Source organism: Anas platyrhynchos, chromosome Z (assembly GCF_047663525.1).
Source record: "Anas platyrhynchos isolate ZD024472 breed Pekin duck chromosome Z, IASCAAS_PekinDuck_T2T, whole genome shotgun sequence".
Taxonomy (NCBI): Eukaryota; Metazoa; Chordata; class Aves; order Anseriformes; family Anatidae; genus Anas; species Anas platyrhynchos.
In genome coordinates, this window is record NC_092621.1 from 54,945,703 (window position 1) to 55,088,735 (window position 143,033).

General features: G+C 44.2%; 5 protein-coding genes across 6 annotated transcripts; 1 reads left to right on the forward strand and 4 right to left on the reverse strand.

Annotated features, from left to right (window-relative positions):
• Positions 1–41,154: 41,154 nt before the first annotated feature.
• On the reverse strand, positions 41,155–98,716 carry LOC101793841 (neuronal acetylcholine receptor subunit alpha-7). The gene is made up of 10 exons (XM_038171262.2): positions 98,280–98,716; positions 81,704–81,843; positions 68,748–68,792; positions 67,481–67,590; positions 64,457–64,536; positions 62,093–62,260; positions 60,885–61,079; positions 59,512–59,598; positions 47,199–47,308; positions 41,155–42,218 (listed from the first exon to the last, which is right to left on the reverse strand). The coding sequence occupies exons 1-10, from the start codon at positions 98,356–98,358 to the stop codon at positions 41,697–41,699; spliced, it is 1,536 nt and encodes a 511-aa protein (XP_038027190.1). The 5' UTR covers positions 98,359–98,716; the 3' UTR covers positions 41,155–41,696.
• Positions 98,717–99,014: 298 nt separating this feature from the next.
• On the reverse strand, positions 99,015–101,898 carry LOC140000733 (uncharacterized). The gene is made up of 2 exons (XM_072031417.1): positions 101,541–101,898; positions 99,015–101,408 (listed from the first exon to the last, which is right to left on the reverse strand). Exons 1-2 carry the CDS (start codon positions 101,795–101,797, stop codon positions 100,316–100,318), a joined length of 1,350 nt encoding a protein of 449 aa, XP_071887518.1. The 5' UTR covers positions 101,798–101,898; the 3' UTR covers positions 99,015–100,315.
• Positions 101,899–103,683: 1,785 nt separating this feature from the next.
• On the reverse strand, positions 103,684–105,891 carry LOC140000717 (uncharacterized). Its single transcript, XM_072031381.1, has 2 exons — positions 105,046–105,891; positions 103,684–104,913 (listed from the first exon to the last, which is right to left on the reverse strand). Exons 1-2 carry the CDS (start codon positions 105,300–105,302, stop codon positions 103,821–103,823), a joined length of 1,350 nt encoding a protein of 449 aa, XP_071887482.1. The 5' UTR covers positions 105,303–105,891; the 3' UTR covers positions 103,684–103,820.
• A 12,244-nt stretch (positions 105,892–118,135) lies between these two features.
• LOC140000758 (uncharacterized) lies at positions 118,136–120,077 on the forward strand. Its single transcript, XM_072031494.1, has 2 exons — positions 118,136–118,784; positions 118,917–120,077. The coding sequence occupies exons 1-2, from the start codon at positions 118,528–118,530 to the stop codon at positions 120,007–120,009; spliced, it is 1,350 nt and encodes a 449-aa protein (XP_071887595.1). The 5' UTR covers positions 118,136–118,527; the 3' UTR covers positions 120,010–120,077.
• Positions 120,078–121,511: 1,434 nt separating this feature from the next.
• On the reverse strand, positions 121,512–138,201 carry SLC49A3 (solute carrier family 49 member 3). Of its 2 annotated transcripts, XM_027446540.3 has the most exons (10): positions 137,945–138,199; positions 133,593–133,751; positions 132,541–132,760; positions 128,452–128,528; positions 128,197–128,334; positions 127,511–127,627; positions 126,471–126,623; positions 125,192–125,349; positions 124,957–125,069; positions 121,512–123,470 (listed from the first exon to the last, which is right to left on the reverse strand). In XM_027446540.3, the coding sequence occupies exons 1-10, from the start codon at positions 138,071–138,073 to the stop codon at positions 123,319–123,321; spliced, it is 1,416 nt and encodes a 471-aa protein (XP_027302341.1). In that variant the 5' UTR covers positions 138,074–138,199; the 3' UTR covers positions 121,512–123,318. The 2 variants fall into 2 exon arrangements, with proteins under 2 accessions (XP_027302341.1, XP_027302342.1); XM_027446541.3 differs by lacking the exon at positions 124,957–125,069 and having other exon boundaries at positions 137,945–138,201.
• Positions 138,202–143,033: the final 4,832 nt, after the last annotated feature.

Below are 143,033 nucleotides of genomic sequence, written 5' to 3' on the forward strand. Positions count from 1 at the left end.
GTATGAAACTTTTTGTAATATTTTTTGATATCCATATGAGTATAACTGAAATGATAGAATGATATTACACAGAAATCTGACGAAAATATTATATGGTTCCTAGTTCATATTTAGAATTAATTGATCTCTACTAGCCAATGTTGAAGGAAGAAAAGAAGCAATTGTTTTTGGTAAGTGTAATTTTACTGAATATAATTCTCTGTTTTGTTTCTGTACAGTTTTTGTACTATTCTTCAGTTGCATTGCTGCAATTTGAAAATAGGTACCCATAAATGAAATATCAGAAATGACTACAGTTCTGTAATGTAGTTAAGTAACTTTCTATCTATCTATTTATATATTTATTTTTCTGTGTCAGCAACTAATGGTAGAAAAATACAGTCCTTTTTAATGTCTGTTATGTTTTGTCCTATGGTCTAAAACTTTAAAGTACAGCCCTAGAACAGAAGTTCTAATTCTAAATCAGATAAAGAAGCAAAACCTAATTTTGACTTTTTGAACTTAACACAAAGCTCTCTCCAGTATTAGTCATTATAAAACATTTAACAGAATGAGTGCTAATGTAAAAGAATCCCTAGTAACAGTCATTATAAAACATTTAATAGACTGAATACTAAAGTAAATGCATCACAATGTCCAATAGTGAATACATCTCTTAAAGTTTTATAATAGCAGGTTATTATACAAATCAGAAACTGCTACATACCATGCATACTGATGGAGCTTGTAAAGTTACAAAACTAGATTTCAACACATTTGGTACCAATGAGTGAGAAAAATCTAAAGGTTTTGAAATATTTTCACTCATAATTTACTGATGTATTTTCAATTAAATTTCAGGAACAGATACGTGGACAGAAATGTGCTCAATATTTAACAATTGAAACCTTGTATTTAAGGAACACTAATTTTAGTCAATATGTTTTTCTTTGTGCAACATGGTAGAAGAGAAAGTCGACAAAGCAGGAAAAACATTGGAGTGGGAGTCCGGCAGGGAAAGGCAGCCGGATCACCCCTTCCTGTGTTGCCATTTCTATCCACACAACTGTTGGTCTGAAAGAACAACAGAATCAGCATGCTGCCTTCCAGAACAGTTCGCGTAGCCTTCCATGCATCAATACCATCCTCAAATGAGTAGCATGCATTGTCTTTTTGTCTTTTTTTCATGTAATAATGTTCTCTTATATTTCTATGATCTTATATTTGCAGACCCACTCACATTAAGAGTAAAACAAAATTCACGACCAGCTAACCAGATGAGAGCTGCTAATGCTGCAAAATAACAGCGTTGTATCCTAATTCTCCAGATTTAGGTCTGGAGAGTTCACAATCCTAATTAGAATTAGAATTAGAATTAGAATCCTAATTCACAGTCTCTGTGCATGTGATGGAAAGAAAACTATGGTTTCCCATTTCTCTCTGTACACTCTAAGCGTAGTGATGAATGTTAACAGTGAAGAATCAAATGTTTTGAAATATACTGCATTATGGAAACATTTGACAGCACGTTTATTTTAACATTTGTGCTGTTGTTCAGGAAGATGAAGCTACTGCTAAAGTGAAAGCAGAAGAGACTCAAGCAATATCTGATGATGCTCAGAAAGATCTGGATGAAGCTATCCAAGCTCTGTAGGCTGGAATTAAAACTTCTGACTCCTTAGAGAATGCGTATATTTCTGGAATATAGAAGTTTTTCTAAACCACCCGTTCTTACCTTGACTGCGATGGAAGATACTTGCGGTGTTTTACATGCTGAATAAGCTGTTCGACATTGCTCATTACTTTCCTCTATTTCTTACTGGTCAAGCATCTTTTCATTTAGTGTGCTGTTTATGTCTACCAACACCTTTCACTGCAAAACTCATATTTCTTTTTTCCTCAAGCAAAATAACTGCTAACCATTTTAAATGAAAGATGTTCTTCTCACCACACTGTATTTATTTATGAAATGGATGTTCCTGAATCAGAATCCCCACGAAGGATACCTTTGAACTTAAAAGAAATTGAGTATTGACATTTAGCATGTCTGACTGACCTCACTCAGATATGCAGTCTTCCAGAACTTCACAGACATTCAGAGCAAGCTGTAACCTTTTGGTTTATTTCCCTGTCTAATTTCTAGCATTAAGAAGGAACAAAAAATGTAACCTAAAAAAATCAAATGCACATGATATGCAATGATGTTTGTTATATTTTGGCTTGTCACATTTTGATTCATTTTCATACATAACATTTTCAAACTGTCTTACACTTTGATTGATATGCACTCAGTCCCAATTTTGTGTTCCAAATCAGCAGTCATTTGGGAATGTACTGACATAATGTCTTAAGAAAAAATTACAACCAGCATCTGAAAAGTAAGCAAACCTTTTCAGTCAGAAAATGTCATTATAAACCAAAGGGCAGGCATAACTTTTAATTGGTAATACGGTTAACAATACTCATTTTCTAAAACTGAGGACAATAGAAATCAGGGACTATAAAAGATCCTTTGAAAATATATAAAGCTGTGCATTTATTTTTTTAAGGCTTCTTACATTTATTTTTTTTAAGGATTCTTACTGGGAAAATATATGCATATATTATGAACTGCATATTTTTCCAGTTCATAAAGTACATACTGCTATTATTTTTAAATACACCAACTGTGAAACTTAATTTAAGATGAAGTTACTTGTTTGCTTTGCTTATTGCATTTCTCACAATTTTGCCAGTGTTATTAGGATGACCTTTATTTTTCACATAAGCCTATTTAGTTTTTAAAATGTCTTAAAGAACTTGTATAAAAGACTAACTCCATAATTTTCAATATGAAAAATGGCTTATTTGTTTTCTCCTTTGTGTCAAGCACAATAAGCAATTCATGAAAACTTTAATAGATTGTCTCAAGAAATTAAACTACTTACTCAGAACTACTATGACTTGCCTGAAATTTCAGTATTAGAAAACCATAATGCCTATTCTGCTAGTGACAAAACAGCTTAGGTAGTTTGCCTTTGAAATGTCTGCATAGATTAATTAAAACCCATAGAGGTGATTGATGACTGTAATTCCATTCATGCTTTTATGAAGCAGTAGAGCCTGAACTTTTTCCCTGTTTGCACATCTGCTGTCTTGCTATACATAGTATCCTTCATTTTCGTCAGGAAGAGAGCTGTTCCTTGGCTTCCAAATATCCTAAAAGCATATATACATATATGTGTATATATATATATATATACACACACATATATAGATAGAATATATATATATAAAATGTATATAATATATATATGTATAGTGTACATATGTATGTATATATATGTATGTATATATAAATAAAGTTAGATGAAGTGTGAAATTAAATAAATAAGAATGGATCTCTATCTTCAGCAAGCATTTGTGATAAATCACTTTACATGAAATCACTTAAAATATGGATGTTTGTGTCAGTTAAGACACTGTTTTTTAATGTTCTGTCACTTTTTTCTTTTTTTTTTTTAATTCCAACTCTTAAGCCTGACTAGGCAACAGCAAAGCAGCTTCTTGGAGATGCCAGTTTTGTTAGAAAGCTTTTGGAATAGAATAGAATAGAATAGAAAAACAAATAAAAACCTGAAATATGGTCATAAGTTGCAGAGATGCATCAATAAGCCATATTCTGTCCCTGAAAAAGTGGAAATGCTTTCAAGAACATGCAGGCCTATGTGTGTGTGGGCAAGAGCTGTGGATTTGTACTGTAACATGATCAAATAGGTTGAACCAACAAGATAAAAAATTAGTGCTGCACAAGTACTCACTTTATCTTACACGATTTATTTCTTCCAGAATTTATTTTAGTCATGAAAAGCTGAATTATTGCATTCAATTATGTAATTTATTGGCAAGTTTATATTTGACAGTATTTACTCCAGCCTACGTGAGCAAATGTTGTGCATCTCATTTCTACCACATAAGAAACTGCATGAAGAGCCATAGAGGACCTTTTTATTGAGGCAGGATCACCAACATGACCCACCCATGTGTTTGCAGTGATACTGCCAGCTTTTTTATTCCAGGGGTGAGGGGACAGAGTGATGTCAAGATGAATTTTTTCAACATTGTGGTCCAGAAGAGACTGGATGTCTCCATGTCAAATTTCAATAAGATTTTGAAAAATAAAAAGTTTGACAAATATAAATATGAGAGAAGATGGCTATCGGTATAGGACTGATGGCTACCAGTAGGTTTTAAAGACAGGACAGAAACTTTCATTATAAAAGCCATTTGACTGGACAAGTTTCTTTACTTAGCAGAGGGCTCTGAATTGCTTATATTGTTTGTACGTGTGATCTTCAACATTACTGACTAAGGATCCTCAGCCTCAGTTTTTATTAATACAGTCTCAGACAGCCATCTTCTCTGAAACGTGGTGGAGCAACCAACATTCCATTTGCTAATCCACTTTATGGCCTTCTGATGGCAATAGATCACAGTGAAGCAAATTCGACTACAGAGCTTAATATCAGTGGAAATTTCTGGTCCATGTTTTTTAAAATTAGGTGAGTGATAAAAGTGTCTCAAGAAACACACCATTCTATTATGTAATTTTTACATTTCAATCATTCCAAATTGCAGGTAATGTAAATGCCTTAGGATCAAATTTTCTGCCCTAGAAGAGGAATATTACATCTTTGTCACCAAATAGCTTTACAGCACCTCTTCAAGGTTCTGTCTACAGGGCCTCTAAAATGAAGGTAAGAATAGATGAAGCTAAACAACTAGCAGATGCACAGAAGAGCACAAGATTTTGCTAAGGCTACTATGTGCAAATGCACAAATCATTCCAGAAGGAGTGTTCAGATTCCCATTTCTTCTCTGTCTAATTGAAGAATGAACTGCATCGTGCAATGTGACCGCTACCAGAACATGTTAGCTTTGGAGACCATAGTCCACTGGAACTTCCCTCAAACCATTTCTCTTTTCATATTAGATTTGTGATTTGGTTTGGATGATCTGCAATAGGAAAGTGTAGGCAACATAAAGCTGAAAATCCCAAATCACTGGATAAAAGCTATACATTTTACTGAGGCAGGAGCAGACATTATCATCTGAGGAGGCTTAACAGATAGAGAGGGATTTTAAAAATATATAGAACCATGACTCAGTAATATCTTTTTGTTCTGTTTTGCTTTCCCTTCAGGAAATTGTATTCCATTTGAAATATGATATGTGTGGGAAATAAGCGCAAGAAATTTAGTTAGTAGGACAAGCTGGCTTTGAAAAAATCAGAAAACAGATTATTTCCTTTAAAAATTCTATTATCACCTTTTCTTCATAATTATACCTTGTCTTGCATAAGAATGTCGCAGTAATTTTCTTTGCTGTCCTCAGATATAATATTCATCAAGCCCATGAAAAGAAAGGATGCTGAGGTACCAGAGGATATGAAACTCAATGTGTGGGTAGGAAGAAATTACTTCATTTCAAAGATCCTAAGGAAAAAGAATCAGAAAGACCTAAATATACCTTATAAGATATGCGTCTAAAAATAAAAATAATAAAAAAAAAAATCCAATGCTGAAGAGAAAACACAGATTAAGGTCCGGATCAATGGCAAGTTATTACTCACATGGAGATAGGAGGAGGAGGGAGGGAGGGAAAGGAAAGGGTAGACTGCTGCTTTATCAAAGAGATGATGAGGCAAACATGAAGAAATTCCAGAGCTTAAGACTATGATTCAGACCAAAGGAAATTGACCTGGAGGATGGAGATGAATTTTACGATAGGCCAGCAGAGCTATTTGATGTTATATTGCTGATGGCAATCCACAGAGAAGACTAGAGGGAATGAAGATGTTCTCAAAGCCTCTTGAAACATTCTAAGGTGGAGAAAGAGGCCAAGGAAGAAAAATTACAGAAGCCAGGTTTATGAAAGCCAAAGAAAGACACACTTTGAATAAGCAGTGAGTAGAACTGATGTATGAAGAGACGTGCAGCCGCACCGAGGTGGTGTCTGTAGGACTGCAGTTAACTGCTTCACTACCTACCCAGCAGGTGGCATCAGGAGGACACGAATCACGTCTAATTTCTTGTTTCATTTTTCAAATCTCAGCTAAGAAACTGTACTTTCCAACACTTTGTCTTCACCTTTTTCCCTGAGAGATAGCACCAATTTTGTGACTGAACATTTGACTGTATACTAAATGACTTTTCATTGTACCACAACAATTTCAAAAAATAAAATAAAATAATTAAGGAAAAAAAAAGTATCTTTTTCTCTGGACTAAAAAGATCTTCTGTGTTGGCAGAGACAGAATGTGAGGCAAACACTCCTCCTGCCCTGACAAAACAAAACTCCAGCGTGAGAAGCATATAATTCTATTTCTCCTTCTGCTCCTTCTGCTGAGTGACAGCACAGCAAGGAATATATTTTCTTTTGAAAGTTCTGAAAGTCCATGTAGAAAGGAAACCTCCATATGCAGTCTTCAGTCAGAAAAGGCAGAGTGAAACATGAATATCACATAACACCCTTCCCAGACTAAATGTATGTCTCTGTGCTGATAAGTCAGCCACTGCATATTGGAAGTCCTAGAAAAATGAAGTCATTAAACTTGTGGTGATTGAAGTTGTATAAATTAGGATCCCAGTGCTTACCTACCTAGCAGCTTGTGTAGCAATGAAGGCATAGCAGAAAAGCACTTCCTACCAAATTACTGTTGGAATCAAAAATATACTCTCCAGAGACTCCAAAAGAATAATAATTTGCCACAGCTTTTGTCCTTTCCTGTCAGCAGTCATATATGGATACTGTCTCGTGGACTGAGAACTTTGAATCAGAAAGAAACAATTTGTGTACTTGGAAGAATTTGTCTTGATAGTTGCTAACTTTTTAATTGAGACATGTAATTAATAATAAAGGGTGTGACTACAAAGTCAGTAACAAGAAGTGAGTTATGTCATAGCCTGGGACAAGGCAACTCCTTTAAGTTCTTTACATATGTGATGTCATAGGGGAAAAGTCTGTTTGGCAAAATAAATGAAAATAAACTTGCTAAAATATTATAAAATTTCAAAATCATAATTTTGGCTGGTTTTGTAAACATCCAGAAAGTTCTAATTCAAGCATCTTACTTATGTTTGATTAGCTAGCTTTAACAAATGAGTAAAAGACATTGACATTTTCTCATTCCCTGTTTATGACATCAAATATATTTTACTCAGAAAATGAAGACCTGCTATAAAACAGTTTTCATCATGAGATTCAGTCTTTGAAGTCAGCTCTACAGGAAAGATGATACAGCTCATTTTTGTCTAAATATTGCCTACAGCTTCTTAATTTGTAACTGTAAGAAAAGTTGCATATTGGTTGTTTCTATGTAATTCCTAAGGATGATGGTTAATGCTGTGTATTTTTAATTTTTACAGGATTTTTAGCTGGCATTATTTTATTGTTCATGTCATGTCTTTTTTAGCATGATTGACATCCTTCATATGCATATGGAGTTCACAGAGTTAGTTGCTGCTTGCCAGGCTATTGCTTAGCAGACGTACGTTTTTACAAGCAATGCATGAAGGAGGCCAGCTAACAGAGGCACAGTTGAGGCAGCCAAGAATTGCAGCAGTCTGCACAGCAGATTGCTGTGAAGGGGTGTGTGTCAGTGACTGCTCAGAACAGCAGACACATCCACAGCGACGGTGATGGTGTGCCACAGGGCATGGTCCCAACAGCTGTCGGAGCAACTGTTCCTGGAGCATCAGAGCCACTGATCCAGTCAGAGCTCTGAACGGAGGATGCAGGTCTCCAGGGAGTGCCCGGGGCCTCTTGCTGAGGCTAAGGCAGAGGGAGATGGCTTTATGCACTGCAGGAGATGTGTCCTTGTTGAGAAACTGCTTTACCAAGTAAAGGAGCTGTGGGAGCAGGTTGGAAAACTGCAGCAGTCATAGATAATGAGAGAGATTGGGCAGGTCTTCTGCTGTTGCTTTGAAAGTCAGAACCTGAAGTGTTCTGAATTAGGCACAGGTGAAGTCTGTGCTTATTGGGCTGAGAAATAATTACTTACATTATGGCAAAGGGTGGAAGTTTATGACTTCTGGCAAGAAGGAAGACAGTGCCCACTTCATTTGTGGATTTACTATTACTGAATATATTCAGTGTTTCTGCAACAGACAAGAGCTGAGAGCTCTATCAAACGAAATGAAAGTTAGGCTCAGCTGGAGCCCTGCAATGACATGAGGTGGAAGTGGCAAGTGATGGTGGTGAATGACTCCCTGCTGTGGGGTACAGAGGCCCTCATCTGCCAACTTCACCTATTGTGTAAGGAGCTGCTGCTTGTCAGAAACTCAGATTAAGGATGTGGAGGAAAGACTGCTGAGGCTGCTGTGGTACTAAGGCTGTTATCTCCTGCTGCTTTTATACATGGGTACCAATTATATTGCCAGACATCACCAGGAAAGTATCAAATATGACTACAATGATCAGGGAAGAATGGTCACAGGGTGTACAATGGGGAGGTATAAGGGGTGTTCCTGATCCAGGAACAAGGAATCATGATCAATGATTGTTTGGAAGAAAAGAGATTCACTTGATCAAGTGAGCTAAAGGTGAGCCAGAATAGAGCCACCTTTGTCCTGTGAAGACTGAGTGATTCATATTCTTACAGTTAAACCTTGGTCTATGTTTGGATTTTATCGTGTGCTGATTGATAAGAATTTGACCCAGTTTGTATAGGGTCCAGGTGACTGTACAAACAAACAAACAAACAAAAAAAAAAGTCTCAGTCTTCATGATAATATCTGTAGAGTAAATGCTTCTCCCTTTTCTTGGGATTAAGTGGATCTGAAGCCACAAAATGCTGTACAGTTCCCTTGTTTTTAAGCTTATATTGCTGTTCTCTACTAAAAGTGCATAGTATGTACGAAAGAAGTATCCCCTGGTCTTGATCACCCTGTCTGCGGCATACAGGAGAGCTATACAGCATTAGAAGTGGACCCAGGTGTCCTTCAGCATGAGATATATTTACATATCACCAAAGGAAGTCTTCCTGTAGCCATTGGCGCCTTTAGAAGAGGAGATTTTCTTTGTTGTCCCTGGTATTCAGCTCCTAGGTGCAGAAACACTGCTTAAAATGTATTTCTTTTACTTTATACCAGCTGCCATTACTACAAATCTGCAAGAAGTGGAAGCACTGGAACCAAAAATGTGCTGCTCATGAGAAAAACTGGCCTGTTGCTACTCAAGAATCTGTCATATACTTTGTAATTGCAAGTCTGTCAGAGATAGATCCCGTGTGTCAGTTTTCTTTGAAGTATTTTAAGCAGGTTAGTTCAATATATCTGTTAAGAAAATACCATTTGGCCTTATCCATACCTAAAAATCCTAAAATAGTATCTTATTAACTTTGCATTTAAAATTTAGCTCTTCTAGAAAATACATTAATAGTATTTCTCAAAATATGGCATTGCTATGGATCTTCTGAATTTACCCTGAAATTTGTTTGTAGACTAGATTTAATTGCTTTATACCTCATGAGAGTGCTCATTCTATTTGTAAATATATTGTAAGAAGTTCACAAAAATCAGTAAACTTTAAAAAAGTGCTTTATTACAAAAGCAGATTCTATATTAATCCTTATTTTAGGTGACAGAAAAAATCTGTAATTTCCGAAGTGTGTGCGTATATATATATATATATATTATATACATATATATGTAAATTTTCTTTTTAAGGTCATGATACTTAAATAAATCTTACAAAATACTCTTGGACATTGAGAGCAACTCCCCTGTTCCAAAGCAGGGCTGATGATGCCTGGGTCTCTCCCTGCAGGCATTTGCTTAAGCTGTTATTAGTTATCTTCAGTGACAGAAATTCTACAAGTTCTTTACACCAACTATTGCCATCCTGATTAATATTCATCACCTTTTAAAATCAGGTCACTTATACTGTGAGGTGACTGACTTTAAGCAAGTAAGTATCAAATAGTGTTTGGCTAAATCAGCTTTCTCCAAGGTCATACAAAACTCTGCAAAAGGGACCAATTATTCTGCTCTTATTTTACCTGATATTTCATGGCGTTTGTGCTGTGGTAGTCAGTCACCCCCATCAAAATAAAAATAAGAATATGTAACTTCGCAGTTTTCTCATCTTAAAACAAGTCAAATTTTCTTGTTGTTTTGCCTCCCTGAAGATCTTGGTACATGAGTTGGGCATCTTACAAGTTGCCTGTCATATAGAGAAAGTAGGGAAAGTTAATGGGAAGTTGTGAGGACCTATGAGATCTTCATTTTAAACTGTAAAATAGTGAGTATAATTTAAGAACATGGCTATAGATATATTTATATGCTATTTTCAGTTTATCTGTTAATTTAGTAATATATATAAATGGCTTTTCAAATAGGATGCTATTAGTAGCGGTGTTTTATAGCATTTATATTTTGTACATTGTACATTGTATGATTCTTGAGTTTTTCTTTACCTTCTCATAATTTCATTTTCACCGATTCTTCTCTCTACTCGCCAGCTTTGTGCAGTTAATCTTGGTATTCCACAACCTGAAGATACCATGTGATAGACGTGTTACAGAAAAGCACTCCCAGCTTTCAGTGGAGTTCAAAAGGACATAATTTGTACACCTATCTTCATTTAATTAAGATACAAGAGAAATTAGATTGGAAAGATTGTTCATGGTTACCAATCCATTGTTTCAAGGTGTTTTTGTTTTGTTTTGTTTTGTTTTGTTTGTTTGTTTATTTGTTTGACTAACACTGCTTTGTTTCATAGAACTATTATGAACAGTTTCAACAACAGTAACTCAGCTCTGTTGGTAGGTGAGTTCTCAAAAGCCATTTCCTATTTCCTCTTGCATAGGTGAAAGGCTCTTGTCATACCTCTGCACAGGGTAGTCTACGACTGGAATCTGACTGGATCTGCCTCCCTGGAAGAGCAGTGGGAGCACTTCCACCCTGATAGCTCATTCCCACACTTTCCCGTTCCTTCTCCTGATCTCAGTCCATATCTGTGATTATGCCTGTTGCAGTATTCTGTCCTCACTCAAAATTTCCGACAACAGGTGCCTGGGTAAGTCCATCAAGCATACGGCAACTCATGTCTTCCTTAGACCAGTGGGGCAGATTATCATATCAATAATATTGTTTACAGCATTTATACTCAGCTCACTCTTTCAAGCACTCCTTCTTAACTGCAGAAAAAAGGATCTATATGTTATCACAGAATTGCTGAGGTTGGAAGAGGCCTCTGGAGGTTAATCATTTTATCACTTAGTCTATTCTAGTGTGTGCTCCCAAGTGAATGCAATAAGATGGTACACTTGCTTTGAGAAAGTTCAAAGCTTTTGACTTAAAGGCAAAAAATGTTTCTCATATTTGTGTCATACATCTGTTGGATAATTGACACAACATATTAGTACAAATAATGACAGTTTCATATGCACTAAGCCAGAAAACTGGTGAGACTACAGTTCTGAACCATTTTGTACAGGGCAACATGAGAAAGAAAATCTGAAATTAAAAGAAAAAAGTGATACTGACCATGCTTCAGAAATTAATTGAGGTGAAGTGCTTTATGGAAAAAAAGTTATGGTTCTTGCAGAATTCTACCTACTCCAAAATGTCAATAATTGTCTGTGAGAGGAATCATGACATAAGAGATGTGAACTGATATGGAATCCCTACAAGTCATGTCAAGCTTGATGTAGGGTAGAGCCACACTAGCTTGTTTCTTTAGAGCTGTTGAGGAGCAATGTGCATCTGCAAGATCTTGCCTGCACTTCCTGCACAGAGGAATAATCAGTCTTTTTGCAGACTGAAATACTAGAAGGCCATTTAAAGTCTTTCCTTGCGAATGGGATAGGAATTGTGGCTTCAGTGAAACTGCCTGGAAAGAGTGCTTTGTTGTAGTTTGACCCTGTGTTAAGGAACAGTTCCAGCTTCTAGTGTCTGTCCACAATTTCTTGAAACATCTCTAGTGTAGAGTTAATGTTGTTTGAGTTCATAGTTTGCAAAGATCTGTGAGTACGTTCTGCTTGTGGGTACATTGAGGTAGTTGCTTTTAGATATCATAGTTTTTCGAATTAGTACCTTGTGTGGTTTGAATTTTTGATTTATATCAAGACTTGTCTGCCTTAACTACATGACTGTTTGTCATAAGCTTGGACTCTGACACAACAGAGGCTTTTCAGGAGTTTGCAGAAGGTTGAAAATATTCAGAATGGTAATGTTTACACTGTTTTATTGTATATACCAACTGGCTGGTATTTTCAGATATCAATATTAAGTATCAAATGTCTAATTGTTTTAGTAATATTTGGGAAATTAATTCCTTAGGTTTATTTGAAAAACAATTCCTGCAGGCCCCATTGAAATACCAGTCTCTTCTTTGTTTTCTTAAAGTATATAATTCTACATTGCCTGTACACAAAGTCCTAGTCCCATAACAATTGATGAGATTTTACAGTTGACATTGATGAAGCTGGGATATGAAATCCCTGCGTAATGAACTGTAGGTAATTCTTTCCACTCCTGTTTATGTGTGCTGTGTACTCCGTATTTCTAAGAACAATAAAGTTTTTCTAAGAATATGCTTAAATTCACATAAAACAATACAGTGCCTAATGATGACATGGTTTCTGGCCATTAAACCACTACCAGCAAAATGATGGGATCACAATTTTGGTTGTACGTAGCTCTTCAGAAAATTGAGTCATTTTGGGTCTAAATATGAGACTGAGAACCCTGAGTTCAACACTCAAGCACAAAAATGTGGGCAATATTTTTTAAAATAGCAAATTCCAAAGCTTCTGCTATTGCAAAAGTGTACTTAGAATGAACACATAAAATTTATTCTCTATTTCAGACTGGGGTCAATTTTACTAGGGTAAGGTCAAGTATCTATGGCAAAAACAAAAGATAAAGGATGCAATAAAACTATGAAATTGGGGATTTCTGGAAACGTCATACAGCAGTTTCATGGATGTTAGTTCCATAAAAGCTTTTAAAATATGCAACAGTATGCAATTTTCATGCTGCAGTACAAAATGTTTGTATGAAGTTCTTGGCAGATCAGAATTGAGCTTTTGTTGTTGCCACTTACAGTATGGGGTCAATGGAAAGATATTTTAGGACTAAAAAGTTGTTATTGTTTTCTATCCTATTGTACAAATAGTAACCCCTCACTGTAGTGACCTTTACCATTTTTAATGTTTTTTTATGGATATACCATGTTACTTTTTCCAGTGATTTTTTTTATCAAAGAATGAATGATAATCCACTGACAAACCGAGAACTCTTATCCCATTTTAAAGCCTGGCAACTAAAATACAGCAAACCTTATACAGCATATAGAAAATTGCCATTTTTGAAACAAACAAACAAACAAACAAATTCAAAAAGGAGTTTTGTTGTTGCTGTTTTTTTGTTTTGTTTTGTTTTAAGGAGCAAGTGAAGAGTTAAGGGCATCTTCATCCTGAAAAAGGAATGGGTGGAAGACAAATAACAGGTCTTTGTTGGTAACAGCCAATATGGCTTCACTAAGGGCAAATCGTGCCTGACAAATCTGGTGGTCTTCTACTGTAGGGTTACAACATTGGTGGATATGGGAAGAGAAACTGACGTCATCTACTTGGATCATGCAAAGTTTTTGACAGTGTCCTGAATCCTTGATTCTAAACTGGAGAGACATGGATTTGATGGTTGTACCACTTGGTGGGTAAGGAATTGCCTGGATAGTCACACTCAAATACATGTATGTGGGACAACCAGGGGATCAGGCCCAGTCAGCATGAATTCATGAAAGTTCAGTCCTGCCTGACCAATCTCATCTTCTTCTATGACTGGGTGACCCTCCTGGTGGATGAGGGAAAGGCTGTTGACCTAGATTTCAGCAAGGTCTTTGACACAGTCTGCCATAGTGTTCTCCTGGGAAAGCTGGCAGCCCATGGCTTGGACAGGTGCACTCTTTGCTGGATTAGAAACTGTTTTTAAACTAGAAGAGGGTATATTTAGATTAGATATCAGGAAGAAATTCTTTACTCTGAGGATGGTGAGGCACCGGAAGAGGTCGTCCAGTGAAGCTGTGGATGGCCCATCCTTGGAAGTGTTCAAGTTGGTTGAGGCTTTGGTCAACCTGGTCTGGTGAGTGGTCCTGCCCATGAAAGGGGGGTGGAATCCTTAAGGTCCACTCCAATCAAAATCATTCTATGATACTACTGATGAGAAAATCTTGAGAATTACTAGAGAAATGGAGGAGTAGTTGAAATGAACCATACTTTTCCCCAGAAAAATGGAGTATAGGCATCAAAATTAAGCTAGCAGCTAGTAGGTTATATATATATAAATACATGCTCTGTTTTCATACTTACAGCATTTCCTCCTTTTTGTAATCCTTATCATTTTAATCATGACACTGTTTTCTCATGTATGGCCATTCTTTCTGAAAAATAGCAGAGACATCTTACAAATCATCACACAAAAATGGCGTATTATAATAGCTAAACAGAACACTTAAATTTCAATAGGGTGTACTCAAGTCAAATTTCAGCTAATTTGTTGCACAATTAGAGCCATTCTGCAAGTCCATTTCTTTTATGCTTTTTCTTGCTCCCAACATCTTCTTTTTAATATTCAAGTTTCACAAATACTTAATTTTGTTACATTTATTTGTTATATAATCAGCATGTTCATCTGACTAAACACTAAAATCTATTGTAGATTAATCTCCTTCATGTAGAAAATATAGTTTCCATGCTGCTAGAGCCCATCTGTTAACTTCGCAACACTGCAATAAAAAACAGAAAGCAAAATTAAGTACATAATCAGCATTTTTTTTCTTTTAATTCAGATACCAATAAACATCCAGAAGGACTTCATGCAAATACCAGGTGAGCAGCAATGATAGCTACATCTTTTGAAGAAAGTATCCTTGGCAAAACACAGAGAAAAACAATTTTTGACATTTTTTTCATGCTATTATATAAATATATCTGATGGTATTGGAGCATATTTGACTATGCAATTATAAAAAGTAGTTGTTCTACCACTCTTAGATACTTAGGATTTAAGTTAATAAGTATTTCACAATCGAAATAACATTTATTTCTGCAAAGTCAGCTATTAGCTTAAATGAATGAGTGCATTATTTATTTGTTATTGCAAAGCCTTTCATTATTTGGATTAAATAAGATTTAGCAGAGAGGTCTGTGCAAACCTTTTTCCAACTTAAAGCTGACTTTTATATGCACAGTACAATTGAAGTAACAATGTAAGAAAGAAAAAGAATGATGATAAATAACTGTATATTTGAAGTTTAAAACTTACTGTGAGTAGACACGTTTTTACATGCTTCTATAATTAATTTATTTTCATCCAGATTGTTGAAAGCGTTGTTCAAATAGCAATATCACTAATGTCGTTTTACTGATTTTGCCATAATTCACTACTTAGACCAATTTGCACTAAAACTGGAAAGAATTTACCTGTAAAAGAGTAAAGTGCAATTATACAAGGCTTCATTCCATACTGGCAGGAATAGCCCTCTTATTAATTCTCATAGTCACAATATAATTCTTGTAAATGTAACAAAGTTTGTTAGACTAAAATATGTTTTCTAAGACAGGAAATGAATACTAAAAATAAATATTTGTTTCAGCTTTAATCCTTCTTTCAAAAGATTTCCTGTTGCTTATCTCACTGCACACTGAAGGCTTTTGAAGCTTGAAGCAAAAACTCATTTTCTTTCTGAATTTTTCTAGTATTTTCTTCAGAAAGTTACTGCTTTCAGATTATTCACGAATGTTTGCATGATCACTTGCATTTACTAGAGCTCATTGTCCCTTTTAAGCAATTTTGCTAGTGCTGACCCATTAGTTTGAGCTTTCTCAGGAGTAAATGTAGAACTGCAACTCAGGAATTTTTCTGAGCAATAACGTTTTCAGACTGCACACATAAAGAGACCATCAGATATACCACTTTTTGCCTTAGGGGACAAGGCATGATCTAGCCTTCCACCAGTATATGTTTTTAGAACTTCAGGGAAACAAATCCACAGAACAACTTACTGCTTTTACACCAGCTGGTGATGAAGAGAAGGACATCTGCACCTCTTGCTTGGAACATCTGCCATGAATTTAATGACAGTGATAGAGAGGATACCTCACTGAATTTAAACCATGATCTTCAAGGAGGTAAGGTGCCATGGGATGCCCTCTGAGATCCAGTCTGTGAGATCTGTGTCTAGGAACCATTGTAAGAGGAGGGACAGACTGGTAATGAGGAAAAGACAGTACTCTGTAGGCATAATATTATTCCATCTGCCTTAGATACTTGTTTTATCAGATGATGATATTAGTGAGGTGTCCTTCTCACTCTATTGACTGGGAAGGATTCAAGGTAACAAACTAATAGGAAGCACCTAACTTTGGATGCTAAAATTAGGTGAGGTGAATTTCACCTACTCTCTAAAAGTGAAGCACCTACTAAAATTATGAATGTAATATGTGAAGACTAGGGACTGCGATCACTTTTATTCTCAGTTGTAGAGATTAATGAGCAAAGATTACGTCTTTTTTATATATTCTTAATATGATGCAATGTTTTCCTAGTTTTTGTTTGTTTGTTTGTTTGTCTGTTTGTTTGCTTTAACCTTGCATTCACGGAAAGATGAAGAATTTTCTAATCCAAAGACTACAGTCAAAGTAGACATATAGTCCTCTTACATAGTACAGTAGTTCAAGGCTCTTACTTGCTGCCTGCAAACTCATAGGTACTCATCTTGAAGTCCCCTATTCAAAAATAAGTATACAAAAAAATTATTAATTTTACACTTTAATAGGTAGTGTTTCTTCAGATTCTGATGTGCATCCATTTTCCAAGACAAAAAAAAAAAAAAAAAAAAAAAGCAAATTTCTAATTTTTGCCTTCTAGCAAAAAATGTGAAGTCTTTTCTTTTTTACAGTAAGTAGCTGTCATAGACTATAGCTTTCATAGCCCACATCTTTCAGTCATAGTCTAAGGTGCTGCCCTACTTGAACTCCCCTATTATCTTGTCCACGAACCCTGTTAGCCACCTCCCAGGTAATTATCCCCCCCATTTTTTTTTTTGCTGTCACTGAAAGAGCCATCATACACTAGAACATTAATGTCTTTGCAGAACAAATAGCAGTATGCTCTCACCCTCTGTGGCAGGAGCAACCCACAATTACTCAACTTTATACCTTCACTGCATTTGCTGGCAATAAAATACCATCTGCTTACCAGTGTGACTGAAGTTTTTTCCCTTGTGGCCGACTAGGCATCTGTTCCACATATTGAGGTAGTCCATGCACAGATTTGCACAATTTATTTCACAATGTTTTCACTCTGGAGCCATAATCTCTGTTCCACCTCTGTACCCACACAGTGATGGAGTACCACAAGTTACAGCAGAAGGCACTCACAGTCATTTCTGCAAGTTTGTTAACAGTTCTTTACTCTTCTAGTCACCTTCCCTACTTTCTGCTTTAGAATTAGTGGATAGTATTCACCTCAGTTATCATAGTTTTCCTACCTGCCAACATTCATGCCAAATTCAGGCTACTCAAGGCTGCATTGTTACTGTCCAAAATTCCACTGGAGTCACAGCCTCTGCCTACAGGAATAATGAAAAGTGAACCACATAGTCAACAGTAACTATGTTTTCTCTCTTAATACACTCACCACAGCTCTAAAAGGACGCAGGGTTTACTTAAGTACATATCAACGTTTACTCAATGTTTTCTACTCTAGCCCAATATACTTTTGATTTGGCCATTACTTATTTTCTTCTTACTTACAGTTAGCTAAGAGGGATTTATACTTCCTTTATATTTCTCCATCTGTGTAAGTTCAAATCTGTACGTGTTTAACAGGTTCCTCCACAGCACTAACCAGTTGCATCCGGTCTGTGAATGTTCTCAACAGGATTGCATAGTGTATATAAGGTGCTGATTGCTCAGAGTGAAACACTTTGTCCATTTCAATTTGCATTAATTCCCCTGAGAATATTTTTAGTAATTTCTGAATAGTCTAAGATTATTCTTTCCTTGAATGATAAGTAGTGTTCATTATGATATTTTGCATATGTGTAAAAACAGATATCTCAAGGTCCTCACCCAGGTCATTCCTCATTTTTCCCAACAGAAAAATGTTGTAAAATTTGTAAGACACTTGACAGTCTTTCTTCCACAATCTTCTGCACCTGACATGTTACATTGCCAAAGCCTGTTTTGCTTTTTATTTTTATTTTTTTAAATTTCATGTGTTCCTTCAAATTTTTTATTTTTTTTTTTCTTTTCTTTTCAGGAATATATTATTCTGCTTTTCAGCACATTTTATTCTGATTTTCTCTCCTAGCTCTCATTATTTAACATTCATTCAGAATGATCTCTCTTGATGTTATTTATTGATTAATCATTAGATTGAGTAATGTGGCTTTTTTTTTTTTCCTAGCAGAAATATTTTGAATTTCCTTTTCCTTCACTGTGAAGCCTTGAAGAGAGTGTAAAAGTATCTTATCTCCTTTGTCATTAAAATTCATTAAATTCATGTCATTATAAAATTCACTGCAGAGTGCATTGTTAATAACTGCTGTATTTCCTTTGGCATAAACTTATACACTGATGTATACTGAGATAAAGGTTTGTATATTGTAATAAAGGTTTTCAAGCTCTTCCTTAATGCTGAAAATAGTCAATCTTTTCAAATCACTACTAATTGTTAACTTACAAAATATCAAGTATGCCACTAAATCAGCTTTGCAGGGGTATTCTTTCTAGTTATGGAAAGTTTTTAGTAACTCATAGAATTCTGAATTGCCCCTGAATATCTGTACCAATCTTATAGTCATTACAGGCTGAAACTGAGGAATTACAGTTACAGACAAACCACCCCTTTTTCCTAGATTTTAGTTTAATTATGTTTTTAATTGATTATCTTTTTTTTTTTTTAGTTTTGAAAATAAAAAAGTTTTTACCATATTGATTAATTGTGATTAATAAATGCATCTTGCTTTGCATTGTTATATACACAGGAAGCAAATATGGAAACTTGTGATAATAAAAGGAAAGTGGCATGTGTTATAAAGGAATGTACTAGAGTTGACAAAACCTGCTGCAATGATTTAGGACAATGCACCTTTATATGTTGAGGCAAATGTTCTATTCAAACGCATCTCCTAGATTTCTTGACAAATGAAAATACAGTTTCCAAACACACTTTGTTACATTTTATATGTTTTTATATGATCTTCTGTTTATTAGAAGCCCTGTAACTTGTCTGTAATATTCCATTATACTTAATGTTTTATTTTGTTGTTGTTTTATTTATTTTTATTTATTTATTTATTTATTTATGTAGAGCAAATATTTTAAAAGATAGAATCATAGAGTCACAGATCATTAAAGTTGGAAAAGCCCTCCAAGATCACCTGGTCCAACAATCCCTCTACCACCAATGTCACCCAATAAACCATTTCCCTAAGCACCACATCCAACCTTTCCTTAAACACCCCAGGGATGGTGACTCCACTACTTCCTTGGGCAACCCATTTCAATGCCAGACTACTATTTCTGAGAAGTAATATCTCCTAATTTTTAGCATGGGATTCTTTAAAGTAAGGTTGGGCCTGGTGCCTAAGCACATGGACATGGCTTAGTGAGTGACCTTGGTAGTAGGATGGTGGATACACCAGAAGATCTTGGAGGTCTTTTCCAACCCTAATGATTCTATGATTCTATGTTTTTAAATGAAGACAAGTGCTTTTGAGCATTCCTCCTAAGTAAAATCCTTCTTATTTTGCAAAACATATCCCAATATGAGTTATAAAGATTTGTTCATTCTGCATCACAGTGTAAGTTCTTGTTTACAGATAATTAATTTCATTTTGACATCAACATTATAGTTCCTTTGACAACCTTTATTACTATGTTAGAGAGGTTATATGTGTGAATATTTGACTCTTCTTATATTTGCTATGGAGAATGAATTGCTGCCTCAGTTCAAATCTTAAAATTTAGCTTTTTTGATGTTTTTTGTTTGTTTGTTTGTTTCCTTTTCCTTTTGAAATATGACTAACCAGTCATATTTGCTTTGGGGTTTTGCAGTCCCATCTCTGAGACTCTACTAGAGAAAAAGGAGAGCATTGATTCTTACATATTACAAAAGGAATTCAAAGAGATGCTCCATCTATGAGAATATCAATTCTATTAACTTGCTTTTATGGTAAATGCCAGGCCCTGAAAAAAGTAAAAGTTACCAATATCAGAAAAATCAATGGTTGTGTGGTAAAGCAAACCCACAAGGAAACATAGAATTATCTCCTACAAAGCATGTACATTAGACCCTGGAGACAAACTCTACAAAATATCTGTATATTCATTTACCATAAGCCATATAAAGGTTTGTTGGCTTGTTTTCATTCAGCTTCTAGCGGATTGAAAACTGATTAATTCCATCAAATTTAGGAGCTGTGACATCCATTTAGCCTTCCTATAATCACTTCTTTATTAACTATTCCTTCTTGTTTATTGTGTCACATACATTTATATTTGTATGTGACATATATATTCAGTGAAAACTCTGAATCAAAGGTCAGAGCACAGCATAATAATTGTCTTTGTTTTAGCCTTTCCCTTTAAAACATCTCTTCCTTTAATTTGTTAAGCCAAATGTGTGTGTGTGTATTTTTTTGTTGTTTGTTTGTTTTATTTCTTTGATAACATCCTTTTGCAAACACCCTTGTAATTTGCAATTATGGATATAACATTAGTTTTAGAATCTTTCTATGTCTTCTAAGTTTTATTCATTTCCTAGTAAAAAACTCTTTATTTATGCATAGAATTTTAAATTATTTTTTATACAGTCATTTTCTGAAGTTAAGACAAAATTAATTCAACAGTTCTGGTGATCATGCTGAAGACCAAAGTTTTAGGTTACAAGTGAAAAATGCAAGGACAAGCATTTGTTTTCCTTCTGCGGTAATTCTGTTTATACAGGAAACAGAGAAGTTGTGTGTATAGACGGGGTAAAATTAGCTGTCCATTCAGATGGCTAATTAAGCAATGAAAGGATAAAAAGTATACATAGGCAGGTGCGGCAATGACTGTAGTGAAATCAGTATGCAGCATTTTATGGACAATGTTAAAGACTCAATATTTTCGTGATTTTTACATAAGATAGATATTTTCTAGTACCACTTTTTTTTTTTTTTTTTTTTTTTTAATTTAGCAACTGAAAGGAACTAATTATTATATATTAACACTCCCAATACCATGCACATGACAACAAGAGTCAATCACTCCTACATTCTGAAACACAGGTTTGGAAATAAAAAATACTATTTCTTTGTATATTTTAATGTTCAGTAGGAATCTGTCAATATTGTAACTGAATTACCTGTGGAAGGCAAGTTACTGGTAGCTGGGAACACAGATGTTGATGAACAGCCATAAAGAGCTTTTTATTTTTTTTTTCTTTCTGACACATTCAAAGATGATTACAAATAGAACATGTAGAGCATAGAGTGACGTAAGAATATTCCAAGAAAAGGATGAAAATGTTTCAGTTGGTTGAAAATCTGAGTAGAAGCATGAATTCAATGTCTGGTGTTGTATTTCTCTTCTATGAATGTGAATTATCATTTACTTTCATGTTTATTTATTCTTTTTTGATGTACAGAAATGCTGATCCACAGCTCTGCCGTGGGACCCATGGGCTGCAGGGGGACAGCCTGCTCCACCAGGGGCCTCTCCCTGCACAGCCCGCAGGGGAACTGCTGCTGCCTGCCTGCCTGCAGCACCTCCTGCCCTCCTGCGGCCCTTCTCTTGGGAGCTGCAGGGCTGCTTCTCTCACGCTTTCACAATCCTCTCTCTCTCGGCTGCTGTTGCACAGCAGTATTTTCCCCCCTTCCTTAAATCTGCTCCCCCGAAGCCCACCCAGCAGCACTCCCTGCCTCGGCTCTGGCCAGCAGCAGCTCCTTTTTGGAGCCATCTGGAGCTGGCTCTGCTCTGATGCTGACAAGATGGGGCTGCATTCATTTCCAAACTGGCTGTCATAAAGGCCTTCACCTTTGCATTACATTGAGGCAGTGGTGATCTCAGCCTTATTGTATTGCTCTGCGTAATGTAGCTCCCAAAAGAGATCCCAAGGTCCAGAACAGACATGGAAATAACTGGGGGGTTGTAAGGAAAACAATTGTATTCCATCCTACAGCAACACCAGAGCTGTCTGGAGAGTTTAGGAGTCATCTGAATTTTGTTATTTGTGTTTGATCTGAACTAAGGAAGAAAGGACCAGTTACTAGAAAAGAATGCATGCCTGACAATGATACAACCAGATGGGAGGCTGTTTGATCTGGGTCTGTGGGTTTTGGATCTGTATGCTGTTGAGGAGCTTGTTGGAATTCTGATTACAGAATCAAGAACCTCCAGAAAGTGCAGGACGCCAGTGCTGGATGGAGAGCACGGCTCACACTTTGACGCTTCCTGGGACTGCCTAGCACATTAACAGGTCTCGGCCCCAAATGGCTGTGCTTCAAAAAGGTTTCCCTCTCTCAAGCATTTGCTGCTCTGCACTTGCTTTTCTTTCACTGGAGAGTCAGATCAATTGGTTGCTTTGCACTTGGACATGTTCCTTGGAAAGCTGCTTAAACTCTCTTCAAAGCCTGGACTACCTGGGAATTGATTGCTTCCTCTAACTGGCACTGATGCTGTAGCTGGATCCCTCGAAATCCCATTTGACTGCTTCTGCTTCCTGAGCAGGTGACAGAAACTTTCACAAGCAGAGAGCAGAGAAGAAGGAGTTGGAGTTCTGCATAGGGGAAATATTTGGAAGTTTTGAAGATGTTTCCCCTGCTCAGCTGCCAACCCGACGTTAACCAATCACCTGATCTTTTGCATTCCAGTGTGAGGAAGGTTTTAGCAATTCGTGTCAATAGAGAGCTTGAAGGGAAATGCGTTCCTTTCATACATTGTAAACTTTGATTCTTGCCCTATTTGGAAGACTGAGCCATTTATAACACCAGCAAAAGTCTCAAATCAGTTAGGAAGGAAAGTTAGTTCTGAAAATACTCAGTCACCTCTGTGCATGCCAAACCCTTAATGGCACTGTGCAAAACGCAGATTGCAGTGATGAATCGCGTTGTGGAATGAATGGCAACATACATATTTGGCTCCAGATCCAAAAGGTCACTTCTTTGGCCATTTTATTTAGGGTAGCACTCCCCTCCCCTCCCATTCCCTCCCTGGCCCATTCCTTACTTCCCACCAATACCCACCCCCTCCCTCCCCTCCCCTCCCCGAAATTCCGCTCCCCTAAACACCCCTCCCCTAAACTCCCCTCCCCTAAACTCCCCTAAACTCCCCTAAACTCCCCTAAACTCCCCTAAACTTCCCTCCACTAAACTCCCCTCCCCTCCCCTAAACTCCCCTCCCCTAAACTCCCCTCCCCTCTACTCCTCTAAACTCCCCTACACTCCACTCCACTCCCCTATGCTCCTCTACACTTCTCTCCTCTACACTCCCCTCCCTACACTATCCTCCGCTACACTCCCCTCCCCTACACTCCCCTAAACTCCCCTCCCCTACATTCCCCTACACTACACTCCCCCAAACCCCCCTACACTACACTCCCCTGCACTCCCCTCCTCTATGCTCATCTCCCCTGCACTCCCCTCCCCTGCACTCCCCTCCCTACACTATCCTCCCCTACACTCCCCTCCCCTACACTCCCCTACACTCCCCTCACTATCCTACACTATCCCAACACTATCCTACACTAGCCTACTCTCCCCTACAATGCCCTACATGCCCCTGCCCTGCCCTGCCCGCCCCTCCCTTTCCCTCCCTTTTCCTCCCCTCCCCTCCCTTTCCCTCCCCTTCCCTCCCCTTCCCTCCCCTTCCCTCCCCTTCCCTCCCCTTCCCTCCCTTCTTGTCCTTTTCTTTCCCCCTCTCTTCTCTTCTCCCCTCTTCTTCTCCCCTCTTCTGCTTCCTTTCACGGATCTGAACGCAGAAGGGGGAGAAGCGTAACTCCAGATCGCTTCAGTCGCTCTGGCAGCTTGTGTCACTGGATGATCCATGGGAATCCATCAGCAGCAATCGGAAGCGTTCCAGCTGCTGTGGGACCAGTCAGGGAACAGTCTCAAACTGGGAAGCGCTGACTTCCTTCCACAGCTCAGACAGGTGACGTTCAATTTCGCCCTGGCTGGGTTGTGTCCCCTTGCTCTGTCCCCACCTACACGGCAGTTTGGTTTAGAAGCAGCAGCACGGTTTGGAAGTAGTTCCACTACTTCCATTTTCGGTGATTTGGCTTGGCTCGCCAAGTGGTTTCTGTCAACAGAACACAAGAAGGAGATTTTGCTTAGAAACAACTACATGAGGAGCTCCTTTCCACATGGGCAATGAATATTTATCCTTTCCTCATGGAGACTACAGTGTAAGAGATAAGGACAGATCATTCCGAGAGATTTTTCAGAGAATTGTCCCTTGGGGGTGCTTAGTCCAGAGGACCAGAGTTCATCTGTCCAAAGTACACCATGGAAGCACTCTGAATTACTTCCTAACAGAAGCATGGCCTTACCATGTCTGATAGGGCTTTGGCTGGTTTCAGCGTTCTTCTTCACTTCATAAATACCTACATTAAGTACTGTCCTATCAAGCAAATACCTTATTCTCTTGCTATCTCTGAGTTGATGGAAGACCCAAGACACTTGGCTCTTCACATCATTGGAAGAACCAAGTGTACTTCCAATATTCACAGCTTCGGAGGAAATGGAGATGAGGTTGAGAGTGGATGAAAAACACCAAGTGTTCTTCCCATCTTCACAGCTTCTAAGCAAGTGGAGATGAGGCTGTGCAAGAACCAAACAAACTGCTGATCCAGAAGCAGCCTAAAGACTGTCTTTAACCAGGGCCTTGCATTCTTCATCTTTCTACCATTACTCACCTTCAAGGGCATGATCGTTATCTTATTGACTTCCTACCACTACAGCAACGCACCTGCTTCTCTCACAAAACTTACGGGTGGCAACTGGAAAGATTCACCAGCATTCTGTATTTCACTCCTCATCTCAATTCTCTTTTGGCCTGCGAAGCTTTTCAGATCAGAGATGAAGATCAGATGTAATCTGGAGTTTGGGATACTGCAAAGGAAAAGAAGAATCATCCTGAGAACTCTTTTCAACCTCACTTGCAAGCGCCAAAGTCAAGAATACCAAAAGGAAAAAGGATGCCACTTGATCATGGTAAGCATAAATTTGAGCACAGGTCTCCTCTAACTGAAGCGAGGTTAAACAGGTTCCAAACAAGGTTAAGGAGCACACCCACAATCATTTCCATAAAACTGTGTTTTCAAACAAATGGTTTCAAGATTTAGATTTTCTTACAAGCGACGAATGAAAAAGAAAGAAAGAAAAGAAAATGACCAGGACATGCAGTCTAGCTTACTCTAGCTTACTTTGCCTAGTTCAGAATCTGCGTCTTGGGTCACAATCAGGAAGCAGCATTGTGCAGAAATGCCAAAGCCTCCCCAGACTTGTTCTATCTTCATCAACAAGGGCTTTGATACTGCTGCCTCCTCAGCAACATCGGCAATTGACTAGGAAAGTTGGTGTCCACCAGGTCAAATCAGGACTAGGAAATCCCTCTTGCCACAACTGCACACTTGCACCAGAGTTGGCAGGTCAGAGCGATGGACAGAGAAGCATCTAGAAGAGTGTTAGAAAACAGACTTTAGAACAGATTTCCATCAGCCCAGGAACAATTACTTGCTCATCCCTTCAGACTGAACTCTAGGTAGAAGCAGGTGATCCCAAGCTGCATTCCTGACATCTATGCTGCAAAGTCATCAAATGTGACATGTTATTCTACCAGTCTGTAATGAACATAAACAAGAGTTGGAGTTGAGGATGTTGGTTTAGAATGAAGCTCAAAGTGTTAGTCCTTGGATATGTTTTTGTCTGCAAGTGTTTTCACTGTTTCCCAGACAATGTCTCCAGCAAGCTAGCTGTTTGTTTCATTTGTTCTGTTCTGTTTTGTTTTCTCAGTAAGGTTTCTTAGAGAGATAAGGTTGAAGTGATCGTATTGCATGCCCATCCATCCCTCCCCTTTGCTTGTCCAGAGCTTTTACCTTGTCTACCACGATGCATGAACTTGGTCATAGGCACAGTTGTTTCAAAGACATTCTGCTGCTCGACCTGTTGTGAAAACAGAGAGCTAAGTATTTGGACGAGAACATGCTTCCACCTGCACTCTGACCTCCACAACTAGATATGGAGCCATATCAGCCAGAAGGAAGTTTCCTTCACAGCTGCTGCTTCTTACACTATCTGGACTCTTACTTTTACTCTTACTTGCCTTTCCTGCATTAGCACAAAAAAATAAAAAAAAAAATTTTGGAGATTACCTTTGCCATCTGATGTCTTCGTTTCCAGAAACTACCCTGAATCACCTTTATGAGAACTGTCCCACACTGCGAGCATGGGTGTTGCAGTCAGGCCAGATATGTCCCTTCTACGTCAATAACCAAACCTGTCAAGTTAAGAACATGGAATTAATGAAAAGGAAATCCTTCTATTTTGATCTGAGTTCACTTTTTTTTTTTTTTTTTTTTTTTTTTTTTTTTTTTTTTTTTTTCTAGACCAAGAAGAACCAGCAAAAGTCGGGTGAAAAATGAAATGAAAAATGTTAAGGCCAGGCAGCTTGCTCACTGCAAGTGCTAATCTGAAAGCAGATGGAGTGCATCTTCATACACTCCATCCTGAGACACTCCACTCAACAGGCCAGCCCAGCTGATGAAGTGCATTGCTGTCCTGAAGTTTCATGTGATGGGCTACTTTTAAGTCTCTTGTTTATGCTATCGTACTTGAGGTCTATGGCAGGACCACAGCACACTCTTATTTGTCTACCCTTCTTTCTTGATCGTGTGTGGGAAAGAGAGAACGTGCAGAGGCCCTCAGCCACATGTTGCACCTGTCACTCTGTGCAGCTACATCACTGAGCCAAAGTACCAAACTTCATGCTTGTGAAAGGACTTGACACAAACTACAGAAATCTAAAATGAAGCATCCAAACACTTACAGAAGGGTGGGCCCTCTCGATGCACCTCAACGTGGGATCCACAAGTCCTCACGTGGTTTCATCCAGCACACTTCTCTGTCCCTCCTCGCTAAACTTGCTCAGAGGCAGCTGTTACCAAGGTGTCACAGTGACATCATTCAATTCTGTTGCTGAAGTCATCACCGTAGGCCCCTGGCAGCGGCAACACAACACTCTCTGTTGCTAATGCGAATGTCTCAGAAACAAGTAGAGAAGTACCACTCTCCCCAAGCTGACTTGAATTGGAGTAGTTCCAAAATTATTCTCTGCCCCCCTACATCTGGGGAAGGTGTGTGAGAAATCTTTTCCTTAAGAAAGGATTACAAGCCAAAAAAAGCTTGCTTCTGATACGTTCCCCTTACTTTTAGAGCTGTTCACCTTTGATTTCCAAGGAAGAAAAAAGAAGGTGAAATCAACAATTCTCCTCCTCCGAGTTGGGAATAGGAAATAAGCCCAATTATTTAGGAAGCCTGAAAAAGGAAACGATACATTTCCTTGTTAAACACCTTGTTGCTTCTGAAAACTTTTCCAGTCCTTTGCAGCTGCAGTGCTTTTCGGTGGGTGGGCAGCCGAGCTCCATCACGGCCACTCTCTCCCTCCCCCTCCTCAAAGAGAAAGGGAGAGAAAATACGATGCAAAGGGCTCAGGGGTTGAGACAAGGACAGGGCGATCGCTCAACAAGGATCGTGATGGGCAAAGCAGACTCAGCATAGGGAGACAGGAAGATTTCCGGCCTAACTACTACTACTCCCAGGCTAGACAAGTGAGAACCAAAGGAAAGAAACCAAAACCACCTTCCTTCCCCCCATCTGAGCTCTTCCAGCTCCTCCCCCCGTGCAGCGCAGGGGAACAGGGGGACTGGACTGGGGGTTGTGGTCAGTCTGTAGCACTTCATCTCCACCACTCCTTCTCGGTCCCTCTCTGCCCCTGCTCCACGTGGGCTCCTCTCCACGGGCTGCAGCTCCGGCCCGGGGCCTGCTCCTGCGGGGGCTCTCCATGGGCCGCAGCCTCCTCCAGGCCACATCCACCTGCTCCAGCGGGGGCTCCTCCACCCATGGGGGGGCTGCAGCGTGGAGATCTGCTCCATGGGGGACTCATGGGCTGCAGGGGGACAGCCTGCTCCACCAGGGGCCTCTCCCTGCACAGCCCGCAGGGGAACTGCTGCTGCCTGCCTGCAGCACCTCCTGCCCTCCTGCGGCTCTCACCAGGGGGCTGCAGGGCTGGTGCTCACTCCTCTCTCCCAGCTGCTGGAGTGCAGCAGTTTTTTCCCCTCTCTTAACTCTGTTTTCCCAGAGGCCCACCCAGCATTGCTTCCTGACTTGGCTCTGGCCAGCAGTGGGGCCCTTTGGAGCCATCTGGAGCTGGCTCTTCTCTGACATGGGGCAGCTGCTGGGCTCTGCTCACAGAGGCCACCCCTACAGATCCCCTCATATCAAAACCGTTCCCTCATATACCCAATACATAATATTGTCTGCAAACTCACTGAGTGTGCACTCAATCCTTTCATCCAGATCACTGATAACAACATTAAACAAAACTGTCCCTGGGCAGCCCTGGGGAGCACTACTGGTGACCAGCCACCAACTGGATTTAACTCCATTTACTGTGATTCTCATTAGCCATCCAGACATTTCTTCAGTCAGAAAACTGTGACCTGTTCAAGCCATGATCAGACAGTTTCACCAGGAGAATCCTCTGGGAATCTGCCACTACTCTTGAAAAGCTTTGCCATCCATGTGCATCTTCCTGCAGATGTTTCCTTATGTTGAGTTTCATACATTTTCAGATACCTTAAAGACAATCCTTGTTTTATATTGGTAATATGTAGTATATATAGACTGACATCTATTGATTATTCACACAAAACCATTTTAATATGTAAGTCATATGACATACATTATATATATACATGTTTGTGTAACTGGTGTATGCTTTGTTCATTTGGATGAACTTTCCAAGATTTTTAGAATATATTGAAAAACTTGCTCTGACTGATGATCCAGAAATCTTTAGAATGCATGAAGATGCCAATTTAGTGTTTCAGGTTTGTAGGTTTTTCTTAAAAACATTTCTAAACAAATATGTTAAATGAATTATACTTTGTAGCTTAAAGGGCAAATTTGAATTAACAATCACAGTTTGTTAAGCAGAAATAACAAGGAGTGGCTGCACAGCTCATTAGATTTGGCTTTTTCCATTGGTATGAAACAGAAAATTCTTGGATGTTTTCTTTAACACGTCTTATCAAATTACTTATTATTATTGTACATTAAATATTATATTCTATGTTATATGTTATCCATGTTTTTTATAAATCAATCAGTTTTCACGTGCTAGTGGTTTTACACTACCCAATTTCACAAAGAAATACACCAAAGGAAGACGAAGAAGCTGTTCATATCCAGGTTCTCAATATTAAATTAGTTAAATCTTTTTCATCTTTCCTAGAGGGACTCTAGTAATCCTCTAAAATCTGCTTAAGCGGAACATTTACAACAACTGATAATGTGATATGTTTACAACCACTCAATATAAGGAAGTTTAAGACTTTCAATACAAGCTAAAATATAAACATGAAGGAAAAAAATGTATTTGTTTATGGTTAAGGTTTTGGGGTAGAACTGCAGTAATTTTGTACAGCTGCTGACTGCACCACAAATACCCAGAGTAGACTGGAGTAAGTCATTTGATCTCTTTGTATTTTTGCTTCCTGTCAGCAGAAAATAAATGTAATATTTCTTGTTTATCTTCCTATACCTTGTTTATCTAATCTGAAAGCAGTTTGGATTGACTGTACACAGCCAACAACATGAAAACAATTTTGGTAGTTTTCTGAGTGCTTCTGAGTACACAATAATGACATCCCATGACTTTAGAAATACATATATGTTAATATTCCCTGTATCATTTTTAATAACCTGATATGCAAATCACACTTTTACCACTTAGCTGCCAGTTGCTACAAGATCTCTAATTCTTTGCATTTCTATTCCAAATTTATCAATCATCAATACACATGTCAGTCCCTTTGCAAAGATATCAACTTGAGATTTTAGATGCAGTTTTGAACAGAAACAGTTTACTTACATCATAGCCCTCTGTTAGGGAGAAGAAATGTCAATTTATGTCTACAGTGCAATATTAATTATAAAAACTAGACTTCTATAGCAATAAGCTGAAATCCTAGCACAATAAAGACGGAGGTTGTACCTCCTAGAAAATAAGGAAGATAAAGGACATGATATTTAATAAACTTTGTTCCTCCAGGCTTGAAATGAGAATTTAATAACATCTAGTCCTAAGATAATTAAGTCAAAGTATTAAAATTTTAATACGTTTTCTTATGTTTAAGACCTCATTCAGTAATACACCTAAGGATTTTACTGGCAAAATTAGGAACATGCTGAGGAGAATAAACCTCTTTATGAAGGAAACAGTGAAAATTGTCCTTAGAATGATCAGCACAAAGTATTAATAAGCACTTTAAACCAACTTTGAACATTTATCTTTGATTTAAGTAGTATTCATGGTCTACAATTTAGTGCAAAGGAATAGATGCTGTGTAAAATTAAAAAATATTTTTTTTCCTAATTCCTTGGAATATTTTTTGCTGTGCAGTTTTTCTTTTACTAAATAGCTGAGAACAAGTAGAAATTTGGTGTAGAACAGAAACTTTAAATTTTGAATGGAGTAACTTAAATAAGACCATCATTCCAAATACTGCATGGAAGCATTTCCCATGGAAAATATATATATATATATTAATAAATAAATAGGAAGGAAAGACTAGAAAACATGAGACTTCTGTTGGAAAGTGCTCTGAAGAATTCCTGTTTTTCTATTATCTATCCTCTGTCCTATATAAAGAGACCAATATTTTAATTACAATACTATCTGAGTTGCAGCCATGGTCAACAGCACAAGGATGAGGGAAAATCAGTGAGGAAATTTTCTAGGGTTCATTAACAATATCTTGTCCAAACTCTATGATATTTCAGTGTCACATATCTTTCTCAGTGCTGATACTCTATATTATAAAGTCTGGTTAACACCAGTGAAAATTGGTCCACTGTTTAATAAACTCACTTCTCACTGGAAGCACTACAATGGACGGCTACAAACTCTACAGAAGGGATAGGTAGCCCTGTACAGTAGGGAGTGTTTGGATTGTCCTGAGATCAATAATGGTGATGACAGAATTGAATGTTAATGCATGAGAATTAGGGGGAAGGCCAATGAGGCAGATGTCCTGGTGGGCATTTGTTATAAACCACCTAACCAGGCTGAAGAGGCAGATGAAATAGTCCACAAGCAGCTGGGGGAAGTCTCAAAATTGTTAGCCCTTGTTCCCATGGGGGATTTCAATATACCAGATGTCTGCTGGACATACAACATAGATGAGAATAAATAGTCTAAGACAACTAGTGATGGCACCCTGCTGGGCCTTTTGCAGGGCAAATTATAGAGAAGGAATTGTGGGTGATGTGAAGGTTGGAAGCTGCCTTGGGCAAGTGACTTAGTACAGTTTTCAATTCTTGGAAAAGTAAAGAGAGGGTTTAGCAGAACTGCCACCCTGGACTTCCAGAGGACAGCCTTTGGCCAGTTAAGGAGGCTGGTTGGCAGAGTCCCTTGGGAGACAGTACTGAAGGGCAAAGGAGTCCAGGAAGGTTGGAAACTCTTCAAGAAAGAAATCCTAAAGTCACGAGACCAGGCCATCCACACATGTCAAAAGATGAGTTGGTGCAAAAGAGGACTGGACTGGCTGAACAGAGAGCTATGGCTAGAGCTTAGGAAGAAGAAGAGGGTTTATGACCTTTGGAAGAAAACGTGGCCACTCAAGAGGACTACAAAGATGTTGTGAGGCTGTGCAGGGAAAAAGTGGAGGGCCAAAGCCCAGCTGGAGCTCAGTCTGGCTAGTCCTGTTAAAGACAATTAAAAATAAAAAAATAAATAATATAAATACAAGAAAAGAAGGACTAAGGAGAATTTCCGTCCTTTATTGGATGTGGGAGTAAACATAGTGACAGGAAATGAGGAAAAGTATTTAGTGCCTTTTTTCCTCAGTCTTTCACAACAAGACCAGTAGTCCTCCGGGTACTCAGGCCCCTGAGTGGATAGATAGGGACAGGGAGCAGAACAAAGCCCTCATAATCCATGAGGAAATGGTTAGTGAACTGCTACTTCTCTTAGATGTGAACAAGTCTATGGGACAAGATGGGATTTACTCAAGGGTACTGAGGGAGCTGGTGGAAGTGCTCGTCAAGCCTCTTTCCATTATTTCTCAGCAGTCCTGGCTACCAAGTGAAGTCCCAATTGACCGTTGGCTTGCAAATGTGACACCATCTACAAGAAGCATCAGGAGGATCCGGGAAACTATAGGCCTATCAGTCTGACCTCAGTGTCAGGGGAGCTCATGGAGCAGATTATCATGAGTGCCATCACACAGCACATACGTTATAACCAGATGATTAGGCCCAGTCATCATGGGTTTATCAAAGGCCGGTCCTGCCTTATGAACCTTATCTCCTTCTACAACAAGTTGACATGCTCAGTGGATGAGGTAAAGGCTGTGGATGTTTCAGTAAGACTTCTGACACCATTTCTTACAGCATTCTCCTGAAGAATCTGTCTGCTCAAGGTTTGGATGGGTGTACAGTTTTTACAGTAAGTTTACAGATGCCACCAAGTTAGGCATGAGTGTTGATCTACTCAAGGGTAGGTAGGCTCTGCAGAGGGATGTGGTTGAGCCACCATCCCTGGAGTTCTTCAAGAAACACGTAGGTTTAGAACTTAGTAGCGTGGTTTAGTGGTGGACTTTAGTACTAGGTTAAAGGTTGGACTAGATGACCTTTGAGGTCTTTTCCAACCTGAATGATTCTATGTTTCTAATAAAAGTTCACTTGTCATAATGCCAGTTTCACATAACAAAATAGTAAATATGCATATAGCATATAAAAAGCCAAACATCTAATACCCGTGAAAAATTGCTGTACTTTGAATGTTAAAAAGACAAAACACCTGATCATAATCCACTGTTAGTGCATGAAAATTGTTGCATAAAGCATAATTAAGCAGTAAATTCTCATTTATGCATGTGAATATCTTCAAAAAGGTATGATGACTAGTGAATATAAAGCATGTAAGATTAATCAAAACAGATTTTTTAATATTAAATATATTTATCTGCTAAATGTTAACAACTGCAACACAGCATAAACACTTAGGAGTAACAATCCAAACACTTCAAGAAGTAAGAGCTCTGAATGGCAATTGGTGTTTACAAAGCAGATTATAAGTGTGTTACTGGGACAAATTACAGTGTTGAAAGCCTCTTTCAGAATACCTTCTTCCCCCCAGTCCCTCCCCGGGCCAGTGATGCAAATGTTATCTGGCTGTATGGAATGGACAAAATAGCAGTTCATGGGATCGTACCTAGTTATTTCAACTGAGGATTTGGCTACTCTTAGATTGCATGTTACACAGTGATTAGATACCTGGCATAAAACCGTTCCTCTCAAAATAAAAGATAACCATGTGGGAGTAAAATTTCCTACAGGTGTTTTTAAATCAATGCTTTTCATTATGTTTTAAGTAGAAAACATTGAATAATAGTTTAATTAAGATTAAACTCTTTTAAACCTGTCACAAAACAGAAACTAATTAAACACCTTCAAAATTATGGTGGTCAGTAATTGTATTCTTATCTGCAACAGGCACAGGTGTCCATGAGAAAAACATGGTATAAGAATGACGGTGTCTAACTTGTTTGTGTATTGTCTGCACATAAGTGGAAAAGAAGGAAGGATCTCTAAATGGAGTTGGAAGTCTTAGGCAATTAGAAAAATCATCTATTCAAATAGATGTTCAGGATGAGTTGTCATAGCAAAAATAGATATCTTTTGTTCCATTAGTGAAAATAACATCCTTTTCCAACACATATATATTTTTTTTTACGTATTTCCTTAGCTCTTAATTTCCTTTATTTGCTAAAAGAAGATTTTAACACTTACATCACCTGAAATGCATAAATCTCACAGCAGTTTACATGGTTACTAAGCAGCCACAACTGTGCTACTGAAATGTTTTCCCTGCTTAGATTTACACATGTATTGAAGAGGTGTGGCATTTGCCATGGATAACACAGCCTGAGATATCTCGTTTGGGTAGTTTTTTGTCTAACTATATATGATGTGGCTGCATTAGCAAGGTATGGCCAGCAGGTCAAGTGAGGTGATCCTTCCCCTCTCCTCAGCACTGCTGAAACCATACCTGGAGTACTGTGTCCAGTTCTGAGGCACCCAGTGTAAGAGGGACCTACACAGTGGAAGGAGACATTTTTGTGAGACTTGAAGCCACACTGGTGACACATGCTTGCTTTGTCAGGTTCCATATCTGCCTTTCAGGCCTGCAGTGACTACACATGGTCTGGAGCCTGAACTTCATCCATGCCCCCTCTCCTCTGGGGCAGTACATTCAAAAGAACCCACAAATGGTCCTTCCTTCAGTATCAGTTACTTTAGCTTGGAAAAGGATTGATTGGACCTAAAATATGTGACTGATTTTTGACCATCCAGTATTTGTTGGGTTTTGCAAGTTTCTTAGCTTACAGTGCTCTACAAACGTCTATCACAGTATAGAAAGGTTGTGTTTTTGTGTTTTTTTTTCTCATACAGTCCATACCAGGATTTTTAGCCTCACTCCTGAGACTATTCTATAAACTCATAGAAGGTTTAGGAAGGAAGACTGAAAGGTAAAATGGACTTAATCACAGCTCATGATTTTCAGAGATGTGTAATTTGTTAATGGAGTCTCCTGTCAGGAAGTGTTCACCTTTACTCCTTAAAAGGTTTACAGATACATGACAATACTGATGTTGAGCCTGGTTATGAAAAAGCTGATATCAGCCAAGGGAACTTGTCTCTCCCTTGACAGGTGCAGTGTTTTGTGAGGAAAGTGAAATGCTCAATCCAACATTTACTGCTAAATGTTCAGCCCTGTCCTTAGGATGCCCTCTCTGCAGCAAATTAAGACTCCCATGCCAGGCACCTGCCATAATGTTATCTCTGAGCTCAAGATAATACAAAGCTCTGAGTGAGATTTTCTCCTAACACAAGGAAGATATTAGAAGTGCACCAGTGAGTTACAACCTGAAAGGGATTTAACATACTGCATGCCTGAAAAGATGAAATTAGTTATGTGTCCTCTGCCCATTTAAACTGTTGAATAATACCTCAAGATTCTGCACATGATGAACACTGAATCCCAAACAGCTGGCTTTGCCACTTGACAAAAAAACATTTTCACTTTTTACGCTTTTAAATTTTAATTTTTATTTTTTTATTTTTTTATTTTTTTTAGGAGTTGGGCTCAATGATCCTAATGGTCCCTTCCAACTCAGGATATTCTATGAGTCTATGATACATTTACCTGTTCAGGAATTCCCTTAGACATACTTCATCAGTGCCATCCAGAAAAAAAAAAAAAAAAAAATCAACTGAGGAGAAACATAGGGTCTGTCTGCAAGCAAAACACTTTGTTATTTTGCCAAGAACACTTTACTAACATGTAGTAGAAAATATATGGTCACTGAATTACAACATGGAACTAGTCTGTGATCATCAGTCAATTAGATAAAAGACAGGCTCTTTTAATGTGTTCATGGAACTGGGCATGTCCAATATTAATAACAGAAGTGATGACAAAAGTCACTTTATACTGTTTCTGCATTAAAGCCTGTTAAAATGACAAATCAGGTTGTTGCTGTTTAGATGTCCACAGTACCCACAGCTTCCATTTTATAGCATCTCTGGAGGAAATACACGGGCAGAAACATGGTTGACTTTTTGTTTCATACCAGTTTTGGAAGTGACTCCTCATGTCCAGACCCTGACATGCATCCCCTGGGATTGTGTAACAGAGAGTTCTCCTTACAAATCGGTCTTCTGCTCTTCCACTAACAAATTCTATCAAGTTCACAAGAATCTTCCATGCTACGCGGATGCTTACTATCAACAACTAATTTTCAAAAGCTCAGATTTTCACTTGGCAATTTTTTCAACAGTGGTAAGAACCTGGCTGTTTCTTGCTCTGTCAACTGATCCTCTCACAGATACCCAAACACAAAAAGTTGAGACTTTATATATATGATGTTATTCTTACTCTGCAGAAGCAACAATTAAAAAGGCAAACAGATAAACAAACAACAACAACAAAACCCAGAGCCTTAAATAAGAGGTATGTGGTTAACTTGTTTCTGTAACATTTTAAAATTATGACTTGAAGTCTCTCTGGAAACACTCAAAAACTATTGCTGGCTTTGTGGTGATGACAGAAGAGGTGGAAAAAAATCTATAATAGTTTTATTAAAACAAAAATAAAAAGTTCCTGCTCTCTGGGCCAATGCAGAATATTCTTCTCCAAAGCCCTTAGGAAGCTGAGTACAAAATTTTATCTCAGGACAGCAGTAGATGCAAGTATCTCACTTTATTAGTTAAGGATTTGGGAATTTCATGCTGAACTTGATATCTTTCAGTTTTAACTATGGGAGCTGCTCAGCTCCCATATGAAAGAAGATGCCAACCCAAGTTTGCTGTGTAGTCTTCTCTCCAAAAGCCATTTGGAATTGAAACACAAAATTCACACAGCACAGCTGCTGAGAACTCTGCTGTTCATCATTACCATTATGGTAGTTGAGTCCGTTTCTGGACACTGGGGTTTCAGCCTGCTGCTACTCTTCGAGGCATTTGGAAATTCAGAGCAATGGGAAGGACATGCTGCAGAAAGGCCTTTCTGGCACGTTTGAAATGGTGCATCCAGCATCGCTGCAGCTTGAGCCTTCCCAGCTACTGCACAGCATCAATCTCAGGTCATTACCTTGTTCTGTCTGATCTCATATGGAAGATGTATTTTAAAGTATTTGAATCTAGTTAATTAAATTATGTGCTAGTGATTCCCAAGCAATGGTAAAATATGTCAGGGATGCATTTGGGAAACTATAAATTCCTTGTTATTTGAGTTTTAAGATTAGTTATGTTGGAAGCACTTGAAACACAGCTGCTGTTGATCCCATGTTGGTCAGGAGAAAGATTGTGTGAATGATTTGTGTGATATTTGTTAAGGAGTCAGAGCTAGAGATCCAAACAGCATTTTAAATGGTGATGGAAAGCAGTTATGATGGAGGCTAGCTTTAAAAGCTACCATGTCAAATATAATACAAGAGACATTTATATTCTTTCCTGTGCAAAACCTGTGTGAAAGTACAGTAGACCCCTAGCAGCCTCCAGCCTGTTCAACATGAGAGAAAGGGAGCCAATTTTCTGAGCATATGCATTTTTACAAAAATTGAAATAGGGAGTTTTTATGTTTGGGGTCCTTTCTCCCTTGCTCTGCATGCAATCAGGAGGAAAAATTGTAAGAAACCCTTGTTTTGCTAATAATTCCAAACTGGATGTGGAATTTTGGTAAGGGGAGGTCTTCCAGGCAAATTTTCTTTTCTGAGCCCTTAGCACAGACATACATGTATTCTCAATGAATGTTTTACAGAGGTCCAAAATATTATTCCAAATTCCAGCAAGAGGAGATTGATGGAAGAGATTTTAATTGAATCATAGTATATCTGAGTTGGAAGGGACCCACAAGAAGCATAGAATAGCCTGGTTTGAAAAGGACCTTAAAGATCATTTAGTTTCAACCCGCCTGCTCTGGGCAGGGTTGCCAACCACTAGAGCAGTGGTTCTAACTAGTTCCCTGAACAGTCTGAAATCTGCTCTCCCCAAATCCAGGTTTTGGCAACAGTTTTCCTTCTATGACCAAATATTTTGAATTCTACTACCTCATGGCCTCTATGGCCAAGACAGCTACCAATGCCACCTCACCCACAAGACACCCCCTGTTTACAAGCAACAGGCATAGGAAAGGTGCCCCCTTTCCTAGTCAGATGGATTCACCTCTATTTATTTCCATGGTGGTTTCACAACTTTTGGCACTCTTATAGTATAAACCCCACAGTTAGCCATGTTCTTCAATAATATTCTGCTGATTTATACAACTCTGTTACTCGGGGAGTGTGGTAACTTAGTATAAAGAAACATTTTTGGCTCAAAAATCTTCTACTTCTTTATTATTATCAATACTAAAAAGTTAATGTTAGTTCTAAAGAGCTATATGGTTTTACTGTAGTAAATACATTTCTGATATGCACTGATAGAAGTTATACAGCCACACTTTCCGTGGTGGAAGGCAAAACAGCAGACTTTCCAGGGTGACTGCCAGTGTTGTAAGAAGATTGAAAAACATATTGTTCCAGGTATATCTACGTATTTGAGTCAAGACACTTCAGAAAACATTGTAACCCGAGTCAAAGTGAAAATTAGACATTGATGGTATCTATTGTTTTTTATGCTTCATGAACAAATCAGGGCTGATTCTCATCTTCTTATGCTGAATACCACCATACCAGAAACCTACCATGCCTTCTAGGAAATAAGGCTCTCTTTAGCTAAAGACAATGCATAAGGGCCTTTACTGTTATGTTTCTGTGTTACCTGGGAAGGGTAAGAGGATCAATGCTCTTCATGTATCACTTGTGTAAGTGCCTCGACTTTGTAAGGGACATTGTGGGCTAGTTTATTTTTGCCATTTACCCTTTGTGGTCATTTTGGGATTTTTTTCCTTCTCTTAGAATTATGTAGTACTTTGACAGATACTCTGTGACACTATTTAGCCATGTCATGAAGGACTGTGAATCAGTAAATACAGATGATGCATCAGCCTTTCCAAGCGTGCTGTGGTTCTCAGAAAAATATTAAATGCATTGGCACTTTATTCTGCATTGCCCTGTGTGTACAGTGACTATTTTCTGGGCCATTTTAAACTAGGTCACTCTACAATTTCTGTGCTGATGGTGCTATTACCTTCCAAAAGGTTAAGTGACTACTGAATATCAAAAGGATCTGCTTTACTTTGTCATCTTAACAAGTAAGCAGAAAGCAGTTTCAGTCTAGGATAAAGATTTGTAAACTGCATAGAGCTAACATAATTTGAGTTTTAGAACACTTCTGTAAGAGACGGTCCAGCCCTGCTATGTAACGATATTACATAGTAAACTGTAAATTGAATTTTTTATTTGCACTGGACTTAATAAAACAAAAATGATTGAAATTAATATTCCGTTGCTGTTTTCAGACAGTTTCTGTCCTTTTTCTGATCCTAACATATACACATTCAGTTAAAAAAACTCTTATACAACAAATCTACATTTCTTGAAAATCATGCTTTGCATCGGAACACTAAGCTATTCTGACTGTGTGCTTTAACTTTAGCTTTTATCTTTTTATCCTGTCACTGGAGATTATTTTCAAAATGGAGATCTTCAAGCAAAAATATTAGTGGTCCTTGAGCAAGTGTTCCAAAGGTCATTTAGCATCCTGCATCATCAGCTGCAGAAGTAAATGATATTTAGGTTTTTTATTCATCTATTGTCTCTGTAACTAAAGCAATAATACACAGTGAGCACTTCAGCTGCAGTCCAGGAACAGAGCCTGATATGACTAACCCAAAGCCCCATACCAGTACTGCAGTTCAGTTAAGACATTTTTAATAGGCAAACCACTCTTGAATTGCATTCTGCAAGGTCAATTTCATAAGCAGAAGCAACAAAATGGGCAGAAGAAAGAATGAGAGATCATGGCAGTTTTGTCTTGCTGGCGCAGAAAGAAGTACTTAGAGCACTAAAGCTCCTGTGGAGGAGAACAAGATCTCAGAAATATGGATTGAATTTTTAGTGGAGGTTTTTAACCATAAATCATTGTTACCCCTCTGAGCTGCACCCAGAGCTGAAGAAACTGCCATAAGTAGAGAGCACAAAAGCTACATGAAATACTGAACAGGCAGCTGTAGTCAGAACCACCAGGGTGCTGTTTTGAACACAACTCCAAGTGGTGTGATAGCTCCATTGATGTGATGGTCTAATTTCAAAGCTACAGAGGTAGCATTCATAATAGTGAAGTCTCTGTCTGAAGGGAGCCATCACACCCCTAATAAAGAGCACTAGAGGAGAAGCTCAAGAACCTGATCCTAAAAGAAATAGTTTCTTGTTCCTGAAGACTGTATAGCTATCAGCTTCACCATCACCTTTTAAATTGAAATGTTTTCTCTTGAGTAATAGCTCTCTTGCTGATTTCCTTTTTCTCTCCAATACTGATGGTGAGAAGGATCCAACAAGCAGGTATGGGAAATATTAATTCTGGTGCACTAAGGCTTGGAAGAAAAGGAAGGTGTGGGCCAGCCAGAGAAAACAATAAGTTGATGTTTTCTTTTGGCAAACACTTAGAAAAGTGCTGTGTTATCCCAAAGAGGGGGGGTGCCTGGATCAGATCGTATCCTTTTGCAGGTCTGTGGTGATCAGTTGGCAAAATAAAATCATACCAAGAAAGGTGCCGTCGCCGCTACATCAGTGAATGGAAAGAAGCTATTGAGAAGAGTGCCTTATTGCTAATATATTCCAGCCAAATGTCATGATATAAATACTTTTTTTATTAATTGATACTTTGATACTTAAATTGAAACATTGCTGCATAAGAATTTAGCAAAATAAAAATAACCTTTTACACAATCTTTTTAACAAAGTCATATCAACCTAGCTTGAAAGTGAACTGTACTAAAAGATTTGCAAAAAATGTTGCTTAAATGTGGTGTAGACCACGGACAATAAATATGGAATCTGACACCAATGAAATCATTGGCAAATTTGCTACAGATTATGCAAAGGCAACACTATTGCCCTAATTACACAGAGATAGTCACTCTACGTTGGCAACTGTGACCCAAGAAATCAGAGATATTTCAGATTAAGTGAAGATGACATCTACAGTTAAGCAGCAAGAGCACTGGAGGTGTTCTGTTAATGATATGTGTGATTGTCAGCATGAATTTTCTTTCCATCCTCAACAGCCAACATTTCATATATTAGAAACAAATTAACAGAAAGGTGATATTCTGGCAAAAAAAAAAAAATAACAATAATAATAATAAAATCTGTTAACATATTTACTGATAAAACATTCCAGACACTGCACCGGTAAGAGCTAAGAAGATGATAGTTTATTTTCTTATATGCAATATTCAGGATCATAAAACTGCAGAGAGATGTCTGTCAAATCTGAGAAGTAAATTTCACAACCGCACTAAACAAAAATGATAAACCATAAAGAGACTGAAAACAATAAAATGCTGTAAATCTTACAGTCATGAATGTACCATTTAACTTATTAACAATATTTAAGAGTTCACCAATACATAGTAACACATTGACACTACTGTTAACTTGTAATAAATGCGTTGTGCACTTGAATTCTTGTCTATTATTTGTAGCAGATGATGACATAATTACGCGTGGAATTAGTCTAGGAAATAAGTAACAGAGCTCAATATGTATACTATTCAGTAGCTACAATTACTAACATCAGTAATAATTATCTCCTAAAATTAATTTTATCCCCATCAGTGTATGTTAGCACATAAAAGTACACTTCTCTCTTTTGAGTTAAATTACTTAGCAGAATTACTGGTAATATTCACTTTTAAGTTACCTTTCTGCTCTTTGTGTTTATCTTTGAAATCCTTATGTAAAATCCTTTGAAACAGCTTCTATGAAGTTTGGAGCAGACATGAGTATTGTAAATGTGCAAATGATGGCAAAAAGGGTAAATGCAACCAGGCATAATCTGTCTATAACTGCAGCTGCAAACTTCCACTCGCTGCAGATCTCTTCACCCTCGTCTTGCTTCCTGAAGCGCGTTGCTATGAACTGAACTTCCTCCAGGATCTTCACAATCACTGGGATAGTATCCATTAAAGCTTTCTTTTGAACAAGCTCATTGTCTTCTGGCAAGGGGCAAGAGATCTTTCCACTCTTGCTACCGAGGTCATTGTTCTGGGGGCAGCACGGATTCTCCATTGCATGGTAGCTGTAGATCATGTTGCCATTGCTGGACTGGTGCCCAGGCAGGGTGTTCATCTCCACGCTCTTCACACTTGGATGGTGCTTGGGGTAGCTATATTTGCAAGAGAGGGGTTTTAGGTTTTCTCCAGGTTTTTTCATACGTAAAAACCACGCACACCAATTCAGCAGAATGACACGGACCTGAAAGAAAGTGGTCATAATATAAATAAACGGAAATTTAGTGCAATTTAACAGGTTTTGAAACATTCAGTGACTGTTATAGTCAGTCTGTATGTTCTGCTAGAATGACTGGCTGCTGTTTCTAAAGAAAAACAGAGAATCAGTTAGACTGGGCAGTTCAAGTCCGAATGCTTTTGTTGGCTGCTGTCATCTCCTCATAGTCATGTGTACAATTGCTTGAAGCATTGTGAGAATGCTCTAACCTGCACATGGCAGACTGTGGAGTGTACATTTCTTGTCAAGGTCATCAGTTGAGACAAATGCAGAGAGTGCATCCATCTCTTTTTCCTTGTGAAACAATCTTCTGGTGTCCTGCCTGAAATCTGAGCCTCCTATAATTCCTGTAGTCAACATCATTTGTTGTGAAATAAATCAGTAAATCTTATAATTGTGAAGTCCTGCAAGCAGTATGTATACAAAATGGACATTTGCAAGGTGATCATGAGTTACTCCAGGGAGAGAGAGGGTCTCTGTAATGACTTTGTCATTCTGGCTGCAAGTCCAATAATCTGCTGTTTGGGAAAAAACAAGTGACCATTGGTTTCAGGAAGAACAGGACTCTTTCTGCATTTCTGTTGCAGTCAGGTCAGCCACACATAGCTCAGCACCACCCTCTGCCACTGTGGTTGTTTCAGATACAGGCTGAGTTGTCTCCTATGTTTTGCACAGTGAAGATACAGGGATGGGGAAATTGCAGCAAGCACGTTCAAGTTGCTGCTGTAATGACAAGCATAATTTCAGAAAGGAGAAAGCATTAATTACCACAGTTGGGAATAATACTAATAAAAACCCCAAGTAATAGCAAGTGGAAGATGGTTAGACAACTTTGAAATCCTACAGTAAGTGCTCTTGTGGTTTGCAGTCTCGTACTGTTTTCTGTGAACCTTCCTGCTTCTCTCCTATTAATGAATCATTTACTCTTCATCATGGAAGAATATTTCCTGTGTTTCAAATTATTATTTTTTATTTTTTTTTTCCCGAGGGCTTTAACTGTTTCATTTATTTCCTCCGTGGTCAGCACAGACAAACAGAAAACTGTAATGTAGCAGCTTAAAAAAATCCGTCCTCGATTTAATTGAACTTACTTAATTATAATGTCCTCTGACAGCCTTTAGACAGAAAATGAAACATCATTGAACAAAATAAGGTCTTAATTACTAACAGTATTTTAACAGTGTTTGTGGCAAGGGGGAGAAAGACAAATTTATTCTTCAGTACCATGAAATTCCAGAATACTGCACCAGGCGAACTTTCTTATTAGAAAATGTTAATAAGTCTCTTAGCTCTGGAAGGAGACGTGAGGTAAAAAGCTTTGTTCTATATGAATGTTACTTTTCCTTTCAAGACAAAGTGTTTGCTCCCTAGGGAAATTAGATTTATAAATATAGCCAAGCCCATTTCCCATAGAAAAATAAGTATGTGCAAGAAAGCAACACAGCTTTTAATTTGCTTGAACTTCAAAATGTAATATTTCTTTGAAAACAGAGATGCTCAGGCATCAAAATGGTCTGTCATTCCAATTAACTCAGGAGACAGACACAGCACAGGAGCTGTCAGAAAACAGCCAGGATATGATGGTATGAGCCTACAGTCTCATCTGCACTGTCATTTTTGGGTGTCTGTGGAGGAAGGGCACAGGTACGCCACCTTCAGAAGTTAGCAGCCTGCCGCTGTTGCGACCTTGCCACCACCACACCCTTTCTGCTCTCTGTGCTCTCTGTCCTATACCTCTCACCTATCCAATTGTTTTGGTTGCCAGCAGAGGTGGGTTGGTGGAGTTGTACCTCACACCTGATATTATCCACTCTAAAATTGTCAGCTAGCTGGGCTTTGCCTCACGCTATTTCAGCAGATGTCTTAAAAAGTGCCACGTTGCAATCAGATCCCACTTCTGAGCTGAGTAACCAGCAAATACCGTGAGTGAACACCTCGGATTTAAGCTTCTCTCTTGGAAAGATGCAGGCTCTAGTAAATCATCTAAGATTAATAGACAGAATGGCACAATTCTCAACTGTGGATTAAGGGAAAAAGCAAGAACTTGCAGAGAGCTTAAAAACTAACGCTCATATCTCCTCCCTCCTCTGGCCCAAAGGCCAAACACCAAGCCCTTGAGAGACAGGCAGGGAAAAGAAACTGCTCAGTTGTGAAAAGTTTAGAAAGCAGATGTTTCAGCAGTGCAGTCGGCTATCCCCTCTAGGTTTGAAGCTGCTTCCACACAAACCAGTGCCTTCCCCTGGAACTTACCCCAGCACTAATTGCATCGGAGCAGGAGGTGAAAATAATTGTGTAACGTTATCCAGTCAACTAGGGCAAGAGCTCTGCAGTACACTGATGTCTGGCTTTGTGAGGAGGAGGAGAGTGTGGGGAGAAAGTAGCTGGTTAGGGAATCTGATGAAACTGGAATTGCAGAGGAAAAAAATCAGTATTTCCTACTTTCTGCAGACAGATGTATTATATCCCATTTTTTCACTGAGCAAAAGTCTGTAAAGCTGTCTGGGACAAAAAAATGCGACATGCCTTGAAAGAGGGGGGACAGGAAAAAATGAAGAATGGAGAATGTGCCATGAATCCTAGTAACTGAGACTTGGGCATGTATTGCAGAGGACTAATGCCCAATTTTGTGGAGTTAGGCTCTTCCCTGCATACCTGGCATTTTTTTTTTCTCTTGAGATCCCTTAGCCCTGTCAGCTTGCCTGTTCTGCATATTTCACAATCTTATCATCTGCTCTTCGCAGCAGTCCATTAAAGAGTTTTTGCTTCATAGTTGTTTTTTGTTTGGTTGGTTTTAGTGTTTTTTGTTTGTTTGTTTGTTTGTTTTAATGCATGCCAGTTCACCAGTTCAGCAGTCAGGGCACTGAACCATGTTCATCAGGAGTGCTAATTCTTTATACTCGGTGTTTCCAGATGAGAGGGTGGACCTCAGCAGCTCTGTGGCAAGACCCCAGACTACTCAAACAGGTCTTCTTTTATCTGCAGTTTTGATTCTTTCATCCTTTGGTCCAGATGTTGTCAGGCATGGACCAGGTGGTAGTCACAAAGCTTAGCAAGCAGGTCTCTGGTGGGCTCATGAGTCCCACACAACATGCTTCAAAACATAGATCTAGAGCCCTCCGTTCCCTCTCTTCTCACACCCCAGCCCCTGTATTCCCAGACTGGTTTCAAGAGTCTGGTTAGGTCTAATGCCAAAATGGCCAGGTCTAATGCCCAAACTGGCCAAATTAGCAGAAGCTCACGTCTTCATCAGCTGTGTTAGCACAGGAGGTTGCCATGGGACTTTGCAGCACTGTGATCTAAGGTTCGTGCTCTCTCATGAGAACCTCCCAGAAGAGTCCTGAATCATCATTTCCTCCAAAATCTGAGCACCATACGACAGTTTCCTCAGCAAAATAACGGAGAAGGCCTGAGAGGATCTCCTGCTATACTGTGACACAGAGAAAGAGCTGACTTGGAAGGCCTTGTGAGCATATTTAATATGAGCCATTTTGTCCAGGCTCCTCAAAAAGCAAGAGGAATAATAGAATTGCTCGTGGGAGCTGTTAAGCTGCTACATACTCTGTCTAGGCAGGTATCTGAAGGATGTTTACCTAAATTTTTGCCCTCAAGTCTTGCTTGCATGGAGGTTTATCCACAATTCACATGCTCTGGTGTCTTGAAAGTAAGATGATCTTCAAAGATATGGCACTTTAAGAAATAATTATTAGTAGACTTATTGCTATTGGACTTCCTTTCATTTGTTTATTTTTTAATTTGCACTGATGCTGCAGTTTATTTTTAGAGAAGTCAAATTAGAAAACATTTCTGTTCTCAGGCTGACATTGGTAGGTTTATGACATTAACATTGTGTCAGGATAATTGTCTAGCATGACAAATGTGGTGAATGAGGTATTAGAGGATGCTGTAGGAGCAAATGTCTGCAAAACCAAGGTAGGCAGATGACTATTTGTATCTGTTTATGCCTTCATTGCTTTTCTTTTTGCAATAGCAAAGCATAACCTTCTTATTCTGAAACCTATTCTAAGAGAAATGAGAGAGGAAAAATAAAAATATACTTTTGTTTTAACTGGAAAATCTAAAATAAAGACATTCCTCCTGAAAGGCATCTGGGACAGGTGCCAGACCTCAGTGGGAAAACAGAGTCTTCTGCTGCAGAGAAAAGAGGGTCCACATGCGAGCTGAACTGAGAAGTGATCAGATGGAAACAGACAGAATTAATTTTCTACTTGGAGCAGTGGACATGCTTCGGCAAAGGGCAGATAACTGAGCCAGTGATGTCCAGGGATCTCCTTGATGCCAGAGCAAGCACAGCCTTTCCGTTTCTGCTGATGGTGCATTAGGAGCCATATCCAAGCTGTGAGAAATGTCGCTGTGCTCTGTGTTCAGTAATGAGTTGTTGGTGTTCCTGGTTTTCCAGCAGCTCTGGGAGCCAGCTCGTAACTGGGGCAGTTGCAAGAGAAGATAAGCAAATTGGCCTCACCTCCTGCCTTTGTTCTGGGGGATTACAGCTCTGATGCTAAATTCAGTGGGAATCTGTGAGGGAGCAGAGCAGACAAACCGCCCAGCAGAGACCAGTCAGTGTTTGCTGGTGCTTTGTAATGCCACGTTTTATTGGTGTCTGCTGCATAAGAAATCAAAGGTGCTGCCCATGGGGTTGGTGCTTACAAAGCAGGTGCTGAGAGAGATTACTCTCACCTACCCCTGTTTAAAGTTTAAATTTTAAAAATAAATAAATTAATAAATAAATAACAGATGCTATTTTTACTGGAAACCCCAATTTAGTATGTTTGTTCTTTCACCCCAACAGCAAAAGTAACAGTGTAAAACAGTGTCCGTATTTGACACTTGGGGTTAATGGGGAACAACGTCTGCCCCTCATCAGTTTGCCACAACATTTAGATTTTTCCATCAGTATGTTGTTGAATATTTACCACCAGAGGTACTTACCCATCTGGGCATCTTTCCAGCTTGTGGGTCATGATGGTGAAACTGCAGAACCAGCACTGTTACAACCACAGACAGACCAACGATGACCATGATGCTAGCGAAATACTGAGCTGCAAGTAGAAGGAGGATTTGGTTAGGAGGAAACAAAATAATAATAATAATAATAATAATTCCTTGCCCAGCTACATTTGAGAACCACTGCATCTTATCCAAACATCCTCTTCTCTGATCTTCAACACTGGAGCACCTGAGACCTCTGAGGTTTTCAGTCTACCTGCTCAGTTCCCTCCTCTCCACCAAGAAAGGCCAGAACCAGTGAAGGGCTTGTGTTGGCGAGTTTTTGTTCCCAGAGAGGAATGTACAGCCCTATGCCAGGGACCTGTTCCCTGTCTGCTGCCAGGACAGCAAGGTGCCTGCAGAGCTGACCAGAACACCTTCATGCCATCATTGCTCACAAGGGGTTAGGTGCATTTTTTCAACATCCTCCTCAGCCCTTAGGGCCACCTTCTAAGTGCTAAATTTAAACCTTCCATGCAGGAAAGAAAAGATCTTGAAAGCCAGAACTGGGACCTGAAACTGAATCTCCTCAGTGTCAGTAGAGCCTCCTCATTCCAGCAGTGGGGTTGATGCACCAGAGCATATAGAATAATTATCCACAGGGCTAATGACATTTGAAGGCATCTGTGTCAAAACACCAGGGACCATTATAGCTGGGTGACAGGGAGAGATGTGGGAGAGAATGCGACACCACCACCACAGGCTGCAGCCTCCTTCCATCATCAGCCCTCCCTCCTGCAGCTTACAGAAAAAAAAATGAGAATCTAATTAAGACTCCGAGGCAAGTTTTTCTATCTCAATTTCTTAATGCTGCATCCCACTGCCTCGGCAGGAAAAAAAAATAAAAGAAAAATCTTGTTCATAATAATGAGGTTCTGAAACCTTTCTGAAACTAACGCTGCTATTGCTTCAAGAGGCAGGTGTGGGTTTCTGAGACAAGATGAATTTCACAGCTGAGTGCTCCTGAGAGTGAGGTGAATTGAGAGGTCTTTGCTGCACCTACTCATAAGAGAACAGACCCAACAGCCAGGCAGAAGAACAGCAACCCGCAAACTCAGGGTTGAAAGGAGATGTCTGATTTGATTCCAGCTTGCCCCTTACAAGAGAAGTGTTGGCATCACTGTTTTAATTACTACCATAAATCACTAAATACTACAGTAAATTCCATAAAATTTGGTGCCTTCAATAAGACTGTGTGGCCTGAAGTGATCCACTTAAAGGGCTTTGGCTTGGATTTTTTCACAGAATCTTACAAAATTACCTGCCCTGTTGAATTTGAAAAGTACTTGGTATTACCTGACACTATCAAGGTCCAAGCCAATGATTAGGATAGGAGATCAGTCTTAACTTTGTGTGCTGTAAACCCAGCAACTGAGGTCAGGAACTTGCTGTAGATATCTACTAGTAAACAAGGAAAGCTGTTTTTTCAGGAACAGACTGGGAATTGTAGGGGACCCGTGGAGCCATAAAGAAGGATGTTTTTTTGCTTTTGCCTAATGATAGACAAAAGAAAATAGATAAGAAAGGGCTGGGTGAGCACCATCCAGTATTTGTCAGGTAGGTTCAATTCAAGGCACAGTTAAGTTTTCAGTTGGAAAGTAAGAATGGAGGGAATAGGGAATCCTACTTCAGCCCTGTTACCAGGGTCAGGCAATGAAAAGTCACAAAAGAATCTGTGAGATGAAAATTGGCAAAACTGGCATGGGTAAACCCAGGCACCCCAGGTGCTGAGTTCATCTCAGGGGAAGAAAGCCCCAAATCCATGGAGAAGCCCAGACTTGAATTTTTCCAGCCCTAAAGAACCAGCAGTGAAAGGGGTGGAAGGAAGTAGCAGTGGGTGGCACACTTTTCATGTTAGCCTTTTACAGCTCCAGTATGCAACATGATAAATGATGTCTCCTGCTCTTCTGTGGCAAGGCAAGGTAGACCTAAGAGTCATTGTTCACAAAGAAATTTCTAGATCCTCACGTCTATCTTTGATCAAAATAAGATTTCAACTACAATCCAAATCTTGTACTGGGACAGAGATGCAGGTAGAGATGGCCAAGACCAAGCGGGGCCTGGGTTCAGTGACAGTTCACGTGGAAGGGAAGGAAAGACCCCAGGACTCAGTGCTAAATTCTGCAAGGCAAACAGATGCTGACTCGGTAAAAACATGTGTACCCACTCAGCATTTCCTGATCTTCCCTTCCAGGGTTTGATCTTACAGCCTTCTACTTCCCTGCTGAAAAATGTGGTCCTTCTGCAATAGTCAGGAAAACTGGTGAGGAAGACTCCCATGCCGTCTCCCATGCACTTCCCCAAAACCATTGCTTAATGGTTTGAGAATGCTCCAGTCTGCTGACTTGGCATCTCTGCCCCTGGCAGGTTTTAGCCCTCACAACAGATGGATCAACCCCATCACCTGGTGAAAGCAACAAGGACTGATGTCCCATTTCACATCTAGCACACCCTCTGCTTTGACTGTGACTTTCTCACCTTTCTTAAGCCACCCTATGAGGAGAGGAGCAGGCTGCAGCCGCCCCACATTTGGCCCAAATGAGCCCATATTGGTGAACTCTAGTCCTGGGGCACCACTGATGTTGCTGAGCACTGCCACCAAAACAGAGATGCTCTCCCATGAAATGTGGCACAAGAAACAAGTGACACTTACGGGCTTAGGGCTTTGAAGCTTCTGCTCTCACCAAGCCCTACCCTCATGTGTGCCTGTTGGCAGGACTAAATCTGAATCTGATTTCACAAAAGCTCATCCCCTCTCACTGAAACAGCAGAAGGGAAGTGCTCAATCTCTCCCACTAAGCATCTCTCTGTATCCTTCTTAAGAGCTCCTGCTTACTGAGATCTTCCCTCATATAAATGGGTCATCCTAGAGGCTTTAACAAATCACCTCCCAGTGGGTAGTGTCAGCCCTTGGATGAACGAAGAGCAACCCCAGACCAGGGTGCATTAGCAAGAGCACGGGACCAAGTGCTGTGCATCAGCTGCTCTGAGACACATCTGGGAAATGACTGACCCGTTCTAGAAGGCAACTGCTTCGTCTGCACTCCCTGCCCTGGACAGCTGCCACAGTCCAGGAAAGGGAGAAATCCACATTTCCAGCCCCACCAGATACCTGCCTTATACAGCGACATTGCCCAGGAATACCAACGCCTGCTAGATGCTCTCCATTGATTGCAGAGCTGCATGCCACTCTCCTTAGCAATTACGTGTGAAAAGGAAAGCTGTTTAAGATTGTTGGCTGATGTCTTCCAAGCATGAAATATTTGCTCTCCTACAGCTGATATTATTCCCTTTGCCAAAGGAGGCGTGATGTAACACGCTACCTGGACAGCTGTCCTAACATCTGGGAGTTGTCAGCCTCCGTCTCAGCACCGTCAGAAGAAGATCAGGTGCTGCTGTCATAGCAAATACGGATCTAATATAGCCACAGAGACCCAGAAGCTCTCTAAAATATCAGTGACAACAGCTATTTGTCCTTACAGACATCCTCTGACATTGCCTATATCAAAAGGATGGCACTGACTTGCAATTCATAACTCAAGGAGCTTCCAGCATGATTTATGGACCCTCTGTGCCCTTATTTGATGTCAGGAAAGCACCTTAGGATTATTTCAGAAATTATTTGGATCTGCTGCTTGAGTGGAACTGGATTAAGTTTAAGGGCTGATTAGGAGCAGGGTAAATAAAACAGAAACCCTGAGGGGTGAAATGATTCCAGATGGATGCTTCACTTTGTTGATTTTATCACTGAACACTGACTCAGAAAGCAGTATATTACCCAGATTTATTAACACAGCTAATCATAGAAAAGGCAGAGCTTCTCCATTGTGGCCAGTTACAGTCTTGCTGTTACTATGGAAGAGGGGGGACAAAAAAGAGTGTCATGATCAAGTATTTACAATGATGAGGTTGGATACCTGCCACTGCCTTTCCTGTTCATATTCCTTCTTTGCTGCAAGCACTAGTTTGTGCATCTGAAGTGCAGGACTGGTTCAGAGCTTCTGTAAGTCAGGTCATTTCAATCATTTAGCACTGAGCACTTCTGGCGAACTCTCACAAAATGGCAGAAACATCCCAGAAAGTATGCACAGAATGAGATACACGTTGCTCTTCCCTCTGGAATGGCTCCAGGTTAATAAACTGATGCCTGTGGAGGATGCAGGAAACCCCAGATGCCAGCACAAGGACTTCCAGCCATCCTCCTTCTTTTTTCCTGTGGCATGGAGCAGGACTGGTGCAGGTCTGATGCTGTCACAGTCTGCAGCAGGTGATGGCTGTACATGGGCAGAGCTTCTTGGAGACAAGGGAAATCAGAAGGTGGAGAACCGACTGCCTTGCTGCCTGACTTACTGTTGCACACAGACAGTAAAGAGACAAGGAAGATGACAAGAGCAAGAAAAAGTTACCATCATTACCATTTGCTGTAGCTGGGACACCTTGTGTTAATCCATTAGGTCTCACTGGCAGTAGAAGGCAAAAAAAAATTGTTACTGGTGCCTCACAAACATGAAATGTATTAAAGGACTTAGAGACTTCAGGATTAGACCTCATCTCGACCTTCTGATTATGGTATTTGTAGAGGGCATGGATTTTCTATCTCTTCTTCCTCCCACGTGCTGTTGAATAATAGAAGAAAGTGTTTGAGGAATAAAACTGGTTTTTTGTTTGTTTGTTTGTTTGTTTGTTTTTGTTTTTGTTTTTCTCTTTTAAACAATGTGCATCCAAGACTCATGGATTTCTGCAAAGCACCATTGATCACTATAAAAAACTGCTGCAAATAAGAATTTCTGTAGGGTGGAAGAGGTTGGGAGGAGACCTGGCATCAGCAGGTCACCAGGAAGGACCATGAAAAGGGAAGGAGAAAAGCATTCCACAAAACTGGGAAGAGACAAAGAAAAATGAGAGGGCAGCAGCTGAAGACATGCAGGCAGGTAAGAGAAGATGCAATAGATTAATCTCATTTTCTCTCTCTAGTCAGAACCATTAATAACATTTTATTCTCATAGCTTAAACAATCTGTAACTCCTGGAGGTGGCAAAGCACCACATTGCTTCCTTGTCTTAGCAATTTGCAGTCTCATTTGCTGTATGACTAACTGCAAGAAATCACCCTAAGCATCTGCTGCAAACATACTTACCCACAGCTTACAACCTTGATTTATATTGAGATAACATTGGCAAGATAATGAATGGCAAGGAGGGGAGGAGGCTGAAAACAGGTTAGCACAGTAGAGCCCTGAGCTGCAAATTTAAGTGCTGTGGGTTTAGAATAAGCAAGCAGATGAAGACAGAGGAAAATCCAGTTATGCTGTCTGGAGACAAGGGTAACTTGTGGGGTTTTGTGCAGCATTTCACATATCCAGCCAAGGTGTCAGGCATCATGTGGAGGTTGATCGTAGGAAGTGACAGTTCCTTACATTCACAAGCCCCACTGTCCACTTCCAAATGCTCTCTGCACGTTATCTTTCAGGTGTTTCATGTGTAAGAATCCTTGTAGAGAAAACACAGATTTGGTTGTGTTATTCTGGAGAGAGAAATAGTGATTTGCAGTGTTTTGGAGACATTTGGCTGTGGGGAAAAGAAAATCTGACATGATTGAGGACTTCTCCTCCACAACAGGATGTTCTCTGACTAGTTTCTGAACATTTCACCTGAGGATTTTGCTTTTGGGCAACCTGATCTGACATCCTCAGAGCAGTGGCTAGGCTGGAGGGACAGCAGCAGACACAGCTTATTGCAGATTTGGGCTCAAGCTAAAGCTGTCTGCTGTGAGTGCCTCTAGTGCTGTGAATGCTCTGCGTAACTGTCCTGCTCTGCCACCCAGGACCTGACCTCAAGGACTCCTGGTCTGCTGTGAGCTGTGGACCAACAGGAGAGTAAACTGCCAGATTAATTGCAAAGTGATCATTTTAGGGTATGTTTCTCCACTGCATTGCAGACATCTGTCGTTCTGAAAGACTGGTTAGTATTCGTGGTAACTAAACATTGCATTAGAAGCTAAAAATTTTTATGGTGTTTAGTTTACAAGTCCAAACCAGAAGCTTAAACTGAGACACTGATTTTTGAAGACATGCCTACAGCAGCACAAGATTAATGAGATTCTGGTCACAGCTTTACCAGGTACTGCTGGATGTGTGTAGGCATGGTCAACAGCTGCAACATCTTAAGGAGGCTCTACTCAAAGGAGAGTCATGAAGGGACACAGTTACAGTCAGGAATCCAACTTGCCATAAGTCTTGACATAGGGGGACTTGTTCCTCAGTGACTTCTTAATGCATGATTTACTAGCCTTAATTACAAGGTTGCTTCCAAATGGGAAACACAGCTTAATGAAACAGACCAGAGATATAGAGACCGTAAGCAGGGAGGCAAAGAGCTCTTTAAAAAAGAGAATTCAGGCATATGTCTATTGCCAGAGGAAGGAACTGATCCTATCTTCAAAGATAGTCATAAAATATTATCAAAAATGGACTTGATTATCCAGCCCTGTTTACCTGAATAACTTTATAGAGATTTAGAAAAAAAAAAAAAAAAAGACACTCCCAGTTTACATCTGAACGACTCAAATGTAGTTCTCAGATGAATTACCTAAGCCTTTACTTTCAGTGGATAGGACCTGAGCTTGTACAAAAGCTCTAATTGAAATAAGCGTATTTGCTTAATTTCAGTGTGGTCAGTGAACTGTGAAATCAGCACAGTGGGATTCACATCCATGTAGATATCCCTTCTTATATAATGCAGTAGGCTGGGTGCGATGGTAGGGGCATGAAATCCCTTTGAAATTACCAGCTTTTATTGTGTGAGACAAATCTATGCATAACTGCATAGGTTTTGAGAAGCAGAAAGAACAGTTGTATACGTGAGCTGTACCACACAGGCTTTAGGATTTTAGCCAGGGATCAGCACACTCAGACCAGCCATTTCAGATGTGCAACACATCTGGAGTACTTTGCGTTTCTTTATGTTCCTTCCTGAAGTAATGGCAACCGTCTCTCTACTTACACAGATTCTTCATAAAATATTTCCAAAGAGAGAAATCAAAAGTCAAACCATGTGTGCAGCCAGACGCAGTGCCCATGAGGAATGATTAAGCTACACCAGGGAGGGTAAGTTTAGGACACAGCTGCTGCTGTGTGGATGTGGTCTGAAAGTCTTTTAAGGAGCTACACTCCAGAGCTTTGAGTGCCAGAAGGGACCTCCAGGACCCAGAAGCAAAACAAGCCTTGTGTATAGACTTGACTTGTGTTGGGCTCTGGCCAAACCATTGTGTTTGTAGATGTCCTGGGACTAAAATGTTCTTCATCCAAATGTCTGAGCTGGTTTCTGTTGCTAGGGGTAGTTAATTTTTTAAACAGAAACAGAGGCATCCTTGCTCTGGTTCCCAGGCTTCTTTCTTTGGCATCACAGATGACTTTGCATAAGGGCAGCATTCAACTTTTGAATGGTTTCTGTGCCTTGCTTGGCACGTACTCATGCTGCTGAAAATTGGGTTTTGGAAGTACTTTTTTTCCCCCAAACATGGATGCTCTCCTGGAGAAGGATGGGAGCAGATGTGTTTCTATTCAAGGAGTAACTAGCTTCTGATATGAATGCAAACCCCCAGGAAGGCTGGGAGAGAGCAGGGACCAAATGTCATCATCCAGACTACCCAGATAGAACATTTGGCAGGGAAATAGACTGAATCATTGTGGGAAAGAAAGTTCCAGTAAACACAACCCTGCAGTGCCATGGAGCATCAGGATTCTGGTGTTGGAAAGTGCTGAACAGCCTGCTGCTTATCCCTAGGCCAAGATCTGCTGCCTGCTCTTTGCAGAAAATAAATCTTCTTGTTTTTAATGTGTATTAACACATCATTTAGAGGGCTGTATAGAGGGGAAGTTGAACATGACGAAGTAAGAGCAGCTTTATAAGCAGAGAAAGAAAGGGCACACACACCAAGGAACCAGGGAGCAGCTTCGTGCAGAGGTGGGGAAAAGCAAATGTCTTGCCCTGCCTGTCTCCCTGTGTCTATTTAGTGCTTTATTCACTGTAAATATAAGTTGAGGACACAAGGGAAGTGGCCTCAGCTAAGAAGAATCAGGCTATAATTTCCACATTTCCTTTCAAATAGAACAACCCTGAGAAGCTAGTACTATTCTAAGTGTTGTGTTAGAGCAGCATTCCTTTGTCTCCTCAACACAGACACTCTGAACAGCAGCCATGATAATTTCCAGCATTATTACCTACTATTATTTAAGTAGTTAAAGCTGTGGTCAGATGGTGGGGAAAAGTAAGATGTACAGCACATTTGGGTTTAGTGTTTTTACACTAGGGAAGGCCAGAAGTGTTCAGCCATGTCCAGGTAGCAGTGAATGAATGGCTGTTTAAAAAATAAAAATAAAAAAAATCCTAGGAATATAAGCAGATTTTCCAAAGCACGTGGGGTCATGTTTTCCCACATAAAGACCAGCAACAGTGGCTTTTCTGTAGACTAGCAATGGATTTTTTCAGCTGTCAGTGACCTTGAGAAGAGGATAGAAGGTGTGCTCTTTATAGAGTCATTTAGGTTGGACAAGACCCTTAAGTTGATCAAGTTAGGTTGATGACATCAACCTAACACTGCCACTACTAAACCATGTCCCCAAGTGCCTTGTGCTCATATCTCTTAAACATCTCCAGGGATGGTGACTCCACCACTTCACTGGGCACCCTTTTCCAATGCTTCAACACCCCTTCATGAAGAAATTCTTCCAGACATCCAAACTAAACCTCCCCTGGCACAACTCGATGCTGTTTCTTTGAGTCCTACCACTTGTCACCTGAGAAAGGAGACCAACACCCACCTCGCTACAACCTCCTTTTGGGTAGTTGTAGGGACTTATGAGGTCTCCCAGACTGGGGAGACGAGTGAATACCTATAGGCTGAACTATTTGGAGGAAGGGCTGACTGAGCCAGCAGGCAATTCAGGCCAGAGATATTGGCAGCCCTGGCCCTAGGCACACAGAGCCCATCAGGGGTCCAGAGGGCAGCTCTGGGAGATGGCACAGGCTGCATGGGGCTGCACAGGGGCCAGCCATGTGCTGGGGCAGAGTGTGCATGGGGTGAGGATCCAGGAGGCCTGGGGAGATCCCTCCCTTCAGCAGCAGCCAGTCGTCATCTCGGTGCTCCTTTCTGGGGCCCTGGGCAGGGCGGATGATGGCAGACTTTCAGACAATGATGCCTGAGTGGACCCCACCATGTGGAGGGTTGGTTTGCTTTTAGGCTGTTACAGGGGAGCATCAGATGAGAGTAGCATTGGAATTGTTTTAGGCACCCCTCATCTGGATACCCAAAGTCAGTCTCCAGCACCTTACAAAGTATTTGTTTGCTAGCATAATTATATTATAATGTTTCACAATGCAACATTTGTCTAATGAACAGATGAAAGAAACAGACTGCATTTGACCTACATGACAACTTTGAGATTCCAATATATTTAATATGCTCTAATTATTTAGGCATTAGGAAAAACTTGTAACAATATGTGCAGCCAATGAGGCAAATTTAGTATACTAGTTGTGAGAAGAGACCTCTTCATCACCTCCCTGTCTTTGTGATCTAAAAAGGATGAAAAGGTGTGGGAGGTCCTAATATAACTGAGACAACATTTACCTGCAGAAACAGACTGTTGCATAGTCACCCTCCTTCTCCACAGGTAGATCTGATTTTTTTCTCCTTGAAGTTAAATAATGTCTGAGTAAATGTTATTTTGGTATTTTTATGATACAATTCATACTAGGCTTTAATTTTACAATGATGAAGTGCACCTTCTGTCAGCACTTAGACATATAGCTGAATGTTTTGTTTATTTCAACTGCCTGGAATGTGTACCTTAGTCATGATTTATATGCAAATATTGACCTTAGCTCACAGAAGAGGATAATTTAACAATTTCTGAGTTTTTCTGACGTGTTCATACTTCTTTCTTTTGCAAACCAGAACAGTTTTATTTTTCCTACCCTGCTATGAGGTCAGGAAGCTATGCTTTACCCAGTTTATCGGAGAGAAATTGAGTCCTCATGAGATCAAGATAGAGTGATGATCCTAGGAAAATAAAAGTAATAATACCTGTCTGGATCACTCAAATCAACTTCAGGATGGAAATGACTCAAATAGCCATACAGCAGGTGTTGTTAGCTGGGTCCTGCAGAACAGCAGAGTTCCAGCCTCATTTTCTCCTTTTTAAAGCCAGCTCCAAATTAAGCAAAAGGAGGACAAAGAGATAAAGAACTTCACTGCACTCTTAATCCCAGTGAAAAGGCAACTACCGGCTGCTTTGCCTGTGCCCACAGGATGACTGTCATCAGCTTCTCCTTCAGCAGGTGTTGGTAGTAACTCAGGCTCTGCACCCAGATACATGTGCATCCAACAGAAAGACAACATAAAAACCTGTGCCTTCACTGATCACTACTTGCCACCCAGCCTTCTACCTCTGCCATCCAATTTAACCATCACAGCTCTGCTGGGTTTCTTCCTCCTCAGCCCAAGAAAGGCGAAGAGGCACCTGAATCTGCTGGCTGTCTGACCAGCCTCAAGGCAGTCCCTTCTGCCTCTGCTTGTCTGAAGGCAGAAGGGAGCTTCTTGCTGCATCTCCCTCTCGTGCTGCTGCCAGTGACAATGCAGCTGGCTGAGGAATGTGCAGCACACAGAGGTGATTTTCCCTTCCTGCAGTTTATGTCACGTGCAGCCTCAGGAACAAGATGCCATCAAGTCCATCTTTCTCACTTTTTCTGTTGAGGTTCATAATATCCAGTCATTGTCTTTGTGTGCTAGTACCTTGATATGACAGCCCTGTAACAAAAAAACCATCTCTCCTCTCACATCAATTTACCTTGGAGAACAAAAGTGAATCACTCACCTGACTTGTTATTTGACACTCCAGAAATAAAAATAAATAGATAAATAAAAATAATTACAACCCTCTGTCTTTCTTGTATGACTTTGGGCAAATCATTTAGTCCTTCATAGTATCTTCACTCCTTGTCTGAAAAAATGGGAAAATGTCATTCCTTCCAGCTGTTTCTTTTTAATTCCCATCCATTGTGTGCTCTGTGTGCTCAACCTACTGATATGGAGCCTTCTGATACCACTACAGTGACAATGTGAGTAAAAATTTATGCTAAATCCACATACGATTTTTTTAGAGGTTTCCATAGATATTTTCTAGCTCATAATAAGAATATATATATATTCTTGTATTGTCTTCAGAGATATTTGACATTGGTCAATGCCAGAAAGAGAATTGACTAGAAGGTTCCTGGTTGGGATTTTACAGGGCTATATCTAGCCTTAGAGATTTTAAGCCAGTTATGATTGTGGGTTTTTTGCTCTCAGTGTAGGCTGTGCAGTCCTACAAGCATTTTCCCCAGAGGGTGATCTCTTATCCATTTTGTGTCTGTGTTAACTTCTCTATCTGTAGGTTGAGTCTTGCTCTTCGGATGGTGGTGGGAATTTCTTGAGTCATTTGTGCAAGCCTCACCACTCTGTTCTTACCTTAATTCCTTGGTAAGGACAAGCTCCCCTGCAACAGCATAGCAATTTAACCCACACTGGTTATTTCAAAAGAGCATCTCATGGTACACATTTGGGGAGTTCTTTGTCTAGCCTGGGGGGATGACCACAAAGAGAAACTGAGACTTCAGTGAGGTTTAAAGGCTCATGACACACCTTTGCAGACTCCCTGTAGATCTGCATATGGTGGCAGGACTTTTTTTATATTTAAGCAAAAAGATGAGTTTAATTTTCATCAGGTAGTTCCCAACAGTGCATAACAGGATGGATTGCAGGTGATGTGGAAGAGGAAAGAATTTTCTTCAGCCAGCAGCACTGCCATCTTCAAATGGGCCCAGCTTCATCCAGAGAGCTGTCAGAGTAACTGTACCAGCAGACCCAATGATCCCAGCACCAGGGACGAGCAATATTCCTGTATCCCACACACACTCATGTACTGGTGGTGCTGTCCATTGTACTTTGCCTACCCAAACCTCCACATTGTGCACTGAGTCTTTGTCCCATGAATCACTCCAATTACCAGCTTACATGATACTTTCAGAGCCCTCTGTCCCTCATACAGGCTCTCTCTGCATCTACTCAAACAGTTAAACCCAGACAGAGATTTACTCCTGGTGTCGCTGAAATGTGAAACTGTGGTAAGACAAAGAGTCAAACCTCCAACGGGCATTGAAGAACTCTTGGAAAGCATTGTGTTTTACGCACAGAGCAGAGAAAATCAACCTACCTATTAGTGGGACTGAGTCAGAAGTTGCAGGCATGATCTCAGCCACAAGCAGCATGAACACAGTCAGGGAAAGCAGAACAGTGATACCTGCAGGGAGTGAACATGTAGGGGAAAGATGAGGAACATGATCGATGCAGCTCCTCCTCTGATGTCTTTGCTGTTAAATACAACTTTGTCACCATGACTTAGTGCTTCTTAGGGCAGGTGAGAGCTTCTACCAAGTGAGAACATCTTTCGATATACATTTATCTGCTCCCTTTCCACTTCTCAATTGCACCCAAACCTTTGCTGCTCTCAAAATAATAGATAAATCTTTTCAGGTCACTAAAATGGAGCTTGCAGAGCTCATGAAATACACCGTTCTTGCAAAACAGAGCTCATAAAAAACCCAGACACTTATTAAGGGCTAGAAGACACTTAAAGAGTTTTGGCTATTGCGCGTTATATAACACCCTCCACAGAGATGCATGCCTGTTTCAAAAGGAGCTCATTGTCATCTTGTTCTCTCTGGAAAGGCTGTTTGCAAATCCTAACTGCCCTAAGCTGAGAAATTGCTTTTTATTTCGCATGTTTAATGTATGAACATTATATCCCATTTTTATGACAATATTGTACTTTAGCTCAGATAGTCCTTTTCCCTGCCTGAACACCGTTTTTCATAGGCAGCAGTCTTATCCCTCACAGCCCGTGTTTTGCTTCTTGTAAGACCGGCTGCTCAGTAGATCCCCGATGGTTTTAACAACCAAGTGCATTTGTATGATTTAAAGGTCTCTATTCTGATTGTATTTGTGCACAATTGACTCTGAAGGTCTCAGCTGGGTCACTCTTACATATTTACAGCTTCCCCTGTTTTTTCTTAGAAACACCACCCTGTCTGTATTGGTATACATGACAGTAAAGCTTGTTTAGCTATTCCTTTGCTGTTGCTACTTTGCATTCCTTGGGAACTCATGGTTTGGAGGTTTGGGAGCTGTACTTGGAAGGCAAAAATAAAGTACCCAGCTGCTGCTGCTCATGACCCTTCACTCTCTATATCTCAGCATGTCCTATCTGAAAGAGAGTTAATCAGCTGTGAAATCCAGTGAGACATGCTAAGGAACAGGACGACAGGGAAGACAGAGTGCTATCACTGCTGCCTCTGCCAGAGATGAGTTCTGCATCATCCCAGCGTAAAATCCCAAGGATGATGTAAGTAGAAGTACTTAGTACAGCATGTGTGAATGCTGTACAGAAAGCTGTTACCCCAGTTTCTGCAACCAAACAAGTGCTTCTGTTGTTCCTCCAGGGAAATCTTTATTCATCAAGCACCATGAGGCATTATTTGCCATTTTATGGGAATCCCTAATGAAATAAATGAATTCTTGACCACTTACCTAAAGAAATCTTCTCTCCTGAATCAGCTGGCAGAAGGAAAACAAGCAGAGCCAAGCCAGATATGAGGACACAGGGAATCAGTAGGTTCAAGCCATAGTAGAGGGTGCGTCGGCGCATGGTGATGGTGTACGTCACATCTGGGTAGGGTTCTTTACAGCACTCGTAGTACATCTCATTCCTCTTTCCTGGGACACCTACAGAAAGGGAGGTCAGAGCAGTGGGGAGAGGTGCAGGACTGCCCAGCATCCATCCCCTTGGAAGGAGCCAAGCACCAATGGCTTATGATCCAATGTCTGGCTCGTAAGGGCCTCTCACTGTCACCAAAAGGATCTCCAGAGACCCTCTAGTCTGTCCAACAGCCACAAGCAGATCCAGCTTTCTGTGCAGAAAAACATTTCTTATTTCATGTTCTTATGAACGAAATGTTTCTTATTTCATGTTTCTTATTTTATTGTTTCTCAGATGCCCTGGCTGGTAGAAATACTGTAACCAGTTGTTCTGGGTCAGTTTTTCCTTGGCTACATATCTGGATTAGAAGATGAAACGTCCTTGTTGCAAGTTCTCATTAAAGTGGTCTAAAACCTGTCCATTTCTACAGCATTATTTCTGATTTACAACTTTTTTAATGAGTTCAGAATATCTCATTGAGATCAAGCTATGAATAACCAATTCTGGACATGGATTCGTCTTTTTAAAATGCAGGTCTCTTCTGAAGCACAGAAGAGAAGAGAGACATAGTGAGGTGCAGTTATTGGCAGATTTTACAGACTGGAGGACACTTTGATGGTTTTCTGGCTGAGAGGGATTCTTTGCAAAAGCTCATTCCAGTTTTGCTGAAATAGTGGTTTTTGCACCAATCATTTTTTGGCTGATGTGTTAGAGTAGATGTGACAGTAGTGTTCAGTGTGTCTACATGAGGCACATCTAAGTATAGTACTGGCACACTGCTCAGATGCATCAGCACCAGTAGATTTCATCTATGCACTTAGTTTTAGGCAATTGCTTCAGAACACAGTGTTTTCAGACACATTTCAAAGAATGCATTTGAAAAGTTGTTTCTGAATTTTTTTTTTTCATGCTGTGGTTTTCATGGAAAATCTTAGTATCTGTATTTCAAATGTCTCAATAAGATTGATCATTTCTATATATTTGGGTTTTGCCTTTGAAAATTAAACTACTGAAAAATAATTTAAGCCAGATAATTTACCCACTAAATCCCACTCTCCATTTGAGATGTAGTTGGAAATATCAGCATCAAGCATCTGCAGGTCAATCAGCCAGCCACTGTGAGTCCAGGAGCCAAACTTCAAATCACACTTCTGCACATCAAAGGGAAACCAGCGGACATCAATGTAGCAGGTGCTCTTCAAGATGCCTGTGGATAGACATAAACCAGAGTCAATAAGTGCAGGGAGCAGTTCACCTCCACCCTTATCTGTCCAGATGAGTGGGAGCAACTTTCTTCTGCAAAAGCCTGTGCAATGTAGTCGTGGGGTAATTAAGCAACTAGCACAGGTGGAAGATGTTGGCATGTGTGGAATATCATCCCTTCCTGGGCACCAAGGAAGAGCAGAGAAGATGACCTGTGCAGCCCGTGCCACCAGCAGCTGGTGGCAAAGCACAGATGCAATCCCTGCAAACCCTCACCCCTGCAGGCTTGTAGCTCTGCAGCCTTCACCTTATCTCCTCACCTCTCCTGGACCAGCAGCCATCTCAGAGGTGCTGTGCGATGGAGAAGCAGCTCCTGCTTCATTAGATAGTTATCTCCACTGCTGTGTCGAGGTGACCTGTTTGCAGTAGTTGTTTCTGTGTGCTCCCTAAAACACCAGCTAATATGAACCCTACCCCTGAGTCACCTAAACAGAGTCTGATGCTTTGCTGTAAGTACTCAGGCTGTGATTTTGAAGATAAAATCCCCAAAATAGAGCTACTGTGTTGCTGTTTGTGCCTGCTGCTGCAGAGGCTGAGGGCATTCTGGCATAACTGTATATTATGTGCAGGATTATTTATTTTCCTGCACAAACACTGATGTTCTTCAGAGGATAGATTCCCTCCTTTTGCTCCATCACCTTCTGGTAGGTCTGCCTCCCACTGCCACAGCCACTGTGGCGTTGGTTTCATGGGCGTTTTCTCCCAGCTTCTCCCAAATCTTGGCTCTGCTCCCTTCCTTCTCAACAGACAACTGTCTCCTGCTTGTCCTCTCTCTCCACTCCTCCACCAAGCCATATGTACCAGAGCTTGTTTCTTTAATGGAGAGCAGTGGTGAGTACAGTCTGCTCTCAGTCATGGGAAATAAAACTTTCATGAAGACTTGGAGACAACATCTTTTCCTCCTTTCCATGTTTTCCAGTCTCTTGATTAATCTAGCTGCTTCTGTGAGCACTTGCTGCATTAAGTAGGCTGATTATCAACATTTACCTTCTAAATTGGATTGGGCAAAGCAGTTTAGCAGCAGTTAAACTCATTTAAGAAATTATTTCCTGTGCTTTTCATGAGACATTTCTATTACTCCTTATTCTCTCTTTTTTATTTCCTTGCGGTCTTAAGTAACCAATTCTTCACCACAGTGTTTGTAGCTCACCATAGATGTACTCTGCTTGTGTGGTATGCCTTCTCCTCTGTTAGGTGAAAAGAGACTAGCAGAGCATCAGATCTGCCCACCCAGGCACCTTATCCATCACCTACTCATACAGACCCCAGGGGAATGAAGAAGGCTCTGCTCTGGTGCACCTTGATTTTATTCCTGTCGCCTGTTTCTCCCTGGAGAGCAACCATTCCCGTGGTCTGCCTCAGGAAAAACAAAACAAAACAAAAACTTTTTTTTTTTCCCTCCATTTGCTTGTTTGTTTTGTTTTGTATGTTTTTAAAGAAGTCTCAGAGGTGAGGATCTGTTGTGGACCAGCCACCAGGGAAGACCCATTTGTTTCCTTGTGTCCCTGTGGATGTCTTGGCATCAGTATGCCAGCAGATTTGGCACAAGGTTTGGACATTTCTTGCCCAAATGGAGGGGCTGTGGAGATAGCCCATGTGTTTTCTGGCAGGTGCTGGCTGCTGGGCCCTCTGGGCACTGAATCATGAATACAGACAGAAAGCAGGATGTGTTTTGGGTCTGGCTGGCCAGCACTGGATTCAGTTCATCTTTTCTCCTGGATCTGCAGGCTCAGCCTCACGAGGTGGACTTGGCTGCAGAGGGACTGCTGCTTGTGGGTGTCTCCTCTGGTACACAGCTCTTCTCACTCTCAGGAAAGAGCTAGCTGGTTTACATGAGAAGCTTCCCTCTGTGATAATGTGACCTGTGGTGCGTATCACCTTGCTTTGGGCAATACCTCAGCTGGGCCTCTGAATGATCAAACTGCTCAGAAGAGAGATTTACTGATTTATGAAGTGGAAATATGCTACTAATGATGGACCTAAATTACTTCAGTGGGTCTGTCTAATAATTAAATTACACAGATCGCAAAATTTCTGCAGACTGCTTCTAAACACTTTGAATTCATTTATGAAGGAAAACTGCTTGTAGTTATTCAAAGCTACACATTCACTTAAAACAAACAAACACACTGCATCCTACCTGGAGGAATATATTGGCAGGATCCAGAGTAATTCACCAGCACATTTGTGTGAAATGTTGCATCAAATCTTTCATCCGCACTATAACACGATACAAAGAAAACAAAAGAAAAGAAAGAAAATGTAGGCTGATTTTGAGTTAAGATGAAGCAACTTCCAAGAGAATAAACACAATCTTTTGTGAGAGTTTAATGCACAGAATCAAGGTCTGGCTTACACCTCGATGAAGAGCACACCCTTCGTTAGTATCTGGTCTTCTGACAGACACCATTGGCCTGCACCCAGACATGCTGGTGACTTTCTTAACTTCCTTGGAGAGTCCAGGAATCATATTATAGAATGACTTGAGTTGGAAGGGGCCTTAAAACCATCTAATTCCAACCCCCCTGCTATGGGCAGGGACACCTCCCACCAGCCCAGGCTGCCCAAAGCCCCATCCAGCCTGGCCTTGAACACCTTCAGGGATGGGACACCCACAGCTTCTCTGGGCAACCTGCGGCAGTGCCTCACCACCCTCCTAAAGAATTTCCTCCTAACATCAAATCCAGATCTCCCCTCTTTCAGTATAAAACCATCCCCCCTTGTCCTAGCATTATCTACCCAAGCAAAATTTGATTTCCATCTTTTTTAATAAACCTCCTTCAAGTATTGAAAAGCTGTAGTGAGGTCTCCCCAAAGCCTTCTCTTCTTCAGTCTCAACATCGGATGTCTCAGGGCAAAGGCAGAAGGGAAAGGAGCAGAAGTATCATAGTTTTTGAAGTTTCTGAGTGGTTTTCAAAGATTGGACTGCAGGCAGGAAGAGTTTTTTTCAGGGGCTGCTGTCAGAATCAGGCAGCTCACGGTGTAAATCAAGTTATTTTTTACCTATATATTTATTATGAGAGCAAAGGTTTCCTGAGGCTACAGTTCTGCAGTCTCTTAGGATACATGGGGGCCAAAGGTTTGCTTCAGACAATGCAAGACAACACTGGAGAGAGCCTGTTTCAGATCTGGGGTTCATAGGACAGTAGTGATTGAGACTGTAAGAGCAGAAACCACGCAAAAGGGATGAGGAAAAGGGAATTTATTTAAGAGCCCAGCAGTTCTGAGAAAGGGAAAGGAATAATGTGCCAAACAAGGGCAAACATTCTTCAAGGAAGCAGGCATGGGGACCTGCTCCAGGTTAAATACAGAAGGTTCCTCATGCTGGTGCTACAGACCCTTGCCTGTCATGGCTACGTGCAGGTCTTTGTTGCAGGACTACGCTATCTTACACACCCTGTCTTACAAGCAAACAAGTAAAATTCAGGTCCCCTGTTCGTCTTACGACCTGCTCTCTGTTCCTGTCTGAGGAGTCCTCAGGTGAGACATGCTGGAGAAGGAGACTCCATACAGGACACACAGACAGCCTACTCTGATGGGAAAAAGTAAATCACGGTGTCCACTGCTTCAGGATCCTCTGCATCAGGGCCTGGAAATCAAGGGCTGAGCATTGAAAACATGGGAGCAAGATCATATGCCTCAGGATAAGATTAATGAAACAGAACAAACTAGTGGGGATGAAATTGGAAAGACTAAGGTGCAGGACGAGTGATGACATAAAAGTCAGCAATAAAGGCTTTCATTAATAGAAGAAAACAAGGAAAAGTCAAACCGGACAAGTCAGACAGGATAGACCCACTGCTTGCTGTGGTACAGGGAGCTGCAGTATCCTGTACCCTCTGCACCTCACTCTTCACAAATTGTGGCTCACCCTAATTAATTCTCACACAGTGCCAGGAGCCCAGGGCAGGAGAGGGGAGGAATAGGTTAAAGAAGTGTAGATAAGAGACATTCCAGTTGGCAGCGCTGATGAAATTTACTCTCGAGTACTGAAGGGACTGGCCGAAATGCCCTCTGAAGCATTAACAATTATCTGTGAGAGCTCGGGGAGAACAGGGAAGGGCTCAGTGAATTAGAGAAGATCAAACAGAATTCTGACTTTTTTTTTTTTTAAAAAAAAAAAAAGGTGAAATTACAGACACATCAGTCTAACTTCAAAGATAATGAGGTGAAAACAGCTGGCACAGATTTGTCAAGGGCCAACTGGATCAAATCAATCTAATTTTCTTACTGACTTACTGAATAAGAGGAGGTAGAAGATATATCTGAACTTCAGAAAGCCTTTTCCATGCATGTTCTTATAAATAAACTAGAGTAATATGGACCATACTGTATTACTCATTTTTGGTGACAGAAAATGAGTAAAGAGACTGTAAAGTAGTAAAGCTAGAGTAAAGAATTATACTTTAAAAATTTCCAGGTCACTCCAAGCCTCCTTCAGATATTGCAGGGACTTGGAATGAAAAATGGATCTTGGCAGACAGTAGAAAACAGCAGAATGAAACTCATCCCAGATAATTAGAAAATATTATGCATAAAACTGATTAAAAAAAAAAAAAAGGAAAAAAAAAAAAAGACAAATCAGTGAAAATCTAGCCCAACAGCAAGATCCAAGAACAAAATTAGTCCAAAAGTAAGAAGTTAGAGCAAAAATTAAATCCACCCCCCCTCCTGGAAAGAATTAAAGAGAAGTGTCTAGAGCACTTTCACTGCAACCAAAATGACAGAAGTACTGTCCAGAGTACTGGACTCTCATGGAAAAGAAAAAAATAATCTGGAGTGTTAAGAGGAGACAAGGAATGATGAAAAGAAATTTAGAAAATGTGGGTGATGGGTAATGTGCAAAGAAACAGATTGTTCAGTTCAGGCAGGAAAACTGTGGCAGCAGCAATTTTCTAGCACAGGTGTGGTAATTATAAGGAGAGTACAGATTGTTTGCTCTGCAAATTCATTAGGATAAGGGAAATAAGACACCTGCAAAACAATAGCAAGATTTAATATTTAAATATGTTAGCTGGTGCTTGTTTACTTTTTTTTTTTTTTTTTTTTTTTTTTTTAAGTGTAGGAGACAAAGTCCTGGATGGCAAAAGCCCTGGAATATAAATGCAGCAATGCTGTTTTCCAGCACCCAGTGCTCTCACTGGATATTGTGCACCTTGCTTACCTGTTATACAGAAGAATGTCTGGTACCCAAATCTGGTCAGCAGGAAATCGTAAGTTCTGCACTCCTGGGTATTCGTACTGATCCCAAGACAAGTAAATATCAACCCAGTACTGTTGGAAAATACATACATTACATTACACAAGCTGGCAAAAATACTTTAAGGTACCTGGAATATTTAGGGAACAGAATGGGTGTTGTCAATAGCAATAGCAGTAGTATGATAGTATGGCTAAAAGGGTGTTACGTGTGCGATAGCTGAAGACACCCTCCACAAAGGACAGGATACACGTAGGCTGTGCCCTGACAGTCCCGTAGTCCCATGAGTTGGTCTGTTTTAGTTTTTCCAATAGAGCTAAACCCATTCTTTCTGCAAACAGCAGCAGGTAGCTGCAGAAGAAGCAGCCTGTTCAGTTGCACCCATTAACTTGACATAGTGTTCGGCTGCTTAAGTCAAAGCAGAATTAGCTCAATCATTCAAGTCTCCCACAGGCTTTCCCCTGCAGAGCTGCATCTTTGCTGAGCACAAACCATTAAGGAGATCGGTTTATGCTCCGTACGAATAGATCGTATCTCTCACCATACGCCACCAGCAGCAGACGTGGTGGGAAGCTCCCTCCACCACAGCCCTAAGCGAAGATCAGTTTTGCTTATCCTGCATGGCCAGCGCTGGTCACTGCTCAGCTGGAGAGGTTTGCAGGAAAGGGAGGAGGAGCATTGATGGGTGAGGTTTTTAAATTGGGAGGGAAGCTCCAAGGAAGCTGTCCCACCAGTGAGCCTGGGCACTGCTGACAGCAGTGTAGCACAGGGCTCCACGTGGTCCTCTGCATTTAGGAGTGCTTGCTGGGGGGGTTTTGTACACGCCATGAGAGCAGGGCACCCAGGTCTTACTGTGCCTTACTTCACCACAGGTCCTCATCTCTGCCCTTGGAGGGGCCCTGAGCCCCTTGAAGAGTCCTTCACTTGTGGTGGGAGTCTAGCTTTGGGCTCTCCATTGCAAGATCCCTATGCCCAGTGGCCTAACAGGATAGGCTGGTATCACTTCCAGAAGCCACCAGGTCTGCCCAATGGATTAACTCAATCTCCTTTGCTTTGTTTCAAATGCTAAAAGGAACATTGGAAAAAAAAATCAAAGGACTCAGAACATGCACTAGTTTCACACTGCAGACAAGTTAAAAGGCAGCAATCTTGCTTTCCAGGTAAGAAAATGCATCCAATAGCAGTTTGCTATTAGGAAGAGGCGAGTTGTTTATTGACATGGGTTACTCACCATCTGTAGCCAAGCATTTGTGATCAACACCTGGTTCTTCTCATCCTTTAAACAAAAGGGACAAGGGAAAGGGATAAGAGATAAGGGAAAAGGGAAGAGAAGAAGGGATGAGCCTCAAAGAACAAATAAATTACAGGTGGAAGAGTTCCTGTTCTGTTGCTTTGAAAACCCATGCTCTTGGAGTAAGCAAATGCAAATGCTACGGCGTAGACTGTGAGTTCAGCACAGAGCCACCCAGCTGCTTTGCATGGCTCAGACAATACTGGCTCTTTCTATCCTTTAAAACTACAGACCTCCGGAATTTATCATAACAAATCACTATCAGAAGCGAAAATAATAGACAACAGCTGTTATTTTGCTGGAGACAATTGAAGAGCTTACCAAATGCACAAGCTTTTCCTTTCATCTAGTTGGGCAAAACAAGTTACTTCTAATACCATGAAGTATGGTAATTGGAGCAGGTTTATATCATCTCTGCTGCCGCTGCAAAACTGTAGGGAAATGGCACTGGAAGCACTCTTCTTTTCGAGTCTGCAGAACCCCAGATCCACACCCATGCTTTGCATAGCTTCAGATACCACCGCATGTGTGCCCTGCACTTACAGAGAGCTAAGGCTGGGTACTCCATGGTGCTGGCTCACTGTATGCACAGTCCTGTCCAGCTTGAACTGAGATGGGTACTTAGGCTTGGGTTTGATGTTGTGCCTAAGGGTAGGTCTGACCAACGTAGCCACTTTCCAAGAAAATCATGCTCTTGGCCAAAAGGCGTGCCAGAAAGCAGCAGTTGTCCTCTCTGCTTCAGCTCAAATCTCTTCAGCCACAGCCTGGCCAAGGTGACTCACTTGTCCACAGCAAACTGGGAGTACTTTCAACCAGTGTTCTCCCAGACCATCACACCCCAGAGTACGTTGACTTGCCTACCCTTCCTACCGGTAAGTTAATATAAAGTACAACAGATTTTATGATTGATTGTGTTTTTTCCTATTCTTCCATAGCCAAAGAGAAACATTAGATACAGAACTCATGCAGAGACCAGAGCGATTAGCGACATTACAAGGAAGATGTGGAGATCTCTGAAGGAGAGAGAGGTGATTTATCATCAGACAAAGCCACTGTGAAACTCTACAGAAAACCCTGTGCAACCCCATTGCAGTGATAAAACCTCAAGGCCCAACAGAGCAGAAAATACTCATGGACAGCATGCAGTAAGAGCGGACAGACAGAGAACTTCACCAAGATGATGCCTTGTCCTAGCAAGTTTCTGAGGAGAAATTTGCCAGTTGGTCCTGGCTGTCACCTAATCAAGTTACTTCCCAGGCTCATGGTGACAACCACGTGGTGCCAGTGCTCTGGACTCCCGAGCTACCAGTTAACGTGTCTGTGTGTGTGTGGATGCCCTACGAAGCATCTGTTCCTTTCTCGTGTTTGGAGTGGGAGACACTGCAATGGCATACTACTGGGTGGTTTCTTCAATGAGGCCTCTTGAGTTTACCTGTTTTGTGTCCCATGCAGAAACCACTGCACGACTGCAGACTCCCAGGCTAATGCCTGAGGAAGAGCTGCCTGGGGAAGCCTCCTCTAAGCCTCTCTGGCACAGAAGATACTGAATCACTGGCACTGCTTTACCCCTAGCATAAAACTTGTTTGTGTCGTGCTTCTCTCTCCTCTCCCACTTGGCTTGTTGGAGCTGCAGAAACATCCCATTATAGAGAGGAGGAAATCATTGATCTGGAGGATTCATGATTGCTTTGGCAATGCGGCAGAGATATTCTCTGTTGCCAGGCACCTTTCTCCAGGAAAAGCATGACACAGATCTTTGCCATAGTCCTCTATGCAAATTTGTCTATCACACCACCTCCTCTTTCTCCCCTTGCATCCCCTTGAGATCAGCCTAAATGACTTATGCTGCTGGAAGGCACTACACAGAAATCAGACGAGATTTTAGATCCTGCTATACTGGTAATTGATGGAGTCATTAGAGTTATCTGTGCCAACAGATCTGGAAAAACAGCAACTCTACAATACCAAGGAAGTGTCCCAGGAATTCTCACAGGCCTTCCCTACCTGACTGATGCCTGTCTGGCCTGCCATGATTCCCCAGGTGGCATCTGGCATGGTGGGCATAATGCTTGTCTGAGTTACTCATTAAATCTTGGCTACGTTTTGTGCTGCTTGTCAAAAAATAAGTTCTTTATACTTCTAAGCTGCATACACCCTCAGTGCAAAGTACTGCTGAAAACAGCTGAACAGAGTGACCCAAAAGAGGGGCTGTAACAGCTAGGCTGCTCCTTTCCCCAGCCTGTGCAAAATGAAGGTTTTCCACGCATACGTTTTACCTCATGGCAAAAGTGGGGAGGGTAGCTTCACCTTTCTGTTGGCTACCCTAAAGCCAGAGGGGGATGCAGTAAAGGGTAGCACAGATCTGGAAGGCCTGTAAGTTTACTCCACGTGGAGATGTCTCTGTTCAGGGGCCTTTAACTCTTGACTCTGATTTACAAGCAAACTTCCTTTTACTTGACGTAGTAAGTTTATTCTCAATAAACTCCATGATTGCCAAGAAAAACACCTAGGGCAGACCTCTGTACTTCACAGAACTGCCTGTTGTGCTTAGCTGCTCACCCATCATATCTTTATGAGGTCCTTATTCAGAGTCAGGTGCTAATGACCTTGGCAATCAGTTTTGTCTTCAAAAAACTCATCAGCCACCTCACAGCATGTGGATATTTCATGTAGCACTAAATACATTACCTTGGGTACAATTTGACTTCTTGTCACAAGGCCACAGTGTTCACTGTGTTTGTTCTGCTCCTCAGTTTTGTTTTGCAGTCAAGGTTGGACTTTTCTATTCGAGTTGCCACACATTCACCTGGAACATAAGCACGCCCTGCATGGTCTTCCTGCCTTGCTTTTTGATAAGCACAGTCAGAAAGAGCATAAAGTCTAACCAGAGCTTTGGGCTGCTTGTGACTCTTTTAGCCTTGGGGGAAAAAATGTCACTTCAGGCTCTTTTCATGGCCATTCAGAGTCTGTCTATTCTCATCCTCGCCTCCAGGCTGCCGAGCTTTCAAAGGCTTTATAGACAGCAAATGCTATTTCCGTATTCAGCACTGATCAAAAGATGCAACCTGACGGGTCCTTCTTATCATAGGATGGAACAGAAAGTTTCCTAAACAAGGATCTGAGTTTGGGAAGAAAAAAAAAGGCTGTTCTGGGGAAGCAGAGGGGCACAACCCCTTCCTCCCCTGCTGGCCACCCCTCTGTTGATGCAGCCCAGGCCTCAGTTGACCTTCTGGGCTGCAAGCACACACTGCTGGCTCAGGTCGAGCTTCTCATCCACCAGCACCCCCAAATCCTTCTCTGCAGGGCTGCTCTCAATGAGTTCTTCTCCCAGTCTGTCCTCATGTCTGGGATTGCCCTGACCCAGGTGCAGCACCTTGCACTTGGACTTGTTGAACCTCATTAGGTTCACATGGGCCCACATTTCAAGCTTCTCCACATCCTTTTGGATGGCATCCCTCAGAAGGCCCCTCCTCAGAAGGACCCCGAGGAGCCAGTCCTTCCAAGAGTGCATCCTGAGGCTGCCCAGGAGGTGAGGGTGGTAGAAGTCTGGAAGTCTGAGTCTATCATACCATGTTTGTGCAAGGGGCTTTTAAGGCCTGAGATGTTTATGGAGCTTTCCATCTTTGAAAGTTTGTTGTTTTACTGGGCTGTGTAGCTTTGTAACCTGTAAGGAAATAGTGGACTAAATAGCCTTTGGAGTGGACTGGTTTCCTGGCCTTTCCAGAGCTCTGGAAAGATAGGAGAAAACTTGAATAACCCAGCACTTCTCTTTTTTTGGTCAATTTGCAAGGTCTATTCCTCACTTAGCACTGTCAACCCTGGAGATGACCTTCCCTCTGCTTTTCACTCTCTCAGCTCTCCCTACAGCAAAGCAACCAAAGCAGCCTAGCCAAAATCCCAGGTGAGACTGGAGAAGACAAGCCCCCAGAGATGCTTTTTCAACATTCCTCAGGCTGTTCCCCTGGGCTGAAAATGTTCGGCTCAAACAAATCAGCTTGCTTCTGGTTATTTAAAAATGCTGGGAAAGCTATTTCTGTGGTCAGTAGCCAGTGCAACAGTTGCCCTCTAAATCCTTTCTTTCTTTATCTAGGTCACATTCTCCCCTTTCTATCTTCAGACTCACCCCAGTTAATCCTCTCCCTTGGACATCTGATTATTCCTTTAGCCTTTGACCCATGGATGTTTCCTCCAGTGCATGTGCTAGGACATGTGTGAGTTTTATTTTTATTTATTTATTTTTCCCCACTGCCAACTCAAAGCTCACAATATGCCTTTCTTTTGCACCAATGCTTATCAATAGACTCTCCTTTGCCAGGCAAACTATGCCACACTATTATCTGGGTCATGGAAGAACAAATGCAAAGGCCTTCCTGGTTTAGTAGCCACATCCTATGGTGATGTGTCATCTCTCTAACAAGGCATTTGCTGCCTGGTGACTGACTGACCTCATTAATCTTTGTACTTTTGCAGAGGGAGTTAATTCTGCCATTGATTTATCACAAGATAGAAAGCTAAAAAGTCCTAAATTGCACAGGTAACTCTCAGCAGTGACTAAAGGCCATATGGGGCTACTTTGGTTGATTTCTTTTCTTATTTTTTTATGCTGCTTTCATGCCTGAATGTGTAGGAGGGGTATGGCCAAGAGAGAACACCATTGACCTTGAGACTCAGCTTTGTTAGCAAAGGCATCATTCTCCACACTGGATTTTGATCAAGAGAATCAAAAGGAAATGGAAAGGCTTTCAAATGCTCTTAGGCTCCGTCTATGTCTGCAGCAGGCAGTCCTTTCCACTGCTGAAACACCCTTCTACCCACTACCTTGCAATGATTAAGTAAAACAGCTTTAATGCACTGTATGAATGAAGTCCCACAAAACCAGACGGCTTGGGGAAAGCCTGGGTTGCCCTGGCAACAGTCATTAAGCATAGCTGGACAGCCTTTATACTTTTTTTCCAGTGTTTGTTAACCATAAGTACTGGTACATCTACAATTTGCCTTCTGAAGAGCGTTTAAAATGTTGGAATGAACGTTGCCATAGAAACGTCAAAATTGAGGAGATAACTGATGTTTAAGTACTTCATCTCCGTACATTCAAGAAGGCACTTTCAGGAGGAAATGGGAACTGGGGAGATGGCCTGGGGTCAAGAGGAAGGGATGACAAGGGACACCAATATACACTGCAACAACAAAGAGGACCAAACATCTAACGATGTCTGCTAAGCATTTCTGTGCACTTCAGGATGGAGACATGGTAAAGTTTGTCAAGCCAAGATATAGTTAAGAGCTCATAGATGAATATTCTCTCCCTCTTGCTTGTCTCATTTTACCACCTCAGGCCTTTACTCCTATGTTAAAGGTGTTTTCTTTAACATCCATGGGATGCAGACTTAGTCTCACACCTTTCATAGTGCATGGCATTCAACTACAGACTCTAGCTGTAGGTGCATCACTGGTGAAAATCTTTAAATTTCTGATACAATGCAGCCACTTGCCGGAGCCTGAAGACTTGGACTGCTGGGAAGAGTGCCATATTAGAGACTCTAGAGCTGGTTTAATGGCTACTTGGCCTCAAGCCCTTCAACAGAGATCTGCACATTCAAGGGACCCCATCCCCACGCTGTGGCAGGGTGCTGGGAGGAGCAAGGGTGCCTGCTTTGTCCTGCCACTTCACACACGTTTCCCTGGGCAGCCCCAGGAGCTGGGACAACAGGCCTCACGTGGCTTTCCAGCACAGGGCTGCTCTCTGATGACTGCTTGGATGAACTGACATGCCTACCCAGTTCCTGAGGGAAAGGATGTTATGTCACAGCCTAAAATCAGCCAGCCCTCCGCTGAAATACCAAGCCATCCACATGGAGCATGTAGGTGGTTTGTGTATTCTCCAGGGTGGGCTCCTCATCCCGAAATAGCCCTCCGTGTGTTTTGTGCACAGTTGGCAGGTGTTCTGATAAACAGGACTCGACAAAAATAATGTTATTCCAGCGCATTCATTATTCATTGCCTTTTTCAGCATTTGAAATCACAGGAAAAGCAGTGGGAGAGGGGCAGAGAAAGGTCACAAACAGGCCAACCCCAAGCACTCACCAAAGTCTCACTCCCAGGACACCTGCAAGGGTGCCTCTGCATTTCCTCCTGTATCTACATGCTACCATGACAGGACATGAGTCTGTTCTGAAACACAAGCAAGCACTTAAAGTCTTTTGTGAGGGATGGGAAATGGAGGAAGAGGATTTTACTTAAGAACTGAAGTGTCTCTCAGGAGGTACACTCAGAGAATACAGCAGCACTAATATATAAATCTTCTAAACACTGACAAACTAAGAAATGGACAAGGACACACTGACAGCTTTGGTTTAAATGCTTTATTGCAGCTTGTGGATTTAGAAACATGACCATTTGCAGTACCCCTGTCTCGTGCCAGTTTCCACAGCCCCTGGGCAATGGCCAGTTTGTGGGGACTCTGCTGCCTTTACTGGAGGGGGATGTGGAAAGTGTCATGCATCTCAAGCAGGTGAGTGCTTCTCCAAAGGACAAGTTTCTTTCCCTGTCACTGCTACCAGGCTCTTGAGTGATAATCAGGCAGATCTCACCTTAAATAATTTTTGCTCCTTTGTACCTTGTCTAGACCCTTCTTCAAACGGGATAGTACAGGCCTTTTTGCCACATAGACAGAAGACTGGGTAGTTATTGTGAAATGCCCAATCTGGATCAACATCACAGGAGAAAAAAAAAAAAGAAAAAAAAAAAAAAAGGAAAATCGGTGTATTTCTTGTTAGAACCACAGCCACCAAGCACAGCTTGGAGACCCATGCCAAATAACAGAGCAAACAAGCTGTTGGATTGCTGCTTACTAGGTGAACCCCATCCACTCCTTACCCTGAGCCAGGCAGAAGCCAGTGAAGAAAAGCTTTAGGTTTTAGGTTAAGAAGCGGGTAATTAAGACTTCATGACAATGGTTAATGCAAGTGTGTGGGCAAAGATGCATCAGCCAGGAAGCCATAATTCCCATGGTGCCCAACTTCATTGTGCTAGCAAACTCAAGTGTTGCGTGTTTAATTGGCTTAGTAAGACTGACATTTTGATAATGCCTGACACTTAAGAGGAAGCCAAACTACTAATTCATGACTCAATTAGCCCTGGCATTCCCACTGTTGAAGCTTCAACCACGCTAATGAAGAGGCCAATTTATTTAATTTTTCTTCCCAGAGTTCAAAATTGGTCACAGTAAGTGAGCTTTATGACCAGGAGAGAGTTGTTGGGATTTAACTTTAATGAATCTATTGGTCTATCAACCGTTCCATAATTTTCTGCTTGGAATTTTAATAAATACTTTTCATGATCACTAATTACTAATTTTCAGCTTTTATAATGATGTCCAGTCTGATTTGCTTCTCAGTTACACAGTTCTGAATCAGTCTCACTGCACTGGTCTCCATGGATTTGCTGTTGCAAGATGAGAATACAGTTTCTGGTGGAGAAAAACCTTTCAGGAAGGAGATGGGTTTTTTGAGAGTAGGGCTGCAGAAGGAGAAACAGAGCAGATGTAGCTCACAACGACTATGTTGGAAGCCCACAGATAAATAATCACAGAATCACAGAATTTCTAGGTTGGAAGAGACCTCAAGATCATCGAGTCCAACCTCTGACCTAACACTAAGAGTCCCCACTAAACCATATCCCTAAGCTCTACATCTGTAAATGCAAAGGCTTGAATAGGGAACAGTAACAAAAACAAAAAAGGATATATAAATGCAGAAGAACTGAAGGGCTGAAAGAGCTTTTCTTCCTACCTTTTGTCAATGTTTTGTGAATAAATAAAATACAGAATGTCTGCTTAATAAATATTTCCTTATGGTATCTCTTTCTTTTATATGCTCTGTGTTTCAGTCTTGAGTGGTCAAGCTTACACTTTTTAAGTTATCTACTCTGAAAAGATTTGTACAGGATGTACTATCAGGATTACGGTTTAATCTATGAATAGTTTAATCAGTGAATACTGATGCTATATTGGGAATAATATGTGAATGGGTGCTTATGTGTTTGACGTATTTATATTTATTTCCTTGAATCATTTGTGAATTGACCCAGGTTTTCTGTGCAGATATTTGGACACGTGGCAGTGTCAGGATGTAGGGTAGGAGGGGATGACTTAGCCACTGTAAAGTCAATTTAGGAATGGAGAGGAGAAATAGAACTAGAAAGACAATATTTGAATTTTCTGATTGTTTGGTTCACTTTTTAAAACCAGTGTGCCTGGCTGCCACCCTCCTCAGCACTGCTGGCAGGACCAGCACCACCACCAGCACCACCACCAGCGCCAGTACCACCAGCAACTCTTGTCCTTAGTCAGCTTTGCAAAAGGGGAGAACAGTACCTTCACTGTGTTAATGTTTTCTGGAAGGAATAAACACATTTTCAGATTAGAAAGCAGAGCTTGTTTCATAAATCATCTGAGTTTACAGCTTATGAAGCACTTGAAAACAAGGGGATGACTGCTAAAGATGTTCAGATCTGACAGAGATTTTGCAAGTACACTGACACTAGGAAGTCTGCATCAGATGGCAGGTGCCACACAGCTGGCCTTCATCACCTTCCTCCTGCCATTTACCTTCACCTTGTGGCACAGTCTTCTTACAGGCAGCCTTGTGCTTTGGCAATTTCTAGGCAAATGGAGTAAGAGCCAGCACAACGCTCTTTCTATACCAGCCCTTGTGGGCTGAATTCAAGGGCCCTGCTAACTGAGGAGCAGATCACCCAGGAACTGAGCTGGCAGATGAGGATATCCCTACTATAAAAGCTGCCTGCAAGGAAAGCTGCCTGCAAGGATCTCACCAAACACTTCCTCAAAAAAAAAAAAAAAACAAAAACTTTTCGGGGCTGCAATCTGATTTAGAGGAAAAACGACGTGAACTAAAGCTTGAATTGGAATTCTGATGAGTTTCTGGTAGATAAAGTTAAAACTTCTGTGTTGCCAAGCTAGCACACTGCTTATAGCAGTAGTAACTGCATCTGAGTACTCAGGGAAAGCATGCGCATATTTTCACCATAATTTCCCTTCACGGAAAAGCACAATATGCACAGTTCCAGTTTTCAGGAGACAAACTGCATATTGGCTCTTTATTGCTCCATTAAACTCGTCTGTGACCTTGTCTTGCTACTTTGCACACCAATCCAGAGCTTCGAGAAGCACCTAAATCTGCAGTTTAAGTGGGACTGTTTGCAAGCATATGATCCGGTTTGGGATGATCCTGCAATCTGTGGAATGGACAATCACTCTACACGCTGTTCAATCAAATCAAAACAGCTTACAGTAAATTTTCCATATATAATGTTTGTTTGGGGTTTATAGCTACAGCAAAATGATGGATTTTTTCACTTCCAGAAGTGCCAAGTTGCTCTTGGGTGGCAAGATTGGTTTTGTTTTAATATTTTTATGCCTTCCTATTGGTGGTTTGCCATCCCTTTTTCTTATAATTTTTCTTATTGTATTCCCTCTGAAACAGGGGGGCTGTTGCCACTGAAGCACTAACAAGAGTGTGGTGTTACAAACCTGGCGTGGTTTTCTGGATCAACAGCCAGACCTTCAGGGTGGCTCTGCAGAAGACGACAATGTCAGAGTGATGGACAGGCCCTCCCCTTTTCTTGCACGAGGCTAATGAGTGTGCTTGGCAGTGTGTGGCCTCTGAAAGGAAACAATGCACTTACTGGAAACCTCAGAGCTGTGTTTGCTTTTAGAAAGGACTTTTGAGTCATTTATCACCTCTGCAGCTTTGTGCCACCTTGCAGCACTCTTCGTAGAATGTGGCTCTTTAAATAATTTTTTTTATTAAGTCTGTGAGAATTGCTGCAGTTTTAGTCATGATACACTTCTATTGTTTGCCTGGCTGGTTTCTTTTTCTCTTTATACATCTAAACTTGCAGTTTGGAGAAACGTGGCCTAGAAAGCTAATCAAACAAGCTTTTCTTGCACCAAAAGCAGTGTGTCTATTGTTGCAGTGGCATTGATGCACTGACCCAAAGATAACGATAAATAGTATCACTAACAGAAGGAAAGCTTAAAAAAATACTGTATTTTTTAAAAATGTCTCACCATTTCTTCATCATAAAGGATATAGACCCCCTCACATAAGGTCTCCTGCAGATGCCAGCAGGAGCAATCAAAATCACCATTCATGATGACAAATATTTTCTACTTAGCAGGCTACCATCACAGTGAGCCAAAGGGAAAATGCCTGCGCTTCCTTTGCTGTGAAAAATGCCTTATTTCTTAATTTGTCTAGCCTGACTGACAAGCTGGGCTTTCAGGCAAATTAAAAAGAGGAATCTCACTCCAGGTACTCTTGGCTGTGCTCTACACTTGTTAGGCTGTCAGAGTGTGTCAGTGCTCCCTGTGCTCCTGGGAAAGTTCAGCACCCAAACCCCACTGCCTGTGCCAGGGAAGTGCCCACCTCCTCCGGGGAAGGCTGGAGGACAGGCCCCAGGCAAAAGTGATCCCAGGATGTTGTCCTTACACATTTAGGAGGTGGGAATCTAAACTGAGTCCTGATGCTAAACAGGGAGTGCAACAGGTCCCCTTCCTACTCATTTGTTTCCGGGATGTGAGAGGTCTGGCTTGGCTGTAGATGTGAATTAAGACCATTTTGGAAAAATCCTAATGCTAATGATAGGATGTTCTTCACATCATGCATTTGTCTACTGGTCTATTTGTTGTCTATTTGTACAACTGTGAAAAGCAAAGAACATGTTCTTCAAGGCTTTGAGTATGGCAGCTGGCTTTGGGCTTTGAGTGCTAAAAAAAATATATATAAACAAAATAAAGGCAAATAAATGTTGGTGGCTACAGAAAATTCAGTCTATGGAAGTCATGCTATGAAGTTTTCTTTGAATGGATGAGAGAAGAGGAGGTGATACTTTAAGTCATTATTATTTGGCAAACTATGGGGATCTCAGAGCTGTCTTTCCTCTCTGTGTAGCAAATTGTCATCAATGCTGCTATTAGAAGCCTGGCTGCAGAAGATTAATTTAGATTTTTTTTTTTTTTTTTTGAGTTTAGATTTGATTTTCTGTTCTTCCCTGGAGGAGACAGGCACCTATTTTACATTGTGTAAGATACACATTTCAGGTTAGTACAGATATTTTTTTAAAAACACCATAATCAAAGGTTGCAAGACCATGAGCCTGGGATAAGTCAATAATGCTCTGAGCTTAGCTTCTAGCATCTGTAGTGTGTGCTGAGGCAGAGGGAAGCAAAGCTGTGATTCTATGTAGGCATGACCATTTAAATGACCTCTTTCTTATTGCTGAAAACCCAAAAGAAACAGGAATTAAATATGTTGCAATGGACATACACATAAGGTAGACAGAGTACTTAAAGAAAGGTCTGCTGAAAGGATATATTTCACATGCAAATGTGAAACCTAGCTGAAAAAAGGTTTTATGTAACTCTTCCCTCCTCCTGACTGAGTGACTTTGAAAATGTACAGTCACAGCCGGAAGGCTAAAAAGTCCTCTCTTCTACCCTCAACCTTCAAATTACTGCATGAAATACCAGCGGAAAAGGAAGGTTTGAAGCAAGATCTTTGGAGCTAAGATTCCTCTGCTAAACCTGGAATTGCTCGCTGAAATTTACTTGAAAGTAGCTGGAGGATTTCTCTGCTCTTTCGTTCATGAAGAGGACTGTGAGCCCCTGCTGTGAACGAGTGACTTCAGCTAAGGGTACTGATCTCCTCTCTCTTCCAGCTCGGTGCAGTCACTAATTTGTCAAAGGAGAAAGCTGCTTATCCTGCCTGAGTGGCTGCTGCCTGCCCCGGGGGAACCACAACTGGCTGGTCCTGCCGCTGGTGCTGCACTGTGCTGGGGGGCTAGGCCTCCAGGGGCTCGCTTGTCCCTCCAGAAGGAGCACGTAGTGCACCACACATTTCCATAAAAATTATGGGTACTATAAGAATTTTAAATATTTGAGACCTCTGTCAAATTGCTCTGCAATTGCACCAATATTTGCAAGTTTCTCTCTCTCCTCTTCGTTCTCTCCACAACAATGACAGCGTGTTGGAAACCAGCCCGTACTACTGCTTATGGAAATGGCAGGATGAAGGGAGAAGCACTGATGTATTCAGCTGTTTGTTGCACTGGCCTAAGTGATGGTGGTCAAAAATTTTTTGTTGTCTGTTTTTTGTTTTGTTTTGTTTTTCCATGTACATTAAGGAAATTGTCCCCATACAGCATGGCTTATCGTAGAGAATCATCGTTGGGGTGAAAAAGAGATTCAGGTTTAGATTATTACATTAAAATTTTTCCATGGCTCAAATCTCCAATTCTGGAAAAGTATGTTTCAGAGAGATTGATGAAGACAATTAGAGGGCTATGCCTCCAGGTTTTGTTTTTATATATTCCTAACGTCGTCTCAAGACAGGTTCTTTCAACTGTTTGGTAAAGACATGGTTGGAGAAGAGGTCGACACCATTATAATGTCTAAAGAAAAAGTGTAAATGCAGTGGTGCTAGCTCCTAATGCTTCACATTGTCTTCAGTTATTGCATCCTGCATGGTGCTGAGAAGAAGATGTCATTAATCATTTGTAGTGACACATGGCTTCTGAACTATTTAATTATCTTTTCTGTTTAAAACAGAATTATTTTCTCTGTCTAAAACAAATGGAAAAACTGCATAGTGTTGCAGCTCATGTTGTATCAGAGATGACTGTGATTCTAGGATGATATTCACTCTTTTAAAGTGTAAAAGCATGTACTCCAGCAACTTTTTGAGGGTGCTGAGCCAAAGACAGTACACTTTCATCTCTGATAGCCTGATTAAGAGGAAATGTGTGGTACCTACATGAGAGATAAGATTAGTTATGCTGAACGGGTGCCATGGAGAACGGAGCAGCCAGTGACTTACCACGTCAATTATCTGCAGCAAAGAAAGCTGAAGCTCAACTACAAGGGGCTGGGAGTCATTCATGACCGGTCGCTCAAGACGATTGTAGTTTCTCAGCAGCTCTCTGTACAAGCGCCTCTGGCTTTCACCCTGCAGAGAGACTAGGGGAAAAGAAAGAAGGCAGCTGTCACTGAGGCTGGTCCCATTGTCCTCATCGGTTGTCTGTTTAGCTGAAAAATCCCTCTTAATATGTTGGTAATTTGAAAACTGTTTTCCAAAAACTAACTTCCCCCAAACTCTCTGTGTAGATGTGACAGACACGGTTTTTCTACATAGGTGACTGATGAGATCCTAAAGAAAATGAAAATAAAAAGAAAACAGAAAACAAACAAACAAACAAACAAACAACAACTATTAACACTTTAACTGGTTACTAACACTCAAAAACTACCAAACATCCTTTTGGACTCAAAGTCCCCCACTGCTCGGCCCCCTCCTGATGATGATCAGGACTCCAGAACTGCCAGACAGCTTGCTGGAAGGCAGTGAGAGCACTTTCATTTGCTTGTGCTTATTTCCTAGAGATGGGCTGCTGTGTGCCAGTGCTGGTATTACTCGGACACACTGCGTGTTTACTCAGCATGTATAACAGGTATGCTTGTAACTCAGGGCTGATGTATCAGCCCTTCTCTGAGTGCTCAGGAAGCAGGAAAAAGCCTTCTAAATACCCTCTTTGGTTTTGTGTGGAAGCCTCTACAGGCTTTGGGTTGACATTTTTCCTTCAGATGGCAGCACACTTTGCTGGTACCAAATGAGGCAGTGGTTTGGAGGCCAGAATGTGTGGCAGGTATGTGTAACAGTGGTATTGAGCTCATGCTGTTAGAGGCTTAACTGGGCTTCCTGTGGCAATGGTCTCAACACAGCCGCTGTCATGCAGACAAAAAAGCCTGTGAGAGACTAGCAGGATTTCAGTCTGTGCTTAAATTGCACCATTCTTCTGTGTCCTGTCACCCTGCTTTTGTGATGGGCATGGAGCATGGTCGTGTACCTGGTGTTGCAGTGTTTTCAGGCCACAGCAAGCATGGATGAGGCCGTGTAGCAGTGATTGCTCCAGTTTCCTCCTATGGTAACATCAGCAGCTCACTGGGGTTTGCTTTCCAGGAGCTTGGGTCCCATAGGACCATGCAGGCTTTGGTGCTCTGCCTGGTGGCAGCCTGAGCTCAACTCAGAGATCATCAAACAGAGTGTGGCCCATGGGCTGCAGGTTCTCTCAGGCCAAACCAGTCCTGTCTGCTTGGCTGTACATCCCTTACACTGTAGAAATGCAACCTCTGGCAGCGAATCTACACACTTGGGGCTGAGGCATTTTTAATACACTGTGACTCTTTTTAGCTCTTGAGCAGAGGTCTTCACACTGAGACCAGGAATCCTCTCACAGTGGCTGTGATGAACACCTTTTTGACAGTCCAAGCAAACTCTAACAACTAATTCTTCTCTCCCCAGCATTTTACTGTGCTCAGCAAGCCCTGCAAGCCTGGAACAGGCATCTCCAACACAGCAGCCATGCCTTTTAAAGCTGATAATGTTGCTCAGTTAAAAAATATGTTTAATTCAGATTTGTTCCCATTTTCCTGATACTGAGGGGAGTTTTGTGGCTTACCAGTACGGCAGTGCCTTGTGAACAAGGAGAAAGAGTGTTTTTGTTTATTTTGGTGAGTTACACTGACTCATCATCTTCATGGACCCTCTCTTCTCTTGAATAATACATAACATGTTCATGGGGACCCAAGGGAGCAGGTGCTGTAGGGCTGCTCCGGTAGCCCTTACTGACACACTGGACACTGCTTTACCATCTACAGTGACAAGCTCTGGCCACAGTTTCTCACTTCACCAGCTTAAGTAAGCTTCCTTGCAAGGCAGTGATTAAAGTCCTCTTAATATATTAATTTCCAGTGCCTCAGCAGGCTCCAATTACCTTTTAATATTCTTCCGTGGGAAGGAAACCAGTGAAAACCACAAGACATCATCCTATGCAAAGAGGCTCCGTGTTTTGAGCAAATCTGCTGTCCTTTGACTCACCTAACACACTCCCCCTGCTCCCCTCTCCTGCTCCTGTGCTTTGGGGAAGGAATGACTGCCTGCACTATTGCCCTCATTCTGAGGGGCATTATGTAATGTTTGCCTTTAACATCCCTTTTAAACTGTCTACCTCAGCTTTTTGCAGCAGAGAAGTGCCCTTCACCAGGCTCGGGAAGTTGGATGGGCTACAGGAGTGCCCCGGTACCGTCACTGTCATGGTGCATTAAAACAGCTCACTGAGGGAGGCCTGGATTGGAGAAATCTCAGCACAACCCTTTGCAGTGCGCTCCATGAAAATGTCTTTGCACCGTCAGCTCAATTAACCCACCAGTGCACTTTTGGTACCTGGTTTTCCACCCTGTCTTCAACTCTCCCCTCTGCAATGGGGTCCTGTTGCTTTGCAACCTCTTGTATCCAAAGCTGTTAACATAACCTTCGCTGATCTATACTTAGCCTGCTGAGTTAGCAAGAGTAGCCACATGTTTGTGTGCTGCCTGGTTGTGTTTACAAAATTACACAGATTCAGAAGCAGCAGAGCTTCTGGGTTCTCCTGACATGTAGCCTTGGCAGCTATTAGTACCACAAAGACCTGGTACGTCTAATCAAACCGCTGTCTCTCTGCTGTATTTTGGAGAAGAAACTGAGTAGGCTGAGAAGTCAGGGTTGTGTTTTCATAGGCTTTTTCTTTAAATTGTAATTTTCAGATACTTAATGTTTCCTACTCCAGAGAGATTGCTGCTTTTTTCCCCTCTGATGCTTGTGCTAATGCATTGTGACACTACAACTCTGAGTGCTAAATGGAGTGTTTGCTGGAGATGGGGAAATCTGCATCTCTCAGGAATAATGGTAGAATAAGCTTTACCATTGCCTACCCCTCAGCTGCAGAAATCTCACCAAAAGCAGTGTCACTGTGAGCTCACTGGTCCCTAATACAAAGTTTCATCTTTTAAACTAGGCTGGAAGTTGAGCGTCAAAACTTCAGTTTACCAGGTCAGTCTCCCAAAAGCAATGCCAGACTTGCTGGTCTGTGTATGTTACAGGGAAAGTACAAGCAATGGTCATTAAGGAAGATGCTTGCTAGATGCAGCATCTTTAAATAAAAGAGAGATTCGTGTGTCACACTGCCTCAGTCAGTGTCCCCTGTGCTGCTCAATTATCTCTGAAGTAGTAGCAAAACACACTGTCTTCACTAAAATTTGAAGGAAGCGTGCCCAGTGGATGATGGCATTATTTCTCACAACATCCTCGGAGACAAACAGATGCTTTTCAGGCTAGGTAAGTGAACGGTGAGGTGGACTGTCAGGTTCAGAGGGCTGTAATCAGCAACATGAAGTCCAGCTGAAGGCCAGTCAGCATCGGAGTACCCCAGGGGTGGATACTAGGGATATTAGCTAATTAACATCATTGATGGTAATGTCTGCACACTCAGCAAGTTTCCAGGTGATACAAAACTGAATGGCTGATGAACCACATATTTGTGCTGCCTTTCACAGGGACAGATTGGACAATTGGCTGACAGAAACTTCAGAAACTTCATGAAGTTCAGTTAAAGGAGGTGCAAAGTTCTGCATCTGCAGATGAACAACCTCAGGCTGGAAGCCCACTGGCTGGAGAGCAGGTTGGCAGAAAAGCCTTGGTGGGCTTTGTTGACACCAGGTGAGCCAGATGAGCCAGAAATCTACCCTTGCAGTGAAGAAAGCCACCAGCACCCTGAGCTGCATCAAGCAAAGCCTCACCAGCAGGTCAGAGGAGGTTATTCTTGCTCTCTGCTCAGCACTGGTGAGACAAACCTGGAGTGGTGGTTCTGGTTCTGGCCTCCCCAGGACAAAGGAGACATGGGCTTACTAGAACACATCCACCAAAAGGCCATAAAGGTGATGAAGGGACTGGAACACTTCTCCAATGAGGAAAAGCTGAGAGAGTGTTCTTCTGTTCAGCCTAGAGAAGAGAAGATTCAGGTGGGATCATACCAGTGCCTACCTGATGGGCAGAAGTAAAGAAAAGGGAATCAGGGAAAGGGAAGAGGAAGGGTTAGGGCAAGGGTAAGGGAACATGATTTTCAGTAAGGAATGTAGTAAGCCTCTAGAACAAAAGCTAGTACACCTCAGTGTCCTAATCAGGACTGCTGAATATCTGTCTTCAAAATATGCTGGATGTTTCTCTTCAAAATATGCTTAAACCAAAAAGCATGGGTTTGGGGTTGTGAAGTGAAATGCAATGTCTGAGGTAGGCAGAGTTTTGGAGTATGTTATTGCCTAAGTTTTACTCTCTGAGTAACCTAAATTGGTTCTCTAAACTGTTGTGGTTTTTTGTTTGTTTGTTTGTTTGCAATTTGCAGACATTTGGAAAAGCAGAAGACAATTAATCCATGGAAGAGATAGAGTCCCTTTATGGTTTTCTGAAAAGCTTTATGGATAGCTGGGGTATCCATGGACTATGTTCATCTCTTCAGTACCTCTCTGAATCTCCTCCTATACAGCTGCGTGTGGAAAGAAGTCTGCAAAAAGCCCTTATTGTGATACCCACTGATTGATCAACATGATCTATAAACTGCAACCAAACCTCTTGGGAATACATGTTATAATGAGACTGCATCTTTCTTTCTAGGACGGAGTTGCTGAGAACTGCACTGCAAGGTAATTTGCCCAGGAACTATTTCTCTATTACAGTGCACTACCATCTCCTCCAGCAGGAGTTGTGAGAATATATAGGTCTCTCCTAATGCATTACCAAGTGATCAGGGAAAGCCCCCGTGGACGTGTGGTGTCCTCTCTGCTGGATCAGTGGGTCCTGTGATGTGAAGGAAGAGCCTGTACCAAGGAAACAGAAGATGGAAGCCTCCCTATGGGCTCATTTCTGAAATGCCTCTGAACAGCTGCCATTCTCCTCCTTCATTCCCTTACAACATGCTCGCCTTGAATTATTTCTGCAGGAGATAAAGCAAGACGCCTTGGTGTTATTTCACAGTCTGGGCTCTGTCTTTCTTTGCACACACAGAGTCTGTGTGTAAGATTTCATCATTGTTAAGTGCAGACATGTTGTAATGCCCCAGATAGGCTAGGCAGAGACACTAAGGGTGAAACGTGGGATAATTGGATATCAAATAAACATCTGCAGAGCTTTAGTAGCTAAACAGCAGAGATCTCTTCAGGGCAAATCTAGAAGCAAGAACATCCAGGTATTTGGATAACGTGTGGCTTAACAGCTACAGGGGGAGAGGCATGTTTGATGTGGCTAGCACAGATGGTGTCTCATACTGACTGTATGGTATCATATATAAAGGGTTTTGAATTCTCTGAGACGTTGCAATTAAATTAGATCAAGCTGGTGCTGGATGATGTCAGCTCCAAGCCAGCAACTCTGCATGCTTAAGCTCAAGCTCAGAATGAACTCCTTGTATCTTCTTGCCAATGATGGCAAGGAGAGCTGCCTCAGTAGGCATGCATGTGTGGTGGTGACTTCAGATGTGCTGATCTTACTGCGACTCAGATATCTGTGCATGCTGCAAAACTAAAGATAAATGTTTAAACAACCCCAAACCACTGCAAAGAGAGGAAAAATATATTTAAAAATAAATAAAGAAAGAAAAAGACGTAAACCTGACTAAAACTAGTGAAGCCATTTCCCCTGACCTGTGTGCTGCATGTGGTTTGTGGCAGTGCACTGGTTTCCTCCCTTCACATTTTGCTTGGCCTGCTGAAGAAACAGAGATGTGTGTCCTGACACATAGCTGTGGGCTGACCACAGACCCCTTCTACTTTCTGTCTGCCTGGGTTCCTCTGTGATTGACTTGCCTCTTCTGTGCTTGAGTGGTAGCCTGAAGTCCCCAGCGTGTCACCGTAATGCTCCTTGCACCTTCTGTGGGTTTGGGTTCAGATCTGGTTAAGAGTTTGTTGGGTCTGGAGGCTGTTCAGTGTTGTCTGGTAAGTATGGCTGTCAAAATTGCCGCTATCTCTGGCCAGACTGTCCATATGCTATCCCCAGGAAGGCCAGATGCTCCTTCCTTTCCTAAGAGTAGTGCTGTCATATCTTGGCTGATAGATCCCACTGCTCTGCTTTGCATGCAGAGCTCCCTGAGCTCCAAGGCAAGAGCCCAGCCTTGCCAGCTTCCCAGGTTTGCTCCAAAAAGGGCCAGCTTCTTGACCAAGCAACCCCAGTGTGGGTGATAGGTTGGCTTGCTATGTACAGTAAAGAATAAATATTAAATTGTAAATATAAACAAGAGAGTAAGTGGACTAACGGAGATTTCAAAGCTGGTCTGAGACATATTTCTCGTGTTTAGTGATCACTCTTCCTATTCTTAATGTTGTTCCCTGGATTTATTTTGATAATCTCTTGACTTTTTTGTCTACATTGTGCCAGCTTCTAGCTGAATGCTTTCTAGTTGTTGCTAATTTCTTTTGGCACAGGCAAGAGTCTTACACACAAGCTATTACTTTATTCATAGAAGTTTATAGTAGTTATTTGTACCTAAATAATTTCAGTTCAAATGTCATATTTTTCCTACATCACTTTTCTTGACACATACGCATGCTAATATGCCTCTGAATTAAAACATGCCTTTTTTTCTTCCTTCTTCAAAAACAGTTCATAGAACTATTTGCATACAAACAGCACAGTAAGTTAAAGTCAGCAGCATATTGTCAACAGCATATTTCTCATTCATCACTTTATTCCTTTCACATGTTTTGTTCCATGTTACTTTCAGAAAGCATCCAAAACTGCAGCAATATTGTGGTTGTGGTGTTTATTCAATCTCCTTGCACTTTCTGCAGGTATTTAACCCCAGTTTTTGCATTTTTTTCCTCTTTGTTTCTTTGCATACTGTGGTGTGTTTTTTTTTTTTTTTTTTTTCACTTTCCTTGTTTCTTTTTTGGGTGTTTATGTTTGTTTGGTTTGGTTTGTACTATTTTGCAAAAGAAGTTGCGTGGAGTTCTGGTCTTTTTTGAAAATCAGTGTCATTATACTGATAGGTATTCTTACATTTCATTATATCACAATTGCCTACAGTCTCAGTGTGACTGAAACATTTACACAGGAAAAGACATTAGGAAAACATTTGTGCAGCAAACCTAACTCCCAGAACTTTCACGTACTTTCCTAACAACCTGCAAACTCTTCTGGAGTACCTTATCTTCTACTAGCTATATTTTCTTTAGTTTATCGTTGCAGGGTTACAGGGGTTTTAGCTATCTCTGAGTGAACACAAATATAATGATCAGAGGAAGATGCATACTGTCCACAATTATGAATTGTGGGAGAAGTAACAGAAGTCGTATCAGAGAAAAAACAAGTTGTTTCACATGCAAATTCACTGAAATAAATAATTGGAATGACAACAGCACTTGCTAAAATGTGGTATGTCCTACTGCTTTGGTAGCTATAAAAAAGCATCTGCCTAATTTTGTATATTTTGCAGATTTCTGAGAATGTAAAGCATGCCACTGCCATATGTCACTTAATCCCCAGAGACACAGATGTGTCCCATCCGCTTTTGTTCTTATGTGCAGCATTTTCACTTTTGTCTGTGGTTGCAAAGGCATTATTTCTTTCAATGCCCTTTGATTTAAAATGCACACCATCACACCTTCGGGGAAGAGTACTCACATACTAGACAATGGAATCATATCAGCTGCCTCAACCCTGCATGTGTGTGTGTGTGAGTACTCCGTATTTGAATACGTCTGTCATTTAAAATCTCTTTTTAATCTGCTTCCCTTCTGGGTAATATTTGACTCTTATCTTCAGCTCTCACTATGCAGATTGTTTTTGCATCTTACACTCAAAACTCATTAGTTACCCAGAGGAATGTGAGAAATGCCTGCTTTTCCTACTCAAAAAAAAAAAAAAAAAAAAAAAAAAAAAGGACCTAATCTTCCTGATATTGGTCATCTCTGCTCTTTTATACCAGATAAAGAGCTCCCAGCAGAGATGGGTATTAAAGGGTATGTGAGGAAAGGTTTCAACTCAAAGACTTTAGGCACATGACAACATGCTAAAAAGAGTATATAGGCCATTATATAATGAAAGGACGGGATTATTTTTTTTTTTTTCAGTGGTCCTGATGGCTTGGTGCAGATGTTTTAAAGGCTGAGATATGTGTGTAAGGTGAAGAGACATGCATTAGGATATTAACAGTGGGAGACCTCTCAAATTCATGGCAGTTAGGAAAAAAAAAAAAAAAAAAAAAAAAGCTGTATTTTTTTTGTATTATGCTAGTTTACATCATCTCCATGCAACATAAGTGTAGCTAATACAATCACAGAGGTGGAGGAGCACAGGAGGAGGGAGTTGGAGCAGGGGGGAAGACTGGGACTCTCCTTGCCAAGACATATTACGGGGAGCTGTGGTTGTGCAGAGGTGACTCCTGCTGGCCTTCCAGAGATCATTGGGATTGAGCAGTGATGGACACCAGTGGAAACAAATAAAACCACACGATAAAAGTGAGGCACTGGGGACACGGCCATCAGCATGCTGGAGCAGGCTGATGAATTCCCCACTCACACTGGCTCGCAGAGCAGCATCCTTCCACATCCCTTCACCTCTGCACAGTTCAGTACCCAAGCCAGTAAATGAAGGGAAAGCCCTCATCGAAAGAGCACTATGAACCTCACTAATCGATTGCTGTTAATTAGGCAGCCATGATGATCTGCACCACATTCACAGATGTCTCTAAAGGAGCCCACTCAAGCCCATTAAATACCATTGCTACTGACCATAACCTCTGTGACATGTTTGGTCACACTGCGTGCTTCATTTCCACAACAAGATGGTTGTGTGCAACATTTTCACTCTGACCTGTCCTCTGGGTCATCCAGAGCAGTTCGACTGCCAGTGTAGCTTCAGCAATATCACATCAAGGCAATTGTTTTGAGGCAAGGTCCCTCCATCACCCCTGAGCTGTGAAAAAAGGAACAGCTTTCTCTGCCTAGCAAAGGCAAGTTTGTGACTAAGCAAGAGCACCTGGGAGAGTGATGTCTGATTTTCATCTTTGCTTTCTTCACATCTTGGGAACTTTTTGTCATCCTGGGACATCAACTATTTTTCTCTTCTTCTTCCAGGGTCCTGCTGATCCTGGATTTTTTTTAATTTTTATTTTTATTTTTTTTCCATTTATATTGTGATATTTTCAGGGGAGAAGGTGGAGACTGAACAACTGGTTTGCACAATAAACTGTATTTGTCATTCCAGCCTCCAGCACTATTATTATCTACAATGGATTTATATATATATATAAAAAATCTCTTCCTATCATCTCCTCAGCCCCCAGCAGATTTACTTATTTGTTTCCGTTTCTGAAATCATATTACACCTGCCTGTCCACCTAGGTTTTCCCAGATCTGAGCAACAGATGATGAACTTTTGCCCTTCCAGCCTGTAAAACGTACTCGCACAGCAATTATAACCAGCAAAGGCACTGAGGATTCAAAAGCCAAATTCAGTGATGGCTTCTTCTGCCTTCGTCCTGCATTGTTCAAGACTCCGCTGTGGCCTTGGAGCAAAGTGGGAGGGCTGCACTGCCTGCAAGGCATGAGTAAGGGCAGTCAACATGGACCTGGGAATGTAGAGAAAGTTGCAAGGATTCTGTGTTAGAAACTCAAATGGTGGATGGCAAGAAACACTGTGTCAGGGACCCATGAAGGGGATGTGAGCTTCCCTGCTGGGAGTTTGACAGCACCTTGAACAGCTGCTCATTTCTCATCCTTTTCTGTGCTGCACACCTGAACCAGGAAATATGAATATACATCTTTTCAAGATCCGTTCAAGAATAGTTTACTGCGAGGGAACCAAAACTTACATAAAACATCTGTGGACGAGAATCACCCCTGTTTGAAGCTGCAGTGCTCAGGTTTCACTAGGCCAGGCTAAACTTGCAGCCCATCTATGTGAAAGATGCTGCATTGATAGATAGCTGGTGATAGTTCGGAAGTTTTGGCAGCCAAAGAGGCTGCTATTAAGCAGCTTTGCTGAGGGAAAGAAGTCTTAGTCTTTAGTGGTCCAGGTCTTCAAAGGCAAAGGGAACTGTAAATACAGGCATGAATATTCCTAGCAGGGAGTCTGAGTCTATTTTGCACTGAAGACAAAAGCTGCTTCTAGGAGCGTCTCAAGATGATGAGGGAAATGGCTGATTCTTAGCAAATTAGACTTGTGACCAATCAAACAAGGGTCTGTAGAGATCTGACCCAGGACACTTGAAATTGTAAGATGTGCTTTGATTTGGCTGATTTCAGCACAGATTTGCCTTTGCTTATATCAAGTGGCTGAACTCAGGCTGTATCATGAAGGATACAGCTGTTTTCTTCCATACTCTGAATGTCACAAGGTCTCAGTGGCACTGGCACACGTGTGTTTATTAGCTTTGATCTGTCTCCATTTCTGGGATGGTAAATGCTTTTGTCTTTCTCTCTTGTCCTGTTTTTTAGGGGATCAACAGGGAGATGAAATATGTTGTTTTCATTGCTGCCTTCTGCCAACCAAAACTGTATCAGCTGACTAACCCTGACTAAGAGAAATGAACTGCAGTGAAAATGAGGTACTCCCAGGCAACGATGGCATGGGAGCCTGATTTTGACATGTTTTTATCTGACAATTTTAAAGCCTTGGTAACCTCAATGTACTGTTCTTGAGTCATGTCAGTACAATTGTGTGTCCAGGTGGAGCATGGCAGTCATCTTGTGATGCAGTAGTGGACACCTGAAGATGTTGGGATGCTCAATCTCTGAGATAACACAACTAACTTGAAAAGCAGAAAGTGAGCCTGTGCTGCCTTGCCTGCTCTCTTTCATGCCCCAACATACAGACTTGCTTAGTCATTTTGACCCAAAAGGAAAACTATTTTCCCAGTTGGAAGGAGGCTTCCCCTGGGGAAGGATGGCTCCTTTCCTTACCCACACACATGTTCCCAGTTGATCCATTGTTTCCATTAGCCTTTCCATTAGGTGCTATATACTAAAATGGGCAAGAGGTGAGAGGGGAACTGAAATTGCAATCATGAATGTAAGCACCAGTGTCACATCTGTTAGAAGGCTGGGAAGGTAACCTGGTCTTGAGAGGAGAGAAAAAAATCTGCTTCACAGGTATTTGCAAGGATCTTGCAGCTTTCAAGCATGGCTAATGCTTTTCCTTTTAGCTTGGGGTGGGCCAGTGAAAATTTCATGGATAACCAGTGGTTCCTTCAACCCAGTGCCTCCTGAGGTGGAGAGAATCTGTAGCTTTGAGAGATGATTTTAGCTCTGTGGTTTGACTACCCCTGTTTACTGGAATCCATAAGCAAACCAGGCATTTGTTTTGTTGGGAATCCATAAGTAGGTTGACTTTGGAGAGTGTTTTTTAATTAGCTTTCTAGCTGACAGCTGTGGAAATAAGCCATTGTAACAAATTATCATTACAATTATTACAAAAACAGACATCCAGTAATTTGCCCCATATCATTCATGTCTGTCTAAGCAATGCATGTGTGAGGGGATCCTTCCTCTCCAGCATGGAGGGTTGCCTGTGAAGTCTCTGACCTCCTAAATTCTTGGTCTCCTCTATAACTTGAGGATGAAGCCTAAACAAGAATGCATACAATTTAAAGTCACTGCCTGGGTGACAGCTGAAGCACTGACAACAGAAAACCATATAACAAGTGTTTTTTATTATTATTATTTTTTCTCTATTCCTGTTCTTACAGCTGCTCCTTCTCAAGCTTGTGTGCTGATGTCTTTTCTAAAGTGGAACAATATTCAGGGGATATACTTCATTTGTTGTGACCTGCTCTGCCACTCTGCAGGCTCAGGGCAAAAAAAGTTCTTCAAAAAGAGAGAAGGAAGGGTAAGAAATGTTAAATGCATTTTCCACATCATTATATAAAAACAACAACAACAATTTGCTTTTTTCCCCCCAAAACCTACTGACTCAGAGATTAAAACAATAAGTAGCATCCTACTCCACAGCCAGCATATACACAGCATCAGCGAGGCCCGCTGCATGACACACAATTAGCTTTGTGCCTAATGAAGCCTCCCTGGAGCAACTGAGGACACTGACCCTATGGAGTGAGTCCAGTGGGTGTCCCTGAGAGGAAGGGCTGCTGGAGCACAGCACATCTAGTGAGAGGTGGAGTGAAATTGGCTTGGTGATGAGAAATCAAAGGGGAGCTCTTCTGGCTGCCTCATCTCTCGCAAGGGAGGGCTGATGGTGATGAAGTCAGACAGTCCTGAGAGGTGCTCAGGCACAGCACCAATCAGACAAAAGTCACATTTTGGGGCTTTTCCAGGAGATCAGTGCAACATCCTGGAAGACAACAAGGTCTGTAGAGCATCTAATTCTGGAAGTCAGTAAGTACTGCGGACACCCATTTTAGTTCTCTGGTAACCACAGTTTCTCTTAGCTGAGAAAGGCCAGTAGATAGCACGGCAGGGCAGGGTCACCTGCATCTTGTGTTTGATGAGCATAAGTACTCATGCTCATTATGTTATTTTTCTATTGCAATTCACTGACTTAATTGTGAGCCGTAGGCAGGAAGACTGTTATTTCCACTTACATCATCTGGTTCAGGTCTCGGCCTTGTTACCAGCTGCTTTGCTCAACACAGAAAGTACTTGATAAGCAACACATTTTCTTCAAGCTATATTTGCTCAGCAATAAACTCCTGCCTACCTGGCTCACTCCCTTGGGTGCTGCTGATTGCCACTGCTAGCTCTACCTGTCTAAGGCGGCTTTGCTCTCTTCCTTTATTAGATTATGCAGGCAGGAGGTATCCTTGAACAACCATGCCAGGAGTGATGCAAAGGTTTTGATCTACTTTAATCACTCCTTAGAGCTGGAAAAACTTTCTATCTCCCTCCTTGATTACCACCTACAACATCCAATAGGTTACTGCCATCACTAACTCATCCTCTCCTCCACCTCTCTTTGGAGAACAAACCAGAGGGAGCAAAAAGGTCTGGAGCTCTCTTTAGAACCTGAATCTTGTGCCTGAAATGGGAATTTCTGCTCTGAGGTTGTCAGAAGTCCTCCTGTGCTGGAGCAAGGCTGAATGCTCCTGAGGCACCATCGGCCATTCTCCCAAAGACGACTTGGAAGATACCTTCCTGTGCACTGTACCAGCTGCTGGAATGATGCAACCAAGAGAGGATCAGCTTAGAAGATGTGGGGAACTGGGCTGAATGTGACCTTCAGACTTCAAATTAAGAGCATGAAAAGCTCTAAATAATATGGCTTTCATACGTGGTTCTAGTCAGGGAAATAATGAGATCTAAAGTTGAAGCTCTTCCATTGACCACCCAAGCTACCATGAAAACACACCATATTCTGTTAAGGCACAGGAATTCTAGCATCTATTCAGCAATGTCTCCTTGGACTAAACCAGTCTGATATTCACAGCTCACTGCAGTTCCGTCAGTCCTATGCAACCGAGGCTCAAAGTTTAGACTTCATATATAGACATTTAAATACCAGCCTTGATTCCTCCTGCTACAGAGATCTTTAAACTCCCTTCACTTCCATTTTAACTAGTTCACATTAATGAAATTGTAGCTTGGCAGCAGAATCTGGCCTTTTGAGACTGTCTTGCCAATGATTTTGCTGCTGCAGAAAGAGCACCTGCTTACATGGAAGTGAACCAAAGTCAGTATCCTAGTGAGGATTTGCTCCTAGAGATCACCAGCTGTTTTCTGATGTGATCACCAGAGCTCATCTAAACCAGCAGAGCCATGAGAAACCAAAAGAGGGGTACAGCATAAGAATTCAACTCTGGACTTTGAGACAAATAAAAGATCTTTTTTTTTTTTTTTTTTTTGCACCAGCTCAGTAAGCCAAGTCAGGTTAAATTACTTCATCATTTACATCTTCTAGGTGGTAATCTTGTTTGCAGCATCCTCTGCCATGGGTTTTGTCCAACCCAGCTTAGCCCTCTATTCCCACAGGATTGCAGGGTATGAGCTCGATCCTTACTTTGCCTTTGCCTTGGCTGAGCTTTTCAAAACACACAGCCGGAGTAGGGCCCTGATGTCAGCCTACACGGAGCAAAGAAACTAAAAGGTCTGACTCTGCTCTGTGCGGTGTGTATGGCACTTTATGACTTCACTTAAAAAAAAATAAAAAAATAAAAGGACATAAAAGTACAGTAATTAAAATACATCGGTTAGCTGTTCAGCTCAATATTTAGCAAAGTGTGTGTCTAACTCCTGGGTTGTTCAAACCCAGCAGGTGCCCGAGCACTGGGCTAAAGGTAATGCTCCTTGGGGAGGCGAGGTGCCTGTATGGTCGGTGAGGTGTATTTCTTGGGAGGAGAACTCCCTTACAAAGTCATTTGCAGCCTGGCTCCCCAGCTGTGCCATGCCTCAGGGAAGCCTCTGGGTCTGATCCCTCCGTTCCCATCCTTCTCTAGAGCAAGGTTTTCTAGTCACTCTGCTTGAGGTTACTATGAATCTGATGGACTCACAGGGGACTTCCATCCTCTGGATGCTCCTTCAGGAAGCTGATGACCAGTTTGCCTAATTTCACTAAGGCATATATCCCAAGAAAGCATCACTAGCTCCAGGTGCTTTGGGAAGGACAGATGCAGTGACCTAAGAAGAAGGGCACAGCTCCCAGCAGTAGCACAAACAGAGCCAGGATGAGGTTGTTGAAATGAAAATTCATGGGGAAAAAAAAAAATAAAAATTTTTTTGTTTGGTTGTTTGGTTGTTTTTTTTTCCTAGTCCTTTTAACCACTTCCCTGTCAATCAGCCCTGCAGGAATTTTCAGTAGTTGAGGAACTGCTACGAATTCTGTTGAAACAACCCAGCACTACCTGCGAGTGATGTTAGTCATGACAGGCTTGCTGTGAATTCCACGAGTAGTCCTGTGGGAGTTCATTTGAAGCTTACTACTAAGAAGGCTCCACTATTGACAACATGTTAATAGCATCTTGATTTTTCTTCTGTTCTGCCCCAACTGCCCAATTTCTGTGGATTTTCTCTTTTCTAGAAATAAAATATATAAATACCCATAGAGCAGAGGGTAAATAGGGAGCACCTTCATTACAGGTTCATTTTATTCTGTATTAGCAGTTGTCTATAAAAGCATATACTTGTAAACTTCTGGTAAAAGCACCTAACAAAAAATCCCCTGAATTATTTATAAAAGCTGTTTGAGTCTTCGTGTGCTGCTCAGAGAAACTGAACATCCTCCTTGGTGAATTAGTGATTACTCAGTATTCAAAAGGCCATATTTTAAGTGTTTGAAATAGGACTGCACGTAAGCTGAGTTATATCAATAACCAGCAGCCATCACTTCGATGTTAGTTCAGCTCTGAAGTAGCACGGAAATGTCTTACCAACAAAGATAACAAGGTTCTTAATCAAACAAGGAGGGGGGGGGGGGGGGGGGGACGACACAACATTTTCTGCAATACCACTGCTACATCAGGCAACTGAAATGTGGAGCTGTAATAATGACATGCATTGTTGTTTTGAGGGTTCAGATAAACTAATGAGGAATTAGGGTGACTTGTACAGTCCAGTGCAACAACATGAATATGTAACTTTCCAGTGCACCTGCATGTCTGAAGTATGTGGACTACCTTCCCTGTTTTAAAAGGCAATCCTCCTTTCTCTATGTAGAAACCATGGGTAACATAACACAGTCCAGCACACCTGCAATACTCAATTTTAAAATTCATATTTGCTGCAGGCAGGAATGTTTCACCAAAAAAGCTGTTAGAGAGCAATAAAAGTGTATTTTGTGTAAAACCCAGAACATCTTTCAGGACTACGGCTATTTCAATCTCCCTTCCCATTTAAAAAATCTTTGTCATTAGCCTTGCATTCCTCTATGCTTAGAAAGAGTCACACGCATACTACTTTTGTTTGTAACATGACAAAACTTCAGAAGATAGCCTGATCACAGATGACAGCTTAGACTACAGCAGCCCATTATTATTTTTATTAGGTATTTCCAACTTACACCCGTCACTGCCTGGAAGGACTCTTTTTAAACGAACTCAAAGGTAGAAGAGAAAAACATTAAACCACAAATAGCAAAGTCATATGTTTATGCAGCTGCGTATCTTACCAAATAATGCACAGAAAGTAAACAGTTACTATTTTTCTTCTGGTTACATTTTCTTTGTAGAACAACATAATTTCAGCATCACACCTACAGTGTTCTCTCAGCCATCCTGTCCAGTCTGGAGTTATAACTTCTCATTCCCAAAATAAACACTGATAGAATAAAATTATAAAGGAGAGCAAGAACGTTTTCCACTCCAAATGCCATCATTTAATTTCTGAAAGTGAAAATAGCTCAGCTTGCATTTAAAAAGCACATCTTTTCCTTTCTTAAGAAAAGGTGCACAGTAGTGTAAGATATACAGACTTAATCAAACTTATTACAAAACTTTTCCTAACTTCAGTACTGCACCCTGATGAAGTTTAAACTAGATGCAGAAAAAAGTCTTGAAAAAGAGCTGGGGTGAGTGTGACTGGTGTTTATGAAAGAAATTATTTAAAAAAAAAAAAAAAAAAAAAAAGACAACCACAGATGAACTTACCTTTAAAGAAAGACAGGAACAAGGATGCCCAGAGACATAGTCCAGAATAAAAAAATCCCAAGCACTTTTCTGTGAGCATTGTTGAAACTGGCTGGCTATCCCTCCTGAGCAGAAGGTGAAATAGGATCAAGTCTTGGAGAGAGCCTGCAACGACTGATGGATTTGGCAATTACAGTAAAAAGGCACCAAACCAAAAGCTTCCGACCAGGAGAGAGAAGAGCATTTGCCTGTGTGCTTCTCCAGTCCCCAGGAGCCAAATCAGTTCAGTGCTGGGTCAGTCAATCCAAAGACAAAGGAGCTGGCTACTTTGCTTGGGACTCACATTCCCAGGCACTCTGAGCCTTTCCTTGGTCAGAAGCAAATGCCAGCAATCCCCTCACACAGCTGTGTGTGTGTTGCAAGGAGGGGGAGCTGTGCTGCCTGGGAGATGCTTTCCACATCCCCCGATTGTACCTAACTCGAGACAGCACGTCTGCAGCGCTTCCAGTGCTTGCACTCGAGTGCCTCTAGAGCTGCTTCCCAGAAAAATGAGTTTGTGTCCCTCTCTGCTCTCTCTCAGCTGCCAGTGTGACTTGCAGCATGCACCTGTGGCATGGTCTCCCTGCAATCCACCTGCCCTTTCTCACGGGAGAAATGGTCCAGGTAGAGAAGGTGGAGATCGTGACCCTGGATAGTCTCACGCCCTCTTCAGTTTTCCCCTTTCCTATCATCACATCCATTGAAGGCAGGCAGCTGCTCTCTGTACCCCTTCCCGAGCTGCCCACTGCTCCTGGCTCTGTGCTGAGGAGTTTTACACACACCGTGGCTCCCCCAGGACAGTTCCTCTGTTTCCCCACTTCACTGGGTCAGGACGCAGAAAAATCTTGTAGTTCTTGGGCAATTTTGCCAGCCTGTGATCTGTGCTGGATTTCAACAGTCACTGTCTTCATCCTGGCTTGCTTGCGTGTAGGAAGGATGTCTTGCACTTTTAACCAATACCAGCTGGACATTGTGGCTGGGATTGAAATTTGTGCACCCTCCCCCTGTCCTCAGTTCAAAACTGGGATGACGAGTCTCTCCTGAATGCACACCCAGACCCTGCTTGTCTCTGTCCACACCTGAATTGTGTTGGGTTTGGGATGCAGATGGAAAGGAAGGGGGTTACATCTTCCATGCATGTAGCTGTCTGTTAGCACGCCATCCCCTTTTCTTCTGTCCAGCAAAACTCCTAAGAAAACCCCACACTGACACCTCAAAGGAATACAGTTCTCTCGTATCCTAGAGCAAGACATGGCAGGGAAATGCAGATGTAGAGATTTCCATTGGGCAGATTTGGACGACTCACCCATAAAGACAGATAATAGGAGCCTCCAGGGCATGCCTCACCAATTCACTAAACTCTATGCTAGTACTGAATGACTTATACAAAACACAGCCTACCCCTTAGTGCTGCACCTGTAGCTAAGATGGGATTTGTCAGAGAATCAAAGGATCAAAGAATGACTGAGGTTGGAAAGGATCTCTGGAGGTCATGAGGAAAAAGCTCCCCGCCCAATCAGGGCCACCTGGGCCGTGTAGCTGAGTACCAAAGTTGCAGTATCCAGGAGGAAGGCCTGGGGCGACGGGGATGGGCACAGGCTGGCCCCAGGAACCCCCTGGCACCAAACCTCCCACTGGGAGCAGCTGCAGAGCTGCAGGCCTGCGGCTGGGCAGCACGCGCTGTCAGGGGGAGCACAGCAGTGGGGCCGGGCACCTGGGGAGAGGAGGGGAGCGCGGAGACGAACACCCCAGCCCTCCTGGCCAAGGGCAGCATCGCCGTGCCCCAACCCCAGCACACCTCACAGCGGGCACGCCAGGAGGCGGTGGGCACAGCAGCAGGAAGAGGGGGAGATGGCAGTAGGGCTGGGGATGGCGACACCAAATACATTGTTAGCTGCACTGAGACTTTATATAAATACGATTTATTTTCTACATTGTATAGTTTTATGTCCTGAGGGCCTTCCGTGTGCCCCACCCGCTGGCCCGGCCCTGTTGTGGCCAGCTCCTGGGGCGCTGCCCTAGTGTTGCCGGCAGGGTGGCCTCTTCTTGGCTGCTGGAGAAGAGGCCTGGGAGGTGGGGGCCCTCCTCTTCGGGGCTCGCCGGGGCCCCCTTTGGGGATGGTCCCTGCCCTGGTCTGCTGTGGAGGCTCCAGGCACAGCCTCCGGTGTCTCCTCCTGGGGCGCTTCTTGGTTCCTGGGGACAGGAACCGCGCTGGAGGGGGGCTGGCTGCGACTCCCTTGAAGGGCAGCACTGGAGCTGCCCGCAAGTTCCTCCGTGCTGGCTCCAGCAGCGCTGTTGGAGGGCTCTGCACCAGCACCAGGAGGCCCCTCTCGGGAGGCAGAAGGCCTGGGGGCAGCTGCGGGGCTGCCTGCCTGTCCCATGGCAGCACGGGAGCCCTCCAGGCCCAGCAGGCGGTGGGCCACCCAGCTGCACCGCTGCACGGTGATGCCGATGAGCCGGTGCACAAAGGTGGCTGCGTGCTCCGGCATGGAAAGCTGCAGCAGCTGCACCAGGCGATCTTCATCCAGCCCCAGGAGGCCCACGGCGGAGGTGAGGAGGTCTTCCACCATTTGCGCCTCCGCGTGGTCAGCCCCATGGATGCGCCTCAGCTCCTGGCGCAGCCAGGGCAGCACGGGATGGATCAGCGTTGGGTGGTCTCGGAAAAGGGAGGCCCAAACTTCAGGCTGGAGGCCTCCCACAAGAGCCGGCCCTGCAGCTGATGGTGGTGCTGCAGGACGGTGACGGGGGTCGGTGGTGGCTGCGCGGCCACGAGCTCTCCCTGCCGGCTGGGTGATGAGAGACGCTTCTGCCGGCGGTGGGATGACGACCTCCTTAAATTTGTCGTCTGCCTGCACCGAGTGCACGATGGAGCTGACCCTCCTCTTGCAGAGGGGGCACTCGGGCTTGCTCTCCACCCACTGCTGGATGCATCGGAAGCAGAACTGGTGGAGACATGGCATCACATAGCCCGCATTGTCCCAGGTGTCAAGGCAAATGGGGCAGCGGCTCTCCAGCGCCGTGGCCATGCTCTCCAGCTGCTGCAGTGGGCTGCGTGGAGCAGGGGATGAGGGGCTGCTCCTCCTCACTGCTGCTGCACCAGCAGCTGTCACGCTGCAAAAGGCAGAGAAGAGGCCACGGTCATCGGCTGCTGTGGGGGCAGCTGCAAGAGCTGTGCAGGTCCCCAGAGGAGGAAAGCCTTCCAGCTGCCCAGGGCCCAGGGCAAGGTGTCCCCACCGCGCTTACCTCTGCTGCTGCGAGCGCTCCTCCTGGGTCTCCCGACGGCCCGAACGACGCAGGGCCGTGGAAGAAGCTCTGATGGCTCTGGGAAGGGCACTGAGAGCTGCTGCAGCAACTCCCAGGGCACGACACCAGCACCAAGGCCAACCTCGCTCCTCACTCCAGACCTCACGCAACCGCTCAGCCGGAGTGCGGGCACTAGCCGGCGCGCTGGGACTCTGCGCCCGCATATGAGCAGCCAGGGCCACGCAGTCACAATCCATTGCTCACAGACGTCACAGTCCATCGCTTGGAGACGCCACCAGCCACCCGTAGGAGGTATCCCAAGGGCCCATCCTCACCTCGGCAGCTCTCTGGCCCCAAATTCTGAGCCTTGTGTCCACTCCATGCCCCCCAACTTTTGTCTTGTCCGTGGCACTGGTGTTTCCCAGCAGGCCGGGGTCCCTGGCTGTGCCTTCCCAGGGCCCCGTCCCGGTCACCTTGGCTACGCCATGTGTCTTCAAGCACATACAGCAGGAGGGTCCGTTCAATCACAGCTCGGGCCTGCCTCTCAGGCTGCACCACACAGTCCCTCCAGTCCTGCCCATGCCCCAGCACTGCTGGCCTGCCCTCTGGGCTCCCGTGCTTCCTCCCACGCTGGGTGGAAGTCAGCCCTCTGCTTGCTCCTGGGGACTTTCTCCCGTCTGTCTTTACTCGCTGGGGAGAGCAGGGCTGATGGTGCCCTCTGCTCAGCACCCATCAGGCCTCGCCCAGGCACTGCGTCCTTTGTAGGGTCCTGGGCAGGAGAAGGCAACCAGGGCTGGCTCAGCATGGCTCAGAAGAGGTTTAGGGGCACCTAACAGCACGCTCTGGTGCCTTTGGGGAAGGCATCAAGGAAAGGGGGCCTGGCTCCTCACAGCAGTGCCTGGTGGGAGAGGGAGGGGCAGTGGCATCAGATGAAACTGGCCAGGTTCAGGCTGGATATAAGGGAAACAAAAGCACAAAGATCAACAAAAAGTCTAAAAGACAACAAAAAATGTTTTTACAAATACATCAGTGCAAAACGGAGGACTGAGGAGAATCTCCATCCTTTACTGGATGCAGGGGGAAACCTTGTTACAAAAGATGAGGAAAAGGCGGAGGTGCTTAATGCCTTCTTTGCCTCAGTCTTTAGCGGCAATACCGGTTGTTCTCTGGATACCCAGTACAAGTCCTACGAGGAGCGGCTGAGGGAGCTGGGCTTGTTCAGCCTGGAGAAAAGGAGGCTCAGGGGCGACCTTATTGCTCTCTACAGGTACCTCAAAGGAGGCTGTAGTGAGGTGGGGGTTGGCCTGTTCTCCCACGTGCCTGGTGACAAGATGAGGGGGAATGGGCTAAAGTTGCGCCAGGGGAGTTTTAGGTTGGATGTTAGGAAGAACTTCTTTACCGAAAGGGTTGTTAGACATTGGAACAGGCTGCCCAGGGTAGTGGTTGAGTCACTATCCCTGGAGGTCTTTAAAAGACGTTTAGATGTAGAGCTTAGGGATATGGTTTAGTGGGGACTCTTAGTGTTAGGTCAGAGGTTGGACTCTATGATCTTGAGGTCTCTTCCAACCTAGACGATTCTGTGATTCTGTGATTCTGTCCTACATCCGAGCTGGGGCAATGCCAAGGATAAAGAGAGCTTGGGCAGAGAATGGATTGGGAGCAGCCCAGAGGAGAAGGACCTGGGGGTGGTGGTTGACGAGAAGCTCACCATGAGGCAGCACTGTGTGCTTGCAGCCCAGAAAGCCAACCGTATCCTGGCTGCACCAAAAGCAGCGTGGCCAGCAGGGCTGGGGAGGTGATTGTCCCTCTCTGCTCTGCTCTCGTGAGTGAGCACAGGTGCAGCACCTGGTGCTTGGACTTGTTGAACCCAGGCACCCCCTGGCACCAAACCTCCCGCTGGGAGCAGCTGCAGAGCTGCAGGCCTGCGGCTGGGCAGCACGCGCTGTCAGGGGGAGCACAGCAGTGGGGCCGGGCACCTGGGGAGGGGAGGGGAGCGCCGAGACAAACACCCCAGCCCTCCTGGCCAAGGGCAGCATCGCCGTGCCCCAACCCCAGCACACCTCACAGCGGGCACGCCAGGAGGCGGTGGGCACAGCAGCAGGAAGAGGGGGAGATGGCAGTAGGGCTGGGGATGGCGACACCAAATACATTGTTAGCTGCACTGAGACTTTATATAAATATGATTTATTTCCTACATTGTATAGATGTATTTCCTGAGGGCCTTCCGTGTGCCCCACCCGCTGGCCCGGCCCTGTTGTGGCCAGCTCCTGGGGCGCTGCCCTAGTGTTGCCGGCGGGGTGGCCTCTTCTTGGCTGCTGGAGAAGAGGCCTGGGAGGTGGGGGCCCTCCTCTTCGGGGCTCGCCGGGGCCCCCTTTGGGGATGGTCCCTGTCCTGGTCTGCTGTGGAGGCTCCAGGCACAGCCTCCGGTGTCTCCTCCTGGGGCGCTTCTTGGTTCCTGGGGACAGGAACCGCGCTGGAGGGGGGCTGGCTGCGACTCCCTTGAAGGGTAACACTGGAGCTGCCCGCAAGTTCGTCTGTGCTGGCTCCAGCAGCGCTGTTGGAGGGCTCTGCACCAGCACCAGGAGGCCCCTCTCGGGAGGCAGAAGGCCTGGGGGCAGCTGCGGGGCTGCCTGCCTGTCCCGTGGCAGCACGGGAGCCCTCCAGGCCCAGCAGGCGGTGGGCCACCCAGCTGCACCGCTGCACGGTGATGCCGATGAGCCGGTGCACAAAGGTGGCTGCGTGCTCCGGCATGGAAAGCTGCAGCAGCTGCACCAGGCGATCTTCATCCAGCCCCAGGAGGCCCACGGCGGAGGTGAGGAGGTCTTCCACCATTTGCGCCTCCGCGTGGTCAGCCCCATGGATGCGCCTCAGCTCCTGGCGCAGCCAGGGCAGCACGGGATGGATCAGCGTTGGGTGGTCTCGGAAAAGGGAGGCCCAAACTTCAGGCTGGAGGCCTCCCACAAGAGCCGGCCCTGCAGCTGATGGTGGTGCTGCAGGACGGTGACGGGGGTCGGTGGTGGCTGCGCGGCCACGAGCTCTCCCAGCCGGCTGGGTGATGAGAGACGCTTCTGCCGGCGGTGGGATGACGACCTCCTTAAATTTGTCGTCTGCCCGCACCGAGTGCACGATGGAGCTGACCCTCCTCTTGCAGAGGGGGCACTCGGGCTTGCTCTCCACCCACTGCTGGATGCATCGGAAGCAGAACTGGTGGAGACATGGCATCACGTAGCCCACGTTGTCCCAGGTGTCAAGGCAAATGGGGCAGCGGCTCTCCAGCGCCGTGGCCATGCTCTCCAGCTGCTGCAGTGGGCTGCGTGGAGCAGGGGATGAGGGGCTGCTCCTCCTCACTGCTGCTGCACCAGCAGCTGTCACGCTGCAAAAGGCAGAGAAGAGGCCACGGTCATCGGCTGCTGTGGGGGCAGCTGCAAGAGCTGTGCAGGTCCCCAGAGGAGGAAAGCCTTCCAGCTGCCCAGGGCCCAGGGCAAGGTGTCCCCACCGCGCTTACCTCTGCTGCTGCGAGCGCTCCTCCTGGGTCTCCCGACGGCCCGAACGACGCAGGGCCGTGGAAGAAGCTCTGATGGCTCTGGGAAGGGCACTGAGAGCTGCTGCAGCAACTCCCAGGGCACGACACCAGCACCAAGGCCAACCTCGCTCCTCACTCCAGACCTCACGCAACCGCTCAGCCGGAGTGCGGGCACTAGCCGGCGCGCTGGGACTCTGCGCCCGCATATGAGCAGCCAGGGCCACGCAGTCACAATCCATTGCTCACAGACGTCACAGTCCATCGCTTGGAGACGCCACCAGCCACCCGTAGGAGGTATCCCAAGAGCCCATCCTCACCTCGGCAGCTCTCTGGCCCCAAATTCTGAGCCTCCCGCAATGCTCGTGTCCACTCCATGCCCCCCAACTTTTGTCTTGTCCGTGGCACTGGTGTTTCCCAGCAGGCCGGGGTCCCTGGCTGTGCCTTCCCAGGGCCCCGTCCCGGTCACCTTGGCTACGCCATGTGTCTTCAAGCACATACAGCAGGAGGGTCCGTTCGATCACAGCTCGGGCCTGCCTCTCGGGCTGCACCACACAGTCCCTCCAGTCCTGCCCATGCCCCAGCACTGCTGGCCTGCCCTCTGGGCTCCCGTGCTTCCTCCCACGCTGGGTGGAAGTCAGCCCTCTGCTTGCTCCCGGGGACTTTCTCCCGTCTGTCTTTACTCGCTGGGGAGAGCAGGGCTGATGGTGCCCTCTGCTCAGCACCCATCAGGCCTCACCCAGGCACTGCGTCCTTTGTAGGGTCCTGGGCAGGAGAAGGCAACCAGGGCTGGCTCAGCATGGCTCAGAAGAGGTTTAGGGGCACCTAACAGCACGCTCTGGTGCCTTTGGGGAAGGCATCAAGGAAAGGGGGCCTGGCTCCTCACAGCAGTGCCTGGTGGGAGAGGGAGGGGCAGTGGCATCAGATGAAACTGGCCAGGTTCAGGCTGGATATAAGGGAAACAAAAGCACAAAGATCAACAAAAAGTCTAAAAGACAACAAAAAATGTTTTTACAAATACATCAGTGCAAAAGGGAGGACTAAGGAGAATCTCCATCCTTTACTGGATGCTGGGGGAAACCTTATTACAAAAGATGAGGAAAAGGCGGAGGTGCTTAATGCCTTCTTTGCCTCAGTCTTAAGTGGCAATACCGGTCGTTTTCTGGATACCCAGTACCCTGAGCTGGTGGAAGGGGATGGGGAGCAGGATGTGGCCCTCACTATCCACGAAGAAATGGTTGGCAACCTGCTGTTGCAGGTTGGCAACAGCACTTAGATGTGCGCAAGTCGATGGGGCCGGATGGGATCCAGCCGAAGGTACTGAGAGAACTGGCAGAGGAGCTGGCCTAGCCCCTATGTGTTCAGTTCCTGTGGCCCCTCGGACTGGGATGGAGGTAGTGCTTGGGTCCCAGCTCAGCTGTGGGGCTGAGCGGGGCTCAGCACCCCCTGGTCAATGTCTGCAGGGTGATGGGTTCAAACAGTGCTGCTCAGCCCCAGGGTCTCTGCCTGCCCTCAGCAATCAGAGCAGCACTTGGGAAGAAAGTGCAGCCTTTTCCCTGTCCAGCCTGTTTGGTTTGGGATACCAAGGCAGAGCCTTTTTGGGACAGGAAAGAGGATGCACCCTATTGCCCAGTTCCTCTAACAGTGTCAGCCCACAGAAATACAGACCCCAGGCTAAGCAGTGCCCATGCTTCATGTTCCCTGGACAGCAGCACCAGTTTCACCTCCTCACCTTCCATGTGTAGTGGGTTTACGTGGCAAGGTTTTGGTAGAAGGGGGCCATAGGGGTGGTTTCTGTGAGAAGGATCTAGAAGCTGCCCCATGTTTGGTAAGGGCCGCACTGTTTTCCAGAGCTGAGCCAATAAGCGATGTTGTTTTGCACCTCTGTGAGAGCAGATTTAAGACAGGGAAAAAAAAAAAAAACACAGCAGCTGGGAGAGTGAGAGGAGTGAGGAACAGCCTTGCAGGCACCAAGATCAGTGAAGGAGGGGGAGAGGTGCTCCAGGCGCCGGAGCAGAAGTCCCCTGCGGCCTGTGGTGAGGCCCATGGTGAAGCAGGATGTCCCCCTGCAGCCCATGGAGTACCACGGTGGAGCAGGGTTTCACGCTGCAGTCCGTGGAGGAGACCACGGTGGAGCAGGTGGACCTGCACCAATGGAGGATGCCGCCTGAGGAAGACCCCTGCCCGAGCAGATTTCAGGCCGGACCTGTGGCCCGTGGAGAGGAGCCCACGCAGGAGCAGGTGACCTGGCAGGAGCTGCTGCCCGTAGGGGAGCCAGGTTGGAGCAGTTTGCTCCTGAGGGATGGACCCCGTGGTACGGACCCATATCTGGAGCAGCTCTGGAAGAGCTGCTGCCTGTGGGAAGCCCACGCCGGATCAGTTCGTCAAGGACTGTATCCTGTGGGTGGGACCCCACAGCACAGGGGACAACAGTGACCAAGAAGGAGCGGCAGAGAAGAAGCGCTGTAGACTGACCATAACCCCCATTTCCCCGTTCCCCTGCGCTGCTCGGGGGGAGGAGGTGGAAAAGGGTGGGGAAGGTGCTTTTGGTTTCTTTCCTTTGTTTCTCACTTCTCTAGCTTGTTAGTAATAAGCAATAAATCTTACTATCTCCTTATGCTGAGTCTGTTTTGCCCGTTACAATAATTACTGAGTGATCTTCTCGTCTTTTTCTCAACCTTTGAGCCCTTTTCATCATATTTTCTCCCCATTCCTCTTTGAGGAGGGGGAGTGAGAGAGCGGCTGTGGTGGAGCTCAGCTGCCCACTCAAGTGGAACCACGACAGTCCATTTATTGCCATTGATATGATGCCCCTTGAGCCTCTTCCGGGCTGAACAACCCCAGCTCTCAGCCTCTCCTCATAGTAGAGGTGTTCCAGTCCCTTGACCATTTTGGTGGCTCCACATTGGACTCTCTCCAGGATGTGTACGGTCTCTCTTGCACTGGCCACCCCAGAACTGGACACAGTACTCCAGGTGTGGCTTCAGCAGTGCTGAGGAGAAGGGAAGCATCACCTCCTTCAACCTGCTGGCAACATGCTTACTAGTCCAGCCCAGAATACCACCAGATTTCATTAGAGCAAGGTTGCATTGCTGGATCATGTACAACTTCTTATCCAGCAGGATACCTGCATCCTTTTCTGCAAAGACATCTTTTAGCTGGGTGGCCCTGGCAAATACTAGTTCATGTGTTTTTTCCTCAGGACTTTGTACTGCTCTGAGAAATAGTTTTGAAAAGAGGTCATTCTCCACAGCTCAACAGTTCTGTGGGCACTGTGAGCAAAGCATTGGGTTTGTTGACCTTCAGAGGTCCCTACCAGCCAGCAGGATGCTGTGACTGTATGGCCAGGGCGATGTCTGCATCCTGCTCTCATTCTGTCAGTGTCTGTACGTCTGTGTGCGGCCTGCACTAACCACAGAGATATCTCATTGGCTGTCACCAGCCTGCTCTCCAGGTCATGTAATTTCTCCTTAAAATCAGACTTTAGCTCTTTATTTACAAAAATTCCTCTTGCTGTTATTGTCTAATGCTCTGGGGCTTGCCAAATGTCAGAGTGAAGAACAGGCTGTCTGATCACGCCTGTCCACTAGTGAGGCCCAAAGCTAGCCAGACCAGCCTTTCCTGAGCCTGCAAGTAAGTGTGCAGAGACACCTGTAGCAGGAAAATATCCTGAGAACAACATTCCCAGGCAAGAGGTCTCCTAAGGGTGGGACTAAAGATTGTGTTCAAAACATATTCAGGCCTCACAGTGATGTTTCTGGCAGCAACTTTTGATACTACAGTGTCAATGGAAAGGTATGACTGCGTCCTCCCTGGAAAGCTCTCATGTAGCCAGGGATGAGAAACGAAGAGGAAGAGAAAGGGCAGTGAAAAGCCCGAGGATGTAAACAGCTTCCTTGTGCTTGAAAAGGTGCTTTCTCTCCATGGACAGTTGTCTTTATGTTTCCCAAGAGGAAAAATAGACCAATGTCCGATGGTTTAATGTGCAGTCATACACTCTTACTTCGAATGGAGTTTGCAATCAGCAAAAGATCTCAACCTGTAAATCCAGGCCATTTTCATGCATGGATAAAGCTAACATGTGGGATTGTCTCCTACATCTAGAAAAAGTTGTTGAGCATCCGTAGAAAGCCCTGGGAAGGATGTCTCATCCTTGGCAGTGCTTGTCTAAGAGCCCAACATTAATTCTGGGTCAGTATGAAAGAGGTTGCATTCTTGGAAGTGGCATTGTAAACAGTCTTGTGGAACAAGAACCAAAGCTGTTGTTCAACTAAAGGGGAGGAAATTCTGAAGATGAAATGTTCTTCTTTCTCAGCACAATTGGTGCTGAGATCCTCTCCTTCTGAACAGCCTCACAGATAAGGAAGACAGGCTGTTGCCTCCATCACATTTTAGAGAATCCAAAGTATATTGGCTTTAGCTTGATTTGAGTTCATCATCTGAACTGTACTTAACATCTGAGCCTCTGAGATGTCCCCACTGGTGAATCCTAACGCAACTGGCACCATGTGTGACCTGGCTAGACCCAGACTAAAGCCAGAATTTTGCAGGGGATAGGAAAGCTCCTGTCAGGCCTCAGGAATCAGAACAGCTGCTTTTTGGTCATTCCAGTCCCTTTTGTAATGCCACAGATAAGGCTGAAGCTAAAGGTCGTATGTGGGGATGATTGAGCTGGTAATGCCATAATGCTGACAGGTGTTGTACGAAGGAACTTTCACAGGAGGAAATTTGAATCAGAGAAGTACAAAAATTGCAACCTTCACATTTTAATATTGACAGAAAATTGAGGGGACCAACAGTTGATAGTTCAAAGATAATGAACTGTGCTCTGAAAAGGAGATAAAATAGATTAAACAAAATAATCTGATAGGTTCCTAATAATAACCTGCAACAATTGCTGAGAAATTCTTCTGAAACGAATCAAAGCACACATTCCCAGAACAGAGTACATTTTTCCCAGAGAGAGAAGATGAAACTCAGACATTTTTTTACAGACTCAAAACTGTACTAAAATTATAAATAAAAATAATAATAATAAAATAATAATAATTAAAAAAATAAAAAGGGGGAATGATAGAGCACATTTTGTTCTAAGGAAGGGATTAAACAGGCAATCCAGTTAGGGAACTAAAATAGGGTAAAGAAAAGGTAAATAAAATTTTGTGGTGGTATGGACAAGGAGGCTTCAAATGCATCATGTCAAGTAATGCAATGCAGTCTGCAAAAAAGTTGCTGTTGCTGTTAGGAGATAAACTTCAAATTGAAAAAGTCTAACAGATTACAGCTGGTAAAGAAACAGCATGAAGTGCGATCTTGTAGACTTTCAGTGCTACAAGTGGGGAAGCTGATGGCATGCACTTTGAGGAGTGTGTGGGGAGGAAACATATGTCAGTACTGAAGAAGGTGCCATTAAGGATTAGATGCTCTGCAAGAGGAACAGAGAGCTGTGAGAATGCATACAAATATCTTTTTGCAAAATGGTGTGGAAAATAGCACCTGATTAGAAAGGGTTGTAATTTGTATAGTGTGCGTGTGAATGGGACATGCAAAACTGTGCTGAGAAGCCCCAGGTGCTGAGAGGCCCCAGAGTGACAGTGATAAAGAGGCAGATGACCACTAGCTGGATTAAACAGCAACTGAGGATTCACAAAAACACTTTTGACACAAACAAGGAGTCGGATTGAAAATAAGTAGGAAAGAAGCCTGAATCTTTGTGATGGTGGGGAATGAAAGCAGTAAAGAGAGAAGCAGTCATGTCATTTGGCAGTGCCAGAAGTGGAACCTCTGGCATTGCACCTTGTGGGGAGACTGGCTGAAACACACGTAGTTGCTTTGTATTTATTTATTTATGTATTTATTTATTTATTCAAATTGATTAGCAGCAGAATCTTTCTGAGGAGGAAGACAGAATAGTTGTAGGATGAAGACAAAGGGCTGCTTACATTGGCAGTGCTGCTGAGGCACAGGTTTGGTAAAGTACACCCTGCAGTCTTTCGAGTAATAATGAAAGCATCTTTGAATGCTTGCCTGAGGGTAAGTGTCTTTGGAAAAGAGAGGAAAACTTACAGGCAAGCCCTGTCAGCAAGACAAGGGCAGATGTAGATGTGCTCCATTCCTTTTTTACCTCAAGGGTGCACAGTCAGGGAAGATCTTGATCCTTTCTCAGGATGTCCATCGGGGTACGCACCTCATTGCTGTTTCTTCTCTGGCTGCACTTAGTTATGCACTTCAAAATTACATGAGATTCCTACTGTGCAGGAGGAAATATATATATAGCCAGCTATTCTGGTTTCTTATATATATATTAGAAACATAAATCTAAAGTATATATATTAGAAACCAGAATAGCTGGGTAGACGCTTCAGTTCTAGCTGTTCCAGTTCATCACATCACTCCACTGCTCTCATCCCCATCTCTGTTCTGACACAAACTTCTGCCCTACCTGAAGACATGTAAGATTTTCTCAAAGGTCCTGTGTTTTCTTAATCCACATACATGTTAGTCCCTCTTAGCCCAGAGACACCAGGGTCCGGCAATGGATATTCTTACATTTGAAAGTGTCATTGTCCCTGTTTCAGACAACTACGAGTGACTGCAGGAGACTCTGATGCATCAGGACTGCTAACAAGATGCTACGTTAGAGGTATGAGATTTTGGAGTTGGCACAAGTGGCTCTTCGTGATCAGCAAAGCCAGCATGCTGTACTGAGTTTACGTGGCAAAATTTTGATAGAATGGGGAGCTTAAGAGGTGGCCTCTGTGACAAGAGACATGTGTCTGCCCTTGTGTTGGACAAGAGCCGGTTCCACCCAGCTCCAAAATGGACCTGCCACTGGCCAAAGTCAAGTGCATCAGTGACACTGCTGGCACCTCTGTGACCACAGAATCACAGAGTCATTCATCTTTGAAAAGAGCTCCATGATTATTTGGTCCAACCATCGCCCTACCACCACCATCACCCACTAAATCGTGTCCCTTATATTAACTATGTGATAACATAGTTAAGAGAGGCAAAAGAACACTGTACAGCTTCTGTGGCAGAAGAGTAAGAAAAATGTGAGAGAAACAACTTTGCAGACACCAAGGTCAGAGAAAAAGGAGGGAAGGAAGTGCTCCAGGCATCAGAGCAAAGATTCCCCTGTAGCCTGTGGAGAAGGCCATGGCTGAGCAGGTTATCCCCTTGTGGGCAATGGAGGACTGTCTTTGAGCAGATCTCCTCCTTGTGGGCCGCGGAGGACACTCTTTGAGCAGGTTTCCATGCTGCAGCCCACGAAGAACCCCTCACTGGGGCAGGGGGATGTGGACTGAAGGAAGCTGCAGCTCACAGAGAGCCCTCCCTGGAGCAGGCTCGTGGCAGGAACAGTGTCCCGTGGGGTCCCACACTGGAGCAGTCCGTTCCTGAAGGACTGTTCTCCATGGAGAGAACCCACACAGGAGCAGCTACAGGGCTGAACTGAGCACACAGTGCACTGCTACTGCTCCATGTGAGACCCCAGGCCTGTACAGGTGTCTTCAGCCTAAGAAAACCACCACCTCTTTCCCCATGTACATGTATGAGGTGCTTTAAATGAGACTGTGTAGCAATACAGTCCCAGAGAAAGAAGAAACCAAGGTGTTTCACTACCCGCTGCTGCTCAGAGCCGTGACTTCTGTGGTGCACTGGCAGCTGCGCACCCATGGGTGCTGCTCCCACAGTGGGGCCAGCCATGCCAGCAGCGAGCACGCCGTGAGTGCTGCTCACATCCAAATTACATCCAAACTGACTAGTAAACTCCCCTAGAACAGGAAGACCTTGCCACAAGGATATTCACAGAATCACAGAATCACAGAATTTCTAGGTTGGAAGAGACCTTAAGATCATCGAGTCCAACCTCTGACCTAACACTAACAGTCCCCACTAAACCATATCCCTAAGCTCTACATCTAAACGTCTTTTAAAGACCTTGAGGGATGGTGACTCCACCACTTATCTGGGCAGCCTGTTCCAGTGCCTAACAACCCTTTCAGTAAAGAAGTTCTTCCTAACATCCAACCTAAACCTCCCCTGGCGCAACTTAAGCCCATTCCCCCTCATCCTGTCACCAGGCACTTGGGAAACGGTATCAAAAGCCTTGCTGAAGTCAAGGTAGACCACATCCACAGCCTTTCCTTCATCCACCCAGCGCGTCACTTTGTCACAGAAGGAGATCAGGTTCATCAAGCAGGACCTGCCTTTCATAAACCCATGCTGACTGGGCCTGATCACCTGCTTGTCCTGCAAGTGCCACGTGATGACTCTCAAGAGGATCTGCTCCATGAGCTTCCCTGGCACTGAGGTCAAACTGACAGGCCTGTAGTTCCCCGGGTCTGCCCTCCGGCCCTTCTTGTAGATGGGCGTCATGTTTGCTAGCCACCAGTCAACTGGGACCTCCCCCGATAGCCAGGACTGTTGATAAATGATGGTAAGCGGCTTGGCCAGCTCCTCTGCCAGTTCTCTCAGTACCTTCGGCTGGATCCCATCCAGCCCCATTGACTTGTGCACATCCAAGTGCCGTAGCAGGTCACCAAGCAGTTCTTCGTGGATAGTGAGGGCCACATCCTGCTCCCCATCCCCTTCCACCAGCTCAGGGTACTGGGTATCCAGAGAACAACCGGTAGTGCCGCTAAAGACTGAGGCAAAGAAGGCATTAAGCACCTCCGCCTTTTCCTCATCTCTTCATAATGCCTATTTTTGAAACTAAATGCAATGTGTTAATAAGCAGCTTTATCTAGTTTTATCCAGTAGGCCAACTGCAATATTAGCAGTTTGGTGCTATGCATGCAGAATACTGTCATAAAAAAAAAAAAATAAATAAAAAAATAAAATAAAATAAAATAAAATAAAATAAAATAAAATAAAATAAAATAAAATAAAATAATAAAATAAAATAAAATAAAATAAAATAAAATAAAATAAAATAAAATAAAATAAAATAAAATAAAATAAAATAAAATAAAATAAAATAAAATAAAATAAAATAAAATAAAATAAAATAAAATAATAAAAAGGTGAAGGCAATACCCATTGACACTAAAGTCACTGCTGGTCCTCTCACATTCCATTGTAAAGCAAACCCAAGAAGCCACATCAGTAAAGCTGGGGGTCACGAATTTACTCCTGTTAGCTCAGCCTCAGGTATTTTACCCATTGTAGATTCAGATTCTACTTCCTCTGGAGATTTTTCATACAAACACGGGGAGGATTATTGTTTGTTGTTAAACACCTTACGATCAGAAACTTCAGAAACTTCCTCCTCCTCCACTGAATTTGGTTCAGAGATATCCTGTCATTTCCCCTTTTCCTTTACAAGACATTTTAGAGTGTCCCACTTCTTGGTTCTAAGAACCTGTACCAATCTGGATCATCTGTGAACTGCAAGGTGGAAGACAAATAAAAACGAAGGGCTGATGGAGCCACTGAAAGGCAGTTTTCCATACAAAGTCTTAATTAGAAGATTGTAATTTGACTGATGCCTGTGGTTTACTTGCCTCCTTTGGAGAATAATCACTTGCTTTGACAGACCCTGTTCAGTTTAAGTCACTACTTCTACATACATCCAGCACCAGCTGAACTCAAAATGCCTATAAACTGCAAGAGTCATGACAGAGGAGGACATTCACTCTGCCTGCAGGCAAATGTACCAGATGGGCAGCCTTGATTTTTCATAAGACTATTTAAAACCAAGTTTCAGCATGTCACGGACTCTCCAGTTACACAACAGTGCCACAGCAGGAGTAACCATGCACTCTGGACAATGCTCTTGCCTGGTTGTTTACAGCAACCCCCCAAAAGGGGAACAAAACAGCATGTCTAGGAGTCAGATCCAGAGAGAGATGAAAACCAAATCCATTTCCATCACACTGCTGATTAACAAGACAGTTTTTTGAACCATGACATAATATATATATATATGTATATATATATATATATATATATATATATATATCAGCCCAATGACTGAATGCTGAATGGATCACAGTACATTTTTTCCTGCATCAGCAACCGGAGGGAAGGCATTCCTTTGCAATGCAACACACTGAGCAATCCCAATTCTGCTCATGCAGGTGGAAGAAAAGGATTTTTGCTACTCAGATAGAGACAACTGGCACTATTGATTTAGCTGGGACTCCAGAAGAGTATTTGGCTTCTAACTACTACTTCGGAAAAAGACAAATTTCCTTCCTCACAAGGTTGTAACTGATCTTTGAGTTGCTGAATGGGGTGAATGGTGCAAATGTGCAGCACATCGCCTCCCAAGGAGGCTGGGAGGTGTTTCCTGATGGTGCCATGAATATGTGGGTTATTTTAGCACTTGAAGCCAAGCAATACATTGGCAAAAAGCTGTGCTATGAGCTACTCTTAGATGATTGATTTCACCCGTTTTCATCTTGGGTTTCCTCATCTATTCTTTTTTCCAGTGACTCTATATTCCAGGACAGAAAACCATGCATTTATCAAGCAGCCTTAGACAGTACACATTCTGGGGAAAACCACTGTGAAACGAGAGGTCTTTCTTGTGCATAAAGATACCAGCCTGGTCCTTGAGTGTTGACCACTTGGAGATGTTGTAAACTGGCACATGCCTGGTCACAAACACAACCCTTCAAAGCCCCTCCTTTACCAGGGCTGTCTGTGTAGCAGTGACAGGGTAAAGTGCTACCTAAACCGAGCCAAAATTCACAGAATCATGGTTACAGGCACATATGCTCCCTGGGGTAACTGTAGTCTCTCATGCTGCTCCACGAGAAGATGCTAACTAAGCTGTCATCCCCCCCAGGGCTGGTCCCTAATTCTGATTCCTCTCAGGGTAACAGTGCTCAACTCACATGGCTTACAAAGAGCTAGAATCAAAGTTGTTTACTGTTTTCTTAATTACCTGCAATTACCCGCCAATCAACTTGTGCTTCTTGACCCCTAAGAGGTCTTATGCTGTGGCTGGAGAGGGCAAGCAGGCAGGCCCTGTGTTAACTCAGGTTCCTGGGGGCTCCCAAAGCTCAGAGAAAAAGCAGGAGCAGAAAAGGCTGGAAGAGGACAGCCTCAGCATCATCCTGACCCTGGGCTAGATACCCTCAAGCCACAACAATACGTAAATACACAGCCATGGAGCATTACATCCCTTCCACATTTAGAGCCACCACACACAACATCTTCACTCTGTGATCCAGGCACAGCTGCCTGAAAATCCTGAGAGTCTGGGGGTGTCACCTGCTTGTGGGCTCTGAGGGGACAGGAAAGACCCTCTGTGTGTTACAGGAGCTGCAGATATGGGCTCCTGGTCTCTGGGGCAGGGAGGTGATGAGCCCCAGGGACTGCATGGAGAGGTGGGCAGTAGAGAGGGTGCAGGGTGCTGCTGGGCACACACAGAGGCAGACTAGATCCTGGGGCTTCGTGGTCCAGCTGCTTTCTGTGCTCCTCAGCCCTTCATCAATTTACAAAATTAGCCTAAAAGTGAATCCCTGGGAATATCTGGATTGCTTTTATGGTCTGCCGTTTAACACTACTCAAAATTGGAACTATTTAAAGACTTAGTGGACAAGATCCCCTGAAACACTGTCCTTAGGGACAAAGGAGCTGAACAGGGTTGGCAACTCTTAAGGATGCTTTTCTTAGAGCACTAGAGTTCTCCCTCCCCCTGCGTAAGAAAGCAAGCAGGGAGGGCAGGAAACCAGGATGGCTGAAGAGGACAGGGATGCTGCTTAGATGTGCAGGGATGGGATCAGGAAAGCCAAGGCACAGATGGAGCTGAGCCCGGCAAGAACAAGAAGGAGGGATTTTATGGGTACATTGGCCAGAAAAGAAAGGACAAAGAGTGTGTACCCCCTCTGACGGGTGAGGAGGGAGGACTGGTAATGACAGACATGGAGAAGGCTGAGGTACTCAGCAACTTCACTGCCTCAGCCTTCACTGCCAGGCAGTTTCCACATCTCTCCAGTGCCTGACCCTCTAGGCAAGGGCTGGGAGAGCAAAGTCCCTCCTGCTGTAAGTGAAGAGCAGGTTGGAGACCCCCTGATGAAACTGGACAGGTACAGGTCTGTGGGGCCCAGTGCCATGTACCCCAGGGGCCTGAGGGAACAGGCAGATGGAGCTGCCAAGCCTCTCTCCATCATATTTGGTAAGTCCTGGCAGTCAGCTGAAGTCCCTGGAAGTGAATGAAAAAAGGGAAACACCACTCCCATTTTTAACAAGGGTAGAAAGGAGGACCTGGTGAACTACAGACCAGTGAGCCTCACCTCTGTGCCTGATAAGATCATGGAAAAGATCCTCCTGGAAGCAATGTTAAGACACATGCAGGACATGGAGATGATCCGAGACAGCCAGCACGGCTTCACAAAGGACAATATAAATTATAATTTTCTAATTAAAAAGAATGGAGAGTGACTCTTTACTCATGTAGATAATGATAGGACAAGGGGTATTGGTTTTAAACTGAAAGAGGGGAGATTTAGAAAAGATGTTAGGAGGAAATTCTTCACTCAGAGGGTGGTGAGGCACTGGAACAGGTTGCCCAGAGAAGCTGTGGATGCCCTATCCCTGGAGCTGTTCAAGGCCAGGCTGGATGGGGCTCTGGCAAATGTGATCTACTGGGTGGCATCCCTGCCTGTGTCAGAGGGGTTGGAACTAGATGAACATTAAGGTCCCTCCCAACCCAAGCCATTCAATGATTCTATGATTAATGATCCTTGTGCTTTTGTTTCCCTTATATCCAGCCTGAAACTGGCCAGTTCCATCTGATGCCACTGCCCCTCCCTCTCTCACCAGGCACTGCCGTGAGGAGCCAGACCCCCTTTCCTTGATGCCTTCCCCAAAGGCACCAGAGTGTGCTGTTAGGTGCCCCTAAACCTCTTCTGACCCATGCTGAGCCAGCCCTGGTTGCACAGACCTTCCTGGCAGGGCCCCTGCAGCTTCCCCGTGTGTCTCCTGCCCAGCACAATACAAAGGACGCAGTGCCTGGGCGAGGCCTGATGGGTGCTGAGCAGAGGGCACCATCAGCCCTGCTCTCCCCAGCGAGTAAAGACAGACGGGAGAAAGTCCCCGGGAGCAAGCAGAGGGCTGACTTCCACCCAGCATGGGAGGAAGCACGGGAGCCCAGAGGGCAGGCCAGCAGTGCTGGGGCATGGGCAGGACTGGAGGGACTGTGTGGTGCAGCCTGAGAGGCAGGCCCGAGCTGTGATCGAACGGACCCTCCTGCTGTATGTGCTTGAAGACACATGGCGTAGCCAAGGTGACCGGGACGGGGCCCTGGGAAGGCACAGCCAGGGACCCCGGCCTGCTGGGAAACACCAGTGCCACGGACAAGACAAAAGTTGGGGGGCATGGAGTGGACACGAGCATTGCGGGAGGCTCAGAATTTGGGGCCAGAGAGCTGCCGAGGTGAGGATGGGCCCTTGGGATACCTCCTACGGGTGGCTGGTGGCGTCTCCAAGCGATGGACTGTGACGTCTGTGAGCAATGGATTGTGACTGCGTGGCCCTGGCTGCTCATATGCGGGTGCAGAGTCCCAGCGCGCCGGCTAGTGCCCGCACTCCGGCTGAGCGGTTGCGTGAGGTCTGGAGTGAGGAGCGAGGTTGGCCTTGGTGCTGGTGTCGTGCCCTGGGAGTTGCTGCAGCAGCTCTCAGTGCCCTTCCCAGAGCCATCAGAGCTTCTTCCACGGCCCTGCGTCGTTCGGGCCGTCGGGAGACCCAGGAGGAGCGCTCGCAGCAGCAGAGGTAAGCGCGGTGGGGACACCTTGCCCTGGGCCCTGGGCAGCTGGAAGGCTTTCCTCCTCTGGGGACCTGCACAGCTCTTGCAGCTGCCCCCACAGCAGCCGATGACCGTGGCCTCTTCTCTGCCTTTTGCAGCGTGACAGCTGCTGGTGCAGCAGCAGTGAGGAGGAGCAGCCCCTCATCCCCTGCTCCACGCAGCCCACTGCAGCAGCTGGAGAGCATGGCCACGGCGCTGGAGAGCCGCTGCCCCATTTGCCTTGACACCTGGGACAACGTGGGCTACGTGATGCCATGCCTCCACCAGTTCTGCTTCCGATGCATCCAGCAGTGGGTGGAGAGCAAGCCCGAGTGCCCCCTCTGCAAGAGGAGGGTCAGCTCCATCGTGCACTCGGTGCAGGCAGACGACAAATTTAAGGAGGTCGTCATCCCAGCGCCGGCAGAAGCGTCTCTCATCACCCAGCCGGCAGGGAGAGCTCGTGGCCGCGCAGCCACCACCGACCCCCGTCACCGTCCTGCAGCACCACCATCAGCTGCAGGGCCGGCTCTTGTGGGAGGCCTCCAGCCTGAAGTCTGGGCCTCCCTTTTCCGAGACCACCCAACGCTGATCCATCCCGTGCTGCCCTGGCTGCGCCAGGAGCTGAGGCGCATCCATGGGGCTGACCACGCGGAGGCGCAAATGGTGGAAGACCTCCTCACCTCCGCCGTGGGCCTCCTGGGGCTGGATGAAGATCGCCTGGTGCAGCTGCTGCAGCTTTCCATGCCGGAGCACGCAGCCACCTTTGTGCACCGGCTCATCGGCATCACCGTGCAGCGGTGCAGCTGGGTGGCCCACCGCCTGCTGGGCCTGGAGGGCTCCCGTGCTGCCACGGGACAGGCAGGCAGCCCCGCAGCTGCCCCCAGGCCTTCTGCCTCCCGAGAGGGGCCTCCTGGTGCTGGTGCAGAGCCCTCCAACAGCGCTGCTGGAGCCAGCACGGAGGAACTTGCGGGCAGCTCCAGTGTTACCCTTCAAGGGAGTCGCAGCCAGCCCCCCTCCAGCGCGGTTCCTGTCCCCAGGAACCAAGAAGCGCCCCAGGAGGAGACACCGGAGGCTGTGTCTGGAGCCTCCACAGCAGACCAGGGCAGGGACCATCCCCAAAGGGGGCCCCGGCGAGCCCCGAAGAGGAGGGCCCCCACCTCCCAGGCCTCTTCTCCAGCAGCCAAGAAGAGGCCACCCCGCCGGCAACACTAGGGCAGCGCCCCAGGAGCTGGCCACAACAGGGCCGGGCCAGCGGGTGGGGCACACGGAAGGCCCTCAGGACATAAAACTATACAATGTAGAAAATAAATCGTATTTATATAAAGTCTCAGTGCAGCTAACAATGTATTTGGTGTCGCCATCCCCAGCCCTACTGCCATCTCCCCCTCTTCCTGCTGCTGTGCCCACCGCCTCCTGGCGTGCCCGCTGTGAGGTGTGCTGGGGTTGGGGCACGGCGATGCTGCCCTTGGCCAGGAGGGCTGGGGTGTTTGTCTCGGCGCTCCCCTCCCCTCCCCAGGTGCCCGGCCCCACTGCTGTGCTCCCCCTGACAGCGCGTGCTGCCCAGCCGCAGGCCTGCAGCTCTGCAGCTGCTCCCAGCGGGAGGTTTGGTGCCAGGGGGTGCCTGGGTTCAACAAGTCCAAGCACCAGGTGCTGCACCTGTGTCGGAGCAATACCAGACACGAGAGGAACTCCCTGACAGCAGCCCTGTGGAGAGGGATTTGGGGGTTCTGTTGGATGAGCAGCTCGACATGAACCAGCAGTGCGTGCTTGCGGCCCAGAAGACCAGCTGCCTCCTGGGCTACATCAAAAGCAGCGTGGCCAGCAGGGGAGGGAGGGGATTGCCCCCCTCTGCTCTGCCTTTGTGAGGCCTCACTGGGAGTGCTGCATGCAGGTCTGGAGCCTACTGCACAAGAAGGACACAGGTCTGTTAGAGTGTCTCCAAATAGCCATGAGGATGATCAAAGAGCTGGAGCACCTCTATTGTAAAGAAAGGCTGAGGGAGCTGGGGATGTTGAGCCTGGAGAAGGGAGGGCTCAGGGGTGACCTTATTGCAGCTTTTCAGTTCTTAAAGGGGGCTTTTAAAAAAGATTGACACTAACTTCAGCTATGGTGGCAATTAGGCCAGCCTACACCCATGCCCAGAATTTTTTTTTTTTTTTTTTTTCTAAAGACACACTGTGATATTAGCAGAAGCAGTACAAACAGCTGATGGTGCAAGCTAAGTATTTGTGTTAACTACCTGGCTCTGCTTTTAGCAGTACCACAGCGCCTCTACAGCACACTGCGAGGGTATGACAAACCCTGAGGTGGAGGAGCAGCCTGCTCCTCTTCACATCAGCAGTCCAGAATTAGCCTCACACAACTGTATGCCTCTGCTGGTGGAGAAAAAAATCTCCCCTTTCAAATCTCTTTTATATGATAGGATGAAGAGTGCCTTAGCTGGTGCGACCAGGACGACAGGTTTTGGAGATGCTTTAGTCTCCTCTCTCCCTTAAACTGTCCTTGAGCATAGAGCTAACTGCAGTTTAACCTGCAGCTAATTTCACACTGCCTTTTTAGAGATCTGAGGTAGCATTTATCAACATTTCAAGCACAACTTAACTGCACATATGCCAGATCAGTGACCTTTGACTTGTGCTGTGTAGCAGATGTGATGCACTCTTGGACCTACAAAATACTTGTTTAATATAGCGGGGAAAAAAAAAAGATGACTCTTTTCTTAATGTTTTCTTAATCCACCCTTTATTAAAAAACATAAGCATTTGTAAATATATAAAATTATAAAGTACCAAGTGCTTTTTGCTTCCCAGTACAGTAGGACTCAGGAGAGATGGGTAAATCTGATGTTAATCTGTTCAGTGTATTAGGTCCAGTGCTGCAGAAATGGTTAATTTCATTCCTCTGACAGGTCCAAAGTTACCTTGTTTTATCTCAGTTTAAGACTTCCTTCCTGCTCCTCTTCATGATAAGACATCAGTGCTTATCAGGGACAGCAAGGCTGTACCTGTAGGAACTAGGAGACTCCATGGAAGGATGCAGGAAGTTGTTTTATAAATAGAAAGATAACCAGTTGCTAATGGGAAGGAGAATTCAGGCATTGAGAGAGCTATTCTTTAGTGTTTATCAGGTAAAGTGCATTCTTTCCTATGTGATTATCCCCTAACTGGACTGGAGAAAAAGAGCCACTGTATTTTCAGAGGTCCCATTTGCATCAAGTTCCCTTAATCAACAAATACTGAGATCCCCTCTGCAAGCCGCATGATATGAAGCATCGCCAAGTCCCACCCATCTTATTTTTTAGCACCAAAATGTCATAGGGTTAAAAGTCCTCGGGATGTAGGTTTAGACCTCAACACCAGAGCAGGACATTGGGCTCCTGTGCAAGCATTGTTGTAAAATGAAAACCAATTGTACCCGTTGCAATTTGTAGTGGAACTGAACTCCAACCAGGATCTTTTGTGCTACCAACCATCTCTTCAAACACCGAGCAGCTGTTGCTTGTAGAGAGAACTCCAAGGTTCTTGTTGATGTTTCTTACTTGGTCTTCTACCAGAATCCCCTATCAGCTGCAGAAACTCGTGAAGGTGCCCTGCATTCTGTGTGGTCACCTTTGCCAGGTCTTTTTCCAGCTGCTGCCATACCATTCCCCCCAAAGTGAGCTGCTTTCTCAATGTTTTTCTGTAAGAGAGCATGTCTTCGCTTGGTGCAGTGCACAACTCTAACCATAAGGTTCATCTTCTTGTGAAAAGCTTGAGCCATTGGAATTGTTGGGCAGATGGGGAAACACCCGGAGCCCAAAACAAACTTTTCCTGAATGTCGTGGCATATGGCAGGGGAACAGAAAGGGCAAGGAAGGCTGTTATGCTTAACTTCTGCTGCTCACTGATTTTTTTCTTTTACAGTCAGCACGGCAGGCAGCACTTTCTTTTTCCTGTTTCTGTGAGAGGACAAAGTGGATATTGCAACAGATTTGTGTTACAGACCATATACCTACACCTCCCTGCTGCAACAGAAAAATGCTCTAGCTCCTACCAAATAATTATTTCCACACTTAGAGTGGAAAAGTTGCTACGCAATATGGGAACCGTAGTCCTGAAAGGCAAGTTCTCTGGCAGGTTTGTGATAGCAACCTTCACCTCTCCAAAAGCTTCACTCCTGATCCATGTATGTGAAAATGAAAAAAAAAAAGGCTGAAATATGATGCTTCACTCTTCTGTGACATTTCTTCAGCTTGAATCATGTCAGCTAAAAAACCCTGTGTAGTTATCCAGTTCCCCTTTGACCTCTGGCAGCACAGCCTGTGTTACAGCCCAGACACACAAATAAATACAAGATAGGGAGAAGATCAGTGAAGGTGCCCCAGTGACTGCTGCAGCCGTTCTCCTCTGAAATCCAGGGTGCTTCTTGTGCAGCAGGACCCACACACCCCAGTGTGACAGAAGAGCACTTGCAGTCTTGGTCCCTGCCCATAGGCCTGAGTCCTTCCCTAACTGGGCCCTTGGCATGCCCCTTTCAGCCTTGTTAGGCTTCGGGGACATCTGCTGATTCTGTATCTTCTGTCCTGACCAAATCGCTGTTTGTCTCCGCATTGAGCCGCTTGTAGTCTGTGTGGAAGAAGATGACGTAGAAACAAGCCATGGCACTGCAGAGGCCAGCCAGCACCAGCACTGGAGCTGCAAATAAGATGATAGACTTTTAGCAGGTCAATCCACACATCCCAAATGGTGCAGAGGTCTAGAGGTCAGCTCCCTTACAACTGCACAGCCTGGGTGATCCCCTCCCAGAGGCTACCCTGAGGACAGCGTGCAGCTCCCAGTGAGGCCAAACCTCATGTCCCATAACAAGGGCTTTGGAAGAGGATTTGAGTGAAAAGTGGAAGGCTTACAAGATTTGTGTCCTGCATGGCTCACAGGCTGGAGGTCTTACACCAGTGCACACAGTGTGTTTGTGGGAGTGCATTTGCATGTACCTGTGTGGGTATGTGTGTGGATATTTGTGTGGTGGGGGCAGGTGAAGGATGTTACAAGAAAGACTTAAACACCTGGGCTTCATAAGACCTCACAGATAGCTTTGTTTTGTTATCTAAAAGCAAGGTGTAGCAAAGGATCACTAAAGATAAAGTGATCCTTTAACTGTTTAACTGAAGAAAAAACTTGTATCTTAAAACTTGCATCTTTCAGCTTTTCTGATGAAAAAAAAAGGGAAATTTATACAATGCCTGGAAGTAGTTATGTTCTTAGTTAAACAGTATCTCAAATAAACACCTCCACACGTTTCTCCACATACATGTCCCTGCGTGTATCAAACCACAAAATGAGTAGGCTGGGTAGTAGGGATGGGTATCTAATCATAAGCTCTGATCTGATGAGGAGGAATGTTGCAGACCTTCAGACACGAAGCAGCCAAATTGCTTTTTGGGAGCAGTTACTATGATGACTTGTTCCCTACCTGCAAGTGGACTGCCTTCTGGGGATTTCTGCTCAGCTGAGGATTTTATACAAAGGTGTTTGACAGCCGCTGTTATAGCGTGTCCCTAGGACTTGCTGTCATGTAAATATGAACCAGCTGAGAGATCAAGACCAGAGCTTAGCTTACAATGCAAAAAAAAGATTTGTTGTGTTCCAGTTTCTATCAATTGCTGCCTCTCCTCCCGACCAGCTTGGAAAGGAAGGGAAATATGGAGTAAGTCAGAACAGAGCTGTTCAGGCATGTTACTGACCCGGGCAGCTGCGTGTGCAGATGCAAGGGAATTGACTTTCAGTCAGTTTCTGTGGTCCTGCCGCACTGCCCAGCAGCATGGGCTGTGCTGCACAGACAGGGTTGTGTATCCCGTGACCCCAAGCTGTTCTTCCCCCACGAGCAGCTGCTTGCGAGCTTGGTGAAGCTCAGGTCTCTGCACAGCAGCTGTAGGGGGAGGAACTGTAACCCACGGCCATCAGCAGCTTTTTTGGCATCTTAGAAGTCTTCCCCATGTCAACTGCTCAGGACTGTTTTAGCAGGAGCAGCAAGGGTGCAGAGGCAGGTTGGAAAAGGTGGCCAAAAGGTAGGCTGCAACAGGAATAAGTCTCGCAGGCTCCCTCACAGTGAGATATGGGTAGGAGCAGGGGACAGGTGGGGTGCAAGCAATTGCCCAGCATCATTTCCCAGGGATGTGCTTACTTGTCCAGTCCAGGGCTCCATCCTGGTCAAGGGCGCAGGTGGAGGATGGGTCCTCAGAAACACGCACGGTGAGGGCTTGTAGCAGAATCATTAAAATCACACCTTCAATCTGGCTGTGGGGAGAAGCCAGCATGCAGTGACTGCCCCTGACCCACACACAAGTGGAACTGGGCCACCTCTGTCATTGCTTAGGGCCTAAGCTCAACGGCTGGCTGGGTTAAACTTGTGTGCTTACCTTGCAACGAAAATCAGTCCTGTCGAGGTGCCTTCTCCCACAGGGTAGGAGCACTCCACAGCCAGCTCCATGGCAATGGGGTACATGGCAAAACCAAAGAAACCAAAGACTGAGCTGGCGATGGCCAAAGCGATGGCCTGACCTCTGAATCGGGATGCCTGCAGGCAGAATAAATGCACCAAAGTCTCAGTCTCATCACTGCTGCACAGAGTGCCTCTGAACCCATCACCTGCAGGAAGTCCCAAGTGCTCACTTTCCACTAGTACCACATCTTTTCTTCCTCCAGCGCCCTAGTCAACAAATAGCTACACAGTGGAGATTTGGCTGTCAAACTTAACTACAGAGAGAGACAGAATCAACACAATTATCTGAAAAATGTGCGTGTAATTATAATACTGTGACTTGATTTCCTGGACAGTAACTCCAGTGTATCTCCAGAAACACATGAAACACACACTTCTGTCCTGACAAAAGCTAACATTTCAGAAGTGGCATTTGGAGTGGGTTACATAAGAATTCACTGGGTTACTACAGCTCAGTACACACTGAAAACTACTCCTTATCATGTGAGACTCATGTTTGCAATATTGGAGTACTTCCAACAAAAACCCCAAACCAACACACAAAACCACCTGAAACATCTACAAAACCTGGTGATCCGATTAGTGGCCAAAACAGCCTCATCCCTAGCTCTTGTGGAAAAAGCATGGCCTTGTCCCAGTGCTAGTGAAGTCAAGGGTGTAAATCCTGCAGCCCCTGTGCCAGTACCTCCTTCTGTAACTATGTTTTAAATTACCACAGAGGAACACCAGGTGTCTCTCCTGGCACAGCTCCAGAGGCCTGGCTGGAGCTGGTAAAGTCAAGGGAAACTGTGTGTCTGGAATCAAGTTCACAGCATCAGGGCATCAAGCAGATTTGGATGGGCGGTTTTCATTTTACTACCCTGAACTAATAGTTATCCATAAGGGATGAGGGAAGTGGAGGAGAAGTAAGGAAGAGGGGATCCAATGTAAAGGAGTAAATGGCACCAATTTATTTATATCCTGCAGCAGTCTGACTGAAGCTCCACTGTTCCTCTGTGAAATCCACAGGAAATGTTTTCTCTGTGATTTCTTCTAGGATTTTTCTAAAAAATCCTAGCCCATGTAGATAATCCCAAAGTAGAACATGTAATTTAGTAAATGCCATGAAGTCAAATAACCCTGTTCTGAGTTGATGGTTTATTAGATGGCAACAGAAGTAAGCCCACACGTACGGTGCAATGCAAGTGCGAACTCACCACTGCAAACACGATGCTGGCAAGTGCGCTCAGACAGAAACAGATCTTGGTGGACTCTATAAAATTCCTTGTCCGGTCGACATACAGTCCTAGCAGGAAGGCTCCCAGCAAACCAAAGACTGTGAACAGTGCACCATTCAGGCCGGCAAACACCTGGAGGGCAGAAAAACAAGCAGCCAAGAAAACAGAGTGGTTAGGAAGAGGTTTTAATGTCACTGACCCATCCGACTGCTGTCAGTGGATCACTTCCTGAGGTAGGGCAAGTTTCCCCCAAAGGACTGTGAGTAGCAAATAACTGGGCCCAGAATCACATGCTTGTGGACAGGTGGGTCACAGCACCACGGTCTCAATGGACAACAAATCTTGGTGAGCCTGAGAAGGAAGGCTGGGTGCAGAGCAGGCATATAGACATGCAGACCTATCAGCTAGAAAGTTACGAGGACCTCCAGAGGGGTACAAGCAGCAGGACTGAAGGGGAAATGCAGGAACCGGAACAGCCCCTTGCTACTGCACGGAGACAACAGGAAGAATCTCACCTGTGCACGCCCTGTGCTCAGCTGTAAAAGCTGTACCTGGCCAGAGTCCAGGAAGGGATGGGGAAACAGAGCTGTTGCAGTACCTGTGACTTCCTACTGCCTTGGCTTCGTGTAAGACTGTCCAAATAAAACAGGAAATTGCACCAGCCTGCCTTCCATGTCCTGCTCACTCCAGGGCCCATCAGAGCCTCCATCCCCCTTTGGGAAAGATGTCAGAAGGCTGCTTAGACACCAGTGCTCTGGAGTGCTTAAGTAAAAATGGAACACTTTTTTTCCTAAATAGTGTTTAGGGAGAAAAAGCTTTTCATTTGCAAATGGGAGCCTGGCCAGAGGCAGTAATAAAACCTCAAATCATCCATTACACTGAAAGATCGCCTGTGCATTAATGTACTGCTTAACCTACGTTAAATAATACAAGCAAACAAGATGTGAGACACTGCATCATATTCATTTGAATCTATCATAGATGCTGTGGACAGTGAGGATGAAAGGAGGAAGACTCACATTTGAATAACCCTTTTCACAAAGGATTTGTTCTAGTAGAGCTGAAAAGCAGGTAAACATCCCAATTCCTCCTCCAAAGCACACCGCCAGGATGATGTAGGGCTTGTTCCTCAGGAGCTAGAGAAAAAAGTTAACATATTTAAACAAGCAAAGGGAGAAGAAAGGCCAGGCTGTGACAAATAGATTTGAGGATCTGAGGCTTTGACTCTTCAAAAACATTAAGGGCAACCCTGTGAGCACTAAGGGAGTTTGCCTCTCTTCCATCAGTTCAGCCAGCAGACAAGTAAAAGCTGAGACCATATAGGAAGTAGGGATCTCTTCAGTGCCCCAGATTCTTTCTTTGCTTTGTCACATGCTGTCCTACCCATTACCACACCTGTTACCACCTCAGAAGGCTCAGATTGTGTGGTCCTCTTGGATGAGTTCAGATGTGCCTGTTAGCCAGCTGAACAGCATCCAGACAGAGGCTGAACAGTCAGGTAATGTCTCTCACAGCTTTGCTGTGAGCAGCTTCTACTCCCTGAGGAAGGAAGAGAACCTGGTCTCCTTCAGGAGGCTGTCTGTGCCAGGTCTGGTGGAAAGCAATTCAGAGTCTGCTTTGTCAGCAGATACCACAGAGCATCCCTGTCTGGCAGGGCTGTATCCCTCACCTCAGCACTGTTTTCTCTCCGTGCTGCAGCACTTACCATTTTGATCCCTGTGAGGAATGGCTGAGAGGTGGAGTTGGTGGCACTGGCTGAAGGAGGTGTTGGAGGAACTTTCTCGTGAATCCCCAAAGCTGCTAGAGCACAGGCTGTTACCGCTGGGATGGCATAAACACCCAGCTACACAACACAAAGCAAAGACACGTTACCAGTCTCTCCAGCCCCACTACTTCCAAATATATAAACAAGCTGGACCCCAATCAGCCCAGCTGGCTGATTAAGCCAGTTTTCATTTACCATCAGTGGGATGTGCTTTCCTTCAGGAACTAGTATAGGTGACAGCACATTTGCTATGAGAATTCCCAAGGGATTGGCTGAAAGAAAATCAGAGAAAAATGCGTTATTCATGCAAGCAGTCATAATCACCTGTCAATCTCTACTACCAAGTCAGCATCAGAGTTGCAGTATGTAACAGAGCAACAAGCATGGATGGACCAAAGCATATATATGGAGAAACCAGGAGGAGAACACCTGTGAGAAGTTAACAGTGTGGCGTCACTGTTGCCACATCTGTTCCCCCACCCTCAGGAAGTTCCATCGTATAAACCCATTTTCCTACAACACCTAACTCATGTAACAAGAACCTGGTTTTCATTTATGAATTATGGTGTCTTCACCCTCATACAGCTGTTCCAGTAAAGGCTGATCAGAGGGGACAAAATGAGGATGGGCCAATGCACGTCATCTGTCCCGATGTTATACAGCAGCAGCAACAAATAGAGATGCTCCCCCCAGGCAATCTTAGACTCCTACCTGAATCTGGAGCTAGAAGTGTATGCATGCTAGCCCTAGCTGGGACATTTCTGAGTGCAGTGTGATGCCCTCATGTGTCACCTCCTCAGCCTTCCTCCAAGTTTAATGTCTCCTGCCTACTCCACTGCCACCATGTTTTCCTTACTCTCCTCACACATTCCTGCAATATGATTAGCCATTGTCACTGCTATCCAGCCTTAAAACAGAAAGATTAATCTTTCACAGTAAGCAGAAAAACAGCATCCTATAAGCACTTGCAGTTCAGGAGAAGGAGCCAAGTCACAGCTGGTCCATCTCAACTTTCCCCCACAAGCAGACTGAGTACACCAGGTAGGCAGGTGGTAGGCAGCAAGGAGAATTGCCTGGCCACCTTTCTGTGCTTGACGCGTTTGTCCATTTCATTCTCAAAAGTAACAAACATGCCATGATCTGGTAGCTCTGAGAACATATGGACATTTAGTCCAGAAAAAAAAAAATCAGCAAAACAACCCTTTCAAAACATGAGAACCTTTGCTACTGCTGGGTTGTGCATTGCGTTTTGAGAAGACTGTCCATCCAGGGCACAGTGTGTGTCCTGCGTACACCTTCCACCAGTCCTCAGCAGGAGGCTATTGATGACGTGCAGGACAGCCCAGAGCTCAACCACTGTAAATGAAGGACTCTGCTGAATTACAGCAATGTTTTATGTGGAACTAAAGTAGTTCTTCAAAAGGCAAAAGTGCATACAGAATCAGCAAAACAATCAGTGAGGTTGGCAGGTGCCTCTTGAGATCTTCTTGTCCAAGCCCTCCTGCTCATACCAGGGTCAGCTACTGCCAGCTGTCCTGGACCATACCCAGACAGCTTCCGAATATCCACAAGAGACTCTGCAACCTCTCTGGGCAACCTGTGCCTGTGCAGAGTATCCCAAGACGTGCCTTAGAGCCTTCTCTGTTCTGTGGTTCTGTTGAGGCATCAGTAACACTGCCATAGCACACAACAGTCACAGAACTTCTACTCTGTATTTGGGAAAGTCCTAGTTCATGTAACGTGACCTGGGTGAAATGTTATCTGCTCCAAACTAACATTATGTGGACACGGTTAAACTACAGTTTCCGAGGAGAGGGATTTAAACTTCTGCATTTGGGTAAAATACATTTGGGCACTGTAGGAGACAGGCTAAAAAAGAAGTATGATCATGTTTATGACCATGAGCTATCTGCACGGTGAAGCAGGAGATAGGAAGGGGGAGGAGGGGAGATGGAAATGCGAGCATTGAGCTCAATTTGACAAGACTAAGTGAGCCTACCCAAGTCATTACAGGGTTTCAGCCTTCTCCTCCTGGGAAGGGAAACTATACAGGGCTAGATTGAGAAAGAATGGAAAGGAGATTGCTGGAGCTAATCAGCAGGAGTTTTGCCTGGATTAGTACACACTACCCCACTGTGGGACTGTGTGTTTTGTGGGCAGTGATGCTGGTGCAATAAAACTGTACAAGGGGCAGAAAATGAGATGCTGACAGACCACAGGAAGCGAAGAATCCAGCGGATGAAGCAGAGAGCACTTCAGTGGACTCTAACTCTTCTTGCATGGGAGAACTTCTCACCATCTTCACAGGGATCCATGCTTGGCCCGGTTCTGCTTCTGTGTGAGTAACTCTACAAGTGATAGGAGGACTGAGTGTGCTAAATACTAAAGAGCACAGATGACTCACAGTGATCTCAGCTGCTCAGCTGGATCCTGTCTGCAGGGTCTGTTTTCATCTGCATGCAAACACAGCAAAACCTACTCAGAGGTACTAACAGAAGCTGTGGGGATACCAGCAGGACCAGTTTCTGTGTGTGACGCTGAGTGCTGCTTTGGCATTAACACAGGAAACAGACGGTGATAAACTGGAGAGAGCCGAGAGAAAAAGCTGATGTGAGCAACAGGCAGATATGTGGGAAGAGGAAGAGGGAAACGTGCCTGTGAAGTGATTGCACTGGAGCAGTTCAGACTTCCTAGACAAAGGAGAGATGAGGTGACTGTCCATAACTACCTGCCAAACAGGTGCAACGAGACTCAGCGGCTGGGGGATAAGGAGCATCAAGATGAGAAGTAACATGTAGGCATTTGCCAGTGAGGTAATTAACCACTGAAGCAAACGACTGGGCTGTGGCTGGTGCTCCTTCTAGGCAATATTCAAACTTTTTTAAAATGAAATCCTGATTTTGTACAGTAATGGGTGTAACCAGAAACCATTAATGGACGCTTGCTAAACAATAATATGCAAGCATTGCAGCAGATAATAATAACAGCCCTTTCAGTCCTCACGCTGGTATCTCAACATGCCACAGACTGAACACCTTCAGAGCTTGGGTATCTGCTGTTCCTTGCTCTTCAGTTGTATTTGTTCTCCTAGTTAAACTCATTTATTCTTGTAGGGGTTGAGGTCACTGTGTCAGTGAAATACTATTTGGCTGCTCTGGCTGTTCTCTCACTTATTAAAAAAAAAAAAGCAAGTTTTCTGGAGGCTGATACTTCACACTGAGGAGAAGGATAGCAGTACCCAGTGGTCCCCAGAAGCGACTTCTGTACTCTTGTACTTCTGTAGTACCGGTATCACACCCCACTGACAACAGAGATCCTTCTCCAGCAGGGAAGGTGAAGATCTACTTCAGCCCTAGGAAAGCAGGTGAGCAATCAGGTGCACCCTGCTCTAGGGAAGGCAGTGCAAAAAGAATTGCTTTGTACTGACATCACAAATCCATTCTTGCTAAATAACAGTACCCATGCTCTGGGTTTGCACCAGCACACCAGGATTGGAAAGCCGTATAGGTGTCCTCCTACACTAGCTTTTTCCTCTGACTTATCCCTTCCCACACAACTCCAAGGCAGTGTGGAGGCAAGAGCAGGTGGAGCTCTCCCGTACATGCAGGTAATGCAAGATTTGCCAGCTGGAGTCAGTGTGCCAGCCTAGTTTCTGATGCTCTTCTCAAGTCCTTGGAGGGAGAAGCTGGGGAGAATGTCACCCATAAGGAGGAAAGAGGTCTATCAAATGCAGTAGCCTGTATCTAGCAGGAAACAAAGGAACCACAAGAGGGCTGAGATCGGAGCAAGCAATGGCCTCAGGGCTCAGAGCAAGGTGCCTCTCCTCCAGTTTCCCAGCTTCCAGGCACTCTACCTCAGGGACTTCACAAGCAAGAATTGGTTTCTGTGTGAGTAGTCCTGCTGCATTTAGAACACTCAATGTGCTTGCATTGCCAGCTGAGTATGTTTTATGCAGGTATGCATGTATACCAATTTGGAATACAAGCTCAGCCTCGCTACTGGAAGAACTGGTGGGTAAAATGGATGCTGCAGCCTCACCTCTGCCTGGTTACAGAATTTGGGAACTGTGATCACAAGCATCATTTGCAAATTGGAGACTGGCTCAGCAAGTTGCAGATGAGACCACTACAAAGACATTATATTTAATAACACTGAGGGCTGTCCTCAGCCACCATGATACATGAACAGAAGGCAGAGGGTTTCCTCTGCCTCCTGTTTCTGAAAGGCAAACAAATGCTATCAGGTTCTGCAAGGCAGCAATATTACTCTGCAGCTGTCACTTACACATTGATGAGATCATGTTTGCTGTTGCTCTCTGGTGGTCCGGGAACCACAGCGCTGCCAGCTTGGTTGGTGAAAAGATGACAAGGGGCTGAGCCAGTGCGCAGAGGCACTGACCAGCAAACAGGTACCAGTAATTCTGGGAGCCCAAGCTCATGAACTTCATGACGCTGAACATCCGGATGATGCTACCTGTCATGTTCAGCCCCGCACTCAGGATCACCTGCAGCAAGCAAGACACGGGGTTGTTAATAGCTGCTGCACAGAGAGTTGCCTGCAGACTGTCCCTGTCCCTCTGGCCGCTGCAGGATGCTCCTGATCCAACAGTAACCTCTTTACCTTAAAGAGCAAGAAGGCTCTCCTGCTCTACACCATCATGTAGCATATGCAAGAGAGCAGGTACCATCGTGGAATTGAGGAAAAATCCAAAGTTCACTACTTTCACTCCATTTTCAAGTTTGCACCATCACCCATACAACTTGTGACAACTCAAAGACCGTGGAAATAAGTCAGGCAGTTTACAGGTCCTGCTAGAGGGCTAGTGTCTCAGTGCCACGACCCCAGCATTTCTGCTTTTTGGGAAGTCTCTGCTGAGATCCCAGGTTGGCTTTGCACTGAGCAAGCTGTAAGATGACAAGGGTCTCTCTCTTGCTTGCACTCTGCCCTGCTACTCCTTACACTGGCCTCCCAAGCAAAATAGTTGTGTTAAGAGTCTTCCCTAGCAAATCTTGCCTGACTCCAACAAGCTCCTCACAGTCAGCTCACACCGTCTGTCCCTGTCAGTTGGCCAAGACAACAAAAAAAAAACAAAGCAGAAAAAGGCACGTAGGGATGCAACATTATTCTGACTTTCCCTGCAGCTCCCCTCTTCAGAGGTGGTGACAGCTACTGCTGAAATAGAACCGAGCTTTCAACACACCCATCCTCTGCTGCACTTGGCAAGATTCCCATGCGCCGTACACACGCTAGTGCTTTGTGCAACTAAGCCCATGGAGATGTCACCTCTGCTGTCTCCGGGTGAAAAGCCCTCAGGGTGACAGAACAGTTCAACTCACGGCACATCGGAGCCCCACGCTGTCGAGAACCCATGTTGCCACCAGACCAAACGGGATCGAGATGAGCAGGTACACTATTGAGAGCCAGTTGACCATCTCCAGGGAAATGTGGAAGTAGGCAGATATCTTGTCAGCCACAGGAGCAAAGGTCAGCCACAGCTGCAGAGGAGAGAACAAAGGTAGGTGCGCATGAACACCTTTACCAGAACAGATTTTCAGCATCCCCTCAAAATAATCACATCATGAAGAGGCTGGCTGCCTTAGTCTCTCTTTGAAATTCAGATGTTAAGGCTTGTAGTTAAAACTCAGACCTTCAGTGTTTGCATGCTGGTAGTATTTTGGCACTGACACCAGCATTATCTTGACCCTGAGCTCCTCATCTATTTCCCTTTCTCATCCCCAGTCTTCCTGCCTTGCTGCTGGAAGCTGGCTGAAGTGGAGGTCAGTGAGGATGTTTTCCGTCCTCAGGCTGAACACATTGGCCCCCAACACACATACTTACCTGATGCAGACCACAAGACATCCTCCTGCATTAGCATAAACCAAACAGAGTCTATCTTCTCCTCTCTGCAACTAGCAGCCTCTTCAACTCAGCCTGGCATTACCAGCCCTGGATGTGTCCTTGTAAGAACATCTTTGCAATTTGTCAGCCAAGAGGCTCACACTTGCCGCACAGAATATTTTATTTCATGCTGTCCTACACACACTCAGTGGCTGGGAGAGGACCTAGAAATTTGCATCCATATCAGAACGTGTGAGAGGGAAACACAAGACGTGCGTTAATAACGATGCGACTGATCCTTCCAGTGCCTTATCTGAAAATATTCCCCTACACCCCGTTTTAGTTGCACTGGTTTCACAACATCACTGTCTGCTCCTGGTTTCTTCTGGGAATGATGAGGCCTGCTTTGATCCAGAAATCAGCCCTGAGGCCATGCCCACAACAAAGAAACAAGAGTGCCATCCCAGATGTAAAGATACTTCTGCGCGTCCTTTGCTAAGGATGCATCCGTGTGCTTCCAACACAAGGTGTTCACTCACCTTCCACAACTAGGTGGATGAAGATCACGGGTGAGGAAAGAAATTGTACCCAATGCTTTCAGCACGCAGCTGGGTATATCTATGCCCCATCAGAAGAAGAAAAGGACGGAAATATTGTCCACCCATGGTATATTTGTACTCACTATCACAGGAAAGCCCCCTTCACGCCTCCTCTGGCAATGTGGGATCACCACGGAAAGTAAGTGCACCGAAACTCAAACCGTCTGACCGATACTGAAGTTGGAGGGACATGGCTCCACTTGCAGCTCTCCATCCCTTTGTTTTGACTTTCTTTTAGCTGGCATTTTGGTTTTTCTTCTCCCGCGTCTCCTGCTGCAGGACTGCCTGCTCATTTCCCCATTAACTGCAGGCCTGCTTGGGCCCTCCTGTGCTTTTAGTTTACAGCTGCTCTCATTCTGTCTAAGCTTCTTTGCGGCTCTCTTTTCCTTGTAAACTCTCAACTGATGCTAAAAAATGGATCCAGCCCTCTTCCTCACCCAAACCCTCTAAGTTTTCTCCTGGTTTCATGCCCTTTCCACGTCCATCTTCCCCAGGGTCTCTCCCTCTGTCCCACTGCCTTTACTTTCTCACTCCCACACAAACTCCCCAGGGTCCATTTCACGTGCAGGACACAGCTTCCCTCCTCCCTGATGAAACGGGACCTTCTGCTTTATGACAGGCACAGCTCAGCAGCCCTCAGCCAGGCGCTATCCCAGCCTTGGTGTGCTCTCTCCCACACACCGGCTCACAGCTCCGTGGCTGCTCTGAAGCTGATGCTGCATGTCCCTCTGAGGCACACAGGGCTCCTCCTCTCCTGAGACCAAGCCACGAAGCTCCTCCACCAGATTCCTCACCTTCAAGCTCATTGATCACCAAAATGGACACAAAGACTGGGAGCAAAGCGCCCCCAGCCTCACCAAAGGCAGGCACCCATGCTGACACAGCAGCCTAGGAAGGACGGATGGAGGTGAGACCTCCAGCTGGGTCAGCTCGCTGCGTGGATCTCAGTTTTAGCCTCTTGCAGCTCTTGGGAAGGCTGGCAGGACACAAGGGCCAGGCGGTGGCAGCTGCGTGTGCATGCTTATCTACAAGGGCACTGCAGGACAGGACAGGTGCGGGTGAGGAGCGTGCACACCCTGCCCTGGAGCACGCCGTCCACACTCGTGGGGCTCTCCTTTCTCTCCTGAGTACTTCAAGTGCTGGTGTAAGTCCTCCAGGACGGTGAGTCAGGAACCGTCCAGCCACGTGTGAGCCAGCTCCAGCCCTCGGCCCTGCTCCTCCTCTCCCATGTGCTCATGCTGACAGGCAGAGAACAAGGCAGGAAACACTCTCGCTTGCATTTCTCCGTGCTTTTCTCTGTCCTCAGCGTTAAGGCAAGCAGTTCCCCTGCGAAGCGCAGAGTTTCCACCCTTTGAGCCCAGCAGCAAGGAGGCAAAGAGGAAGGAGGTGTTGCTAAAGCATGCCACTGCTAGAGCAGCTGTCAGCACTCCCTGACTACTATGACACGTTAAGGCTTAAAGTTAAAAAAAAACACACACACACTCAAAACCACAGCATCAGCTTCACAAATCTGGAGAGCAACCACAGGCACAGTTAGGTCACCCCCCACCTGAAATGGTGGCAAAAAATATCTGGGGATCAATCATCTAAGTTTGGCTTAGTGACGGTCAGAAGAGCCTCCTGGCCCAGGACTTCAGGCAGGTAGTGAACCTGGTAGACAGTGCCTACTTATGGAGTTTTTAAGGTATTTTCAGCTAGCAGTTTCCAGAATAGCAGTATTTGGGAAATGAGAACCAAACCTCAGCAAGATAGTACCCACTTTGTAAAAATCAGAGACAGAGGCTTTTAAACCCAGGTCAGTAACAGAGATTGAAGAAAGAGACCTTTTGTGTAAAAGACCTCCTTATGCCTTATTTACCCTGCTATGCTCCCTGCTTAGAGACAGGACTTCACGTGATGATGCAGAGCAGGAGGAAGCAGTTCCTCTCTCAGCACCACATGATCTGGCCTGGCTTTGCCCAGCCACGATCCTAGCACAGAAGGAACAAAGAATCACTTCTTTCTCATCCTGCCCTTGCTGCGTGACTGAGCGTGCTTTCCTGCTGACAAGTTTGCTCCTACATTGCGTTCACAGCACTGATGACAGCCTCCCTCTCTCAGGATTGTCTGCTGTCACTTTCAGTGAGACACCCCACGAGGTGGCCTGTTCTCTCCAAGTCAGACAGCTCCTAAGCCGTGCATCCTCACCAGAGGCATTTTGCAGACAGACCGACACAGGTATACACAGGACAGAGTACTGCATGCAACATCTGGAGAGGAATTAAGGACTCATCTGAACTTCCATGGCAACTTTCACCCCGCAGAACTGGTAAATTAATCTTTCCATCTGGAACTCTTAAACAGAAACCAACCACGTTGATCTCATGTTCTTTCAACCACTCCCTCCATTTTCACGTGATTTTCATCTGGAACGTGTAGGAGAAACATCAGCATCAGGAAATGTTCGGTCACAACTCGTGTGTGTCAGCATACTTGCAATTCCAGACATCTGCAGCAGCTTAGAAACCGTATTGCTACCCTAGGGTATTTACTGAGCACAAGGTTTTGAAGTCCTCAAGTTCTGGCCCGAGTTGCTACAGTGGCAAAACAATGTTGTGGAGAGCTGGGAAGTTGGCAGGAGACCAAGCAGGCAGACAAGTGCTCTGATCATCCAGGGCTGGGAGGTTTTCAGCGGCGTGATCAGTGTCAGGGCTGCAGACAGCAGAAGGGCCACTTCAGGGACCTCTCCAACTTCACTCCGAGTGTTTAGCAAAGCGTAAGTGTGCCAAGGCGGCCTGGAGAGCTCTGTGCACCCACTATCCACACGGATAGGGACGGACACCTCAGCTAACAGCGGTGCCTTCCTATTATTTCAGGTTCTCGTGCTGTGCTGACGGAGCTGCAAGCAGCAGCGCTTCTCACTTCTTCCCTGCAGGACACCTTTACGCACTCCCAAAGGATATGGATACTTCCCTATGGGAGGGCACCTCAGCTTTTCAGTGATTCAGTATATTCCCTGATCCTCAGTATATTACCTGGTAACCACCCACAGCATGCCAAGCAGCGATTTGGGCTTCCAGTTTGTTAAAGGCTGTGCTCCCTGCCCTCACCCCGTGCCCACCCGGGGGCCACAACCACGGCAGCCCCCCTGCCCTCCCGCTGATCTCCGTCCTCCCAGCCCCACTACGGCCCCAACCCTCGGGAAGGGCCACACAAACCCTGCCCGAGCCCCTCAGCCTGCCCCCCTTTTTCCCCTGAGCCGCGGGGCTCACCATGGCGTTGGAGCAGTTGAGCAGGCACACCACCCCCAGCAGGAACCACCGCCGCCTGTACGCCTTGAAGCGGGGCAGCCGCGACAGGCCTCGCTCCGGCAGCAGGACGGACGCCTCGTCCTGCTCCATCGCGGCTGGGATCGGATCGGACGGGATCAGATCGGGGCTGAGGGGATCGGGGCCGATCGGGTGGGATCGCCTCAGCACGGCCCGGCACGGCCCGGCACGGCGCCGCCTCGCTGTGAGCCCGCCCCGGGGCGGGCATGGGGCGGGAGGCCGCCCCCGGTCCTGTGTGAGGCGCTCCTCCTCTGCTCGTGGGGGATAAATAAAGAGACATGGTCGTCCCTTTTCTGCCTTAGGGTTATCCTCTCCTCACACATAACCGGTGATGGGACCAGAGGGAATGGCCCCAAGTTGCACCAGGGGAGGTTCAGGTTGGCAGTGAGGAGCCATTTCTGCTCAGAAAGAGCAGTCAGGCATGGGGACGGGTTGCACAGGGAGGTGGTGGAGTCACCATCCCTGGGGGTGCTCAAGGAGAGGCGGGACGTGGTGCTTGGAGACAGGGTTTAGTGGTGACATTGGTGGCAGGGTGATGGTTGTGCCAGGTGATCTTGGAGGTCTCTTCTGGTTCAGCCACCAGAAAGTATGCATCAAGCAAGGCCACAAAAAGGGAAAATACAATTGCAGCAGGAGAGAGCTGCTTTGCTGTTTGGGCCAGAATAATCAGGTGGATCTGTGTAAACATCTTATTAAATATCACTTATGTCTGCGGGGAAACTCAGTATTTTTTCCCTCTCCTTCTCCTAGATGTATCACACCTGTTCTTTCTTCTAAGCTCAATGTGAGAAGCCAGTAGGCAGCTTGCTTTCTGTCTTTCTGTCTGTCTTTCTCTCTCCTTCCTTCCTTCCTTCCTTCCTTCCTTCCTTCCTTCCTTCCTTCCTTCCTTGGTGCTCGGCTTCTGCCTGCCCGTCTCCATCAGTCTGCCCAGTGCCACCCTCTCCTCCCCACACCCCCGTACACCCTACAGGTACCCCCTCACCATCCTGGCTTTTGTTTTCAGGAACAGGCAGCTTGACCATATGTCTCAGGTCCTTCCTAGTTTGGTGGTTTCTGGTTTTGTAGGTACTCGAGGCACCTTTGATCTCTGATCTGTAAGCACATCTGATACCTGCTGAACAGACCCAGCTACATAATTTGTGCACAGAACAGCCTGTGATAGAAAAAAAATAAAAAAAAATCTCTTGTTTTCTGTCAGGGGAGAGACACTGAGGCAGTTGGTATGTGAAAGAAGGTTTTCAACAACGGGGTAGTTAAAGTCTCTGAACCTTGGTTGTGAAATGGGCGTGGAAAGATCTGGGAGAGGACTGGGAGAGGTTTGTGCATCCAAAGCAGTTTTCCAGTACTGATCACTCAGGATGGGAATTACAGGGTAACTCACCTTTAAAGAGAGCTCAGGAGGACTCTAGTCTGACCTCCTGTTCAAAGCGGAGACAGCAATGAGGTCAGAACAGGTTGCTCAGGGCTCAGTCTGGCCCTGGAAGCCCCCAAGGACAGGCACTACACAACCTCTCTGGGCAACTACTGCTGGACTGTCCTCGTGAGGAAGAAGTTTCTCTTCATATGCAGTCTGAACCACTCTTGTTTCAACTTGTTTGCCTTGTCTCCTACCGCGTAACACTACAGGGAGCCCAACCCCATCATGATGATCCTCCCTGTAGGTTTGGGAAGGCTGATTACATCCACCAAATCCTTTTATCCCAGGCTGAATAAGCCACATTCCTTCAGCTCCTCCTCTTCAGGCAACCGCACCAGTCTCTTGCTATCCTCATGGCCCCCTGTGGGACTCACTTCAGTTTATCAATGTCTTTCTTTTACTGGGGGATCCAGAACTGGGCACAGTACACAACCTAGTAAGTACCAACTAGAAGAAAATAATCCCTTCCCTCAACCTACCAGCTGTGATATTCTTCACACAGCCCAGGATGCTGTCGTCCTTCTCTGATGCCAGGGCACACTGCAGCCTCCTGTCTACTAGGCACGTCCTGGGGGCTCTTACCAAGGCCCTTCAGTACATTTACAGCAGAAGTGCTCCTCAGCCAACCAGTCTATAGCCTGTAAAACTGCAACAGGTTCTTCCTTCCCTGGTGTGGAGCTTTGCATTTGTCCTTGTGAAATTTCACTGGCTACTTTCTCTGGCTGGTTGAGGTCCCTCTGAATAGTAGTCCTGTCCTCATATGTGTTGAATGTTCTCCCTGCTTTGATGTCACCAGCCAGCTTGACAAGCAGTACTCCCTCGCATCCTTCAGGTCAGTTATAAATGAGCTAAACAGGATGGGTCCTGGGACAGATACCATGGTACAGCCTTCAGATACAGGACTACCCACTAAGCATGACCCTCTGACCCAATACATCCAGTATTTAACCCATCAATTTTTTTACTCATTCAGAACATATTGTTCTAACCCAGATACATGAATATTGTGGGAGACAGTGTTGGAAGTATTGCTAAACTCATGGTAAATGACATCCACTCCTCTCCCCTGTCCAAAAATCCAATTCCTTTTTTTTTAAAAAAAAAAAAAAAAAAAAAAAAAAAAAAAAAAAAAAGACAATCAGGCAGGTCTGCAAAGTATTATTTATCTGTGCTGAATTCATGCTGATATTCCCAGTTGTCTTCCTCTTCATGTGTCCAGAAACATGAACCAAGAGTTCATGTTTTTTTCTAAGGAACGAAGCGAGACTGAACAACCTTCAGTTATCTGTCCTGTCCTTTTGGTGCTTTTTGGACATAGGCACAACATTTGCACCTTACCAGTTGTCAGGAATATTCACGGCCTCTCAAAGATGACCTAAAGCAGCCCTGCTATGGCATCAGCCAGATCTCTCAGCATCCTTGAACGCTGTCCTTTTGGTCCCATGGGCTTGTATGAGTCAAGTTTTGTCTAGCAAACCCCAGTTTACCCACTAATGCTCATCCTTCACTTCCCTGAATCCCAGTTCTTGAGGCATGGAGACCTTGCTAGTGAATATTAAGATAAAGAAGGCACTGAGTTTCTCAGGTTTGCCAGTGCCAACTTTCACTAAACCACCCAGCCTGTCCAGTAAGAGTCCATCATTCTCCTTGATCAGCCCTTTACCACTAGCTTAGCAGTAGAAGCTCTTCTCATTACCCTTGACATGCAAGTTTATTCTCCAGCTAACCTTTGGTTTTCCTGACACCATCCCTACATGCCCGGGCAATGTTTCTAAATTCCTTCTTTGTAGCCCATCCCTGCTTCCACCTCCTGTATTTTATTTTTTTGCACTGGAGTTCTGCCATGATTCCCTTCTTAGCCAAGCTGGTCTTCTTTTTTTCCTGAGTACTGAAATGACCTGTTCTTTCCACTTGGTTGAGGTTTCCGAGACCTCTTCACTACTGGGGACAGTCACAGAGTGGAAGGCTGCTTCTTCCCATGCTGTGCACTGGAAGAGGCAGGGAACAAGATGTCCTGAGCTGTAGGATGAAGCAGCCAGATATCTTACGGGTGCACCTTTGGGTTGACTAGCATTGAGTAAGTTGTAACCTTTCATCACGGTTGGGGTGTTTGCAATATCCCCCTGTTGCTTGGATCACCTCTTTCCTGCTGACACCAGTTTTTCCGTGCTGGAGTGCTAACAGGTTCTTTCTCTTCAACCACGTGTTTTCAAAAAAAAACTACGTGTTGGTTTTGAAAAGGCTGTCCCTCTGCTGAGTTTCATTAAAACTCACTAACAGATTAAAAAGGGGTGAAGGTTGATGAAACAGACAGACTTACTAGCTTTGTTCATTACTTACTCTCTGAGGAGTTGAAAATGGTACTTGAAGGTATAATTAAAGACAATATAGACTCATTAAGAGCGGGGGAGTGGGATTAGGATTGCTCAAACAGTTTTTATTCTGGCATTTCCTAATGGTTAGTGTTTAAAGTAGCAATATTTTTCTTTTCTTTTCTTTTCTTTTCTTTTCTTTTCTTTTCTTTTCTTTTCTTTTCTTTTCTTTTCTTTTCTTTTCTTTTCTTTTCTTTTCTTTTCTTTTCTTTTCTTTTCTTTTCTTTTCTTTTCTTTTCTTTTCTTTTCTTTTTTCTTTTCTTTTCTTTTCTTTCATTCCACAAACAACATAGTGACTAATGCTTTTGTAACATAAATGGATCCTGCATCTGCTCCTGTTCTTTCCCTTGGCCTGATATTAGCAGCATGAGGAGAATTCCCCAAGGAACCTTGGATTTTGGCTAATCTAGACGTTTTAATGTTAATCCTCCTGTCATCTGTCCACGTACAGTTTGTGACAGAGAGGGCACCAAAGACTCATTCTGCGTGTGTGGAAGCCAGCATCCTGCTTGTTTCCACAGTGCACACTGGAAGGTGCATAGGAAGAAAACAGTAAAATCTCCAGCTTTGAGACCATCACAGTGCAAGTCTAAGTCCCTTTATGGGAACAGGTCATATATGTAAATATATCTTGAAAAAAAAAGAAAGAAAAAAAAAAGAAAGAGGGCATTTGTTAAGCACATATAGCAAAACAGAGGAGAGGATTTCCCAGATTGCAAGAGACTGTTGCATATGCAAGTCCCATGTTACTGACAGGTATGGAGAGGAAGCTGGAATGCAGGAGTCACCACACTGGTATGTTTGCAAACTGCTGAACCAGACGCTTTCCTCCAGACGCAGAGCATAGTTGCTCACAAGGGCCAAACAGAGCAAAACATGCCAGTCAAATCAGAAAAACACCTTAGGAAACAGCAAAATGCTTATCCAGCCCATTGGGTAGAGAGCCAGTTGACCTGGGGCTGAATCTCTTTACAGTTAAGCCAGTCCTGGAAAGGGCTCCTCCTATTCCCCTTTGCACCAGATATCAGCCTGTGAACCCAAATTCCCACAGAATTCCAGCCCAACAAAAGAACTTTTCTGGCCAAAACAAATGATGCTTGCCTTAGACCCTTCTGCTTGTGGACTCTGAGAATGGGAAGAAAAATATGCTCCTGCTTGCTGTGTCTCTGCTGACAATCTTTTCTGAAGCCCAGGGTAGCTCCATGAAAGACTTGAAACATTACTTGACATTTTCAACTGTTTT

Bases quoted from the DNA above. Each gene is read 5' to 3' on its own strand.
- LOC101793841 (XM_038171262.2), bottom strand. From the start codon at position 98,358: ATGCTCACAGAAAAGTGCTTGGGATTTTTTTATTCTGGACTATGTCTC. The intron at 68,793-81,703 runs GTAAGTCACTGG...TTTTGTTTAAAG, and splicing joins TGCTGCAGATAATTGACGTG to GATGAGAAGAACCAGGTGTT. The intron at 67,591-68,747 runs GTGAGTAACCCA...ATTTTCCAACAG, and splicing joins CAAATGCTTGGCTACAGATG to TACTGGGTTGATATTTACTT.
- LOC140000758 (XM_072031494.1), top strand. From the start codon at position 118,528: ATGGATTGTGACTGCGTGGCCCTGGCTGCTCATATGCGGGTGCAGAGT. The intron at 118,785-118,916 runs GTAAGCGCGGTG...TGCCTTTTGCAG, and splicing joins GAGCGCTCGCAGCAGCAGAG to CGTGACAGCTGCTGGTGCAG.
- LOC140000717 (XM_072031381.1), bottom strand. From the start codon at position 105,302: ATGGATTGTGACTGCGTGGCCCTGGCTGCTCATATGCGGGCGCAGAGT. The intron at 104,914-105,045 runs GTAAGCGCGGTG...TGCCTTTTGCAG, and splicing joins GAGCGCTCGCAGCAGCAGAG to CGTGACAGCTGCTGGTGCAG.
- SLC49A3 (XM_027446540.3), bottom strand. From the start codon at position 138,073: ATGGAGCAGGACGAGGCGTCCGTCCTGCTGCCGGAGCGAGGCCTGTCG. The intron at 128,335-128,451 runs GTAAATGAAAAC...TGTGTTGTGTAG, and splicing joins GAAAGCACATCCCACTGATG to CTGGGTGTTTATGCCATCCC. The intron at 126,624-127,510 runs GTGAGTCTTCCT...TCTGCCCTCCAG, and splicing joins GTGAAAAGGGTTATTCAAAT to GTGTTTGCCGGCCTGAATGG.
- LOC140000733 (XM_072031417.1), bottom strand. From the start codon at position 101,797: ATGGATTGTGACTGCGTGGCCCTGGCTGCTCATATGCGGGCGCAGAGT. The intron at 101,409-101,540 runs GTAAGCGCGGTG...TGCCTTTTGCAG, and splicing joins GAGCGCTCGCAGCAGCAGAG to CGTGACAGCTGCTGGTGCAG.